Source organism: Triticum aestivum, chromosome 2D, assembly GCF_018294505.1.
Source record: "Triticum aestivum cultivar Chinese Spring chromosome 2D, IWGSC CS RefSeq v2.1, whole genome shotgun sequence".
NCBI classification, from domain to species: domain Eukaryota; kingdom Viridiplantae; phylum Streptophyta; class Magnoliopsida; order Poales; family Poaceae; genus Triticum; species Triticum aestivum.
This window is the reverse complement of record NC_057799.1, coordinates 536,867,709-537,011,887: the sequence shown is the minus strand read 5'-3', so window position 1 is coordinate 537,011,887 and position 144,179 is coordinate 536,867,709. Positions and strand designations below refer to the sequence as shown.

Below are 144,179 nucleotides of genomic sequence, written 5' to 3'. Positions count from 1 at the left end.
CTCGCCTACGGCGCTTCGGCACGTCGTCGCTCAGCTCACCGCGGAGTTCGCCATGAAGGATCTTGGTCCTCTCCACTTCTTCCTTGGCATCCGTGTCACGCGCACGCCGGCGGGCTTCTTCCTCTGCCAGCAGCAGTACGCCGCTGATATTCTGGATTGCGCCGACATGGACTCTTGTCGCCCGTCTCCCACTCCAATCGACACCAAGGGCAAGCTGCCGACCGCGGACGGGCCTCGTGTCGATGATCCGTTCGCCTACCGCAGCATCGCCGGCGCTCTTCATACCTGACGATCACGCGCCCGGAGATCGCGTACGCTGTGCAACAGATCTGCCTTCACATGCACAATCCCCGTGAGTGTCATCTCGGGTTGATCAAGCGTGTGCTCCGGTACGTACGCGGCACGCCCGTGCTCGGTCTTCATCTCCGCGCCTCGCGTGTGCTCGACCTACGGGCGTTCACGGACGCCGATTGGGCGGGCTGCCCCGACACCGGCGATCCACCTCCGGCTTCTGCATCTACCTCGGTGACGCCCTCGTCTCTTGGTCGTCGAAACGGCAAGCCACCGTCTCGCGCTCCAGCGCCGAGGCGGAGTACCGCGGCGTCGCGAAACGTCGTCGCAGAGTGCATCTGGCTTCGACAACTACTTGGCGAGCTGTTCGCCCCCATCGACAAGGCCACGCTGGTGTACTGCAACAATGTCTCCGCTGTCTACCTGTCGGCCAACCCAGTTCATCATCGCCGGTCGAAGCACGTGGAGCTGGATATCCTCTTCGTTCGCGAGCGGGTGGCGCTTGGCGAGTTCCACGTTCTTCACATTCCCACCCGATAGCAACTTGCGGATATCATGACGAAGGGACTGCCGAGAGAGGTCTTCTGTGACGCCATACGTAGAGCTTTGACCGTGCAGCAGTTTTGTCTGAGTAGTGCTGCACGTCGTCCTGTTAGTGGCTCACCCACGATCTCGCTCGGCTGCGACCAGCACCTTGTATAACCTCGCAGCCTCGAGCATAATCGATGTGTGTTGTGTCCATTCTCTTCCTCCTCTGTAACAGTCTGGGCCAACTTGATGAAGAAGGGTGCAAGTGAGCAAGTCAGTGCTACACAGTGGGTTCCTGAGCGTGTTTGATAGCTCCGGAGAGCTGTTAGCCAGAGCAGTGAGATCCAGGAATCGGCTCTACCCTCTTTTTTTTTGCGGGTGATCGGCTCTACCCTTTGGACCTGAAGAAATCTATGAGCCAGCCGCTGAGCATGGAGAAGCTGCACGAGGAAGCTCGCATGGTGGCAGAAGAAACAAAGAGCAGCCACGGAGGCTCGTCCTGCACGAGAGCCATGAAGATCAGTGAGTAAGAAAGTAACCGAGCCATGAAGATCAGCGAGTAAGAAATAAGAAAGTAAGTTAAGGAATAAGGTTGGGGATGTTAGTTCTAATCTTGTTGCAGGTTTAGTCCATGGTTTGGCTAGTCGTGTTATGAACATGGTTTTGTGTTTATCATGGTAGTTAAGTTAGGAAAAAGTACTACTCCCCCCGTTTCTAAATACTTGTCTTTTTAGGCATTTCAACAAGTGACTACATACGGAGTAAAATAAATGAATCTACACTTTAAAATATGTCTACATACATCCGTATGTGATAGTCATCTGAAATGCATAGAAAGACAAGTATTTAGGAACGGAGGGAGTAGTGGGCTAGCTGCGCATGGAGATGGACATGTGCATGTTGGACCATAGTGCTCCAGTAGAGTCATGCATGCATGTTTATCTTCGACGTCTGTTTGCATGTAGCCTGACTAACTGAAACGTCTGAAGTTCACGCTGAGTCATCTTTTGTTTCTCGTTATTTTTCTGCGAATATTGTTTCTCGTTGATTTGGTCACCCGCCAGACTCAGATCGAGCTCACGCTAGGTGAGTTTTTTTGGGGGTTAGTTATGCGTGTAACGATGAGCTTGGCTCCCAGGGATAAATAAGAGGAGAGAAAGAAAAACAGATAGCAGTTGCGCAGCACAAAGATCTCGTGTGTTAGTTTCCGTGTGCTGTTATAGGTGCTCGTCGCTGTGAGAGAGAGATCCGGCCGGGCGGCCGGCGATCCAACAACCGGCCCTGACAGATCAGCACTCAGAGCATCGATCATCGAGCAACGGCACAAAAAAGACAACGAAATTGTACGAGTTGGAAGAACTTGTTATCTCGAGCAAGAAAGAAATCTTCCCGTGTGTTGTGCCTCACTAGAGGTGTGGGAAGATGATCACGCGGCACATGCATCCAACTAAATCCAAACGAAAAATCAGAACGAAATGCGTTTATCGCCTCAGATGAAGAAATTAATGAATTGCTATCACTTGTGCGCAGCACATCTGCAAATATATGCGTCGTCATCGGCGGATGTATGGTCGGAAGAAACACACCGATCGAGACCATTCCGAACGAAACGAAACGTAACAGAAGAGCCTCGGGTACGGAAAAACCCCAAGAGCAACAGCGACTAAGCGGGGGAACGTACACAGATCTGGAACGTGAGCCGCGCGGACGTGCAGATGAACCTGTTCTTGGACCTCATCTCCACGCCCGCCGTCTTGCTATCACTTGATCCAAAAGAAAGAAACGAACATGTTGATAAACGACGGCGCCTCAGATTGTGAAATGTGTATTGCTGTCACTTGTGCGTAGCACACCTGCAAATAAATGCATCCTCATCAGCGGACGGTCGCGAGAAACAGGCTACATCAGAGAAAGCATTGCCGCGGACGAGCGCAGCATTCCGGACGGAAAAACTCAAGAAAAATACAGAGCAAACGATAGAGTGTGCAGATCTGGAACATGAGCCGCACAGAAGTGTTAGACTTGGACCTCATCTCGACGCCCGTACGTCGTCTTGCCGGCCGGTAAAAGAAAGTTGAAATCGCAAGAGCACCACAAGAACAGGGAAAGACGAAGGATAGGGGTGACTCGAACCTGCAGATCTTGCACCAAGTGCTCATCGATCAGCCGCACAAGGCCCCTGTCTGATCTGAAGAGAGGTTCCAAGAGAACAAAACGTAGTCCAAGAGCAAAGAAAACCTGCCTCGATCGGCACTCGAGCTACGATCTGCGGCCAAATAAATCCTGCACGCACGGACGCACGCATGCAACGCTCCTCTTGCCTTCACCGGCGCATCATCAAAGAAACACAAAGGAGAACATTCGGTTCAAGAAAAACAAACCAGCGATCGCAAGAGAAACATCAAAATAGCAGAACCAAAGAACCAAAACGAAACGAAATAGCAGATGGAGAAGCCGGTTGGTTTGGGGTGGGAAGAAGCTACTTGTGGTGGTATGGTAGGGCGAAGGGGGTGCGGGTGTATAAATAGCATGGCGGCCACGGAACGGACGGCGCCGATCAGTCCAGTGCCGCAGCTTTTCTCCTTTGTTTTGAAATAACTGTTTTGATCGTCCCTAGAGCTGCGGGGTTTATGGTCTTCTTTTTCTTTTGCGGAGGAAATGCTAAATGTACGGGCGCTGACAGGTGGGTCATCGACACGTGTACGCTCAACAGTGCCTGGTTACTACCGCCGTGGCATGAAGATTCTAAGGGGTTGTTTGGATATCAAAACTAGCTCTCCTTAATCCGATTTCTGGTCGTAATAACAACCTAAATTCTTGTTTGGATAACGTGGACATAGAAAATTGAGTTCTGCATGCAGGGTTGTTTGGATAGCAAGATTATAGAGAACTACTTCTAGTTAAACGCAATCTTGGTTGTAACATCGCCTAACCAAATCATGGATAAAGAAAACTGAGTTCTACAAAATCTCAAAAACCCGGCTTATAGAAAAGGGTCTGTCTACGCCACATCTAGATGTGACATAACTATGTCACATCTAAGTATGACATCAACGCCACCTCATCCTAGCACAAGCCCACCCCTCTTGTTTTTGTTTGTTTGTTCGTTTTTTTTAAACAATTCTATTTTCGCCTGGCACATATATACGTGTGGCTGCCACGCTGGTGCCCCGCTGCTCACCATAACAGCACCATTTGTGCTGCCGCCTGTTTTTTTTTTTCCTTTTTTGCATGGTACGCATTAACAGCCGCTGCTACCCTTCATGCACGCATTGTGCTGCCGCTGCTTGATATGTATACCTTGAAGAATCACATATGTGTGTATCAGTGTATGTATGTATGTATACATACACGGGCGACGATGCATGTCTCTCCCTGGCTGGCCATGCGGGCGACATGTGAATTGAAACTCATAAAAACGACCATGAAACTTATAAATAACTGGGACCCTCGATAAACATACACCCCTAGTTGCGAGTCGATGGTGGGCATACAAGTGGGGAACCCTCCACACACACACACACACACACACACCTAGTTACAAGTCGATGGTTGACATGCAACTAGGGACCCTCGACAAACACACGCACCCCCTAGTTGCGACTCGATGGTTGACATGCAAATGGGGACCCTTGACAAACACACACATCCCTGGTTGCGAGTCGATGGCCGGATTGCAACTGCGGACCCTTGACAAACAAACACACACACCCCTAGATGTAAGTCGATGGTCGGCATGCAACTGGGGGCCCTCGACAAACAAACACACCCTTAGTTGCGAGTCGATGATCGGGTTGCAACTGGGGGCCATGACAAACAAACACCCCTAGTTGCGAGTCTATGGTCGGCATGCAAATGGGGACCCTCGACAAACACACACACACACACACCTAGTTGCGAGTCGATGGTCGGATTGCAACTAGGGACCCTTGACAAACAAACACACACACACCCCTAGTTATGAGTCGATGGTTGACATGCAACTGGGGACTCTTGACAAACACACACACACCCACACCCACACACACACCTAGTTGCGAGTCAATGGTCGGATTACAACTGGGGACCCTCGACAAACACACACACAACCTAGTTGTGAGTCAATGCTCGACATGCAAATCGGGACCACGACAAAACACAAACACTTCCCGAGTTGCGAGTCGACGGTTGACATGCAACTGGAGAACCTCGACAAACACACACATCCCTAGTTGCGAGTCGAGGGTTGGTATTCAATTAGGGACCCTCAACAAACACACACACACCCCTAGTTGCGAGCCGATGATCGGGTTGCAGCTGGGGGCCACGACAAACACACACCCCTAGTTGTGAGTCGATGGTCGGCATGCAACTGGGGACCCTCGACAAACACACACACACCCAGTTGTGAGTCGATAGACAGCATGCAACTAGGGACCCTCAACAAACACACACACACACACACACCCCTAGTTGTGAGTCGATGATCGGGTTGCAACTGGGGGCCACGACAAACACACACCCCTAGTTGCGAGTTGATGGTCGGCATGCAAATGGGGACCCTTGACAAACGCACACACCCCTAGTTGCCAGTTGATGGTCGGATTGCAAATGGGGACCCTTGACAAACAAACACACACACACCCCTAGTTGTGAGCCGACGGTTGACATGCAACTGGGGACCCTCGACACACACACACACACAGACACACACACACACACACACACACACACACACACACACCTAGTTATGAGTCAATGGTCGGGTTGCAACTGGGGACCCTCGACAAACACACACCCCCTAGTTGTGAGTCAATGGTCGACATGCAACTGGGGCCACGACAAAACACACAAACTTCCCTAGTTGCGAGTCGATGGTTGACATGCAACTGAGGAACCTCGACAAACACACACACACCCTAGTTGTGAGTCGATGGTTGGCATTCAATTAGGGACCCTCAACAAACACACACACCCCTAGTTGCGAGTCGATGATCGGGTTGCAGCTGGGGGCCACGACAAACACACACCCCTAGTTGCGAGTCAATGGTCGGCATGCAACTGGGGACCCTCGACAAACACACACACACAAACACACACACACACCCAGTTGCGAGTCGATAGTCAGCATCCAACTAGGGACCCTCAACAAACACACACACACACCCCTAGTTGTGAGTCGATGATCGGGTTGCAACTAGGGGCCACGACAAACACACACCCCTAGTTGCGAGTTGATGGTCGGCATGCAAATGGGGACCCTTGACAAATGCACACACCCCTAGTTGCGAGTTGATGGTCGGATTGCAAATGGGGACCCTTGACAAACAAACACACACACACCCCTAGTTGTGAGCCGACGGTTGACATGCAACTGGGGACCCTCGACACACACACACACACACACACCCCTAGTTACGAGTCAATGGTCGGGTTGCAACTTGGGACCCTCGACAAACACACACCCCCTAGTTGTGAGTCAATTGTCGACATGCAACTGGGGCCACGACAAAACACACAAACTTCCCTAGTTGCGAGTCGATGGTTGACATGCAACTGAGGAACCTCGACAAACACACACACCCTAGTTGTGAGTCGAGGGTTGGCATGCAACTAGGGACGCTCAACAAACACACACACCACTAGTTGCGAGTCGATGATTTGTTGCAACTAGGGGCCATGACAAACACACACTCCTAGTTGCGAGTCGATGCTCGGCATGCAACTGGGGACCATCGAAAACACACACACACACACACCCCACTAGTTGTGTGTCGATGGTTGGCATGGAACTGGGGACCCTCGGCAATCACACACACACACACACACCTACTCCCTCCGTTCCAAAATAGATGACTCAACTTTGTACTAAGTTAGTACAAAGTTGAGTCATCTATTTTGGAACGGGGGGAGTAGTTGCGAGTCAATGGTTGACATGCAACTGGGGACCCTTGACAAACACACACACCCCCTAGTTGCGAGTCGATGGTTGACATGCAACTGGTGAAAGATCGTGGATGTCGCCTAGAGGGGGGGGGGGTGAATAGGCGCTTTAAAATAATTACGGTTTAGGCTTGAACAAATGCGGAATAAACCTAGCGGTTAATTTGTCAAGCACAAAACCTACAACAACTAGGCTCACCTATGTGCACCAACAACTTATGCTAAGCAAGATAAACAACTAGGTGATAGCAAGATATATAACAAGAAACCATATGGCTATCACAAAGTAAAGTGCATAAGTAAAGGGCTCGGGTAAGAGATAACCGAGGCACGCGGAGACGATGATGTATCCCTAAGTTCACACCCTTGCGGATGCTAATCTCCGTTTGGAGCGGTGTGGAGGCACAATGCTCCCCAAGAAGCCACTAGGGCCACCGTAATCTCCTCGCGCCCTCGCACAATGCAAGATGTCGTGATTCCACTAGACCCTTGAGGGCGGTCACCGAACCCGTACAAATGGCAACCCTTGGGGGCGGTCACCGAACCCGTACACTTTGGCAACCCTTGGGGGCGGTCACCGGAACCCGTCAAATTGCCCGGGGCGATCTCCACAACCTAAGTGGAGACCCCGACGCTTTCCCGGAGCTTTACACCACAATGATTGAGTTCCGAACACCACCAACCGTCTAGGGCGCCCAAGCACCCAAGAGGAACAAGCTCAAGGGTACCAAGCACCCAAGAGTAATAAGCTTCTCAACTTGTAACTTCCACGTATCACCGTGGAGAACTCAAACCGATGCACCAAATGCAATGGCAAGGGCACACGGAGTGCCCAAGTCCTTCTCTCTCAAATCCCACCGAAGCAACTAATGCTAGGGAGGAAAATGAGAGGAAGAACAAGAAGGAGAACACCAAGAACTCCAAGATCTAGATCCAAGGGGTTCCCCTCACAAAGAGGAGAAAGTGATTGGTGGAAATGTGGATCTAGATCTCCTCTCTCTTTTCCCTCAAAAACTAGCAAGAATCCATGGAGGGATTGAGAGTTAGCAAGCTCGAAGAAGGTCAACAATGGGGGAAGAACACGAGCTCAAAGGATGAGGTTCATTGGGGAAGAAGACCTCCTTATATAGTGGGGGGAACAATCCAACCGTTACCCTCACTTCAGCCCCGCAGAGAGCGGTACTACCGCTTGGCCAGCGGTACTACCGCTTGCCCCTATAAGCGGTACTACCGCTCCCCCTCGCGGTACTGCCGCTGGGCCCAGAGCGGTACTACCGCGGTGGCAGGGCGGTACTACCGCAAACGAGCGGTACTACGGCCCCCACTGCCGCGGCTAGTACCGTAAAACCCGACACGAAAAAGACCCCTCGAATTGAGGCGGTACTAGTACGAGACTGCATCGGTACTACGGCTGGGGGCTACCAGTGGTACTACCGCTCTGGAGCGGTACTACCGCTCTAGAGCGGTACTACCGCTTGTAGCACCCAAGCGGTACTACCGCTCCGGCCCGCGGTACTACCGCTAGGAAACCAAAACTGCCATAACTTCTGCATATGAGCTCCGAATTGAGCAAACTCAAGCTTGTTGGTTATAGTAAGAAGAGGCAGGGGAGGTATGCCAACAAATAGAGGAGTGAAACCTCCAACCGAGAAGAACCGGCATAACCTCCAACATCGAAAACATCATAGAAGATGCGAGTGAACTCCGTTTTCGATGTACTCGAGCTTGTCATCAAGATGACCATAAGCTCCAAAACTCACAAAGAGAAGAACCAAACAAGAACCAATAAAGATGATGCAAGGATGCAATGGTTTGAGCTCTCTATGAACGATACGATCAAGCTACTCATCGAGAGCCCCCCTTGATAGTACGGCAATCGATCCTATAACCCGGTCTCCCAACTACCATCATGAGACCGGTAAAATAGAAAACCTATCAAGAGCAAACATTTGCCTTGCACACGGTCCACTTGAGCTAGATGATGACAATCTTGACTCCCTCAAGTTGGACCACCTTTCTTGGTTGCGTTGGCTCGATGAAGACTAGTTGATTGCTCCCCCATGCTCCACTATGGGTGAGCCACTCTTCCGCACATCTTCACAAGTCCATTGTCACCACAATGGACGGCAAGCTTCAAGCATTTGATCTCTTCATGATGCTTCACTTGAACTTGCACACCGCAACATCTTCACAAGTCCATTGTCACCACAATGGACGGCAAGCTTCAAGCATTTGATCTCTTCATGATGCTTCACTTGAACTTGCACACCGCAACCTAACCCCACAAAGAACTCTCACGAAGATCATGGATTAGTACACAAAGCGTAATTGACAATGCTTACCACACCATGGGATCGCTTGATCCCTCTCGGTACATCTTCTACGCTTTGTGAGTTGATCAAGTTGATTCACTCTTGACTTAGTCTTGATCAACCAACTCTCTTCATTTGGATGATGTCTTGAAGATATACATGAATGATCACACAATCTTCTTCTCCAAGACATGCTTGCAATAAGCTCAACTCTCACATGACCAATCTTTGGATAATTCCTTAATAACACCTTGGTCACCACATAAACTCCTTGAAACCAACACATGAACTTCAAGAAATGCCTATGAACAAATCCTTCAAATATAACTCAAGGCAACCATTAGTCCATAGATATTGTCATCAATTACCAAAATCAAACATGGGGGCACCGCATGTTCTTTCAACTGGGGACACTCGACAAACACACACACCCCCTAGTTCTGAGTCGATGGTTGTGCAAATGGGGACCCTCGACAAACACCCCCTAGTTGCGAGTTGAGGGTTGACATGCAACTGGGGACACTTGACACACACACACACACACACACACACACACACACACACAAACAAACACCCCCTAGTTGCGAGTCGATGGTTGACATGCAACTGAGGACCCTCGACAAACACACACACACCACCCTAGTTGCGAGTCGATGGTCGGGTTGCAACCGGCGACCCTCGACAAACACCCCCCTAGTTGTGAGTCGATTGGCGGCATGCAACTGAAGGGCACAACAAAACACACACACACCCCTAGTTGCTAGTCGATGGTCGACATGCAACTGGGGACCCTCCACACACACACACACACACATGGCACCTAGTTGCGAATCAATGGTTGACATGAAACTGGGGACCCTCGACAAACACACACAGACCCCTAGTTGCGAGTCGATGATCGGGTTGCAACTGAGGACCCTCAACAAATACACACACACACCCTAGTTGCGAGTTGATGGTCGACATGCAACCGGGGGCCACGATAAAACATACACACACCTAGTTGCAAGTCGATGGTCGACGTGCAACTGGGGCCTTCATGAGATTGAACAAAATCCGATTCAAAAAATATTCAAATATTTTTAAATGTTCATGAGTTAAAAAAATCATTTGATATAAGTGTTCACAAAAACTGAATTTAATAAGTGTTTGCATAGTTCAAAAGGTGTTTCCAGTACTAAAACAAATTATGAACGGGAGGAAACATCATGAACGGAACCTTAGTATCGTACATTATATGGGCCTACTAAAAACAAGTTAGCCTCTTCAAATTCTTACAACACAGCCTACAAAAGACAAAAAAAAAAAACAGCCGGGCCATGCAACGAAAGGCTGGACCAACAAAAGGAAAAAGAAAGCAACGCCCGAGCAAGCGACAGCGACATGGGCGACGTAGGAAAGGGACGCGCGCGGTCCGATTCAACTCTGCATGATTTACATGGGATAGATCCAATGGTTCAGAATTTAGACGTGACATACTTAAAAAACATCTAGATGTGAGTTAGTCATTCTGTATAGAAAAACGACTATTTGACGTTTTTATTGAACAGTTTGTCTAATTCACATCTAGATGTTTTTTAAGGATGTCACATCTAACCTCCCACAAATATATAATATAGCAACAAGAAATAAATAAAAACTAAGACAAAAAAATAGACCACAAACACAGTGGACATCAGCTTAGATGTGACATGACTATGTCACATCGAGATATGTCCTAAACGAGTTTTATGAATACGGCGGCCACGTACGGAGCGCATGGTGCCATGGCCGACGTGCTCTTCCTTCTGCCGACGACGACGGCCGCAATCTGACCTGGCCAGATGCTACGCTACAGAGACGCGTTGGGCGCATCACGAGCGCCCCACGACATCCTCTTCGGACATGAGCCAGTTGACGCCGAGTGGGTGAGCTCGCCGCTCGGGCCCGGACGTGGTCGTCGTCATGTCGCACGGCGACGCATCAGAGCGCCGCCACTTCCTCTGCAGGCACATGCGAGGCGACGCTGGCAGTCAGTGCCGCTCGGCGAGCCGCTCTGGCCCGGACGTGGCCGTCATCGTGTGACACGGCGACGACTCGCATGCTTCGCGACGTCCTCTACAAGCATCGGCGAGCATGCTGTTCGGGGCTCGGATGTGCCTGTTGCCGTGTGGCATGGTGACTTGGCGAGGTGGGAGCTGCCGCGGAGCAGAGAGTGCCATAGCTGATGTGTTCGTCCTACCGACGGTTGCTACAACCTGATCTCCCAATGAACATGAGCGGCGAATGGCATCACATCGTAAGCACTGCTCCCTCCCTGGTCATCCCAGCGGCGCACAGAGGACACTGCTGCATGGCCGGCCGCCGGCAGCCTGGTTCCTTTTGTCCTCAACGACGCCACCGACGGCGCCCTTGTCTCTGTCGCCGTATTTGGGGAAGCGGCCGCAGCGAGGCTGATAGGAGCGCTCGACGAAGACGCTCCCACTAAGCGCCAGCAGCTCAATAGATCGACTGAAGGAACGTATTGGAATTTTGACTAAGTCGCTGTGTGATGGAGCTGCGTATCCATGCTTTACTATTTTCCTCATCCAAACAAAGTCTTGTATGTACTTACTATTGATGGCAAAATCGTTTGCACGGCAACACAACATATCAACAATCTAGCTGGTCTTTTCTTTTGCTGTCTTTTGCTGTACGAGGAACAGAACGGCCTTGTTCTTACCGATCTCAAAGAAAACTTGATTCTTCTGGACGAATCTTCAACGGATCAACGGCAAACGGAACCTAAGCGACGTCTAGGTCCCGTTTTCTGGGTGCAGCAGCGTAGGATCGACCTACTGCCACGGCGATCTCTGAACTTGCAGGCAAGAACAGAGAAGTCGAAGGGGAAAAACGAACGAACGAAAGAAAAACTATGTGTAGAAATAATAGACTTGTTTTTGTCGATGTTGGGTGTGTCCCTCTACCGGCCTCTGACCCTACGTATATATAGGGCGATCTGGACTTTGATCCTTTGATCGATCAGGAGACCGATCTGGTTACAACTCTGTTTTACAAGATTTGGTCCTTATCTGTACATTTTGAACAGGAACCTGGTTTCCTTGATAATAAAAACAGTATAACCAGCGATGTCCGCTCCTCTCCGTGCTCCAAATAGTCAAGCATATCTCAACCGTAGCCCCGTCTTCATGTTATACCTGATGGTGATTGTACGTGAACAAAACTGGAGTCTGAATCTTCAACTTTCTATACTCTTACCTCCCCAACTCCATCAGCGTGTGTATATCTTCAGTTAAAAAACAATCTTCAGCTTAGCACATTAGCATCACGATCCATATTTTTCATCTGCCAAATTTGACTATCGACACATGCCCCCCGTTTTTTGGTAAAGCTTGCTTACCAAAAATCATCTGTACCTCGCATCATAATCATTAATCAACACGTTAATCATTTAGCTCTGACTTTGGGCGATGACTAGCATCGGCCATTTGAATTCATTTTCCTCAGGACGATGGTAATTATGCACCGGCCGCATAATACTATCATTCAGGCATCTTGCCAAACGCTTGGATAATATTTTTTCAAGTACTTCCCATTAAGAGCTCTGGGCAATTTTTCTCCTTGCAAACCTTGCACTAAATAGGAATTTCCAGGGACGACTTCTAAAATTTTATATGGTCCTTCCCAATTTGGTGACCACTTTCCAAACCTATTATCTTTGGACCCAACAGGCAAAATCGTTTTCCAAACCAAGTCCCCAATCTGAAACGATTTTTCTTTTACTTTCTTATTATAAGCCTTGGCTACTCTCAATTTATCTCTCTCAATCTCTCTTAAAGCTTTCATCCTCTCATCTGACACTTCATCTATTCTATCCATCATGAGGTTATGATAATCTACGGCCGACAAATCATTTTGTTTGGCCAACCTAAGTGCGTCCAGATTTACCTCAATAGGTAAAACGGCCTCTTGCCCATATACTAATTCAAACGGTGTCACTTTCGTAGCACCATGTTGAGATATTCGGTGAGCCCATAATGCTTCATGCAACACCTCATGCCACTTTTTTGGATGTTCCTCTATTTTCTTTTTGATAAGCTTAATCAAAATCTTGTTACTGGACTCGGCCTGACCATTGGCCTGAGCATAATATGATGATGAATTCAAGAGCTTGATCTTAAGTGATTCGGCAAATTCGCGTACTTGATGCGATATAAAAGATGAACCTTGATCTGTGGTTAAAGTTTGTGGTATGCCGAATCGCTAAACAATATGCTCTAAAATAAATTTAATAACCTCCTTATGAGTCATATTTTTAAGAGGAACTGCCTCTGTCCACTTTGTAAAATAATCAGTAGCAACCAAAACAAAACGGTGACCTTTGGATGACTTAGGGTGTATTTGGCCAATAAAATCCAAACCCCATCCACGAAATGGCCATGGCTTAATTATAGGATGCAACATAGAAGCAAGTGCTAACTGTATATCCCCAAATTTTTGGCATGAATCACACCCTTTATAGTATCTAAAACTATCTTCTAACATAGTCGGCCAATAAAACCCAGCTCTTCTTAACAACCACTTCATCTTATGAGCCGACTGATGTGTACCACACATCCCCTCATGTACTTCACCCATAGCAACTTTGGACTGGTCTGGACCTAGGCATTTTAAAAGCAATCCTTCTGGTGTCCGGCGATATAATTCACCATCTAATAATGTATATTTCAATGCTTGGCGTCGAACCTTTCTGTCTACTGATTGGCTAGGATCTTCTAAATATCTAATTATGAGTCTTCTCCAATCATTAGGTTCAGCCATAGAAATTTCAGCACACTGTAACACCGGCTGTCCCAGGACATATAATTTTCCTCTACTAACTTGATAACCTGATGCTTACTGTGCTAGATCATTAGCTTTAACATTCTCTTCTCTAGATATATGGCTAATGGCAAAATCATCCAGGGCTGCTATGATTTCCAAACACTTCTCCAAATAGTTATTTAGTAACCCATCAAAGCATTGATAATTCCCACGAATTTGATGTACGACTAATAGTGAATCACCAAAAGCTCGTACACTCCTCACACCCATGGATTCTAAAATTTGCAAACCTAACAAAAGAGCTTCATACTCGGCCTGGTTATTGGTACACAAATATTCTAAGCGTACTGATGTTTCAAAAACAGCACCCCTTGGTGAGACCAAAACAATACCAACACCTTGTCCTTCTCTACAAGCCGAGACATCAAAATATAATTCCCATGGATATATCTCAATATAGCCGACCTCTATATCATTTTCAACACTAACCCGATGATCAACAATAAAGTTAGCTACAATTTGGCCTTTCATGGATTTTAAAGACTTATAAGCCAAATCATATTCTATCAATGCGTATGCCCACTTACCGATTCTGCCACTCAAAATCGGTCTTTGTAGCATATATTTGATAACATCGGTCTGGCATGCTATTTCACAAGTACTAGATAGCAAATAGTGTCTCAATCTTGTGCAAGCATGATATAAGGATAAACATAACTTCTCAATAAACACATACCTTTGTTCTGTTTCCAATAGACGTCGGCTCAAATATGTTATCACATACTCCTTTTCATCAATTTTTTGTGTTAGGACTGTACCAATAACATTATCTTCCGCAGCAACATACATCCGAAACGGTGTTCCGGCTTTAGGTGCCCTCAACACAGGAGGTGTAGACAAATATTTTTTGATCTCATCAAATGCATGTTGTTGCTCTGCCCCCCCAAGTAAATTCATTTTCCCTCTTCAACCGAAGTATAGGTGTAAATGCACTAACCTTTCCAGACAAGTTAGATACGAACCTTCTCAAATAGTTAACTCTGCCTAAAAATTTCTGCATGTCCCTCTTACATTGCGGCGCCTCTATTTTCTTAATAGCTTCTATTTTACTAGGATCTATCTCAATGCCTCTCTCATGTACTATAAATCCTAAAAATTTACCAGCCGACACACCAAAAGCACATTTAAGTGGGTTCATCTTTAAACCATACCGACGCATTCTCTCAAAGGCTAAGCGTAAATTGGCTAAATGATGATCCACACTATCCGATTTGACAACTATATCATCAATATATATTTCTACTACTATACCAAGTAAATCATGAAAGATTAGGTTCATAGCTCTTTGATAAGTCGCGCCGGCATTCTTCAGACCAAATGTCATAACAACCCATTCGAATAAACCAACAAAACCGGGACACCTAAAGGCCGTTTTAGAAGTATCCTCTTCGGCCATAAAAATTTGATTGTAACCAGCATTACCATCTAAGAAACTAATAACTCTATGTTCTGAAGCATCATTAATTAACATGTCGGCTATAGGCATAGGATATTCATCTTTAGGTGTAGCCCTATTTAAATCTCTGAAGTCGATACATATTCTCAACTTACCAGTATTTTTCTTCTCAACCGGGACAATGTTAGAAATCCATTCAGCATACCTACAAGGCCTTATAAAACCAGCTTTCAATAATCTCCCTATTTCTTCTTTAATCCCATCATACATACTAGGATTAAACTTTCTAGGTGGCTGTTTGTGAGGCCTAAATCCAGATTTAATAGGCAACCGATGCTCTACTAGCTCTCGGCTAAGACCCGGCATTTCATGATACTCCCAAGCGAAGCAATCAACATATTGTTTAAGTAACTCGATCACTTTCACCTTGTAATCGGCTGTCATATTCCTATTAATAAAAGTCGGCCTAGGAATAGTACCATCACCTATATCAATCTCTTCTAATGGATCAGCCGACGAAAAACCTTGTCCTAACTTTTGCACTTCATCAAAATCATCAATAGCCTCACAAATATCGTTCTTATCAGACCGATATTGTTCCACACGTTTTTGTAACCAATCTAAGTTATCTTCTTTACCCATCTATAACATCATATTCTCGAGCCGAGCTGCAACAACCGGCTTTACAACTACGGGTACAAACCCATCTTTGGTTACACTAAGAAAATCAAAATCTGAAAGATCTAGCCCTGACAAACATTGGGCATCACCATGTTGCCAATTAGCTGAAGCATCAGCCATAGCAATATAGGTCGACGTATCCGCATGAACAATTTCCACATCATCATCAACCCACTGTATCAAAAACTGGTGCAAAGTAGAAGGAACACACCGGTTTGCGTGTATCCAATCACGACCCAATAAGACACTATAATTACCTTGCTTATCAGTGATGAAGAAAGCCGTAGGTATGGTCTTGCTTCCAATAGTAAGTTCCATAGTGATAACCCCTTTTGCTTCTGTAGGCTCTCCCCCAAATCCATTAAGTGTCAAATTGGTCTTCATAAGCTCGCTGTCCTCTCGTCCCAATTTCTTAAACAGTGAGTATGGCATAAAGTTTACAGCTGCTCCGCCATCAACTAACATTCTAGATATTGGTTTCCCATTAATATGCCCCTTAACATACAGTGGCCTCAAATGACGGCTTGATTCATCTGGCTTTTCAAAAATAGCTTCCTTGGGACCAAGACACAATTGTGCCGCTTCACTTTCTTCCACAGCCCGGAATTCTGAAGGCAATACAAATACCATATTAATATCCATACCATCGCAAGTTGGAGAGCCATTTTTAATCATCGGAGACCCTTCATCATCCAGCAGATCATCTTCATCATCACTAGGCGTTGGATCGGGTACATTGACTTGTTTTACTCTCCACTCCTTTCGGACGGGAACCATAGGCTTCCACTCATTGAACAACTTGTCCCTCAATTTTTCGGCTTCCTCCTCCCTCAATTTCTCCATGCGTAGCCTCTGTAATCGTAGTTTTTGTGAATTGGAAAGACCCTTGGGGCACCAACGTGGTTGCGGCGTTGTCCCAGGCAGCAAAGGCACATTCCTATCAACCTTCTGTATTTCTGAACCGTTGCTCAGGTTGGCACAATTTGATATTTTTGGTGCTCCAGAATCAACACAGGAGGTAATCAAACCAGTTTTTACTGTAGCAGAATCACTATTCATGGATGGTATTGTGGCTTCCGCACTGTTTGTTGTTCCTGTAGCCTCATCCTTTTCATGTATTGTTGTGGTACGCTGTACTCCATTGTTGGCACCTGCAAATTTGCAACCTGGTTGTCTCTCACCTGTAACTGAGCTTGGTTCCTCATTCACATGCTTAGTCTCCTTCACACGGTATACTTTTCTATTAAGCTCACCTCTACCATAAGACCAATCCCTTTGACCATAACGGTTATGATTTGGATGTGACAATCTATCAATAACCGGCCTTCTGTGAGGAGCCCAACCTGGATGAAACTGTTCAAAAGGCATTACCGGAGGAGGCGGCATCCATGGTCCGCACCAACCCCACGGCGGACAAGGAGCAAAATCGAATCCCCATGGCATAGGCATTGGCGGCCCGTTAAATGGATATGGGGCTGCTGCATGAAAATCTCCACGTCGATATTCTGGCCCAGTAAATCCCTGTTCTGGTGATCTCGGCCGCTTAAAGTTTCTCGGCCGATCAAAATATTTTTGACCTGCCTTGCCATGTTCATACTTAGCCAGAAGCTTATCAAAAGTGACCTTTGGCTTCTCTTTCTTTTTTATTGCCTTACTCTTTCCCTCATTAATTTTCCAACGGTCAACTTCGGGGCTCTTTGGTTTGATCATTCTTGGCCTGGCACTTTGCATAGCATCAGAGCCTAATACTGGCACCGTAATTTTAATTGATTGACCACCCCTAGAATTTTTCTCAATCTGCACTTTTCTGGCCACCTCCCTGGTCTCTTCCAGAGATTTTGAGCTACTCTCAGCCACCACCATATTTTTTCCTCTTGCTGATTCGGCCTGAGATGGCCGAACAAGAACTTTCTTATTCTCAAAATCAATCGTGTTGACAGGGAAAGGATTAGCATCTAATTGCATCCGCTCATCAAACTTCAAACATCCTTCATTAATGGCCTTTGAACCTGTCGACGGAAAACATTACAGTCATTAGTAGCATGAGAATAAGAATTATGCCATTTGCAATAAGCACGCCTTTTTAGTTCTTCTGGTGACGGTATAACATGGCCATTATTCAGTTTAATTTGTTTCCATTGTAACAAATAATCAAAGATCTTATCACACTTGGAAACATCAAATGTATATTTTATTTCTTCCCTCTTATGTGAAATTGGCTTCAGTGCAGAGCAAACAAATGGTTTAGACTTAGAAGCCCAATCCCATTCAGCCACACACATATCTGTACCCTCATCATCTGATGACTGAGAATCATACTCAACCATGTTCATACCAGGCCGATCATTTTTACTAGTTTTATCACTAGACCTATGAAAATTTCTAGATTCTTTTGCCCGGCTTTCTTGAGCCAGAGCCTTTTGCAAAACTTGGCTAACATCCACAAAATCATGTCCTTCTAGCTTTTCTTTAAGATGTACAAGCAAACCTGAATAAGCTAGATCAGCAAGATCCCTATCAGAAATTACCAAATTAAAACATCGGTTTCGTGTATCTCTAAACCTTCTAATATATTCAGCAACAGATTCCGTATGCTTCTGTTTAACCGATGTTAAATGTGAAAATCTGAGTTCATTATCTCCAGTATAAAAATATTCATGAAACTTCTGTTCCAACTGAGACCATGTATGAATAGAATTGGGTGCAAGCGAAGAAAACCAAGAAAAAGTTGTGCCAGATAAGGACAACGGAAATAATCTCAGCTTTAGCACTTCACTAGCACTAGCCTCGCCGCACTGTACACTAAATTGAGCAATATGCTCCAATGTTGTTCTACCATCTTCTCCCGTAAATTTAACAAACTCCGGTAACCTGAACCCCCTAGGATACTGAAAAGTATCATAATAATCAGGATACGGCTTTCTATAAGCTCGTGCATTCCCCTTTGGTTCCAGCCCAAATGAATCCTTCAAGACAGTAGCCAACTGTTCCTTCAGATTATCAGCCCCTGTGTGAGGCTCGGCCATAGGCCGATCTCGTGCCATCTGCTGTTGTTGCCCTACAGTACTAGGTTGTGGAATACTATGGTCATGCTGCAGTGCTTGGTTTGGTTGTGCGGGTGGCAAATTTCAGAAAGAATTATTAAAATTACTAGATGGTAATTGACCATGTGTACTGGTTAAATTCGGACGTGGCATTGCGGGCATATAATGTATCATAGGCTGGTATGAAGACACAGGAATGCTTGCTGGAATAACATCTACTCGGCTTTGATTATTTATCATAGATGGAACCGAGTTGTAAGGGCTAGCTGTAGGACCTGACGAAGAAAATGCAGGAGGTGCATATGCATGCCCTGATCTAGCAACACTTGGTGAAACACTAACAGCCGGACCACTACTATTGTGGTTAGCATACAAATTCATCGGCAAACCATATTGTGGTACTCCAGGGGGTGTGAAGAGCGCCGATGAATCGAAAGGTATAGCACCGTGCTGCATATTAACGACGTCTAGGTCCCGTTTTCTGGGTGCAGCAGCGTAGGATCGACCTACTGCCACGGCGATCTCTGAACTTGCAGGCAAGAACAGAGAAGTCGAAGGGGAAAAACGAACGAAAGAAAGAAAAACTATGTGTAGAAATAATAGACTTGTTTTTGTCGATGTTGGGTGTGTCCCTCTACCGGCCTCTGACCCTACGTATATATAGGGCGATCTGGACTTTGATCCTTTGATCGATCAGGAGACCGATCTGGTTACAACTCTGTTTTACAAGATTTGGTCCTTATCTGTACATTTTGAACAGGAACCTGGTTTCCTTGATAATAAAAACAGTATAACCAGCGACGTCCGCTCCTCTCCGTGCTCCAAATAGTCAAGCATATCTCAACCGTAGCCCCGTCTTCATGTTATACCTGATGGTGATTGTACGTGAACAAAACTGGAGTCTAAATCTTCAACTTCCTGTACTCTTACCTCCCCAACTCCATCAGCGTGTGTATATCTTCAGTTAAAAAACAATCTTCAGCTTAGCACATTAGCATCACGATCCATATTTTTCATCTGCCAAATTTGACTATCAACACTTACTTTAACAAAATAACTAACCAAAACCGGTTTTCCTAAAAATCCTTTAAAAACTCGTTTTCTAAAATCCCACATCTAATTCCCTGTATCCAAACAACCACTTTATAGTGGTCGTTTTTGTAAAAACGAGTTCTACGTAGCCACGAGGGCGAGGTCACTAGTCGGACAGCAGGCCGTCGCCGGTTGATGGCCATCGCCTTGTCAGACGACAGCATGCAACTGTGGTTGTCAAAATCGACCGGCGTGGCAAGGTCTAGGTACGTCAGCGCTTGTGTATGTCCTGTCGGCAATGGCGTGGCGGCCTTGACCTTGTACGGCGTGGCATCCTGACATTGAGGTAGTGAACGCTGCGTTCCGGTTCGCCCAGCGGACGAGCGCCCATGTCGCCGGCCAGAGCGTCACACGTCGATTTAGGCCAGAGGATGCTCCTGCTCAGATCGAGCGCCCGTCTCAACTCAACGGCCCAGCCACCATCTCCTTGTTCTTCATCGCGGCAGAAGAAGCTGACCCTAATGGCGCGCACTTGCTGGCATTGTTCTTCCATGTGAACCGTATACGGATATTATATAAGGGTGTGACTAAATCTCAGTCGACTGATAATTAAACAAGTCTAAATCAAGTGACTTAACATGTACTTCACATAAACTAATATAAAAGCGTTGAGATCACTATTTTAGTAATTTAAACACTCTTATATTGGAGTAGTTTACAGAGAGAGTAGTAAGAAAGAAAAAGAAAAACTAAAAAGAATTTTTTGCATGGATCTCCACGTAAGATCCCGTAGATATAGCATCGACCGAGACTTGGTTAAGTCTGAGATTTAGCAAACCCGTATATATAAACATATTTAGAGTGTAGATTCACTCATTTTGCCCTGTATATAGTCCATACTAAAATCTCTAAAAAAAATATATTAAAAACGGAGGAAGTATAATATAATTTCCTTTCCTCAAACAGTCAGAATTGTTCAATGCATTCAAAAATCCGGAGCAGCAAACTTCACGCTTTTGATTCCGTGGAGTAGTAGCCGGAGCTACGACCGTGTCTGCCTCCGGTGGTCCAGTCTGTTAGAAGGTAGAGAGAGATTGGTGAAATAGTTGTTGTATTGCTTGAGTCTCGTGGGCATATATATAGGAGTACATGATCTACTTGGGATACAAGGCAAGCCAGAATATTTCCTAGTCTAACCTATGTTTCCTAATACAATCACGTTACTCAACATCCCCCGCAGTCACAACGGTAGCGACGCAGACGGTGAGACTGGAGAAGAATCCGAAGGCAAGTCGACGGACACCCCCCACAGTCGTAACGGCCGACACAACGCAGAGTCGTGGCTGGAGTGGAAACCAACGAGGTTGCTCAAGCAGGCGGTAGCCCTTTGTGCCGTTTGTCGATGTAACCAAGAGCGTGGGTCGGTGCAACCGCGGGGACTGACTCGGGACGGCTGCATGGACCACGGTCCACGCTCGCTACGGCCCGACGGGGCGACGCAGCGGCGGCACTACGGCCCAAAGGGACGACACAGCGGTGACGCGGGTCGGTGCAGCCGGGAGAAGAACCACGGGGCGGCGGCGCTGCGGCCTGATGGGGCGACACAGCGGCGGCCCATTGCTCGATCGGTAGAGGGGCACGCTGAACTCGGGACAGTCTTCACGGGGCATGTGGAGGAGCGCGCAACCGACGGGCCAGCTCGGTCGCACGGCGTAGATGAGGCGGATCGCGGCAGCGGGCGGGTGATCAATCCGATCGCACGCGAGGTCGGGGACGCCGCTCGGTGGAGACGGGGTGGCGGGGGAGTCCGAGATGATCCGGCGACGATGGACGGGGACGACGTGCGAACGAGCGCGCCAGCACCGGCACCCGGGCCACCAAAGCAGCGCCGGCGCCCGGGCAGCGAGGCCCGAGCGACCAACGAAGCAGCGGCGCCCGAGCTCAAGGCAGCCGACGGGCCTGACGCAGCCAGGGACGAGGCCGGCGAGGCAACCCGCAGGGCCGCCGTGCAAACGCGGCGGAGGCGGGTGGCGTGGATCGATTGGCGGGCCGACGCGCGAGCAGCGGCTATGATTGGCCGCTGCATGGCGCGAGGCCGCCGGTGTAGGCGATGCAGGTGTCCCGGTCGGAGCAGGGCGGTGACGGTCGGCGCAGGGCGACAGGCGGGCCGGCGCGCGGACGACGGCCTTGAGGGGCCGCCTATCGCGCGAGGCCACCGGGTCGGTGCAGTAGACCAAAGAGAAAACGCCGATCAAAACGACCGGTGAGAGAGCGAAAAAACCCGGAGCGAGGACTCGGGAAAAAGACTCTCTAAGGCAGCCGGCCAACACGGCCGGCGGACGAACCCTAGGTACGGGCGGCGCGGCCCCCGGCGGTGGTCATGGAGGCCGACCACCCCAGGGGCGGCGCGCGTGTGCGGAAGCGGCGGCGGCTAGAGTTTAGAACCCGGAAACTGATACCATGTTAGAAGGAAGAGAGGGATTGGTGGAATAGTTGTTGTATTGCTTGAGCCTCGTGGGCAAATATACAGGAGTACATGATCTACTTGGAGTACAAGGCAAGCCAGAATATTTCCTAGTCTAACCTATGTTTCCTAATACAATCACGTTACTCAACATAGTCTTCCACGACATCGCATTTGGCTGCTCCTGCCGGTGCTTAGTGCCCTCCATGGCATCTGCTGAGTCACAGGGCCGGATATTGCCGCCACCGCCAACGTGGCAACATTTCCGTGTTGATCGACGCAGTTGATATGCTATCTGGTGACACCAAATTTTGGCATGGTACAGAACGCAAATAAGATGGTATTTGGGTCATCAAACAGTCGCATATGTGTTCAAAGTTCTAAAATTTTGTGTTCAGATCACTGTTCGACTGATTACGCCCACAAGACGGCCTCATATGAAAAACTGTTCTACATGAATTGTCTTCGTCTCATCGAATCGGTCGATTTTAATATAAAAATCATCTCAATCCGAGGTTATATTGAAAAGTTAGAGCTCGCACAGCGAGACCCTACCATGAGCAAAATATGACGCCCGGGACGAGACACACATGTGACTATGTGTGATGGGTTGCGTGAGTAATTGTCTGTTTTGCGCAAGATATTCGACTTTCAAAATGGATTCGAATCAAAAAACCGTTGAACATGGAAGTTGTTCGTGTCGTCGAAATGGTTAAATTTGCTTTTAGGCTCATCTTCGTCCGAGGTCGTTTGTGGCCTGTGAGACCCAAAAACCGAACTGATGTCTCAGACTTACCTAAATCCGAATTCGGTTAATTTTGGACAGATTTAGACAGGATTTGGAGCCCTTTTTTTACGAGAAGTCTAGCCGCCTCATAAATACATTTCTTGTTACACTGTTATTTGAAGCTTTGATGTATGTTGCCATCAATTACCAAAAAAAAGAGATTGAAAGCACATTGCTCCCTTAGTGGTTTTGGTAATTAATGCCAAAATACATGTTGTTGTACTAACAGTTTCACCTAGTATATTTCAGGAAAGCTCAACATTGGCATGGAAATGATGTGAGGATGTAGGCCCTTCAAAATTCAATGAAAACATATTGACTCAAAGCTCCAAGACTCTACATTTTGATTAAGTGATCCAAGATCACATTGGCCCGCCCGCGTCCCCCACGACGTCCCCAGGGCGGCTCTAGGGAACCCTAGGTTCGCTACCGCCTACAACACGTCCCCCCTCCCGCCGCCGTCGGATGAGTCCGCCGGGCGAAGCCCGCGCCGGAGGACGGTGGCAGCGGGGATCTCCGCGCGCTCGGCGTCCTAGGTTGTCGGCATGAGCCCGTGCTGGTGGGAGTCTCGTCCTCGGCGTCTCCGGCCGGCATGGCGGCTGCCCGGCGTGGTGTCCTCGTCCTCTCACAGGTGATGGGCTGCCGGCTGCTCGTGGCTGCCTCGACGCGACGGCATCCGAGGTTTTAGATCTGGCCGTGGCGGGCTCGGCCGATCTGGCCCGTTAGCTTCGGCCGGTGGTGAGGTTGGTGGTCGTGCGTGGTGATGGCACCGCCGCCGTGCAAGAGGTGCTTGGGCCAGTGGGTTCGCATGCTGGCGGCGTTGGGGTTCCCCCATCCTCGTCCGGCAGCGTAGGGTGCGGAGCTAGGGTTGCTCCGGGCGGAAGCCAACGGTGCGGTGTCTGCGGATGTCGCTCTCCTCCTAGGGGCCGTTGTGGAGTTCTCCGACCTCCTCCGCTCTCGGGTCACTTTCTTCGGGTGAAAGCCCAGGACCTGCGGTGCAGGACCAGACGATGGTGTGATACGTCGCTTCCCCTCCTGAGGGCGTCGTCTTGAAGATCGTGATTCCCTGCGTGCTTTCCCAGAGCTGGACTTGCACGACATCGCGGCAGGTGGCCAGCGATGCGCCCAGAGGTGGAGCGGTGTTTCCTCCTCCGCATCGAAGACGGCAGATCTCGGCGGCGTGGCGCAGCGGAGACTCGGCGCCCGATGCGTGGAGATGGACTCGCGTAGGAGGAGGTGGCTGTCTGGCGTCATGGTGGCGTCGATGGCGGAGTGGCCTGACAAGGTAGAAGCCTCAATATCTACTCCGAAGACGGACCTGTGGAAGATGGCGGCGACGACACATGTGAGTGCGTCAGACCGGTTTGTGCCCCAGACCCGGTATGTGGCTCGGCTGGGGCTTTCGGCTTTTGATGATAGGTTTAGGTGAGTGGTCTGGGTATTTGGCCCAGCTAGCATCCCTTCATCATATGGATAGGAGTAGTGGCATATGTTGCCAAGATGGCGGATTCAGGCATATTGTTGTAATACTTTGCAAGGCCCTCGAGAATAATCAATAAAGTGGCCGCATGCATCTCCCAGATGCAGAGGCCGGGGGTCATCATCCTTTTCTAAAAAAAAGATCACATTGAGTCCATAAAAAAGCCAATACTATTAAAAGGGATAAGGTTTTGATCATGACTTAGTTGCTCAAGTGCTTAAAGATATTGCTCCAAAACCCTTAACCATTTTCTCCAAATCCTATCTGTCCAAACCCTAACTTCCAAACTCGGTCTCATCAAAATTTCTAAATTCGGAGCCACCGAGTTGATCCTAGACAGTGCCATAGCCAAACCCTAGCAAATTGGTCCTACCGAGATGATATTCGGTCCCACCCAAATGAGGTGACCAAGTTTTCGTAAACCTTTCACATCTTTTCAGAATTACCAAGTTGGTTTGATCAGAACTACCGAAACGAGGTCTCACTTAGGTCATCACACACAGGTCCCACCGAAAAGCCCAACATTCGAATCTTTTACATAGGTCGGTCTCATCGAGATTTTCATTTTGTTCTCGCCGAGTTGATTCAAAAGGTTGTAACAGTTGGATTCCTGGTGAAGGCTATTTATACCCTCCAGCCCCACTTACTCTATGTGAGAGCCATCAGAATGAAGCCACACTCCCGAGGGCCCCGCAAGCTCGGAGCTAGCGCCCTGGGGGGTAGGGCGCGCCTAGCGATCTTGTGGCCTCCTCGTCCACTTCCTGGCCCAGCTCCGGTGCTTCGGGGGTCTCTTTTGGTCTATAAAAAATCACCGTAAATTTTCATCCCATTCCGAGAACTTCTATTTCTGCACAAAAAATGACACCACGCTAGTTCTGCTAAAACCAGTGTCAGTCTGGGTTAGTTCTAATCAAATCATACCAAAACCATATAAAATTGTTGTAAACATGGCATGAATACTTCATAAATTATAGATACGTTGGAGACGTATCAATGGCCTGACCAAGTTTTTGTAATGAAGTTGCTTCATTTTGGAATTACCGAGATGATACAATCGAAACTACCGAAACGAGGTCTTTCCCTAGCAATTGCACTTCGGTCGTACCGAGATGTTCTTCTCGGTCTCATCGAAACCTCCAACATTCAAATCTTTTGCACTAGTTGGTCTCACTGAGAATTTAGTCCGGTGTCAGCGAGTTGGGTCAAAGACTTGTAAAGGTTGGATCTTTGGGTGTAGGCTATATATACCCCTCCACCCCCACTTACTCTCTAAGAGAGCCATCAGAATGAACCACTACTCCTACTACTCATTTTCTGAGAGAGAACCACCTACTCATGTGTTGAGATCAAGAGATTCCAATCCTACCATTTGAACATTGATTTATAGCCTTCCCCAAATTGCTTTCCATTCAATCCCCTCTTCCACCAAGCCAAATCTATGAGAGAGTGATTGGATGTTGGGGAGACAATCATTTCTAGCACAAGTGTAAGGAGTTCATCATCAACAACACCATCTATTATCTTTTGGAGAGTGGTGTCTCCGAGATCAGTTAGGTGTCACTTGAGAGCCTCCAAGATTGTGGAGTTGAACCAAGGAGATCGCCTACTTCATGAAGATTTACCCGTGTGAGGCTAGTCCTTCGTGGACGTAAGCCATGATGAAATAGGCAATTGATACGTCTCCAACGTATCTATAATTTTTGATTGTTCCATGCTATTATATATTCTGTTTTGGATGTTTAATGAGCTTTATTATACACTTCCATATTATTTTTGGGACTAACATATTAACCCAAGGCCCAGTGCAAATTGTTGTTTTTTTGCCTATTTCAGTGTTTCGCAGAAAAGGAATATCAAACGGAGTCCAAATATTCCTATTCTTCGAAACACTGAAATAGGAAAGAAAACAACAATTTGGGTTGGGCCTCCGGTTAATAGGTTAGTCCCAAAAAAATATAGAACTGTTTAGTAAAGCCCATAAACATCCGAAACAGATAATATAATAGCATGGAACAATCAAAAATTATAGATACGCTGGAGACGTATCAAGGAGCACCACGAAAACCTAATTCCACCGCCGCAACCTTCTGTACCTGTGAGATCCCATTTTGGGGCCTTTTCCAGCGCTCTGCCGGAGGGGCATCGATCACAGAGGGCTTCTACATCAACACCATAGCCTCTCCGATGATGTGTGAGTAGTTTACCATAGACCTTCGGGTCCATAGTTATTAGCTAGATGGCTTCTTCTCTCTCTTTGGATCTCAATACGAAGTTCTCCTTGATCTTCTTGGAGATCTATTCGATGTAACTATTTTTGCGGTGTGTTTGTCGAGATCCGATGAATTGTGGGTTTATGATCAAGATTATCTGTGAAAAATATTTGAATCTTCTCTGAATTCTTTTATGTATGATTGGTTATCTTTGCAAGTCTCTTCGAATTATCAGTTTGGTTTGGCCTACTAGATTGATCTTTCTTGCAATGGGAGAAGTGCTTAGCTTTGGGTTCAATCATGCAGTGCTCGATCCCAGTGACAGTAGGGGAAACGACACGTATTGTATTGTTGCCATCGAGGATAAAAATATGGGGTTTATATCATATTGCATGAGTTTATCCCTCTACATCATCTCATCTTACCTAATGTGTTACTCTGTTCTTATCAACTTAATACTCTAGATGCATGATGGATAGCGGTCGATGTGTGGAGTAATAGTAGTAGATGCAGGCAAGAGTCGGTCTACTTGTCGCAGACGTGATGCCTATATACATGATCATGCCTAGATATTCTCATAATTATACACTTTTCTATCAATTGCTCGACAGTAATTTGTTCACCCACCAAAAGAAACTAAGTGGGTGTGCATCCAACTCGCTTGCTCACGAAGACCTAGGGCATTTTGAGGAAGCCCATCATTGGAATATACAAGCCAAGTTCTATAATGTAAAATTACCACTAGTATATGAAAGTGACAACATAGGAGACTCTCTATCATGAAGATTATGGTGCTACTTTGAAGCACAAGTGTGGTAAAAGGATAGTAGCATTGTCCCTTCTCTTTTTTTCTCTCATTTTTTTTATTTTTTATTTGGGCCTTTTTTATGGCATTTTTTTTAGTCCGGAGTCTCATCCCGACTTGTGGGGGAATCATAGTCTCCATCATCCTTTCCTCACTGGGACAATGCTCTAATAATGATGATCATCACACGTTTATTTACTTACAACTCAAGAATTACAACTCGATACTTAGAACAAAATATGACTCTATATGAATGCCTCCGGCGGTGTACCGGGATGTGCAATGACTCGTGAGTGACATGTATGAAAGAATTATGTGTTGGGGAACGTAGTAATTTCAAAAAAATTCCTACGCACACGCAAGATCATGGTGATGCATAGCAACGAGAGGGGAGAGTGTTGTCTACGTACCCTCGTAGACCGTAAGCGGAAGCGTTATATCAACGCGGTTGATGTAGTCGTACGTCTTCACGATCCGACCGATCCAAGTACCGAAAGCACGGCACCTCCGAGTTCTGCACACGTTCAGCTCGATGACGTCCCCGCCTTCTCGATACAGCAAGAGGGGCGAAGTAGTAGATGAGTTCCGGCAGCACGACGGCGTGGTGACGGTGTTGGTGAAGAACAATCTTCGAATGGCTTCGCCTAAGCACTACGAAAACTATGACGGAGGATAAACTAGAGGAGACGGGGTTGCCGGCACACGGCTTGGTGTTTCTTGATGTGACTTGGGTGCTAGCCCTACCCCTCTATTTATATGTTGAGCCTTGGGGTCGAAACTTGCAGTAAAAGCCTCCAGAAAGTCGGTTTCACCCGAAAGGCAAGAGTCCTTCTCGGACTCCAGGGCCAGACGCCAGGGTTCCCGGCGTCTGGACCCAGACGCCAGGGACCCTGGCGTCTGGCCCCTGGACTCCGCAAAACTTCCTTTTGCGCTTTCCAAAAACCTTGTGGGCTTTCCCCTTTGGCCCAAGTAAAGTGTTCTCGTACCCAAACATTTCGGGAAACATCCGGAACCCTTCCGGAGTCCAAACACTATTATCCCATATATCAATCTTTATCTCCGGACCATTCCGGAGTTCCTCGTCATGTCCGCGATCTTATCCGGAACTCCGAACAACATTCGGTTACCAACATACATAACTCATAAATACTATATCGTCAACGAACGTTAAGCGTGCGGACCCTACGGGTTTGAGAACTATGTAGACATGACCGAGACACTTCTCTGGTCAATAACCAATAGCGGAACCTGGATGCCCATATTGGCTCCTACATATTCTATGAAGATCTTTATCGGTCGAACCGCATAACAACATACGTTGTTCCCTTTGTCATCGATATGTTACTTGCCCGAGATTCGATCGTCGGTATCTTAATACCTAGTTCAATCTCGTTACCGGCAAGTCTCTTTACTCGTTCCGTAATACATCATCCCGCAACTAACTCATTAGTTGCAATGCTTGCAAGGCTTATAGTGATGTGCATTACCGAGTGGGCCCAGAGATCTTCTCCGACAATCGGAGTGACAAATCCTAATCTCGAAATACGCCAACCCAACAAGTACCTTCGGAGACACCTGTAGAGCACCTTTATAATCACCCATTTATGTTGTGACGTTTGGTAGCACACAAAGTGTTCCTCCGGTAAATGGGAGTTGCATAATCTCATAGTCATAGGAACATGTATAAGTCATGAAGAAAGCAATAGCAACATACTAAACGATCAAGTGCTAAGCTAACGGAATGGGTCAAGTCAATCACATCATTCTCCTAATGATGTGATGTCGTTAATCAAATGACAACTCTTTGTCTATGGCTAGGAAACATAACAATCTTTGATCAACGAGCTAGTCAAGTAGAGGCATACTAGTGACACTCTGTTTGTCTATGTATTCACACATGTATCATGTTTCCGGTTAATACAATTCTAGCATGAATAATAAACATTTATCATGATATAAGGAAATAAATAATAACTTTATTATTGCCTCTAGGGCATATTTCCTTCATTATGAACGGTGGCTTTGCCACAAATACAATGTCAACTACATGATCATGCAAAGCAATATGACAATGTTGGAGCGTGTCATAATAAACGGAACGGTGGAAAGTTGCATGGCAATATATCTCGGAGTGGCTATGGAAATGCCATGATAGGTAGGTATGGTGGCTGTTTTGAGGAAGGTATATGGTGGGTGTATGATACCGGCAAAAGGTGCGCGGTATTAGAGAGGCTATCAATGGTGGAAAGGTGAGAGTGCGTATAATCCATGGACTCAACCTTAGTCATAAAGAACTCACATACTTATTGCAAAAATCTATTCGTTATCGAAACGAAGTACTACGTGCATGCTCCTAGGGGGATAGATTGGTAGGAAAAGACCATCGCTCGTCCCTGACCGCCACTCGTAAGGAAGACAATCAATAAATAAATCATGCTCCGACTTCATCACATAACGGTTCACCATATGTGCATGCTACGGGAATCAAAAACTTTAGAACAAGTATTTATCAAATTCACAACTACTCAACTAGCATGACTCTAATATCACCATCTTCATATCTCAAAACAATTATCAAGTATCAAACTTCTCTTAGTATTCAATGCACTTTATATGAACTTTTTTATTATACCTATCTTGGATGCTCATCACATTAGGACTAATTTTATAGCCAAAGAAAATTACCATGCTGTTTAGGACTCTCAAAATAATATAAGTGAAGCATGAGAGTTCATCTATTTCTTCAAAATAAAACCACCATCGTGCTCTAAAAGATATAAGTGAAGCACTAGAGCAACCGACAAACTACTCCGAAAGATATAAGTGAAGATCAATGAGTAGCCGAATAATTATGCAACTATGTGAAGACTCTCTAACATTTAAGAATTTCAGATCTTGGTATTTTATTCAAACAACAAGCAAAACAAAATAAAATAAAATGACTCTCCAAGAAAAACACATATCATGTGGTGAATAAAAATACAGCTCCAAGTAAAGTTACCGATGAACGAAGACGAAAGAGGGGATGCCATCCGGGGCATTGATACGTCTCCAATGTATCTATAATTTTTTATTGCTCCATGCTATATGATCTTCTGTTTTGGACATTATTGGGCTTTATTATACACTTTTATATTATTTTTGGGACTAACTTATTAACCGGAGGCCCAGCCCAGAATTGTTGTTTTTGCCTATTTCAGAGTTTCGCAGAAAAAGAATATCAAACGGAGTCCAAACGGAATGAAACCTTCGGGAACGTGATTTTCGGAACGAACATGATCCAGAGGACTTGGACCCTACGTCAAGAAACAAAGCAGGAAGCCACGAGGTAGGGGGCACGCCTACCCCCCTGGGCGTGCCCTCCACCCTCGTGGGCCCCACGTTGCTCCACCGACGTACTCCTTCCTCCTATATATACCTACTTACCCCCAAACGATCAGATACGGAGCCAAAAACCTAATTCCACCACCGCAACCTTCTGTACCCACGAGATCCCATCTTGGGGCCTGTTCCGGAGCTCCGCCAGAGGGGGCATCCATCACGGAGGGCTTCTACATCAACACCATAGCCCCTCCGATGAAGTGTGAGTAGTTTACCTCAGACCTTTGGGGCCATATTTATTAGCTAGATGGCTTCTTCTCTCTTTTTGGATCTCAATACAATGTTCTCCCCCTCTCTTGTGGAGATCTATTCGATGTAATCTTCTTTTGCGGTGTGTTTGTTGAGACCGATGAATTGTGGGTTTATGATCAAGTTTATCTATGAAAAATATTTGAATCTTCTGAATTCTTTTATGTATGATTGGTTATCTTTGCAAGTCTCTTCGAATTATCAGTTTGGTTTGGCCTACTAGATTGATCTTTCTTGCAATGGGAGAAGTGCTTAGCTTTGGGTTCAATCTTGCGGTGTCCTTTCCCAGTGACAGTAGGGGCAGCAAGGCACGTATAGTATTGTTGCCATCGAGGATAACAAGATGGGATTTTTATCATATTGCATGAATTTATCCCTCTACATCATGTCATCTTGCTTAAGGCGTTACTCTGTTCTTATGAACTTAATACTCTAGATGCATGCTGGATAGCGGTCGATGTGTGGAGTAATAGTAGTAGATGCAGGCAGGAGTCGGTCTACTTGTCTCGGACATGATGCCTATATACATGATCATACCTACATATTCTCATAACTATGCTCAATTCTGTCAATTGCTCAGCAATGATTTGTTCACCCACGGTAAAATACTTATGCTCATGAGAGAAGAAACTAGTGAAACCTATGGCCCCCGGGTCTATCTTCATCATATTAATCTTCCAACACTTAGTTATTTCCGTTGCTATTTACTTTGCTTTTATTTTACTTTGCATCTTTATCATAAAAATACCAAAAATATTATCTTATCATATCTATCAGATCTCACTCTCGTAAGTGACCGTGTAGGGATTGACAACCCCTTATCGCGTTGGTTGCAAGGTTCTTATTTGTTTGTGTAGGTACGAGGGACTCGCGCGTAGCCTCCTACTGGATTGATACCTTGGTTCTCAAGAACTGAGGGAAATACTTACGCTACTTTGCTGCATCACCCTTTCCTCTTCAAGAGAAAACCAACGCAGTGCTCAAGAGGTAGCAGGCATCCCCAAGCTTAGGCTCTTGGTTATCCTTCAATATTACCTTGGGGTGCCTTGGGCATCCCCAAGCTTAGGCTCTTGCCACTCCTTATTCCATAGTCCATCGAATCTTTACCCAAAACTTGAAAACTTCACAACACAAAACTTAACAGAAAACTCGTAAGCTCCGTTAGTATAAGAAAATAAATTACCACTTAGGTACTTTTGTGTACTCAATCTAAATTCATATTGGTGTAATATCTACTGTATTCCAACTTCTCTATGGTTCATACCCTCCGATACTACTCATAGATTCATAAAAATAAGCAAACAACACATAGAAAACAGAATCTGTCAAAAACAGAACAGTCCGTAGTAATCTGTATCAAACTTATACTTCTGGAACTCCAAAAAATCTGAAATAAATTGGTGGACCTGAGGAATTTGTCTATTAATCATATGCAAAAATAATCAACCTAAAATCTCTATCCAGTAAAAAATGGCAGCACATCTCGTGAGTGCTAAAGTTTCTGTTTTTTTACAGCATGATCATAAAGACTTCACCCAAGTTTTCCCAAAGGTTCTACTTGGCACAAACACTTATTAAAACATGAAAACACGTCTAACCAGAGGCTAGATGAATTATTTATTGCTAAAAAGTAAAAAAGCAAGAAACTAAAATAAAATTGGGTTGCCTCCCAACAAGCGCTATCGTTTAACACCCCTAGCTAGGCATGATGCTTTCAATGATGCTCACATAAAAGATAAGAATTGAAACATAAAGGGAGCATCATGAAGAATATGACTAGAACATTTAAGTCTAACCCACTTCCTATGCATAGGGATTTTGTGAGCAAACAACTTATGGGAACAATAATCAACTAGCATAGGAAGGCAAAACAAGCATAACTTCAAAACTTTAAGCATGTAGAGAGGAAACTTGGTATTATTGCAATTCCTACAAGCATATATTCCTCCCTCATAATAATTTTCAGTAGCATCATTAATGAATTCAACAATATAACCAGCACCTAAAGCATTCTTTTCATGATCTACAAGCATAGAAATTTTACTACTCTCCACATAAGCAAAATTCTTCTCTTTCGGAATAGTGGGAGTATCATAAGAGACTCGAATACTATAAATTGTTTCCACATTAAAAGAGTAATGTTCAGAAAAATGGTAATCATAATCATGAAAAGTTTTATAAATATAATCATCACTACTTTTTATAGCATAAGTGTCATCACAATAATCATCATAAGTAGGAACTTTGTTCTCATCATAATCGATTGAAACCTCTTCCAAGATAGTGGAATCATTACTAAATAAAGTCATGACCTCTCCAAATCCACTTTCATAATTATCACAATAAGATTCAACATCCTCCAAAATAGTGGGATCATTACTTCCTAAAGTTGACACTCTTCCAAACCCACTTTCATCAATATAATCATCATAAGTAGGAGGCATGCTATCATCATAACAAATTTGCATATCAAAACTTGGGAGGTTAAAAATACCATCTTCATTAAACATAGCATCCCCAAGCTTGGGACAAACATTAACTTCAGCAAATATATTCTCAAACATGTCATTCTCATCAAACATAGCATCCCCAAGCTTGGGCCTTTTTATATCATAAGCATAATCACTCTCATTATTAATAGTATGGATAACACCAATAGTATAGCAATTATCATCATCACAATGAGTAATAGGAGCAACATCATTTGGGAGGGATACCTTTTCACCTTTGCTTCTCCGTCTTTTCTTTTTCTTCTTCACATCATGTGTGGGTTTAACCCTCTTTTTTGAGCTCCTTATTAATAAGATTGGTTGAATAGAAAGCTCGTCCTCGTTACCTGATTCATCAGAAGAAATAATAGGAGGATATTGGGAAGTCTCTTCCCTTTCATTATTATTCTCTTCATCTTCTATTTGTTTTCTTTTCTTTATGTAATTGGCAATATAAGGATTTTCAATGCAATTCACTGCACAATACATAAAAATTTCTTCTAGATCAAAATCAAGAAATCTATCAAGATTAAATTTTGGAATACCCTCAGTTATACGTTTCATTTCTTCATACCCCAAAAGAAGACTAAGATCTTTATGATGCTCAAGGGTAATCAAGTTATCACAATTTTTGGACACGGTTTGATCATGAAACAAATAGCATTGGAGCTTTAAATGACCATGTTCATTGCAAAGTTCACAAGGATAGCGATAAATATTGAATCTTTCAGCACAATCATCTAGCCTTTCTTGCAACCATTTAGTTTCCATATACGTATGCCTCTTGCAAAATCTATCTTCCCTATTTGGTGTGTCCTTGCAAGCTCTATGTATTCCACAAAAGTTGACATGCTTATAAGAGACATTTTCATCATGACTAGTGCAATCATCATTAGTACTATGGATATTCAAAGAATTCATACTAACAACATTGCCATCATGCTCATCATTCAAATATTTAGTGCCAAACATTCTAATGCATTCTTCCTCTAGCAATTGAGCACAATTATTGGAATCCTTATTCTCATGAAATATATTAAAAAGATGAAGCATATGAGGTACCCTCAATTCCATTTTTTTTGTAGTTTTCTTTAATAAACTAAACTAGTGCTAAAACAAGAAACTCAAAGATTCGACTGCAAGATCTAAAGATATACCTTCAAGCACTCACCTCCCTGACAACGGCGCCAGAAACTGCTTGATGTCTACTACGCAACCTTCTTCTTGTAGACGTTGTTGGGCCTCCAAGTGCAGAGGTTTGTAGGACAGTAGCAAATTTCTCTCAAGTGGATGACCTAAGGTTTATCAATCCGTGGGAGGCGTAGGATGAAGATGTCTCTCTCAAACAACCCTGCAACCAAATAACAAAGAGTCTCTTGTGTCCCCAACACACCCAATACAATGATAAATTGTATAGGTGCACTAGTTCAACGAAGAGATGGTGATACAAGTGCAATATGGATGGTAGATATAAGTTTTTGTAATCTGAAAATATAAAAACAGCAAGGTAACTAATAATAAAAGTGAGCGTAAACGGTATTGCAATGCTAGGAAAAAAGGCCTAGGGTTCATACTTTCACTAGTGCAAGTTCTCTCAACAATAATAACATAACTGGATCATATAACTATCCCTCAACATGCAACAAAGAGTCACTCCAAAGTCACTAATAGCGGAGAACAAACAAAGAGATTATTGTAGGGTACGAAACCACCTCAAAGTTATCCTTTCTGATCGATCTATTCAAGAGTTCGTAGTAAAATAACACAAAGCTATTCTTTTCGTTCGATCTATCATAGAGTTCGTACTAGAATAACACCTTAAGACACAAATCAACCAAAACCCTAATGTCACCTAGATACTCCAATGTCACCTCAAGTATCCGTGGATATGATTATACGATATGCACCACATTCTCAGATTCATCTATGCAACCAACACAAAGAACTTCAAAGAGTGCCCCAAAGTTTCTACTGGAGAGTCAAGACGAAAACGTGTGCCAACCCCTATGCATAAGTTCACGAGGTCACGGAACCCGCAAGTTGATCACCAAAACATACATCAAGTAGATCACGTGATATCCCATTGTCACCACGGATAAGCACATGCAAGACATACATCAAGTGTTCTCAAATCCTTAAAGACTTAGATAAGATAACTTCAAAGGGAAAACTCAATCCATTACAAGAGAGTAGAGGGGGAGAAACATCATAAGATCCAACTATAATAGCAAAGCTCACGATACATCAAGATCGTGCCGAGTCAAGAACACGAGAGAGAGAGAGAGAGAGAGAGAGAGAGAGAGAGATCAAATACATAGCTACTGGTACATACCCTCAGCCCCGAGGGTGAACTACTCCCTTCTCGTCATGGAGAGCGCCGGGATGATGAAGATGGCCACCGGTGAGGGATCCCCCCTCCGGTAGGGTGCCGGAACAGGGTCTCGATTGGTTTTACGTGGCTACAGAGGCTTGCGGCGGCGGAACTCCCGATCTATTCTGTTCTCCTATGTTTTTAGGGTATATGGACATATATAGGCGAAAGAAGTCGGTCAGGGGAGCCACGAGGGGCCCACGAGGGTGGGGGCGCGCCCAGGGGGGCAGGCGCGCCTCCCTGCCTCGTGGCCACCTCGAAGCTTCCCTAACGTCTACTCCAAGTCTCCTGGGTTGCTTCCGTTCCAAGAATAACTCTCCCGAAGGTTTCATTCCGTGTGATATTCCTTTTCTTCGAAACACTAAAATAGGCAAGAAAACAACAATTTGGGCTGGGCCTCCGGTTAATAGGTTAGTCCCAAAAATAATATAGAAGTGTTTAGTAAAGCCCATAAACATCCAAAACAGATAATATAATAGCGTGGAACAATAACAAATTATAGATACGTTGGAGACGTATCAAGGAGCACCACGAAAACCTAATTCCACCGCCGCAACCTTCTATACCCGTGAGATCCCATCTTGGGGCCTTTTCCGGCGCTCTGCCGGAGGGGGCATCAATCACGGAGGGCTTCTACATCAACACCATAGCCTCTCCAATGATGTGTGAGTAGTTTACCACAGACTGATGTCTACTACGCAACCTTCTTCTTGTAGACGTTGCTGGGCCTCCAAGTGCAGAGGTTTGTAGGACAGTAGCAAATTTCCCTCAAGTGGATGACCTAAGGTTTATCAATCTGTGGGAGGCGTAGGATGAAGATGGTCTCTCTCAAACAACCCTGCAACCAAATAACAAAGAGTCTCTTGTGTCCCCAACACACCCAATACAATGGTAAATTGTATAGGTGCACTAGTTCGGCGAAGAGATGGTGATACAAGTGCAATATGGATAGTAGATATAGGTTTTTGTAATCTGAAAATAAAAAAACAGCAAGGTAACTAATGATAAAAGTGAGCGTAAACGGTATTGTAATGCTAGGAGACAAAGCCTAGGGTTCATACTTTCACTAGTGCAAGTTCTCTCAACAATAATAACATAATTGGATCATATAACTATCCCTCAACATGCAACAAAGAGTCACTCCAAAGTCACTAATAGCGGAGAACAAACGAAGAGATTATGGTAGGGTACGAAACCACCTCAAAGTTATTCTTTCCAATCAATCCGTTGGGCTATTCCTATAAGTGTCACAAACAGCCCTAGAGTTCGTACTAGAATAACACCTTAAGACACAAATCAACCAAAACCCTAATGTCACCTAGATACTCCAATGCCACCTCAAGTATCCCTGGGTATGATTATACGATATGCATCACACAATCTCAGATTCATCTATTCAACCAACACATAGAACCTCAAAGAGTGCCCCAAAGTTTCTACCGGAGAGTCAAGACGAAAAATGTGTGCCAACCCCTATGCACAGGTTCATGGGCGGAACCCGCAAGTTGATCACCAAAACATACATCAAGTGAATCACGTGATATCCCATTGTCAGCACAGATACGCACGGCAAGACGTACATCAAGTGTTCTCAAGTCATTAAAGACTCAATCCGATAAGATTACTTCAAAGGGAAAACTCAATCCATTACAAGAGAGTAGAGGGGGAGAAGCAACATAAGATCCAACTATAATAGCAAAGCTCACGATACATCAAGATCGTGCCAAATCAAGAACACGAGAGAGAGAGAGAGAGAGAGAGAGAGAGATCAAACACATAGCTACTGGTACATACCCTCAGCCCCGAGGGTGAACTACTCCCTCCTCGTCATGGAGAGCGCTGGGATGATGAAGATGGCCATCGGTGAGGGTCCCCCCCCTCCGGCAAGGTGCCGGAACAGGGTCCCGATTGACTTTAGGTGGCTACAGAGGCTTGCGGCGGCGGAACTCCAGATCTATTCTGTTCCCCGAAGTTTTTAGGGTATATGGAGATATATAGGCGGAAGAAGTACGTCAGGGGAGCCACGAGGGGCCCACGAGGGTGGAGGGCGCGCCCTAGGGGGGTGGGCGCCCCCCTACCTCGTGGCTCCCTCGTTTCTTTCCTGACGTGCACTCCAAGTCTATCGGGTAGCTTTCCTTCCAAAAATAACTTCTCCAGAAGGTTTCATTCCGTTTCGACTTCGTTTAATATTCCTTTTCTTCGAAACACTGAAACAAGGGAAAAAACAGGAACTGACACTGGGCTCTGGGTCAATAGGTTAGTCCCAAAAATAATATAAAAGTGTAAAATAAAGCCCATAAACATCCAAGATGGATAATATAATAGCATGGAACAATCAAAAATTATAGATACATTGGAGACGTATCACAGACCTTCGGGTCCATAGTTATTAGCTAGATGGCTTCTTCTCTCTCTTTGGATCTCAATACAAAGTTCTCCTCAATCTTCTTGGAGATCTATTCGACGTAACTCTTCTTGCGGTGTGTTTGTCGAGATCCAATGAATTGTGCGTTTATGATCAAGATTATCTATGAACAATATTTGAATCTTCTCTGAATTCTTTTATGTATGATTGGTTATCTTTGCAAGTCTCTTCGAATTATCAGTTTGGTTTGGCCTACTAGATTGATCTTTCTTGCAGTGGGAGAAGTGCTTAGCTTTGGGTTCAATCATGCGGTGCTCGATCCCAGTGACAGTAGGGGAAACGACACGTATTGTATTGTTGCCGTCGAGGATAAAAAAGATGGGGTGTATATCATATTGCATGAGTTTATCCCTCTACATCATGTCATTTTACCTAATGTGTTACTCTGTTCTTATGAACTTAATACTCTAGATGCATGCTGGATAGCGGTCAATGTGTGGAGTAATAGTAGTAGATGTAGGCAGGAGTCGGTCTACTTGTCGTGGACGTGATGCCTATATACATCATCATGCCTAGATATTCTCATAATTATGCACTTTTCTATCAATTGCTCGACAGTAATTTGTTCACCCACCGTAATACTTATGCTATCTTGAGAGAAGCCACTAGTGAAACCTATGGCCCCCGGGTCTATTCTCCATCATATTAATCTCCCGTCAACAAGCTATTTCTATCGCCGTTTAGTTTGCTTTCTTTACTTTTAGTCTTTATCATAAAAATACGAAAAATATTATCTTATCATCTCTATCAGATCTCACTTTTGCAAGTGGCCGTGAAGGGATTGACAACCCCTTTATCGTGTTGGTTGCAAGGTTCTTATTTGTTTGTGTAGGTACGAGGGACTTGCGTCTGGCCTCCTACTGGATTGATACCTTGGTTCTCAAAAACTGAGGGAAATACTTACGCTGCTTTGCTGCATCACCCTTTCCTCTTCAAGGGAAAACCAACGCCGTGCTCAAGAGGTAGCAAGAAGGATTTCTGGCACAGTTTCCGGGGAGGTGTGCACCAAGTCAAGTCAAGATTTGATCTCCCGACAACGAGCCATTTCTGGCGCCGTTGCCGGGGAGTCTACGCACAAGTCAAGACATACCAAGTACACATCACAAACTCTTATCCCTCGCATTACATTATTTTCCATTTGCCTCTCATTTTCCTCTCCCCCACTTCACCCTTGCCGTTTTATTCGCCCTCTCTTTTCGTTCGCCTCTTTCTTGCTTGCTTCTTGTTGTCTGTTTGCCCTAATGGCTCTGCCTAAAAACGTTGATCCTTACCTTAAAAGGTTGGAAGAAATTGAAAACAACGTCAGAAGATTTATGACTTTGCAATTTGAGCATAATAATTTTTTTTAGAAACGAGCTTAAAGAACAAAAAAGCTTTATGGGGTACATGAATAAAGAGCTTGATGATATGTCTATGGAATTTTATGGCTTGAGATCTTAGTTTGCTTATCTTGAAAAATTAATAGCCCAAATTTCCGATAAGCAGGCCACCTTTGTCAATAAGATGGCCGCTAAACCAGAAGATTTGGAGGGTAATAATGATGAAGATCTAAAAGTAATTGATGTGTCCCCTATTAAATCTTTGTTTTGCAATATGAATCTTGATAATGATGGGACTGGAGATGAGTCAACTTTAGTTAAAATGCGTTCCAATGATTCAGAGTTTTTAGATCTTGATGCAAAATTTGGTAAAAGTGGGATTGAAGAGGTCAAAACTTTATATAGCGTTGAACCCACTATTTTGGATTTCAAGGAATTTAATTATGATAATTGTTCTTTGATAGATTGTATTTCCTTGTTGCAATCCGTGCTAAATTCTCCGCATGCTTATAGTCAAAATAAGGCTTTTACTAAACATATTGTTGATGCTTTAATGCAATCTTATGAAGAAAAGGTTGAGTTGGAAGTTTTTATCCCTAGAAAACTTTATGATGAGTGGGAACCTACTATTAAAATTAAAATTAAAGATCATGAATGCTATGCTTTGTGTGATTTGGGTGCTAGTGTTTCCACGATTCCAAAAACTTTGTGTGATTTGCTAGGTTTCCATGAATTTGATGATTGTTCTTTAAACTTGCACCTTGCGGATTCCACCGTTAAGAAACCTATGGGAAGAATTAATGATGTTCTTATTGTTGCAAATAGTAATTATGTGCCCGTAGATTTCATTGTTCTTGATATAGATTGCAATCCTTCATGTCCTATTATTGTTGGTAGTCCTTTCCTTAGAACGATTGGTGCAATTATTGATATGAAGGAAGGGAATATTAGATTCCAATTTCCGTTAAGGAAAGGCATGGAACACTTTCCTAGAAAGAAAATAAAATTACCTTATGAATCTATCATGAGAGCCACTTATGAATTGCCTACCAAAGATGGTAACACCTAGATCTATCCTTGCCTTTATGCCTAGCTAGGGGCGTTAAACGATAGCGCTTGTTGGAAGGCAACCCAAATTTTATTTTACTTTTTTGCTTTGTGGTTCTGTTTTAGGAATAAATAATACATCTAGCTTCTTTTTATATGTGGTTTTGTGTTTTAATTAGTGTTTGTGCCAAGTAGAACCTTTGGGAAGACTTGGGGAAAGTCTTTGTGATCTTGCTGTAAAAAACAGAAACTTTAGCGCTCACGAGATTAGCTACAACTTTTTACTGGTGAGTGATATTTAGTTGATTCTTTTTGAAGATGATTAGTAGATAAATTACTCACGTCAAGCAATTTATTTTAGAATTTTTGGAGTTCCAGAAGTTTGTGTTAGTTACAGATTACTACAGACTGTTCTGTTTTAGATAGATTCTGTTTTTCGCATGTTGTTTGCTTATTTTGATGAATCTATGGCTAGTAATGGAGTTTATAAACCATATAAAAGTTGGAATACAGTAGGTTTAACACCAATATAAAGAAAGAATGAGTTAATTACAGTACCTTGAAGTGGTGTTTTCTTTTCTTTCGCTAACGGAGCTCACGAGATTTTCTGTTAAGTTTTGTGTTGTGAAGTTTCCAAGTTTTGGGTAAAGATTTGATGGATTATGGAACAAGGAGTGGCAACAGCCTTAGCTTGGGGATGCCCAAGGCACCCCAAGGTAAAATCTAAGGACAACCCAAAAAGCCTAAGCTTGGGGATGCCCCGGAAGGCATCCCCTCTTTTGTCTTCGTCCATCGGTAACTTTACTTGGAGCTATATTTTTATTCACCACGTGATATGTGTTTTGCTTGGAGCGTCTGGTATGATTTGAGTCTTTGCTTTTTAGTTCACCACAATCATCCTTTCTGTACACACCTTTTGAGAGAGACACACATTAATCGGAATTTATTAGAATACTCTATGTGCTTCACTTATATCTTTTGAGCTAAACAGTTTTGCTCTAGTGCTTCACTTATATCTTTTAGAGCACGGTGGTGGTTATATTTTATAGAAATTATTGATATCTCATGCTTCACTTATATCATTTTGAGAGTCCTTTAGAACAGCATGGTAGTTTATAAAGTGCATTGAATAGTAAGAGAAGTTTGATACTTGATAGTTGTTTTGAGATATAAAGATGATAATATTAGAGGTGTGCTAGTTGAGCAATTGTGAAATTGAGAAATACTTGTGTTGAAGTTTGCAAGTCCCGTAGCATGCACGTATGGTAAACGTTGTGTGACAAATTTGAAACATGAGGTGTTCTTTGATTGCTTTCCTTATGAGTGGCGGTCGGGGATGAGCGATGGTCTTTTCCTACCAATCTATCCCCCTAGGAGCATGCGCGTAGTGCTTGGTTTTGATGACTTGTAGATTAGTATGTGAGTTCTTTATGACTAATGTTGAGTCCATGGATTATACGCACTCTCACCCCTCCATCATTGCTAGCCTCTTCGGTACCGTGCATTGCCCTTTCTCACCTTGAGAGTTGGTGCAAACTTCGCCGGTGCATCCAAACCCCGTGATATGATACGCTCTATCACACATAAACCTCCTTATATCTTCCTCAAAACAGCCACCATACCTACCTATTATGGCATTTCCATAGCCATTGAGAGATATGTTGCCATGCAACTTTCCACCGTTCCGTTTATTATGACACGCATCATCATTGTCATATTGCTTTGCATGATCATGTAGTTGACATCGTATTTGTGGCAAAGCCACCTTTATAATTCTTTCGTACATGTCACTCTTGATTCATTGCATATCCTGGTACACCGCTGGAGGCATTCACATAGAGTCATATTTTGTTCCAAGTATTGAGTTGTAATCTTTGAGTTGTAAGTAAATAAAAGTGTGATGATCATCATTATTAGAGCATTGTCCCAAGTGAGGAAAGGATGATGGAGACTATGATTCCCCCACAAGTCGGGATGAGACTCCGGATGAAGAAAAACAAAGAGGAAAGAAAAGAGGCCAAAAAGAAAAAAAAGAGAAGAAGGCCCAAGTAAAAAAAGAGAAAAAGAGAGAAGGGACAATGTTACTATCCTTTTACCACACTTGTGCTTCAAAATAGCACCATGATCTTCATGATAGAGAGTCTCCTATTTTGTCACTTCCATATACTAGTGGGAATTTTACATTATAGAACTTGGCTTGTATATTCCAACAATGAGCTTCCTCAAATGCCCTAGGTCTTTGTGAGCAAGCAAGTTGGATGCACACCCACTTAGTTTATTTTGTTGAGGTTTCATAAATTTATAGCTCTAGTGCATCCGTTGCATGGCAATCCCTACTCCTTGCATTGACATCAATTGATGGGCATCTCCATAGCCCGTTGATTAGCTGCGTCAATGTGAGACTTTCTCCTTTTTTGTCTTCTCACACAACCTCAATCATTATATTCTATTCCACCCATAGTGCTATGTTCATGGCTCGCGCTCATATATTGCGTAAAAGTTGAAAGAGTTTGAAAAGGCTAAGTATGAAACAATTGCTTGGCTTGTCATCGGGGTTGTGCATAATGAGAGCATTTTGTGTGACGAAAATGAAGCATAGCCAAACTATATGATTTTGTAGGGATAAGCTTTCTTTGGCTATGTTATTTTGATAAGACATAATTGCTTGGTTAGCATGCTTGAAGTATTATTATTTTTATGTCAATATTAAACTTTTATCTCGAATCTTTCAGAACTGAATATTCATGCCACAATAAAGAGAATTACATTGAGAAATATGCTAGGAAGCATTCCACATCAAAAATTCTGTTTTTATCATTTACCTACTCGAGGACGAGTAGGAATTAAGCTTGGGGATGCTTGATATGTCTCCAATGTATCTATAATTTTTTATTGTTACATGCTATTATATATTCTGTTTTGGATGTTTAATGGGCTTTATTATACACTTTCATATTATTTTTGGGACTAACCTATTAACCCAAGGCCCAGTGCAAATTGTTGTTTTTTGCCTATTTCAGTGTTTCGCAGAAAAGGAATATCAAACGGAGTCCAAACGGAATGAAACCTTCGGGAGAGTTATTTTTGGAACAAACGTGATCCAGAGGACTTGGAGTGGACGTCAAGAAACGTACGAGGAGGCCACGAGGCAGGGGGCGCGCCTACCCCCTGGGCGCGCCCTCCACCCTCGTGGGCCCCTCGTGGCTCCACCGACCTACTTCTTCCTCCTATATATACCTACGTACCCCGAAACCATCGAGGAGCACCACGAAAACCTAATTCCACCGCCGCAACCTTCTGTACCCGTGAGATCCCATCTTGGGGCCTTTTCCGGCGCTCTGCTGGAGGGGGCATCGATCACGGAGGGCTTCTACATCAACACCATAGCCTCTCCGATGATGTGTGAGTAGTTTACCACAGACCTTCGGGTCCATAGTTATTAGCTAGATGGCTTCTTCTCTCTCTTTGGATCTCAATACAAAGTTCTCCTCGATCTTCTTGGAGATCTATTCGATGTAACTCTTTTTAGGGTGTGTTTGTCGAGATCCGATGAATTGTGGGTTTATGATCAAGATTATCTATGAACAATATTTGAATCTTCTCTGAATTCTTTTATGTATGATTGGTTATCTTTGCAAGTCTCTTCGAATTATCAGTTTGGTTTGGCCTACTAGATTGATCTTTCTTGCAATGGGAGAAGTGCTTAGCTTTGGGTTCAATCATGCGGTGCTCGATCCCAGTGACAGTAGGGGAAACAACATGTATTGTATTGTTGCCATCGAGGATAAAAAAGATGGGGTTTATATCATATTGCATGAGTTTATCCCTCTACATCATGTCATCTTACCTAATGTGTTACTCTGTTCTTATGAACTTAATACTCTAGATGCATGCTGGATAGCGGTCGATGTGTGGAGTAATAGTAGTAGATGTAGGCAAGAGTCGGTCTACTTGTCGCGGACGTGATGCCTATATACATGATCACGCCTAGATATTCTCATAATTATGCACTTTTCTATCAATTTCTCGACAGTAATTTGTTCACCCACCGTAATACTTATGCTATCTTGAGAGAAGCCACTAGTGAAACCTATGGCCCCCGGGTCTATTCTCCATCATATTAATCTCCCGTCAACAAGCTATTTCTATCGCCGTTTAGTTTTCTTTCTTTACTTTTAGTCTTTATCATAAAAATACCAAAAATATTATCTTATCTTCTCTATCAGATCTCACTTTTGCAAGTGGCCGTGAAGGGATTGACAACCCCTTTATCGCGTTGGTTGCAAGGTTCTTATTTGTTTGTGTAGGTACGAGGGACTTGCGTGTGGCCTCCTACTGGATTGATACCTTGGTTCTAAAAAACTGAGGGAAATACTTACGCTACTTTGCTGCATCACCCTTTCCTCTTCAAGGGAAAACCAACGCAGTGCTCAAGAGGTAGCAGCAATGTTCCTTCTCCGTGGACCCTTCACGGGTGGAGCCCTCCGTGGACTCGTGCAACCATTACCCTCCGTGGGTTGAAGTCTCCATCAAGGTGGACGTACAATAGCACCAACTATCGGAACCACGCCAAAATTCACCGTGTCTTTATTGCGTTTGATTTCTCTAATCCCTCCTTTACGTTCATATGCAAAGTCTTTACTTTCCGCTGCTCAACTCTTAGACTTGCATGTGTAGGGTGTATTTGACTTGTTAGAATCTCTAAAACTTTCTTACAACTAAAATTGGGAAAAGGATAAAGTTTTATTTGGTCAAGTAGTCTAATCACCCCCCTCTAGACCTATCTTCTCGATCCTACAAAAAGATGGGCCCTTCACAGAGGGAAGCAGAGGTTTTCATGCAATTTTTCATTTGGATGTGCAAACTCTTAATGTAAAGAAATGTCACTTTGTATTACCCCTTGTGATAGCAACCTTTATGATGCAGTCTGTCACTTTTATTTCTTTGCCATCACAAGTTCGTACAAAATTCATTTTCCCTTACAATAAAAGATCATACATATTTAGGAGCAATGCTTATTGCCTTTCGCACCGATGAAAACTTACTTAAAGGATCTTATTCAATCCATAGGTAGATATGGCTTATGGCAAGAAACTGTGTTCAAGGGTTTTCGGATGTGCAAGTAGTATCTCTACTTAGTACGAAATTTTGGCTAGCAAAATATTATGGCCAAGCACCACATGTTAGAGGATCCATGACAATATAACTTCTATGTGAATACAAGCAAACATAACCCATTATGTTGTCTTCCTTATCCAACATCAACTATTTGATCAAGTTTTTTGAAATAATTAATGGGGGCTCACAATCATAAAAGATGTCCAAGATGGTATATTCATATGTGAGACCTCTCTTCCCTTAATATCTGTCATGAATTGCATCAATGACCAATGCTATGTTTGATAGATCCCAATAAATTTTATTCATTACACCCCTTATATGTGAAGTCATTACTCATATGATCTTTTTATTCTTTATTCTTTTCATTGCTAAAATTGGAACAAGAAAGTAAAACAACAAAACTCAAACTCCTCTTTATTATATAGCTTTCGCACACGATTACACAGATAGACAGATCACGAAACAAACACTCAAAACTGACTCGTACTAAAACTTTATTCTTCTAAATCAAGAAATAATAAGGATCAAACTAAGATAGATAATGATGATAAAAGGGATGGTGATACGATACCGGGGCACCTCCCCCAAGCTTGGAACAAGCCATGGGTGGTACCCATATCCGTGTGATGGTGGTGAGGAATTTGTGGGCTTGTTCTCCCTCTTCCAAGTGTCCAACTCATGCCTCTTCTTGATGATTTCATAGAGCACACGATTCTTTCCTCAAGGGCAATAACTTCTTTTGGGAGTGCTATGTTTTGGGCACAAATCGCATCAACGGCCTTTAGTGCACCAAAGAAAGATTAGGAAAAGGAGAGGAAAAAGAATCCTACTCCTTCGTAGTCTCCAGAAGAGAGACTGATTCGTCCTCTTGCTCTCCATCAATCTTGCCACTGCCCCCTCTTTGGTCTTCTCTGGCTCAGTAGGATCTTCTTCACCGGAAGACCACTCATAGTGGATCTCGTTGAAAGGACGTTTGCCCAGAGAGGGTTGGACAATCTGGTGCTTGGTGTGGAGCCTTCGGGGAGCCATGAGGGACTTGTTGATCTAGATCTGTCAGAAAAACAACCCGAAATAAGAATAGAGGAGAAACTTGCAATACGGAGGTCAAAATAGCGAGAAGTATATATCATGAATCTTTCACGTGCAGGACAAGTAATCGGGGAGAAAACGGAGTCGGGACAGGGGAGTCAGGAGCTCACACGGTGCACCCCGGGAGAGGGGGGCACCATGTGGGCTCGTCGCTCCCTCGTGCACAATCCTAGTTGTTTATTATTTTCCTAATGATGCCCAAGAGAACCTTGCATACGGCTTGATCACACGTCCACTGAGTTGTTGTAGTGGTCGGTAACCAAAACATGGTCTTGGTTTGATACGTTCCAATCATTGCATCCATGGGGCGCCGGAGCAGTGGCTGTAGGGGCCACCGGAGTTGCAGCACGAGGCGCCGCATTGGCTTCTTTGTCTTCTTCTTTGTGGCCGCCTCGTCGAGCGCCGACACCGCCGCCGTCGGCTTTCGAGCTCGTTTGGCTCCGGCTGATACGGCGGGAGGGCAGTTGTCGTTGCCGGAGAGCCGGTGGCTACCCCGGAGGCCATTGGAGAGGTTGGAGAAGGAGCTTAGATGCGGTGGGTTTTTTCATCACCAAACTCTTCTTTGGCGTGGGCAGTGGTGCATGGGTGATTTTCGACGGTGCAAAGTCGGCGCCGGTAGGGTGGGGGAAGGGGTCGTGCTATCCATTCCAGCCGGCCGGACGGTCATCGGTGGCGGCGGCAGGGTGTGGCAGCTGCGGCGGGCGAAGACAGGATGGTGTGGGGGTGGGAGGAAGAGAGGTGCCAGTTTTACTCGCCGCCGCAGGATCGAGTAAATTTAGGGATATTTGAGGGGATATTGGGAGTTCGAGTAAAAAAATTACTCCACTAAGCCGGATAGGAGATCGGCTATGTCGGGGATATACCCCGCGGCATAAACCGGCCGGAAGTATAACCCGGCCGGACTTGGCGGTTTATTTGAAGACCCCGCTGACACTTGGCGATTTACTGGCGACCCGCCCTGACCTGGCGGTTTACAAGCAACCCGCCTGGTCATTATGACTCACTGGTGACCCGGCGGGCGGGTCAGACGGATGACAAGGCCCAAGGCCCAGAAGGCCGGTTCATACTATGGTGGGCCGGTTTACAAGAAAAGGCATAAGGAATATTTACCTTACAAGGATTTAAGACCTGGACTTGTATCCGGTTTGTATTAGAAGGTAGATTAGTCCTCATCCTAATAGGACTCCACATGTAACCCGCACCTTCAACTTATATAAGGAGGGGCAGGGCTCCCCAAAGAGGGACAAGCAAGAAGCAATAATCTCTAGGGCTAGACACAATTAGAGGAGAGCCGGTTTACCGGCGACTCCCTCATGAGCATAAGGAGACCTAGCCACAAACAGCATGTAGGGCTATTACCGGATGATGTTTCCCGGGGCCCGAAGCCGTCTAAATCCTCGTCTTGTGTGCTGCGTCTCTCGATTCCGCTCAACCCCTTTCAAGCTACTACAAAGATGCGTTGGCCTCACGAATAAGTCCTCACACTAGGACATCCGCCGTGACACTTCCACGACAGGCTAGGTGCGCCGTATGGGACTATAACCGAATTTTTACTCCCTTATTGCTTTTTAGGGAATCGATTAGAAATGCCCTTAGGAGTACATGCACTTTTAGGGGATCAATTAGAAATGCCCTTAGCCGCACGCGCACGTCGACTTTCCAACTGTCATTGACAAGGTCATGCCGGCTCTGGTATGAGAGCGGCGACAAGGCGCGGTAGCGGCTTGTTTTTCTGGCGGCCGCAATGGTCGTTCGTTGGTCCATGAATCTCGATGTAATTTTTATTATGTTTGAGGTGTTTTGTACTTTCGATGAATCTTTATAATAGATTTGATCATTTTCACAAAAAAAGAATCTTCCACCGTAATATGATTCGAACTAGTCATCACTATATCTATGTACCGCAAGAACTGCACACACGAATTTGTTACATCACTATGTTTCTCTGAAGGAGTAATATATATGGAGTTCAGAACAACCGTCAAATTTTAAGCCGGAAACGTGGGATCAAACACCGGCGATATAATTTCATGATTTGGCTCTTCTTGCATCCTGTGCTTATAATTTCGATCCCATCGTGTACTCCGACACAAGTTTTGAGAATAAGGATGAACTGTCTTTTAGCAACTTCGCCGGTGAGTCGTACTCTACAATTTCACCTGTTTTACACAACATGACAGTAGTTAAAACAAGCAAACAAACAGAGAAGAACAGGATTTGTCAGTTAAATCTGTAACGAAGTGGACGAGACTCACCGTTGTCCAGAAGAATGACCCTCTCGCTATCAAGAACCGATGTAATACGGTGTGCTATCGTGATGACGGTGCATTCCGCAAACTGCTGTTTCAAGGTTTGCTGGATCAAACTGTCGGTTTTGGGATCCACGGAAGAAGTTGCCTCGTCCAGAACTAAGATCCGTCTCCTCTTTAAAATCACCCTTCCCAAGCAAACAAGCTGCCGTTGACCCGCGCTCCAGTTTTCTCCATTCTCCGTGACTGCATTTCAGTTCAGAATATTCAAGTTGTTGGTTCGGCATATCATAAAGAAAAGCAATATCTATTGGGAATTTCTTATATATACATATCAAACCTGTACAGTCGAGCTTGAGCTCGTTCTTCCTAACTTCGTCTCCAAGATGACAGCAGTCCAATGCCTAGACAACGTAGATCACGCATAAATTACTTTGGCCATCAAATAGAAAATACAGATGCTATTTTCTTTTAAGTTATGGGGTCAAATTGGTTTTTTAAATGAATGGAGTAAATTTGAAAATATAACTACCTCCCAGATTTGGTCATCACTATACTCATTCAGAGGGTCGATGTTGCTTCGCAGAGTCCCCTCAAACATAACAGGATCTTGTGGAATGATACTCAGTCTTGTCCGTAGGTCATGCAGTCCAATGGTGGAGATGTCGATCCCATCTATCAATACTTGCCCAATGCAGGGGTCGACAATGCGGAATAGTGTTTGAATCAAGGTTGACTTTCCACCACCTGTTCTTCCAACAATACCAGTCTTCATACCTCCTGAGAAGGTGCATGTCACGCCTTTCAAAACTAAAGGCAGATGTGGCGCATATTTTACCTGCATGACATACAGGCACTTAGGGTACTAATAACTGCAACATTGTATCAGCAGCAACATGAGAACTGCTATTACTAACTGATGAAAACAATTTCTATGTAAAACTAAAACTGTCTCATAGAACTTCAGAAGTTTCATCAATATGGATTTGCAACAACAAAATAACTAAATATTTAAAGCTGAAGAAACGAACATGAAGGTTACGAAGCTCAATTTCACCCTTTGCTGGCCAATGGCAATCCGGTCTACTTTCCGATATCGTAAGGGGCGGTTCAGAAGGAATGGCCATGTACTGTAATATTCTTTCCACGGATATCATTCTGTTTTCCAAACTACAGAGGACGACAATAGCCCACCCTTGTAGCATATTCAGACTTAGTCCATAAGTGACTGCAAGACCAGCTGTTTCTGTAAAGTGTAAAGAGATAATAGGTTAATACTAATTAGGGATGCTAATACACATTATTCTCTAAGTTTAGTTGAATGGCAAAAGTATGTTTACTTACTTGAGTCAATTAGATCAGTTGGCAAGGTGACTAAAAGTATCAAGGCAAATCCAAAAATAAATGAAGAAAGGAAGTCCAAGCGAAAGCACAACCATTCCATCGCAGCAACATTGTATAAACTTGGCCGAGACAAATTATCCATCAAGTGGCCAGTAGAACTGATGAACTGTCTTTCCTTATCAAAACATCTAATTATATTTGTGCCAGCTATTGATTCGGCGAAATGCTGCATCACAGGAGCTCTGCAAACTCCAGTTAACCTCTGCAATTCCCTAGCAGCACTTATGTAGTATTGCTGGAATAGAAGGAATGATATTGTGATTAAAAGAACAAAACAACGCAAATACCAATTAATTTCATAGAATACACATAACTATAAATTTCTGATATAATATGCTACATATTATATACTATTAAAAGAATGTTGTGGATTAAAATTTGTCTTAATCTGCTTAACCAAAAGTTCACCATTGGTCCTAAAATTTGCAGTCGTGACACTTAGGTCCTGAACATGCGAAGTGCTAAGATTTAGGTTCTTTAACTTGTATAAATTAGTTAATATAGGTTTAAACCTTACTTAATTGGCATTCAAAGTCCATTTAACAAAAAAAAATCTTCAAAAAAATTATTAGATTTTTGGGTAGTCATGTGTCAGAACTTGTACTTCCATAAGTTAAAAGTCCCACGCCCCTCTATTACCGCTCATGTAAGTTGGAGTGCACCTGCTCTGACTCACTTATGCAAGTTTGGGGATCAATATAGTTATACTCAAAGACCTATTTGACAAACCATGGAAGTCTCAGGGCATCTCGTAACGAAACAGAAACAGGGCTTCTAGATTTAGTAGCACTGCTCACATATATAGTGGCATCTGGGAAAAAATCACACTACCACTCCAACCAATTATTCTATCTATATGAACATAAATGATTAATTTATGTACTCTACAAACTAAATTTGTTGCTATACTAGATTTTGCCTTCAAGGTGTCGAACTCCTGTGCATGCATAATTCACTAGCTACGGATCAATGTATCTATACTTCTTCAATGATTTCAAGTAATGGATGCCAACAAGAACTCAAATCGAACAAAAATATATGAAAAACATTACCTGATACCATAGAGATGCAACACTGACAGGGACAAAAATTATAAATACTGGCCATGCAACCCATGACATTAGAATGATTGTTCCAAGAAGTTCGATGGCAGGGAACAGAAGGTAGCCCATCAGGTCAAAAATTCGAGTATCCACTGCGCTCTGATCGGTGGAAGCCTGCAATTTGTTTCAACTTTCAACGTTAAGAACAGAATAAAAAGATCGATAGCACTCCCGAGGACATGTGACTTCAACTTATGTTTGCGAATAGTTTTCTGAAGGTACTTGCTTACTCTAATCAAGATACGGCCATTGGGCGTGGAGTCAAAGAAAGACATCGGTGCTCGGAATATGCATTGGTGCATCTTGTCAAATAGCATAGTTGCAGTCTTACATTCAGCCATGGCAAGAAGATAGGATCGCATGAAGACGCACAACGAGGTAACAAGAGCTAATGCAACATATACATTTATCATCTTTAAGCTACTGACTGGAGGATTCACATCTTTAGATCTTGGAGCTGCCCAAGCCATCCATAAATTGCTTCCAATTTGAAGAGATTGAAAAAGGATCTGGGCTAGCAAAATAATTGGCACAAATGCTCCTTTGTCTGCCATTGTAATATATCTCCAGTAGACAGTAAACCCAACCCGGCCTTTCTCCCTTTCTTCTTCTTGTACAAGTTGACCATTTTGAACAATTACTTCATTCTCATCATCTGTTTGCACATCAGCTATGGGTAGGGTGCTTCCACTGCCATTAAGATGGCAATTAATTTCAAAATTGCTACTTGGTGGCTCCAACATCTCCATAGTAGACAATGCCTCCTTGTGTGACACAGTTAATTCAGTGAATTCTTTTCCAGAATTGAGAATTTCAGTGTAATCCCCTGCTTGTATTATTTTCCCATCTTTCAAGACCTGAAATATGACAAAATGAATTGAAAAGGAATTTTTGCACGTAGCATAGAAAAGACATTGTACATTTGTTTCTAGCATACCATGATAACATCGGCTGAAGGTAAAAATTCAACATGATGTGTAACATACACAACTGTTTTTGAAGCTAAAAATCCAAGCAAGCACTCCTGCAAAAGATAAATTATAGTCAATAAGTTCGCTGAATAGCAGTAAGTATTCGCTCGCACCCTAGAATATCTCTCGAGAAAGGACATATTAACTCAAATTGATTGGCTAAACTGGACCAATCACAACACCAGGAGAGTTGTTTAATAACATGACTAAAAGAAATATGAAACCAATTTTTTTGGAAATGTAACTATAATATTTAGAAATTCTTAACGGGATGGACATTGAAGCAAGAGATTAATTAGCACTCTGAAGTCTCAACCAAGAAGAATTTGAAATAAGCTACTACCTTCATCAGTAAGAAAATATATACATTTTATCCGAGTTCGTTTTGGTAATATTTGTAGTTTAGGCAACGTTTTCTACAACATGCCCCATTAATGTGTGTCGGTACTAGTATGTAGCTATATAGTATTCTTGTTTTCATTTACATTTTTAAATTGCACAATAACAATGTATATCACACGAGATGATTAAACCAGCAGCTTATAAAATTTCAACACCACCACAATTGACAACATCAAAAGTGTAATCGTTTTTCTTGAACAATTTTTCCAACAGAAACATATTGTGGAAAAAATTTGAAAGGTGAACATTGCAACACTTGCGAATGTAGTATAAATTTATATAATCAAATAGAAAGGTGAACATTGCAACACTTGCGAATGTAATATAAACATAAGATATGTCCCCGGATAAGGTATTAGTTTTAGCATTCAGTAATTTTTCATATACATAAATAACAAAGAAATAAAAAATATCAAGACATACCTTGAACAAGTGCAATCCAGTATGAGCATCAACTGCACTAAACGGATCATCAAATAGATAGATATCAGCATCATGGTACAAAGCACGGGCTATTTGCATCCTTTGTTTTTGTCCACCACTGAGGTTAATGCCTCTCTCTCCTATTATCGTCTGGTCACCGAATGGTAACATATCCAGGTCCTTGATGAGAGAGCATGCTTCAAGCACCTTTTCATACCTCTCCCTATTCATTTCTGTGCCGAAAAGTATATTATCCTCAATTTTCCCACTCTGTATCCAAGGTGTTTGGCTAACATAGGAGATCCTACCACAAGTGGTAACCTCTCCTGATAATTTTGGTATCTCACCGAGTATGCAAGACAACAAACTTGATTTGCCAGATCCAACTGTTCCACAGATACCAACCCTCATTCCTTGTCGTATACGGAAGTTCACGTCTTGGAGAGTAGGCACTTGAGAAGATGTATTCCAAGAGAACTGACCGTTCGTCACCTCAATCGATACATCGGTGGTACCTCTAGGAAGCTTAGTTACAACATCACTAGGCAGTTCCTCAAGGCACATAAATGAGCTTATCCTGTCAAGCGATACTTTTGTCTGATTGATAATAGAGATTAAATCTGGGATACCGTGGATTGGTGCTTGCATCTGTCTAAATGTTGCCAGAGCGCATAGCACTTTACCTGTTTCTAATGGAACGCCCATAAGCACACAAGCTCCAAAAGTGACAATGGCAACAAAAGCAGGAACACAAAAATATATAGATAGAACCATCGCCGAGGTGTATACATTCTTCTTTACCCAATTCATCTCTACCTTCCTCAACTCTGCGATCTTCGATAAGAAGATCATTTCCCATCCTTGAAGCTTGAGAATGCGCATGTTCTGTAAGATCTCAGACATAGCCCTCATTCTCACATCCTTGGCGCTCATAGTTTTCTCTTGGTAACTTTGCACGATTAGCCCTAAAGGTATATTGGCCGCCGATGTCAAAGCAGTGGCAAGAAAGGCAGCAATTGCAGCCCCAAAACCAAGTGTCGAGTATAAAATGAGCATTGCTAGAAAAATTTGCACAGGAAGCAGCCAAAGATCATGCATGGATCGACTGAAATCTCCTACACACTCGGCATCGAGGCTCACGACATTGATCATCTCTCCGCTTGAGATGCTTTGCCTGCACTGACCGGAGAGGGCAAGGCCTTTTTGATAAATAGCAGCAACAAGCGATGAACGTGCACGCACGCCTACTTGTTTTGATTTAAACTGCAAATGCCTTGTTGAGAGGCCTCCGATCAACTGCGCAACAACGAATCCCAACACTAAAACGTAGCCCTCTTTACTGGATCTTGAACTCTTATTTAGGTAGTCGACAAAGTACTTGATCAGGTAGGGTCCAACATATGAAGCAACAGCGCTGAGTAGGGCAGAGACTGCAGTGATGAGGATCAGTTGCCATGTTGTAAGCACAATAGCCTTGGCCAGCTTGACTGTCGTAACGTCTGTGAACTGCCCCGTCGCAGAGTTTGACACAACCTTTGCCTTAAACTTAGGGAGGATCCCATGGACACTGTCACTGTCATCCAAGAACGGCACATCATCAAGATCTAGCGTTTTCTTTCTGCCAAGATCAAGTAAAGGGCCCATCCAAGAAAATGTGATAATGCTAAACCATCCAGCATCTGTGAAAAGTGATTTAGTGCTTGCTGCCTCAGATGAGGAACAAGTTGCCTGGTCCAAAAGCGGCTGCCTCATGATGAACAGGTAACTTCTGAACAGCGAAACTGGAAAAAAGAGTACACCTTAACTTTTAGACTAGAACAACAGAGTATAAGAACAGAGTATAAGTATGAACATTAGAGAACACGTCGTTTAAGTTTGACCATATATAGAGAGAAAAATGCAGAAAGTTGAGCTAACGCAATTATATAACAGAAACAACAGACAGGCAATGAAGCACATCACTCCTAAACAGCACAGAGTTGCAGAGCCTAGAGCAAACCTGGATTGTTCGAATTCTATCTAGAAGAGTCGGCATCGTATATGAAAAAAACAAAAGCAAGAAGATCAAAGGGCAGCAACATCGAAATCATTATTTCCTCACAAAAATAGACACACGCGTTTAATATATGTAGATAGATGTGCTGTACCTGTACTTAGGGTAGGCAAGGGAAGCAGGAGTTACACGGACGAGGCAGCTAGCTGAACGATCGATGCCGATTTCTGCCACTCGACCTCGCAGAACAGGAGGATTCCACGTATCCGCTCGCGAGATCAGATCATAATCTGACGTTTTGCCGTCTCTAGATTGGGCGCCGCTGCCTACGGAGGGAGGATCTTTCCGTGGGAGTTCGTTGGCGGGGTTTGGACGAGAGCTCATATTTATAGTGGACGCCCTTATTTTAATTTTTTTTATTTACGGGTCGCTGGGGAGGAAGGCTCCAGCAATCGTTTAGTCGCTGGCTGGTCGCGCCCGTCCTATTTGGCGCGTTTTTTTTTTTTTTGAGATTTTCTGTTAGGCTTTATTCATCACGTGGTATGGATACAGGAAGTACAACGGGATCAAATGGTTGCCCCAACCAACGGTGGCGCCCCCCTCAAAAAAAAAAACCCAAAGGTGGCGCCCTTGATCCAACCTGGTGGCATGCCTAGCCAGATTATGCGGCTCAAAATTTGAGCTTCTAGACTCGAAAATAAAAGAGCAAGAATTAAAAAGAGTTTGCCATTCTCTAATTTCTCTGACTACTCCTCCATAGCTGCCCCATGCTCCCTCCTTGATGTGCTTTACTACTGTCTCACAATCGGAGGCAATCACCAGATTATGGAGGCCCAGATCTTCTGCTAGCGAGAGTCCCTCCCGGCACGCAATAGCCTCAAGTGTTGAAGGGTCAATCATTCCTTGAATTACAAATGCCGATGAGCGTTAGGAGGAGGGGTGATCAGCCCATGTCTGATTGACTGTTTTCTTTCCTTTCCTCTGTTCTCTGACTCGGAACATCGGTTCGTTTTTCTTCTGTAACCATTCTTTCCCCTATAATGCAATGGCAGAGCTCCTGCCTTTTCCCGTAAAAAAAAGCTTGTACTGGAGCTACTCTCCTCTCACTTTGGTTACCTTGGGTGCCCTGTACCTCGCCCAGTTCTGCAATAAAATGAGTGATGAACAAGTATGTTGACAGCGTGCTTTGGTTTATTCTCCTTCATGAATTAATTTCCTCCAAGCCCACCATATTGCCCAAAGTGTGACCGTTAACCTTATGAAGTTATCATGCAATAACCGCTCAAGCATTGTAAACAACCAGTTCCTAGCATTGGTTTCAGTATTAGAGATTAACTTCTCTATAAGCTCCTGATCCACTAGGGACCAAACACAACTCCAGATGGCAACGGGGACGAAACCCACCGGGTTTTGCTTGCCCAAACCCATCCCCACGAGAAAATCGCAAGCCCGTCCCCATCCCCATCACTGTGAGCGGGGCTAGTTTTTTGCCCGTCCCCTAAACCCATCGGATTTTCTAAAACCACGGGGAACCCGTCCCCATGAGCAGTCAATGAAAACATCAACATAATGTGCAAGTACAATAAGTAGTAAGTCAAGTGCAAGTAAATCACCAAACATAATGTGCAAGTACAATATTGTGCAAGTACATAAGCAGCCAAATCAAAGCTTTGTCCATGTTCATTTTCTCTTGCATTCCGTCTTGAATGTCTTGAAGACAACTCCAAAAGCTTTGTTCATGTTCATTGTCAGCATCTATAAGAATCAAAATAAGTAGTAATGAACGTATTTTGACGGGTATTGTTGGGTTTCGGGTTCGGGTAGTACTGAAACGGGTTTAAACCCGTGAAACATGGCAGGTTTTCTAATGTACCCACCAGCAGCCCCGCGGTGATAGAACATCGCCCATCCCCGTCACCTAATAGGGTAAAAACCCGCGGGGACGCAGGTTTCGGGGCCCCATTGCCATCCTGAAACACAACAAGCAATTGTACACTCGATCAAACTGTGTCGCCATGAGTTTGTCGTCCCGCAAGCTGCGCAACAATTCGTATTTGACACATTTATGTGCATTCTCGGGTCCTCCATCAGCATGGAATGATGGGACAACCGCCATAAGAAAACTCGCAACTTTGCCGACACATAAACTTTCCACAGTTTTACCCATACCTTCTCCTATTCCTTTCTGTTTGATCGTCCAGGATGCTCCTCTAGCTAGTCCTCCTGACGTCTTTTTATTTCAGTGATCATCCTACACTAGTAGAAAAAGGGCCATTTGTCCCGGTTCATAAGGCCCATCTGTCCCGGTTGGGGAACCGGGACTAAAGGGTCGTTACTACTGCCCTAGGCCTTTAGTCCCGGTTTTTATACCAACCGGGACAGATGGGCCTCCACGTGGACGCTCCGGCGAGTCCAGGCAGGAGGGCCTTTGGTCCCGGTTGGTAGCACCAACCGGGACCAATAAGCTTCCACGCGTCAGCAATTCAGGGGCTGGTTTTTTTTTAAAAGGAGGTGGTTTAGGGGTTTTGGGGGTTAATTTAGGTTGTTATAGGTAGCTAATAGAGAGATGTGTCCTCTCTTATCTCCGTGCTACTGCTACTGCTATGCCTAAACATGACTTAGATTGAAGTGAGGCAACATGTGGTGCATGTCGAAAGTAATACTAATCCTAACTTGATCAAGTTTGGAATGTACTACTTTTGACATGCACCACATGCATGTTGCCTTCACTTCAATCCAATCCATGTTCATTTCACCCACATATATATAATAACTCTTCATGCTCGCATCATGCATCATCATAATAACAAGTCCTACTAATCATCATCATACAACTTCTACTCGTTATTAATAACAAGTCATACGATCATCATCCTGATAGTCATCGAACCAACCCTACTTAATTGTTCTTAGCACATGATCATCAGTATTATGCAGGACTTAAATACCCTATTTAAGGTAAAATAGCATAAGACAATATAGATCCTGACTCTCCATTATGGAGAATGGAGATCATCCTGTCTCCAATTCTTGCGCGGCGCTTCCTTTTGCTTCCAAGAAACTCCTTACGACTGTCCATACATTTTTTCCATTCTCTGATTAGCATGTCTCCACTTCTTTTAGAAATCCGGTATGGACAGTTGAGATTCGTAGGGTGACCTGGATATATGTTCAAAACACGAAGGCTGCCATTCTGATACATCAAATGAGGCACACAATCCTCTGGGATTCTCTGTTGAAAAACATAGTAATAACTTCATAGTTAGCAATGATGTACTAGTTTTAGAAGTATGCAAAAGATGCACGCATGTCGTAATAGTAAAAAATCTTACCAGGGTATCTCCATGGTAGTTACCGTAGTTCAACACGTGCACTAGTGGCACGTATTGACCATAATGTTGAGGAGTTTGATTGTAGATATTGTAATTCTCAAGATCAGTACAAAATCCGACCAGATGATTTTTCTCCTGATAAGTTAACTCGGAGCCATCGGTGTAGTGAGTTTTGTCTACCATGTTCCGCACATTGTTTGAACAATCAAAATAAGCTGTCAATGGAAATAAGTTGTCCACTATTTTGAAATAAACAATATAAATTAGTTAATAATTAACTATGTTTGAGAAACTCACATAACGGTAGAACTGGAGGCGTATCAACAAGGACCCAAATGTCCATATTGTCTTGGTCGATGTCAGGATCACCAAGATCCATGGTGACAAGCATACCCTCATCAAAACCATACATCTTGTAAAATGCTTCCCAATTTTTGCAACCAAAATGGGTTACGCTCTCAGCATTATATAGATTTACTTCAAAATCCATATCATGATGGGTCGTTAGGTGAATTTTCTTCGTTTCAAAATTTTCATGATCTTCAAAATCCATCCTCTCCAATACATAGCGTCTTGCATGGCATGGGATAAGCTATACTCGAATTGTAAAAGATGAAAATTACACGTTGAAATAGTTGAAGTCATGCTTAATTACGAAAAAAACACTTGTCGCCGTTCCGTACCATTTCAACATCGAAGGTCTCCTCGAGCTTAATGCTGAAGCGCCGATCATCGTCCAGGTGAGGTCTGTCGCACAAACCTCGATCGTCGTGGCACCAGCCGCACTCCCCCGGGAGACTTTCGTCGTCCGATGACGACATTTCCTACGTTTATAATTCAAAGATTAAACTTGTACAATTAAATATATGTACTACAAAAACTAAATTAGATCATTATTATTCATCACGGGTTGACTATCGGTTTGTCGAGTCTTTTCTTGAAAACTCTCAGCACACGTGGTGTATACATTCGACCGTTGGTGATGGTCGCTCCTCCATTTGTCCCCGAGTGCATTACACCAAAATGTCTAGCACACGGGACCGAAGGAGAAGCTACCCCCACGACAACGGTCGGGATTCTTCGTCCTCTCATATATATATGGTGGAACTCTCCCTCACTGATTCCTCTCTGACATTTGTGACCGTCGGTGATGGTAGCTCCTCCTTTCGTTCCCGAGTGCATTACACCAAATTGTCTAGCACACGGGAACGAAGGAGAAGCTACCCCACGACAACAGTCGGGATTCTTCGTCCTCTCATATATGGTGGAGACTCGACAGACTTAAAGTCAACCCGAAATATCGTTTAATTATCTTTCTAAAAAAGGATTTGGCTGGTCTCACCTCGAGGTCGGAGGGGGTCGGTGACGGGGACGACGGCGGGGATGATGGAGGGGGGCTTCTAGATTTCTGTGACAACAAAAACCCTATAAGCTATCAACTAATCATATGCATACGCCTTGCATAGTGCTCTCCAATTTTAGCATTCAAAGTAGGAGTAGTTTTCCAATTTGAGCATTCAATAAGCAAAACCAAATCGTAAAATAAAGTAGTATTCAAATTAGCATGCATTCAATTATAAGCAAAACTACATCATCTCTTCCGTCCGTACATCATCGAATATTATCACTAATACACCTCGAATACTATCATACATATATATAGCATCGCTAGTACAGCTAGAACCGTAGCGCCCGACGGGTATCGGCGCGGGCGGTGGACACCCAAAGGGAAGGAACCATCACAGGATCATAGCTCCAGTGAGATCCCTGAAGAACCTGCCAGGTATTGTCGAACCTGCCCTCCAACGCAACCATGTAGCGACGGACATGCTCGTCCTCCTCGCCGACACGGTGACGTACCACCTCCGCGGTGTCCGGAAGCCTAGGCACCATCACTGGCCCACGCAACCGACACCAAACAAGGATCGGGTCAACGACGGGCTGGCTCCTCACCAACCTACGCCCCCCGGAAGGTAGCACCTCCCAATACCAGCCCGGCGGAGCCCAGTCCCGGACATGGCCCCTCTGATCAAGCCGGCCTCCTCCGCCGAGTCGACGACGAGGATGCGGGATAGGCATCGTCGACGTCGATGCGGGAATAATTGCTTGAACTAAACAAAAAACTAGTTCTATTAATTTTCTTGCTAAAAATAAACTACTTCTATAGTAAAATAAAGTAGTTTTATTAAATCAACTAGTTCAACTACTAATTAAGCACTTACTATAAATAAAATAAAGTACTACTTACTAAAAATAAACTACTTCTATATATAGTAAAATAAAGTAGTTTTATTAAATCAACTAGTTCAACTACTAAGCACTTACTATAAATAAAATAAAGTAGTACTTACTAAAAATAAACTACTTCTATATATAGTAAAATAAAGTAGTTTTATTAAATCAACTAGTTCAACTACTAAGCACTTACTATAAATAAAATAAAGTAGTACTTACTAAAATTAAACTACTTCTATAGTAAAATAAAGTAGTTTTATTAAATCAACTAGTTCAACTACTAAGCACTTACTATAAGTAAAATAAAGTACTACTTACTAAAAATAAACTACTTCTATAGTAAAATAAAGTAGTTTTATTAAATCAACTTGTTCAACTACTAAGCACTTACTAAAAATAAACTTGTTTAACTAGTTTTATTATTTATCGACCCCCCCCCCAGCCCCCTCATGTTGAAGTTATCGGGGAGGGGGTATATCGACAACGACATACCCGATAAAAAATAAGAAGAGGAAGAAGAAGAAAAAAAGAGGAGAAGAAGAAAGGAATAGAGGAGAAGATCGAAGAAAAAAGAAGAAGAAAAAGAGGAGAAGAAGAAAGTAATAGAGGCGAAAAAAGAGGAGAAGAAGAAAGGAATAGAGGCTCTCCTCTATTACTTTCTTCTTCTCCTCTTTTTCTTCTTCTTTTTTCCTCTTCTTATTTATTTCTCCACTTCTTCCTCTCCTCTTCTTCTCCTTCTTCTTCTCCTTTTCCTCTTCTTATTTTCCCTTTTCCTCTCCCCCCTCATCACATGTCCGAGGGAGAAGAAAAAAAAAGGAGAAGAAGAAGGAATAGAGGAGAAGAAGAAAAAAGATATTTTAATCTTTTTTTCTTCTCCTCTATTCCTTCTCCTTCTCCTCTTTTTTTCTTCTTCTTCGTCCTCTTCTTATTTTCCTTCTTCTTCCTTCTTCCTCTTTTCTTCCTCTTTTCTTCTTTCCTTAATTTCTTTCCTCGACGACCCTAACCCTAAACAGTACAACTAATTACAATGACTTCGCTTGCATACATATGAACAAATATGATTGATCATCTATGAACAATATAAAAACATCATATGATATATGAACAAAAAAATCACATCTATGAACAAAATCATCTAATCATATATTTTTTACGTCGGCCACCACGGCGGCGGCGAGGGGGGGGCAGGGCTGGGGCGCGGGGGCTGGGGCTCACTGGGGGCGACGTCAGCGACGGCGTCGGGGCAGGGGCGGCGCGGACCCGGGCGGTGACGACGCGGGGTGGCGCGGACCGGGGCGGTGACGATGCGGGGCGGCGCGGAGACGGCGTCGGGGCAGGGATGGGGGCGTGGCACCAACCGGGACTAAAGGCCTTGTGATGCCCGGATCGCGGCACGAAAGTTTAGTCCCACCTCACTAGCTGAGGGAGCTCGAGACTGGTTTATAAGCCCCACTCCCGCTGCCCTCTCGAGCTCCTCTCAAACGCAGGCTTTCAGGCCTAAACACACTGTATCTATATTGGGCCTTCTATGGGCCTGAATTCTGGCCCATTGGTGGGTTTCTAGTCGTATTCAGGCCGTGGTGGCCCAGTAGGTTGCTTTTTTATTATTTTTTCCAGTTTATTTCTTTTCTTTTTTTCTTTATTTATTTTATTTTGTTTCTACTTACAACAAAATACTTATTTATTTTATTTTATTTTGTTTCTAATTACTTATTTATTCTATTTTATGATAATTCTTTTTGCTATTAAAGTTTCTAACAAAAAAAGTTCTTTATGAAAATTCTTTTTGCTTTACATGATTTTGAACAGAAAAACTTTGATAATTTTAGTTGCATCAATTTTATATAATTTTAGTTTCAATAATACTAGAGGTTGCTTATAATGTTTTGAACAGAAAATACGTTGATAATTTTAGTTTCATAATTTCATTTATGTTATTAAAGTTTATTTTATTTTGTTTCTATTTATATATATTATTAAAGTTTATTTTATTCTGTTTCTAATTACTTATTTATTTTATTTTGTGATATTTGTTATTTTCCATGCATTTACTGATTATTTTGAGTTATAAGACCATGAAATTGAAAAACACTACAAATGAACTCTGAAAAGGTTGAAAGTTGGCATGGTATCATCATTTCACCCACATAGCATGTGCAAGAAAGTAGAGAGGGTTACGGCAAAAACTGGATGCACTTCGTGTACAAAACGGACAATTTGTTTCGAAGTATCAGGATTTCATACGAAAACTCGTCTGTTACAACAGGCATTTCAAATGAACTACGAAAAGGTTGAAAGTTGGCATGATATCATCATAATAGTTGTGGAGAGAAAGTATTCACTTTTTTCGATTGTGTGAATTGCTTATTGCGCCGTAACCATGGATAGTCTTCATCGTTTATCAGGATGCTTGGATCAGTCTTGACTTTGAAGGGAGGAATTTCATGAAACTTTTCATAATCTTCAGACATGTCTGTCTTGCCCTCCACTCCCACGATGTCCCTTTTTCTTGAAAGAACTATGTGGCGCTTTGGCTCATCGTATGATGTATTCGCTTCCTTATCTTTTATTTTTCTCGGTTTGGTAGACATGTCCTTCACATAGATAACCTGTGCCACATCATTGGCTAGGACAAACGGTTCGTCAGTGTACCCAAGATTGTTCAGATCCACGGTTGTCATTCCGTACTGTGGGTCTACCTGTACCCCGCCTCCTGACAGATTGACCCATTTGCACTTAAACAAAGGGACCTTAAAATCATGTCCGTAGTCAAGTTTCCATATGTCCACTATGTAACCATAATATGTGTCATTTCCCCTCTCGGTTGATGCATCAAAGCGGACACCGCTGTTTTGGTTGGTGCTCTTTTGATCTTGGGCGATCATGTAAAATGTATTTCCATTTATCTCGTATCCTTTGTAAGTCAATACAGTTGAAGATGGTCCCCTGGACAACGAGTACAGCTCATCACAAACAGTGTTGTCACCTCTGAGACGTGTTTCCAACCAACTGCTGAAAGTCCTGATGTGTTCACATGTAATCCAGTCGTCACACTGCTCCGGGTGTTTGGAGCGCAGACTGTTCTTGTGTTCATCGACATACGGGGTCACCAAGGTAGAGTTCTGTAGAACTGTGTAGTGTGCTTGAGACCAAGAATGCCCGTCCCTGCATATTATTGAGTCCGCTCCTAGCGTACCTTTTCCAGTCAGTCCCCCATCATACCGCGATTTAGGGAGACCTATCTTCTTAAGGCCAGGAATGAAGTCAACACAAAACCCAATGACATCCTTTGTTTGATGGCCCATGGAGATGCTTCCTTCTGGCCTAGCACGGTTACGGACATATTTCTTTAGGACTCCCATGAACCTCTCAAAGGGGAACATATTGTGTAGAAACACGGGGCCCAGAATGACAATCTCGTCGACTAGATGAACTAGGACGTGCGTCATGATATTGAAGAAGGATGGTGGGAACACCAGCTCGAAACTGACAAGACATTGCGCCACATCACACCTTAGCCTTGGTATGATTTCTGGATCGATCACCTTCTGAGAGATTGCATTGAGGAATGCACATAGCTTCACAATGGCTAATCGGACGTTTTCCGGTAGAAGCCCCCTCAATGCAACCGGAAGCAGTTGCGTCATAATCACGTGGCAGTCATGAGACTTTAGATTCTGAAACTTTTTCTCTGGAATATTTATTATTCCCTTTATATTCGACGAGAAGCCAGTCGGGACCTTCATACTGAGCAGGCATTCAAAAAAGATTTCCTTCTCTTCTTTGGTAAGAGCGTAGCTGGCAGGACCTTCATACTGCTTTGGATGCATGCCGTCTTTTTCGTGCAAACGTTGCAGGTCCTCCCGTGCCTCAGGTGTATCTTTTGTCTTCCCATACATGCCCAAGAAGCCTAACAGGTTCACGCAAAGGTTCTTCGTCACGTGCATCACGTCGATTGAAGAGCGTACCTCTAGCTCTTTCCAGTAGGGTAGGTCCCAAAATATAGATTTCTTCTTCCACACGGGTGCACGTCCCTCATTGTCATTCGGAACAGCTAGTCCGCCGGGACCGTTTCCAAATATTACGTGTAAATTAGAGACCATAGCAAGTACGTGATCACCGGTACGCATGGCGGGCTTCTTCCAGTGATCTGCCTCGCCTTTGAAATGCTTGCCTTTCTTTCGACATTGATGGTTGGTCGGGAGAAGTCAACGATGGCCCAGGTACACATTCTTCCTACATCTGTCCAGGTATATACTTTCGGTGTCAGCTAAACAGTGCGTGCATGCGTGGTATCCCTTGTTTGTCTGTCCTGGAAGGTTACTGAGAGCGGGCCAATCATTGATGGTCACGAACAACAATGCCTTTAGGTCAAATTCTTCCCCCATGTGCTCATCCCACGCACGTACACCTGTTCCATTCCACAGCTGTAAGAGTTCTTCAACTAATGGCCTTAGGTACACATCAATGTCGTTGTCGGGTTGCTTAGGGCCTTGGATGAGAATTGGCATCATAATGAACTTCCGCTTCATGCACATCCAAGGAGGAAGGTTATACATACATAGAGTCACGGGCCAGGTGGTGTGATTGCTGCTCTGCTCCCCGAAAGGATTAATGCCATCCGCGCTTAAAGCAAACCATACGTTCCTTGGGTCACTTGCAAACTCAGCCCAGAACTTTCTCTCGATTTTTCTCCACTGCGACCCGTCAGCGGGTGCTCTCAACTTCCCGTCTTTCTTACGGTCCTCACTGTGCCATCGCAACAACTTGGCATGCTCTTTGTTTCTGAACAGTCATTTCAACCATGGTATTATAGGAGCATACCACATCACCTTCGCAGGAACCCTCTTCCTGCAGGGCTCGCCCTCAACATCACCAGGGTCGTCTCGTCTGATCTTATACCGCAATGCACCGCATACCGGGCATGCGTTCAAATCCTTGTACGCACCGCGGTAGAGGATGCAGTCATTAGGGCATGCATGTATCTTCTCCACCTCCAATCCTAGAGGGCATACGACCTTCTTTGTTGCGTACGTACTGTCGGGCAATTCGTTATCCTTTGGAAGCTTCTTCTTCAATATTTTCAGCAGCTTCTCAAATCCTTTGTCAGGCACAGCATTCTCTGCCTTCCACTGCAGCAATTCCAGTACGGTACCGAGCTTTGTGTTGCCATCTTCGCAATTGGGGTACAACCCTTTTTTGTGATCCTCTAACATGCGATCGAATTTCAGCTTCTCCTTTTCACTTTCGCACTTTTCCCTTGCATCAACAATGACCCGGCGGAGATCATCATCGGGCACATCATTTGGTTCCTCTGGATCTTCAGCTTCCTCTTGATCTTCAGCTTCCCCCGTTGCAGCATCACCGTATTCAGGGGGCACATAGTTGTCATCGTCCTCTTCTTCTTCGCTGTCTTCCATCATAACCCCTATTTCTCCGTGCTTCGTCCAAACATTATAGTGTGGCATGAAACCCTTATAAAGCAGGTGGGTGTGATAGGTTTTTCTTGTCAGAGTAAGACCTCGTATTCCCACAATTAGGGCATGGACAACACATAAAACCATTCTGCTTGTTTTCCTCAGCCACTTCGAGAAAATAATGCACGCCCTTAATGTACTCAAAGGTGTGTCTGTCACCGTACATCCATTGCCGGTTCATCTGCGTGCATTATATATAATTATGTGTGTCAAAAGTAAGAAAATTAGACAAGTATCTATCTAAAGTAAGATTTTTTTTTTTCAAAAAGAAGATAAGAATAAGAGGCTCACCATGGTGGTGCCGGCGACGAGATCGGCGCGGGGGATCGATGGCGGTGAAGACGAGGACGGGGTGTGACGGACCGCTAAACCTAGACAAATCTCGGAAAAAATGGAGCTCGGAGGTCGAGCTTCGAGAGGAGAAAGCTTAACTAGTGTGGCTCGAGCATTTCATCGAACACCTCTGTAACACCCACGATGCGACTATATCTCCCACGTGTCGAGGCACGACTTAGAGGCATAATCGCATTGTAGGTATTGTCGCAAGAAGGGTCATCTTCACACAATCCCATGTAATGAACAAGAATGGGATAAAGAATTGGCTTACAGTCGCCACTTCACACAATGCATAAATTAAACATACATCATTCAGAGTACAATCAAGGCCCGACTACGGAACCAAAATGAAAGAAGACAACCCCAAATGCTAGATCCCCGATCGTCCCAACTGGGCTCCACTACTGATCATCAGGAAACGAAACATAGTAACGACCACGGTCCTCGTCGAACTCCCACTTGAGCTCGGTTGCATCATCTGCATAGGTATCCTCGGCACCTGCAACTGTTTTGGTAGAATCTGTGAGTCACGAGGACTCAGCAATCTCACACCCGTGAGATCAAGACTATTTAAACTTGTAGGAAGGCAAGGGGTAATATGGTGGAGCTGCGGCAAGCACTAAGCATATATGGTGGCTAACATACGCAAATAAGAGCGAGAAGAGAAGCAATGCATCGGTCGAGAAGCTAGAAGTGATCAAGAAGTGATCCTGAAACTACTTACGTTCATGCGTAACCCAAGCCGTGTTCACTTCCCGGACTCCGCCGAAAAAAGACCATCACGGCTACACACGCGGTTGATGTATTTTAATTAAGTCGAGTGACAAGTTCTCTACAACCAGACATTAACAAATTCTCATCTGCCTCATAACCGCGGGCACGGCTTTTTAAAGATAATACCCTGCAAGGGTGTCCCAACTTAGCCTATTATAAGCTCTCACGGTCAACGACGGGTATTCCTTCTCCCGGGAAGACCCGATCAGTCTCGGAATCCCGGTTTACAAGACATTTCGACAATGGTAAAACAAGACCAGCAAGACCGCCCGATGTGCCGACAAATCCCGATAGGAGCTGCACATATCTCGTTCTCAGGGCACACCGGATGAGACAGGCTACGAGTAAAACCAGACTTCGAGTTTCCCTGAGATGGCCCCGCAGGCGGCTCGGTTCGGACCAACACTTAGAGAAGTACTGACCCGGGGGGGTTTAAAATAAAGATGACCCTTGGGTTGGCCTGCCCAAGGGAAAGTTAGTAGGTTGTTAGGCAAATGTAAAACCAAGGTTGGGCCTTGATGGAGGAGTTTTACCCAAAGCGAACTGTCAAGTTGGTCCCATAAATCACCCAACCGCGTAAGGAACGCAAAATCAAGAAACATAACACCGGTATGACGGAAACTAGGGCGGCAAGAGTGGAACAAAACACCAGGCATAAGGCCGAGCCTTCCACCCTTACCAAGTATATAGATGCATTAATTAAATACGAGATATTGTGATAACCCAAATTATCCATGTTCCAACATGGAACCAACTTCAACTTCACCTGCAACTAGCAACGTTATAAGAAGGGCTGAGCAAAAGCGGTAACTTAGCCAAACAACGGTTTGCTAGGAAAGGATGGTTAGAGGCTTGACATGGCAACATGGGAGGCATGATATAGCAAGTGGTAGGTAGCGCAACATAGCAATAGAGCGAACAACTAGCAAAGCAAAGATAGAAGTGATATCGAGGGTATGGTCATCTTGCCTGCAAGGTTCTCAAAGTTGTCGAAAGCTTGATCCTCGTAAGCGTTCTCAACAGGTTCCTCGTTCACGAACTCGTCTCCCGACTCTACCCAAATCAAGAACACAAGCAATGAAACCACAATCAATCACAGGAAATGCACAAACAACATGATGCAACACATGGCATGCTATGCGAGACGCGATATGCAATGCATATGCGTGCTCCGAAAGGGAAAATGATGAACAAGGCATTAACTTGGCAAACCAAGTATGCCGCTGAAAAGATGAGATGATTTCGGTTAAATTCGATATAAAGATCACCGGAATCGAATGCACGATTTGCAAATGACAAGCAAAACAAGGATGGCACAAATCTACGATTAACAGCACGATGCCACTAAGAATGCATCGAGAAACTATGCTAGTGCACTCCAACATAACAACAAAGCATATGACAGTGATGTACTCAAGATTCTTGATAAAACATGAACACTGAGCTACGGCTAAATCACATAATAACAGGTTTAAACAAGCATGGCAAAAGTGCAAAAGATATCAGCTTCACAGGCTTGGTGAAAATACTGAACATGGCATAAACAACATCAGGTAGCAATGTTCAGAGCAAGCAATCAACATGCTACAGGAACAAGGCATAGCAAAACAAGGCATGTCATGAATCTACTAAATGCATAGAACAAAAGTCCCTTACTGAACATGAGCCAAAAAGGCACAGAAGATATGATTGCACCCACGTAAACATAGCAAGTTTCGTTAACAGGTTTCAGACAGCAGAAAACAGAGCATGGCATTGACAGAAATATGAAGACATCTTTGCGAGCTCGATTCACACATCACAAGGCAATGCATGACGAAACAAGCATACCAACAGCAAGAAGACATGTTCATGAAGCTAACCATGGCAAGAGCAAGTTCATAGCATGCATGGATAAACTACAACAACCTTGGCAAAATTGAATAGCATGTGAACATTCTGTCAGGAACATTTTATAACAAAAGTAGAGCAAGATTTAGACATGCTAGGGCACTCCATAATTGCAAACAATAGCATGGATGGTATAGCAAAACCATATGTTCAAAACATCCTTACTGAAGTATCTCAAAATAAGTATGGATCACTCTGTAAGATCAAATTTACATGGCATAAAAAATAACAGCAGGTAAAGACTTAGTAAAATCCTAAGTCCTTGAAAACAGAAACATCACGAAGCCTAGTTTGCATGTTTGCGCTAGTCAACACATAGATCACAAAAATACATGAAATACACCCCTGTAAAGATGGCATGACATAGATCAAAACACATGTAGAGCTTATGCTCATAAGATGCACACATCAAATGCACCAAAAATAACAAAACACAATTTCTGACAAGTAACAGCAGTAAACATCATATAGCACTCTTGCATCAGAGATTTGAGCACCCAGATGAACTCAAACGAGCATGTCACAATGGAACAAAATGACGAGCTTCTCGTGATGAACATTTCGATATATTATATGCATAAATCGGAGTAACGAGCACAAAGGTATGGCATGATGAAGTGAGCAACATAATGCAAGAATTTCCGGGACAGCAGAAAATCGAGGGGGGGGGAGTCAACCTCGATCTAGGGTTCGTCGGCGCGGTTTACGAGGATGGCCAGGGCTCGCCGGAGAAGGAGAGGAGACGGCGGCCGGAGGAGCTCGAGGGAGGGGTCGCCGGAGTCGGGACCGACCGGATCCGGGGCGGCGAGAGGCGGCGGACGGCGGGGCCGAGGCGACGGGGCGGCGAGGTCTTCGGGCGCGGGCCGGGCGGCGCGCCGGCGTCGGAGGCGGGCGGCGACCGGAGCGGAGGGGCGCAGGGCGGCGGGGCGCGGGTCGCGGGAGGCCGGGTGGCGGCGGCGCGGGCCGGGAGGCGCGGGATCCAGGCGGCGGGGTCGGGCGCGCGGGCCGGGAGGGCCCTATCCGGGCCGCGGCGCGGGGACGGCGGCGGCGCCCACGTGGCACGCTCCGGTTGGCTCGGGGCGGCGGCGCCGATTTGTCCGACGCGGACCGGACGTGTCCGGCGCGCAGAGGAAGACGGAAGCTAGGGTTAGGGTGGAATCATCCGCGAATTTCGGGGGAGGGGGTGTTTATATAGGCAGAGGGAGCTAGGAGAGTCCAAATGAGGTGAGGTTTTCGCCCACACGATCGTGATCCGACGACGAAGAGCATGAAAGTGACTTAGATGGGTTATTGGGCTGTTTTGGAGGGGTGTTGGGCTGCAACACACAAGAGGGCTTCGCGGTTACCCGGTGAACCGTTGGGGCATCAAACGACCTTCAAATGGAACGAAACTTGACAGGTGGTCTACCGGTGGTGTACCAAGGCCACTTGTCAAGACTCGGTCCATTCCGAGAACGTTTAACACCCGCTCACGAAAAGAGACAAGAGGGGTACGCCGGTGCATGTGGGAGTGTCATTGTATCCCATGATACCCAATAGGGTTTCCTCTTCCCCTGCTTACTTTCCCACCAGAAAGCTCTAATGGTTGAGGTTAACTTCTCACACAATCCACGAGGCAATTTGAAATATGACATAGAATAAACCGGAATAGCCCGTGCCACAGATTTTATGAGGACGTCCTTCCCAACAACTGACAAGAATTTCTCCATCCATCCACGGACTTTGTTCCATAACGGATCAACAAGATATTTAAAGGCACCATTCCCGGAGGAGCCTACATCAGTAGGCATTCCCAAGTATTTCTCACTAAGTTGCTCATTAGGTACCTGGAGGATGTGCTTTACCTGATTCCTGACCATCTCTGGGCACCCCTTACTAAAGAATATTGATGATTTCTCTCTATTTACTCGCTGACCAGATGCTCTAGCATAGGATTCCAACAAAAGGGATAATTCCTCCGCCCCTCTGAATTTGATTTCAAAAAACAATAGGCTGTCATCTGCAAACAACAAGTGGTTAACCGGCGGAGCCATTGGAGCCACTTTGATTCCTCCGAGGTTAGATGACTATACACGAGATTTTAAAAGGCACGAAAGGTCCTCTGCTGCCAACGAAAACAAATAGGGTGAGATAGGATCTCCTTACGAATTCCCTGAGTAGGTCTGAACTCTTCTAGCTTCTGACCATTACACATAACAGAAAAGAACACGAAGCTAACCATGCCCATTACAATGTTGACCCAATTCCGAGAAAACCCAATTCTATCATGATACCTCTCAAGTAGTCTCATTCAACACGGTCATAAGCCTTCATCATATCTAGTTTCGATGCACAAGACTTGTGTATCTGGGCTTTATTCTTCTTCGTGAAATGCAAACATTCGTAAGCAGCAATAATATTATCCATAATTAACCATCCAGGGAAAAAGCAGACTGCTCGTCAGAAATAATATCATGAAGAACAAGCTTCAAGTGGTTTACTATTACCTTTGACGCTACCTTGTACAGGACTATACATAAACTGATGGGGCGAAATTGTGTGAGCAATGTGGGATCTTTTACCTTTGGAATTAGGACCAGGATGGTGCTATTTATTTCTTCAGCATTCTTAGTTCCAGAAACAATTCGAAGGACCACCTTTGATATTTCCTCACCACAAATCTCCTAATGCCTCTAGAAGAACTGAGCCGGAAAGCCATCATGCCCCGGTGCCTTTGTTGGGGCCATCTGAAAAAGCGCAACTTTCACCTCCTCGGCCGTGTAGGGAGCGCATAGTGTTCCCCTTTTAATGGCACTGGTTCGAACCTATGACTACATAAGCTAAACATCAGCCACAATGAACCTACATAGTGTTCCCCTTTTAATGGCACTGGTTCATTCATTAGTTGTTCATTCATTAGGTCCATGACTTTGCGGGGCCATGCCATTAAAAGGGGAAGGCACTAGTTCGAACCTATGACTACATAAGCTCGCCGCGTGTCTGAGCACCAACCATCCGGCCACAATGAGTAAAAAAACATCAGCCACAATGACATTTAAATAGATAAACACAATTTATCTTATGTACTCTTCTTTCTTTTTTTCTATTTAAGAAAATTACTTATATTCTACATAAACATTGTGAACAAATCAACTAGATTTTTGTTTGAATTCCTGTAATTTTAAATTTAAAAATCTAGACAAAAGCAAATATAGTGCAGAATAAGTGTACATACTTTTTTTAGACAAATCAACTAAATTTTTTGTATCAATTCAAATAATTTTAAATTAAAAATGTAGATAATAAAATATAGTGCAGAATGAATGTACATAAATTCCTTTGGACAAATCAACGAATTGTTTTTTTGAATTCAAATAATCTTAAATTCAAAAACTGGGTAAAAGAAATTATAGGTCAGAATGAATATATGCAATTATTTTGGGACACTGAACTAATTTTCTGATTGAGATTGAATAATCTAGATAAAGGAAAATATAGTTCATAATGAATATACGCAATTTCTTTCGGACATATCAACAGAATTTATTATAAATTCGAAAATCTAGATAAACATTTATATGTAAAAAATAATGTACATAATTTTTTAGGTGAAATCTACAAAAAAATTGTTTGAATTAAATTAATTCAAAATTTAAAAATATGGATAAAAGTTAATATAGTGCACAATGAATATACACATTTTCTGGGGACAAATCAACAAAATTTTGTTGAATTCAAATAATTTGAAATTTAAAAATCTAGAGAAAAGGAAATATGGGTCAGAATGAATGTAGGTATTTTTTCGGACAAATCATACAATTTTTTTTGAATTTGAATAACCTATATAAAAGAAATCTAGTTCATAATGAATGTACGTAAATTTCTTTGAACAAATTACTGGAAATTATGTTTGAATTCGAATAGTTTTAAATCAGAAAATCTAGATAAAAGAAAATATATGTCCGAATGAATTTACGTAAAAAAAATCTAGAAAAATCAATTAATTTTTTTGAATTCAAATAATTTTAAATTAAAAAATATAGGTAAAAGAAAATGTAGTGTGGAAGGAAGTACGTAATTTCCTTCCAAATAAATCATTCAAAATTTAGTTTGAATCTGAGGAATGTACCGTATCATATTATATGTTACTAGACTACGTTACTACCTCCACAATGAGGTGTGTGATATCATGCAACACTTTATTTATTATGCTGTAGACTCATCTTATCTTGGTATGTGTAATGTTATTTATACTAGTACTCGTATATTCATTATGTTATGTTACCACATGCCTCTTTTTCTTTATTTATTATTTGCCACATCATCTACTTTGTCTAGATACTAAGGGTTGGGGCGCGCCCGTGGCGCGCCTCCTGAGGGGGAGCTGTGCGGTGCCAGCTAGTGGGCGCCACTTGAACACAATTTTTTTGTTTTGATTAGAGTATCTGACATTGTTGTTAATTAAGGAATTGAGATTTGGAGCATATGATAGCAGTAGAAAAAATAGATATCCACAAAGAAGCCCGATTATGGATCTTAACAGGTGGATGTCAACCATCCCGACTGAGAAATGTACAGTTTACATACGCAACGGCATAGATTTAGTACCCTGATATGTTTCCAACGTATCTATAATTTATGAAGTATTCATGTTATTATATTATCCATCTTGGATGTTTTATGGGCTTTACTAAGCACTTTTATATTATTTTTTAGACTAACCTATTGGCCCAGAGCCCAGTGCCAATTCCTGTTTTTCCCTTGTTTCAGTGTTTCAAAGAAAAGGAATATCAAACAAAGTCGAAACGGAATGAAACCTTCTGGAGAAGTTATTTTTGGAAGGAAAGCTACCCGATAGACTTGGAGTGCACGTCAGGAAAGAAACAAGGGAGCCACGAGGTAGGGGGGCGCGCCCACCCCCCTAAGGCGCGCCCTCCACCCTCGTGGGCCCCTCGTGGCTCCCCTGACGTACTTCTTCCGCCTATATATCTCCATATACCCTAAAAACTTCAGGGAACAGAATAGATCGGGAGTTCCGCCGCCGCAAGCCTCTGTAGCCACCAAAAGTTAATCGGGATCCTGTTTCGGCACCCTGCCGGAGGGGGAATCCCTCACCGGTGGCCATCTTCATCATCCCGGTGTTCTCCATGACGAGGAGGGAGTAGTTCACCCTCGGGGCTGAGGGTATGTACCAGTAACTATATGTTTGATCTCTCTCTCGTGTTCTTGATTTGGCACGATCTTGATATATCGCGAGCTTTGCTATTATAGTTGGATCTTATGGTGCTTCTCCCCCTCTACTCTCTTGTAATGGATTGAGTTTTCCTACGCCTCCCACGGATTGATAAACCTTAGGTCATCCACTTGAGGGAAATTTGCTACTGTCCTACAAACCTCTGCACTTGGAGGCCCAACAACGTCTACAAGAAGAAGGTTGCGTAGTAGACATCAAGCAGTTTCTGGCGCCGTTGCCGGGGAGGTGAGTGCTTGAAGGTATATCTTTAGATCTTGCAATAAAATCTTTTACTTTCTTGTTTTATCACTAGTTTAGTCTATAAAAGAAAACTACAAAAAAATGAAATTAAGGGTGCCTCATATGCTTCATCTTTTTAATGTCTTTCGTGAAAATGATGGGAAGGAAAATTATGCTCAAGTACTAGAAGAAGAATTACATAGAATGCTTGGCATTAAATATGTGAATGATGAGCATGATTGCAATGTTGTTAGTATGAATTCTTTGAATACCCATGATGCTAATGATATGCAAAGTCACAAGCTTGGGGATGCTATATTTGATGAAGATGATATTTTTAGTCCCCCAAGTTTTGATGAGCAAATTTATTATGATGAAAGCATGCCTCCTATTTATGATGATTATTGTGACGACACATATGTTATAAAGAATAAAGATAACCATGAAACTTGTCATCATGATTTTAATTTTCAATTGGATTATGCTTCACGTGATAGTTATTTTGTTGAGTTTGCTCCCACTACTATTCATGAGAAGAAATTTGCTTATGTGGAGAGTAATAAAAATTCTATGCTTGTAGATTATGAAAAGAATGCTTTATGTGATGGTTATATTATTAAATTCATTCATAATGCTACTGAAAATTATTATGAGGGAGGAACATATGCTTGTAGGAATTGCAATAATATCAAGTTTCCTCTCTATGAGCTTAAAGTTTTGAAGTTATGCTTGTTTTACCTTCCTATGCAAGTTGATTCTTGTTTCCATAAGTTGTTTGCTCACAAAATCCCTATGCATAGGAAGTGGGTTAGACTTAAATGTGCTAGTCATATTCTTCATGATGCTCTCTTTATGTTTCAATTCTTATCTTTTATGTGAGCATTATTGAAATCATCATGCCTAGCTAGGGGCGTTAAACGATAGCGCTTGTTGGGAGGCAACCCAATTTTATTTTAGTTTCTTGCTTTTTGGTTCTGTTTAGGAATAAATAATCCATCTATCTTCTGTTTAGATGTGGTTTTGTGTTTTAGTTAGTGTTTGTGCCAAGTAGAACCTTTGGGAAGACTTAGGTGAAGTCTTTATGATCATGCTGTAAAAAACAGAAACTTTAGCGCTCACGAGATTAGCTTCAACTTTTTACTGGAGAGTGATATTTAGTTGATTCTTTTTGCAGATGATTTCTAGACAAATTCCTCAGGTCCACCAATTTATTTTAGAATTTTTGGAGTTCCAGAAGTTTTCGTTAGTTACAGATTACTATAGACTGTTCTCTTTTTGACAGATTCTGTTTTTCGTGTGCTGTTTACTTATTTTAATGAATCTATGGCTAGTAAAAATGTTTATAAACCATAGAGAAGTTGGAATACAGTAGGTTTAACACCAATATAAATAAAGAATGAGTTCATTACAATATCTTGAAGTGGTGTTTTCTTTTCTTTCGCTAACGGAGCTCACGAGATTTCCTGTTAAATTTTGTGTTGTGAAGTTTTCAAGTTTTTGGGTAAAGATTCGATGGACTATGGAATAAGGAGTGGCAAGAGCCTAAGCTTGGGTATGTTCAAGGCACCCCAAGGTAATATTCAAGGATAACCAAGAGCCTAAGCTTGGAGCTTTACTTGGAGCTATATTTTTATTCACCACATGATATGTGTTTTGCTTCGAGCATCATTTCCTTTCGTTAGTATTTGCTTGCTGTTATTTAGAATAATGTTTTGCTTCTTTATTTTCAATAAAAATGTCAAGGGTAGCTTTTACCATGCTTATTTTGCAAGTATACATGTTGCTGTTTTAAAACAGAAAGTTTACCGCTGTTGCAAAAAATTCCCTAGAAAAGTCAGAATGTGATAAAATGTTGAAACCTTTTGCATAATAAGCTCTGATAAATTTACTAGAGTGGAAATTTTATTTCATAATTTTTGAAGCTCGGGAGGTATGATGAATCTTGCATTTTTTACAGACTGTACTGTTTTGGCAGATTGCTGTTATGTTTGCATTGTTTGCATATGTTTGCTTGTTTAATGATTCTATTTGAGAATAGGAGTATTAAATATGCAGAGGCATTTAGTATGCAATGTTGAATAATAATTTTAGTGATTTGCTACAGTATGATAAGGTTTTTGAGGATAGGAGTATGATAAGGTTTTTGCATTGGTTTATACTAACTTATCTCACGAGTCCTTTGTTGAGTTTTGTGTGGATGAAGCTTTCGAGATTTAGGAAACCGTGATATGAGAGGAATTAAGGAGACACAAAAGCTCAAGCTTGGGGATGCCCAAGGCACCCCAAGATAATATTTCAAGAAGTCTCAAGCATCTAAGCTTGGGATGCCCCGATAGGCATCCCACCTTTCTTCTTCAACAATTATCGTTTAGTATTGGCTGAGCCTAAGTTTTTGCTTCTTCACATGACGAGTGCTATCCTCCAAATGTCATTTTATTTTGTTTTGCTTGCTGTTTGAATAATATCGCAAGATCTGAAATTATTAAATGAGAGAGTCTTCATATAGCTACATAATTATTTAACTACTCATTGATCTTCACTTATATCTTTTTGGAGTAGTTTGTCATTTACTCGTGTGCTTCACTTATACCCTATGAGTAAATGGTTAATGATTTGAATGTCATAAATCTGAAATTATATATGTTTCATATGCCTTTCCCATGGGGAGTAATGCCTTCACATATAAGAAGTAGAGGTGATAAATTTATTGAAGGTTAGCAAACACTGTATTGGTCACTTGAACAATTCATGAAAGAATATTAACGAAAGAGAGATTTCACATATAAATATACTATCTTGGACATCTTTTATGATTGTGAGCCCCATTAATTATTTTCAAACCTGAGCAAATTAGTTGAAGTTGGACAAGGAAGACAACATAATGAGTTATGCTTGGGTATATTTATATAGAAGTTATATTGTTATGGATCCTCTAACATGTGGTGCTTGCTATTTAGAATCCTTTGCTAGCCAAAATATCTGTACTAAGCGGGAATACTGCTTGTGCATCCAAAATCCTTGAACCAAGTTTCTTCCATGAGTGTCCACCATATCTACCTATATCCGGTATTTACCTCCCGGTCCAAGTAAATTTGCATGTGCCAAACTCTAAACCTTCAAATAATAATCTGTTTTGTATGCCCGAATCGCTCATGTAGCGACTAGGAGCTGTCAGTATCTTCCATGCTAGGTGGGTTATTCTCACGATGAGTGGACTCCGCTCATCAATCACGAGAAAATGGCTGGTAACTGGGATGCCCAGTCCTATGATCAAAAGATCAAAAATAAATTCGCAAATAATTTAAACAAAACTCCCCCAGAAATGTTGATAGTTGAACGGCACCCGTTGTTTCGGACAAGCCGTGGAGTGTGAATGTTGATGGAGGGGGAGTAAAAACTTTACCTTTCTGCATGGGAACCGCCTATAATGTATGTAGTATGAAAGATATTGGGAACTCTTGGTCGTTATGTTGACAATGAAAGCATACCTCTCAAAATTATTTTCATCACTGTTTTTGCTACGAGCTCTAGCACCTCCGCAAATCCCTGCTTCCCTCTGCGAAGGGCCTATCTTTCACTTTTATGCAAGAGTCAGTAGTATTTCTTCTCATTCCAACCTACTCTTTAGTTGACAAGCATCATATGATGGAAAGATCTAAGCATATATGGTCATTTAAATATATTTGAGCATGAATTATTACTATTGACATTACCCTTGAGGTAAAAGGTTGGGAGGCGAAACATTAAGCCCCTATCTTTCTCTGTGTTCGATGAATACTATTTGTGGTAATTTCAGTGTTTCGAAGAAAAGGAGTACCAAACGAAGTCGAAACGGAATGAAACCTTCTAGAGAAGTTATTTTTTGAAGGAAAGCTACCCGATAGACTTGGAGTGCACGTCAGGAAAGCAACAAGGGAGCCACGAGGTAGGGGTGCGCCCACCCCCCTAGGGCGCGCCCTCCACCTTCGTGGGCCCCTCGTGGCTCCCCTGACGTACTTCTTCCGCCTATATATCTCCATATACCCTAAAAACTTCAGGGAACAGAATAGATCGGGAGTTCCGCTGCCGCAAGCCTCTGTAGCCACCAAAAGTTAATCGGGACCCTGTTCCGGCACCCTGCCGGAGGGGGAATCCCTCACCGGTGGCCATCTTCATCATCCCGGCATTCTCCATGACAAGGAGGAAGCAGGTCACCCTCGGGGCTGAGGGTATGTACCAGTAGCTATGTGTTTGAACTCTCTCTCTCGTGTTCTTGATTTGGCACGATCTTGATGTATCGCGAGCTTTGCTATTATAGTTGAATTTTATGGTGCTTCTCCCCTCTACTCTCTTGTAATGGATTGAGTTTTCCCTTTGAAGTAATCTTATCAGATTGAGTCTTTAAAGATTTGAGAACACTTGATGTATGTCTTGCCGTGCGTATCTGTGGTGACAATGGGATATCACGTGACTCACTTGATGTATGTTTTGATGATCAACTTGCGGGTTCCGCCCATGAACCTATGCATAGGGGTTGGCACACGTTTTCGTCGTGATTCTCCGGTAGAAACTTTGGGGCCCTCTTTGAGGTTCTATGTGTTGGTTGAATAGATGAATCTGAGATTGTGTGATGCATATCATATAATCATACTCACGAATACTTCAGGTGACATTAGGGTTTTCATTGATTTGTGTCTTAAGGTGTTATTCTAGTACGAACTCTAGGGTTGTTTGTGACACTTATAGGAACAGCCCAACGGATTGATTGAAAAGAATAACTTTGAGGTGGTTTCGTACCCTATCATAATCTCTTCGTTTATTCTCCGCTATTAGTGACTTTGGAGTGACTCTATGTTGCATGTTGAGGGATAGTTATATGATCCAATTATGTTATTATTGTTGAGAGAACTTGCACTAGTGAAATTATAAACCCTAGGCCTTGTTTCCTAGCATTGCATTACCGTTTACGCTCACTTTTATCATTAGTTACCTTGCTGTTTTTATATTTTCAGATTACAGAAACCTATATCTACTATCCATATTGCACTTGTATCACCATCTCTTCATCGAACTAGTGCACCTATACAATTACCATTGTATCGGGTGTGTTGGGGACACAAGAGACTCTTTGTTATTTGGTTGCAGGGTTGCTTCAGAGACCATCTTCATCCTACGCCTCCGACGGATTTATAAACCTTAGGTCATCCACTTGAGGAAAATTTGCTACTGTCCTACAAACCTCTGCACTTGGAAGCCCAACAACATCTACAAAAAGAAGGTTGCGTAGTAGACATCATACCCTCAAAAGGATCAAATAGCAACGCAAACATCTCCTTCGCGAATGTTGGCGCGGCGACGAAACTCGGACCAGACGGTGGTTATGGTTGTCCTCTTGTCAGTTTCTAGCATGATGCGACATCTGGCAAGCAGACACCCATTTGCAAGCTTGACCATGAGTGTATCATTATGTGGATCAATGTAGTCCAGCAGGTTCTGTTCAGTATAGTGTACATGAAAATACTATTAGGAGAAAGCCAGTGAATTTCATATAGAGTCTTGTGTGATATGGAAGATAGAGTGTGTTTTTGAGGTTACCATGCGCTGGCCTAGCTTGGCAAATGTTTTATTGATTGTGCACACATAGTAGTTGATGCCTGGCTTTTTGCGCAAGAACATAGCAAAGAGAGCGCCTACGTGCCATTGATATAACTTAACCTCATTACCCCAGTAACAGTGATCATCAAGCTCTCCACAGTGCTGGATCCTGCCAGGTGTTCCTGGATTGAGTTGAATGAAGGTGAGAAGGAAGTTAGGTAGCATTTGCAACAGCTGTAAATATCATTGTTTGTTTGGGAAAAGAAATTTCAGTTATATAACACCGTAGGCTGGGGCTTAGGCATGAAGTCATATAAGTGAGCTAAAGATTATTTTTGAAAACCAGACAAGTTGAAGTTCTAAAACATAGCAGATGGTCAAATTGGTTCGTAAAATTGAGAAAGCAGAAACAATTTTTAAAAGATTGAGATCAGCACTGTCATTGGAAGCCATCAGACAGGCATGCTGAAAGTAATCAGTACAAAAGGATACAAAGATTGACTAAGGAAGAGTAGAACAGAGCAGTGTGATTGCAAAGTTTGTGAGACAGGGATGCTTAGAACAATCTGTATGAAAGGAAATAAAAAACGATGTAGCACACGTAGTGAATAGCTGAAGGTAGTAGACAAAGAAATACGCAGATGCATGCTGGATTATGATGCTACTAGTCTGCTGTTTCATATATAAAATATTAAAAGTAAGGTATGTGCTTACCGCGGATGATATACTCTGGATGCTCATCCTCTTCACTCTGTTCGTCGTATGATTATAATTTAGTGTTAGCATCGTGGCAGATTGTTAATCCACAGGACAACAACAAAGTTCTCAAGGTGTGGCTCACATTTAGCTTTGCTTGAAGATAACAAATCTGCATATGACCAGACTAAAATAGCAGCAAGCCCATCTAAGGCGGTGCCAGCGAGGTCGAACAGTGAGTTCTCTAAACAAAGAAGGGGACAATCCTTAGCGATCTGGAAACTTTTGAGTTCAAAAAGACATAGTAGTACAATAACATTTTGAGTTGAAGAAATCTTTAAATAAGGAAGACTTGCGATCTGAAACTTTTCAATTAAAAAAGACAGACATAGTAGTAGTACAGTAACATTTTGAGCTGAAGAAATCTTTAAATAAGGAAAACTTCCTTTAGTAATGTCCTTGTGTAAGAACCGCAAATAATAATTCCAAATGTTTATTATACTTTGAAGAAGGCAGCATCCATTATTAAAGCACGAAGATTTCAGAAAACTAAGCTTATAAGAATCTAATCTATCATTTGCAACATAGTAGTGGTACCTGAAATTTAGATGGACCGAGACATGAGCATTTCTCTTTTGCCGTTTACTACTATGATGAACATAACTGTGCCAAGATGACTCCATACAGAATCTGATATGATGTGGGAAGAAAGCTGACCAAGCTATTTCAGATCCTGTAAATTGAAGTCATGGTGTTCCATATCCTGCCTGCAGCCTGAACGATGCAAGGCAAATGAGTTAAATTATAATTAGACCGTCTAAGAAGTTAAATAGGAAAATGTGCAATGAGAATGTTGAGAAAACAAAGCCATCGCTTCATGTCCACAAATTCACAGGCCAACTGCACATCATAGGAAGTACTTTGTATTAAGGAAAAATGATAATTACTTCGATAGTTCAGTACACGCAGAATTTTACGGATAATTGCTCACATATCTAAATGTCATGTTTCTTGTGCTTTATACCTAGCTAAAATTCCTAGTGATGTTCTCTAGAACCAGGAACAAATCACTGATATCATGAATGGAGAGGAGAACTGAACCTAGGTACAAATCTATTTAGGGCCCTAACATCATACATACTCAAGGGGTCTTACTCCACCTTCATTGTGCAAGGTAGGCTATCATCACAGAGAAAACAAGCACCTAACTTTAGAAAGAGCTTAAAATTTTGCTCGATGCCACGTCTTGAAAACAAAGACTGGAGAATCCTATACAATGTAGCAGGAGCAGCTTCTCCACAAATGGACGACCAAATGTTTTAGATAGGGATGGTTGCGAGTGTCATTTGGAAGAAGTAATTGTGATTTAGTGCCAGTAACGTGATTATCTATTTATGCCATCTACCAGGAAAATCTAATTGAGTAATCAGGATAGAGCGCACAAAAATTATGAGGTTAGTACAGTCTGTTAACAGGAAAAAAAGATGACCTTAATCAGTTTCATTGCATTCAATTCTGAAGCCTAATACAAGTCTGTCAATTGTATATATACCACCATGGATAGTTATGCTCGACACTTATAAACCAAAAATCTGAAGTTAGTTCATGACACGTACTTGTCCCGTAAATAACACTCAGCAACAAAAGCTCCTGGAAAAAAATTGTATCACATTGATACGAAATTGCATTAATTAGTCGAGAAAGCCAGAAGTAGCGGATTGATTTATCCAAACAAAATCACTATTAGCAATAATGCAGGGTCCCTAAGAGAACCATGCAAGGCAACTTTAATGGCCCCTTGCTCATCTATCTATCTATGATAAAATAAGAACAACTTAGCATAGGCACAACTGCTTGTAAATAGATTGTTATGGCTAACAAAATGCTGAGGAAAAAGTGGTACATATTCCTCTCTCAAGGTCGTGTAGTCAATACATTACACATGCCAATGAGAACTATTTTATGCTCTGAACTCCAGTTACCAATCCCCTTATGCCTTTTTGTGAGAGACGAGTTTCAAAGTTGGTATCCTGGATGCTATGGCCACCTAAATTTCCATGGAAAGACAACGAAAATATGATATACAATTACAAAGTGGGGCTAAAAGTGAAATAGTTCGCCATATGAATCATCTAGTAGTCTTGATCAGATTTACCTAAGGGTGAGTCATCAGTAAGATAGGAGTTGCCAACAAGCACTAACACATAAACACTAATCAATGGAAGGTCAATAAGAACTGAAGACTCAAGAATATTCAATCACAATTCCATAGTTGCAAAAAACTGCAGACATCTGTGAACTCTATAAATGACTGATATTCACATCTATTGAAAAGAGATATCAACAGGGAAAGAGAAGCAAGCATCGGCCCTGCTAACTTCACCTCTCCACAATATCAGGCTGCAAAACTAAACTAAATGTAACAAGAAGGGTGACACCCGCAAGAACACAAGTACAGACAACTCATATGTTGACATTTATATTATCGTTGCTCCTGCTAGTCACTTCATCATCCACCTCATATCGTTGCTACAACTTATTTGGAGGCGCAATCGATCACCACAATTGGAAGTTTATATCTGTTTAGAAACAACAAGAACACCACCTCATATAATGGAAACCTACAGACCAGACAACCAAAATTACCATTAAGTAGTTAACATTAGAAGAAGCTAATCTCAATTGATTAAACCAAGAAGGCAGTTCCCTTTCTGCACAAAGTATCCGCCTGTTCCTCTGCATTCGAAATAGAAAATTGAGAACTCATCAATTTGGCAGGCAATAACTAATGACAACAAAATTGTAATAATTGTAGCAAAAGAGATAAACATGACCATGCAGAGGACGTTAGGCTAAAAGATAGAATGATATAAACCATGATAATAACAAAGATCATATAGAACAAGAAACTTCCATACAAGTCCAGTAGTGTAAATATTGTATCTATTGGAACTTCAATATCATTTTGTTCAAGGGAATACTCTCTTCTGTATCTGTAATCAAACACTAAAGTATTAAACTAAGGAATTGTAGCAAACCTTCTAGTCTTCTAATTAGCGGGGCTTACTGACAAAAGAGAATATTATGATTCCCCGTTTTATTAGACAAGAAGTAGAAGATCAATATGTGTATCACAACAGGAGAAAACATGCATTTCGTGACATCACTTGCATTCGACACCCTTTTCATTTCTAATTCCATTTAATAAATTTCCTTATGATTTTTTAACCATGAAATTGACATTGTTTGATAGTTGATCAGAGGAAGACCTATAGTATCATACTATCATAGAAACATCACATATAAGAAAATATAAACTGCTTTACAACTGCCTAATTTTTGCATTGAGAAAAGTATCAGAAGAAGCTAATCTCAATTGATTAAATCAAGGCAGGGTAATTTCTCACCATCCAAAGAAGCAATCGCAGAGATAGAATAATGACTGCGAGAAATTTGTGGCATGTGCTTCCTTCAGCTTTGTCAAATCAGAACATAGCCTCACTAAACATCCATTAGCTGCAGCATTTTCCCTTCTCCCTCACGAGAACATGAACAAGAAAGCACAAGCATCAATACTCACAAATCTGAACATTACCTACATCCCAACTATTTATCCTCGCCATCGATCCTTACCAGTGAGGATAAGGGAGTGGCGAGCTATACCTGGGTGGAGATGTGGGGCTGGCTGCCAGGCAGCACCGGATGTATCGCATCGGCATGGTCGGCTGCTTGTTGGTAGCATCCAGGCTCGTCGGCTTGCGCTTGGGTCCCGAACGCCCTCCTCGTCGATGTTGACAGGCGGCTGCTACACCAAATCTGAGAGAGACGGAAGTAGATGTGAGCGTAGTAGAGAGGAGGAGGAGGGGGAGATGAACTCAACGCTGCAGAGGAGGCACGGCCCGGCGTACCGCGTGCACCTCATGGCCATCGGGCACGGGAGGACCGTCCATTACGCGGTGGGCTGGGAACACGACGGAGACGAGCCGCCGGAGGCCTCGAGGCGCCAGAGCCTCGCCGGCGACGAAGGGGACGCCGCACCCGAAACCCTAGCCACGGCTGAGGATCGGGAGAGAGCGCGGGAGGCCTCCAGCGACTGATCTGAAAGGATGGGAGGAAGGAGCGGGGCCAGGGGAGGTCGTTGATGTGCCACCCGCCGCCGGGACTCGCCGGAATCGGCGGGCATGGGTGGTGGCGGCGGCGGCGAGGAGCCACGGGGGAAAGAGCTCGCCAGAGAGGAGGCTTGCGTGTGGGATATGAAAAGAGCAGGGATCGATGGATGTACGCGTTTTTAACTTTTCCCTTCGGCACAGTAAAATCGCCGTGTCCATCGCGAGAGAATGCCCCTTGTGCGTACCTTATTGTTTTGGATGTGTGATGTTATCACCTATGTTACTTTAATTGTGGGTAGTCTAAGACTGACCATAGTGGGGTAACATAACCGGTAACATGCACTTGGGACTAGCAAACATGTTTATGTGGCACACAATTAAATAAGAGAGAGGGTTAGAGTAACATAGGTAGATACCGTATCATGTTAAATGCTATGCTATTTTGTGTCATGCATGGCAATAAATATGGTCATTTATGATACTACTCCCTCCGTGTTCCATAATAGAAGAGCGTTTTTTACACTACACTAATGTAAAAACGCTCTTATATTATGGGACGGAGCGGGTACTTTATAATACTACGCACTATAGAGGTAGTATCATATGCATGATACGAGTATATGTTACTCCCCATTATGAGTAGCCTAATATATTTATCTCTTTTCTTTAACTGCGGACACGGACTCATGCGGGCCTGCTCGCCCAATCATCGCTGTCTGTTGCATGCAATGTGAGTCTCCCACATTGATTCATATCGGAATACACGATGCCGTTGTTTCCCACAAGCCCCACCATGCAAAAGCGCCATAATTGGCTGATGGTCAGAGGGTGCCGCCGCCAAGTGTTCCACTTGTGCTAACGGAAAGCATGCAGCCCATGCACAGCATGCAAGAGCACGATCGAGCTGTACACACGTGTACGAGCCTTCGGCCACTTTTCGCTCAAACGATCCAAGGTGAACCTGAGTAGCCCAGGTCCACTAACCCACAATCATCAACCATTGATCTGAATGCTGCGATTTGGCTCTGGCTCCGCTTCCAACGCCACTGTGTTCATTAACATGCAGTGCTTAGTTGAAACTAGTAAACGTGCACGTATTACCATGTAGTTTGTTTTATCATTCGTCCTAGAAAGAAAATATATCAATAAAATGAACAAAAGTATAAGCAAGGCAATAAAGTTGTTTAACAATTGTGAAAATAATCACAGCTTCATGTAAAATAAGATCACAAATTGCAAAAAGTAAAATAAGATCACAACTTGCAAAAAATAACCTAAACTTGCCAAAATAATAAAGAATGTACACTTATCTTCTAGAACTTCTAGAAACTAAAGCTGCTTCAAGAATGTACAATACTGAACAAAAATTGTTTCTTTTAGAAACTAAAAGGATCTTCTAGAAACTAAAGGATCTTCAAGAATGTACGCTTGAGGTGTGCAACACTGAACAAAAGAGCCTACAAGAACTTGTAGTGTCTTTAGCACAAAAGAAGTTGTACATAAGCTGATACGAGGAGAAGAACTTGCTACGCCATTGTTTCGATGTCTTAAAGGCATCTGCGTATGGTCACTCCAGCTGCAATTACACTCCAATGCATAGACCAACACTGAAATCCCAAACCATTTTATAAATCTTGCATGTGACACCTCTGAGAGTTTCGGGAAAAGCAAAAGTTCAAATATTAGTTGCATTATTCATATTAAGACATTTGATGTACAATCATCTATTTGTTTGCATAGAAACCGATAAACAAACATCACTCCAGTTCAAAGTAGCAAGGCAGACAAAATAAATACTATGAAGACAAGAATGAATTTATGTAGTGCCACTTGAATGGGAGAATACATATTGCTAATAATAATATGCTTTGCCACTCCTCTCATGGAGAATGAATGAATTGCAACTGGTGAAACTTCCTTCCAGATGAATGAATAATTTATGACTTTCACCTCAAGACGATTCGCCTCTATCACAAGCAAATGAAAGACCAATGAACTGAAGATTGAAGGTGCCACAGACATAGAAGTTTGATATTTCTACTTCCAGTAAACTAAAGAAATTAAGTAATAAAGGAGATGCTAATGCCATGTGTGCACAACCAGCATATGAAAGACCAATGTAGCACAAGAGGGTATCTGCAGTTTTCATAGATAATCAGTGAACAAGAGGGCATAATTTCAGTTCGTAGCCAGCCTGCTATATAATTTATGCTAATTAGAAAGACACAACTCTTAATCCGTCTTCAATATTTCTGAAGCTAGAGAAAATTAGAACATATCTTCTCATTATAAATTCATTTTATAAGAAGACATTTTCATCACTATGCCGTGTTTGACAAAGTTCCCCTGCCCAAAGGTTAAAATTAGGGGGGAAATGCATTTCACGTGTCATGCTCTCTTGAAACACTATTTTTAGTACAATGTGTAAGGTGGATTATTGGCAAGCCCCTTTATAGAAATTTAATGGTGAATAAATCTGAATGTGAAAATGGGTCTTACCACCACTTCAAGAACTTTCAAGCCTCATCATGAGCATTTGAAGCCAAATTCATGGTCAGGCAATATCAAATCTCCATAAAATAATACAGTTTTCTAAAAACAAAATAAAGAATTGGGCATTAACCTCTATACGACTTGGGAGCAATTTCTGTGTATATCTCACAGAATTCAAGATGCAGATATAAAGAAAAGAGCCTGTGTGTACATGGTATACATTGAGCCTGCCCGGGTGTCGGCGACCACATTTGCATATAGCCACGAGCAGTCCTCGTCTATGATGAGTTGATGACGTGTGTGACTATTTGCCCGCTGTCGCTGACAGTGCCAGTCGAGAGGGCATGTTGTAGAACATGAACTAACATATTGATGACCGGATCACCAAGTACCATGGCAAATACTGTGTGATTGTAAAACACATTGTGATTTTCACAATATACTGCAGAAAACTGTAAACACAAGCTCACGCCCTTACGGGTGGGACCCCACCACGTCACACTATCAATTCCTGCCGTACGTTGTCATCCTGACCGGTAGGCCCAGCTTCTTTCAAGGGTCCATTTGTCGGTGACGTGTGGACCTGCGACTCGATGTCCGGCGTCACCGTAGTGAGAGCCGAGGGGGTGACACAAACAGAGTCTAAATCGTGTCCTCAAATAAGTCTATGAAATAATGGGGCCTACCTAAGTCACCCTACCTCGGTAAGTCCTACAGAAAGTATACTTTGCTGAATTTTGTGTCTACCGATTAATGAGCCTCACTAAATTAAGCAAACACACATCAGTACAGAGAACGGCCGCTCATGCAAAGCTGCTAAATGACCAATTCAGTTTGAATATAGAAAAATTCAGTACAACTCATAGTTCGAAGCGATCGTACAACTGATATGGCCGGTCCCCTGTGCGCCCGCGGTGCGGAGGCGCGACGGCACGTACGGCATCGTTCGCCAGCGGGCGCGCTATGTGCATCCATGTCCCCAGCGGGGGCGGCAGCTCCCGCGTGCCGCATTGAATCAAGGAGTGTGAGTTTCAGTGAGAACAGTAATATGTACGTAGATGTCTAAACAAACAGTAACACCACGAATGAGTTGATTCTGAGACATGTTTTCTTGACGAAAGGCTTGCAAGTGCATGCTCTCTAATCTCTACCTTTGCGCATCCATGTGAGGGAAGAAAAAAAGGATTAGGAGGGAGATGGGGTATTGGGGTTGTTCGCCGTACCTGCACATCAGATGGTGGTGCCGGTGGACGGCGGCTACACGCGTGACGGGATGCTGCGGGATCAGCCGTGGCTGCTCCTCGCTCGCCTGGATCCTGTAGGTGGTGGAGCTTGAGGACAAGAAGATCTAGCTGCCATGGGAGAGGATAAACAAGAGGAAAACGAAGGCCATGGCGAGCCCCCTTCGTCGCTCGCGCCCCATGGGCCGCCGCGTCAGGACGGCCGGGAGACGGCAGATCTGTGGTGCCGCGTCGGTAGACAAGTTGAGGACGGGGAGAGACCACGACGGGGGCGCCGACAATCGGTAGCCAGCAATCCCCGGGCGGCGTCCCCGAGGACCGAGGCCACATGAGGCGAGGCGATGGGTGGGGGCGGCACCGAGGTGTGAGGGGCGCCATCGCTGAAGGTGCGGCGTGTAGAGGCGATGGTGGCGGCGTCACTGAAGCTGTAGCGGGTCGAGGCGAGGGGGCGGCTTCCTGAAGGTGTGGCGCTCAATGCGACGGTGCGGCTGTTCCATTGTGTGAGTTTCCTTTTGCGTGAATGGGTACGGAAGGAAGTGGATCAGGGAAGAGAAAGGATTGATTAGCGCTAAATGTGTTTAGTCGCTCAACATTAGGATAATAATAAGGACTGTTGGATTAATGTCAACGGATGGCCGAGATCTGTTGGATCTGCCCCTTTGGGTCTTTTTATATTGTTATAGATGAGTAAAATGCACAAAACCACCACTTTAGCGTCATAACTTTTGAAAAATCATTACTTTACAAAACATGACACTTTGCACTATAACAAGAATTGATAGTGGCAAAAAACATTGATTCGATTTCTAAGAGCGTTTTGACGTGGCCGATCACTCGCGGGCCGACAGCGGTGATGGTGAGGGACTAACGGCCATTAACGGCCTTATTTTTTTTCTACTGTATTGATAACCTTGTTTCTTAACTGAGAGAAATACTTATCTCTACTATACCTGCATCATCCTCTCCACTTCGAGGAAATCTCAACGCAGCTCACAAATAGCAGTTCTTAATTGAGGGAAATATTTATCTCTACTTTACCGCGTCATCCTCTCCTCTTCGAGGAAATCCCAACGCAACTCACAAGTAGCAACACACAGAAACCCACGTAAAAGAGACATGCACACCTCCGGACGGCAACCTGGACACGGGAGAGCCAGGACCGCAATGGCATCAAGATGGTGCTACCCTTTGTTGGTGCGGGAGAAGTAGGCGGTGAGCGCAACGACAACGCGCGGAAGCAGCGGATGCCGCTGCAGCATTGAGGCTCAGGCGGGGGCAGAGTTGGAAAAGGGTGGGGTCACCGAACCAGAGGAAGCAGTGAGCTCGCCATGAGCCACGAGCATGATGTTGGTAGCAGGCGGCAAGCTCATCGCGAGTCGCTCACCTCGCATCGCTCGGTACTCTATCTGCCGCTCGCTGTGTCCGACCCCGGCGAGCAATTGCCGGCGGAAGAGACAACAATCGGTGCCTCCGACCACCATGTCGTGGTCGCCTCGCTGCTGCAAACCTCCTTGGTCACCCCACAGAAGAATATTGGCGCAATAAGCCATGTCCCCGCGATGGTGACTAGCGTTGGGCGCGCCAGGTCCGGTCTGTGGCCGCGTCGAGCCTTTGTCTGGGTATGATCTGACCATTGTACATGCATAGTCCGACTTGTGTATGGCATGTGTGTGTGTGTGGCGCGGGTTGTGCGTGTGTGCGCACACTTGATGCGTGGGTTAGTTAGCGATAGTAGCGGGGGTAACCGCGGCGTTCTGTTGGAGCCCGGCCGCATTGATCGCGTCTGTGCGCGACAGGGTCGCGAGCAAGGGCGTGCGGAGCACGCGGGCGTGGAGGAGTGGGGAGCGCGTCGTCATGTGGGCGCGCCTGCGTATAAAGCTCCACCCGTGTACTGTTGTAAGTGTGGATTCGAGTTCGTTCTCGAGGAATAAGCCGTTCGTGCGGCGGGTTCGTGCGCCGGAACCACCTTGTCCTGTGTCTCCGTCCTTCTTTCTTGTTCCTCAGTTTGAGCATGTGGAGAGAGAGCAACCAGAGGGAGAGCTAGGGCTTGACACCAACATTTGGCATTAGTACCAGGTTCGGGGCTGTGGTGCGCGATGGCGTTTGCGGCGCGCACGGCGAGCGCTGAGGTAGTCCTGGATTAGGGGGTCCTCGGACTGCCGGAATATATACTTTGGCCGGACTGCTGGGCTATGAAGATACAAGATTGAAGACTTCGTCCCGTGTCCGGGTGGGACTCTCCTTTGCGTGGAAGGCAAGCTTGGCAATTCGGATATGTAGATCTCCTCCCTTGTAACCGACTCTGTGTAACCCTAGCCCCTTCCGGTGTCTATATAAACCGGAGGGTTTAGTCCGTAGGACAACAACAATCATAATCATAGGCTAGCTTCTAGGGTTTAGCCTCTACGATCTCGTGGTAGATCAACTCTTGTAATACTCATATCATCAAGATCAATCAAGCAGGAAGTAGGGTATTACCTCCATCGAGAGGGCCCGAACCTGGGTAAACATTGTGTCCCCCGCCTCCTGTTACCATCCGCCTTAGACGCACAGTTCGGGACCCCCTACCCGAGATCCGCCGGTTTTGACACCGATATTGATGCTTTCATTGAGAGTTCCACTGTGCCGTCACCATAAGGCTTGATGGCTCCTTCGATCATCGGCAATGATGCGATCCAGGGTGAGGTTTTTCTCCCGGGATAGATCTTCGTATTCGGCGGCTTCGCACTGCGGGCCAACTCGCTTGGCCATCTGGAGCAGATCGAGAGCTACGCCCTTGGCTGCCAGGTCAGGTTTGGAAGCTTAAACTATACTGCCAACATCCGCGGAGACTTGATCTTTGACGGATTCGAGCCCATGTCGGGTGCGCCACACAGTCACGACGAGCATGACTTAGCTCTGTCGTCAGACGGTGTTCGGGAGATCACACCTGTGGCTACTCCGGCCCTCAATCTGGAGCAGATTGCACCGCCCAAGGACGGGTGGATGGACCCCGCCATGGAGGTCGCACACTCAGCGGCGTTAGAGCCGAATACTGACTTCACCTCTTATGAGACCTGTGTTGCCGAACCCTTGGATTCGTCCCCAGTCACGGGCTCCGAACCGCTTGCGTCCGTGCCTATCGAATCTGATTGGGCACCGATCATGGAGTTTACCTCCGCGGATATTTTCCAGCACTCGCCCTTGGGCGACGTGCTAAATTCATTAAGGTCTCTCTCCTTGTCAGGAGACCCTCGACCGAACTATGTTCGGCTCGAGTGGGAGGCGGACGACGAAGAAATTCGGTCCCCACCCACCACCCACTTAATAGCCACTGTCGGCGAATTAACCGACATGCTTGATTTCGACTCCGAAGACATCGACGGTATGGACGACGATGCAGGAGAGGAACAGGAACCACCCGCCCACAGGGCGCTGGACAGCCACTTCATCACACGATATATACATGGTGGATACACCCAAAGAAAACAATGATGAGGAACGGAAGGATGCAGAAAAGCAACCAAAGCGACGACGTAGGCGCCGCTCCAAATCCCGCCTCGGCAAAAACAGCAATAACAGCGCAAGAAAGAATAACACCTCGGTCGACTCCAGAGGAAACGACGACCACATTGACCCAGCGACAGAGCAGGATGAACCAGCGGATGCCGAACATAGTACGGAGCCGCTGTCCGATCACGGCGACGTCGAGGGTAAAGCTAATCAACCTGTCTCTGGAGAGGAGAACAGTCCGGACGACGATGCACACATCATCCCAGAAAGGCATTTGGAGCAAGAGAATCTCCATAGAAGGCTTATTGCCACCGCGGGGAGTCTAAAGAAGCAGAAGCAAAGGCTTAAGGCCGCGCAAAATACACTCAACAGCAGATGGAACAAAGTGCTCGACACTGAAGAAAAGTACGGTGGCAGTCGCCACACAAAGAGCTATCCAAAGCGCAAGCTGCTGTCTGAATTCGATGACGAGGCTTTAGAGCCTATACAGCCGAAAAATAAAATGGCCGATCAGTCGGATCGACCACCCCGTGGCCGCGATAGGGCGGCTAACGATGACGCACATAAGTCAGCAAACGATTTACGTGAGGACTTGCACCAAAAGCCGGTATGACCAGGTCCATTTACGGATCTAGGAAGCGCGCTCCGGCACAGAAGCAAAACCGAGCACTACAACTGTCAGAATGCCATGACACATCCAAATACAGGGGTGCCGCGCACCCCCTATGCTTCACCGATGAGGTGCTGGATCACGAATTTCCAGAGGGATTCAAACCCGTGAACATAGAGGCGTACGACGGAACGACAGACCCTGGGGTCTGGATTAAGGACTTTATCCTTCATATCCATATGGCTCGCGGAGATGATCTCCACGCCATCAAATACTTGCCCCTCAAGTTGAAAGGACCAACTCGGCACTGGCTGAAGAGCCTCCCCGAAAACTCAATTGGAAGTTGGGAAGAGCTTGAGGATGCTTTTAGGGCTAATTTTCAAGGGACCTATGTCCGACCTCCGGATGCAGACGATTTAAGTCATATAATTCAACAGCCCGGAGAGTCAGACCGAAAGTTTTGGAACAGGTTCCTCACTAAGAAGAATCAAATTGTCGACTGCCCGGACGCTAAAGCCTTAGCGGCTTTCAAACACAGTGTCCGGGACGAATGGCTCACCAGACACCTCGGCCAGGAAAAACCGAGGACAATGGCAGCCTTAACAAGCCTTATGACCCGCTTTTGCGCGGGCGAAGATAGTTGGCTGGCCCGTAGCGGCACCAGCGACCCAGGCACATCCGAAGTCAGGGATGGCAATGGAAAACCACGATGCAATAAAAGCAAGCATCGAACAATGAAGACAACCCAGACAACACGGCGGTAAACGCCGGATTCAGGGGCTCTCGACCCGCTCAACGGAAAAAGCCATTCAAAGGCAGCAGAGATGGACCGTCCAGCCTAAACAAGATTCTAGACAGATTATGTCAAATTCATGGCACCTCCGACAAACCTGCAAATCACACCAACAGAGAATGTTGGGTCTTCAAGCAGGCCGGCAAGCTAAACGCTGAACACAAGGGGAGGAAGAAACCAAGTGAAGACGAGGATGAGCCTCGCCAGCAAAACACTGGGGGACAGAAAAAATTCCCACAAAGGTCAAAACAGTGAACATGATTCATGTAATGAACAGGAGGAGCAAACGCGCACTCCGAGGCGTATGCGCCGTGGAGGCCGTCACCCCCAAGTTCAACCCTTGGTTGGCCTGCCCGATCACTTTCGATCGCAGGGATCACCCGACTAGTATCCGACACGGAGGATCGGCTACCTTGGTAGTAGACCCAATAATTGACGGATACCATCTCACCCGAGTCCTTATGGACGGCGGCAGTAGTCTTAATCTGATATATCAGGACACAGTCTGCAAAATGGGGATAGACCCGACAAGAATCAGCCAAAGCAATACTACCTTTAAAGGAGTAATACCAGGCCCAGAGGCCCGCTACACGGGCTCTCTAGTACTAGAGGTTGTATTCGGTTCTCCCGACAACTTCCGAAGTGAAAGGTTAACCTTCGACATCACTCCATTCCGAAGAACGGCGTTCGCTTGTTTTAATGCAGTACCGCATTACGCTTATCTTAAGCTTAAGATGCCCGGTCCACGTGGCATCATTATAGTTAGCGGAAACACAAAGTGTTCCTTACATGCAGAAGAATGTGTGGCGGCTCTAGCAGCCGAACACTGAATGGCCTCTCCAACCAGAATAAATGATCGGTCGTCAAGACCGCAGACACGGCTAGACGAGTCCGGCACACCACTAGCTAAAACAGCCCGGATAAACCTGAGATTGGGTCGATGGATATACCCCCATAGGTGGCGCTAGGGGCTTCCCGCATGTAAAAAGGACTACAGTTCGGCTCGACCTTATTTAGATTGAATTTTAATGATTTATTAAGAATAACCAATTTTTTCGCACGAAAACTTTCACCTAGGCTTTTCTCTCTTGCAGATGATCATCGTGCTACACCCTTCCAGGATACGGCACAACGGAGACACAGGCGCAGACGTGCAGCAGGGCCCTGTTCAAAGGTTTCTTTTTAGATTAAGACCCTGTATAAACCTTTTTTACTGTCTCTTGTTGCTTCACACCCTCTGGATACTCAACATAACCAAGAGGGATGCTGGCGTTATTGGCATTTCGTCACGTCAGACTAATGCACGTACCTGGAAATTCAGGGCTTATTATCGAGAGCGTTACTCAGCCCAGTATGCGTTGTAAAGACCGAATACCTTAGGGAGTGTTCGGCGTCGCGAGTTTGGCCCTATATGCATCAGCTCCGAATTATGTCTTTGATCAATAGTTGGGTTTGCCCGGCTCCCGTGTTTTTCTACCTTACGTTCTGCTCTATCGGCTAAGGTGGCACCGGGAGAACTACTGCGATTGTGCCCTGGTTCATCTGGACGAGCACCTCAGTAGAGAAAGCCGAAAACTGACTGTCATGATAAAGCGCGAGACTGGTTAACCACTCGATGACTCAAAGGAATCTTCACGATTCCTCCGCATTAACGAAGGGCCGGCTTCCCGTTCATGTATGTACGCGCCCCATATTCGGATGAGCGCGGACGTACCAGGGGCTATATAGTAGCCCCACCATCAAACTCCTATGGCTAAGTGAAAGTGTTAAAGCTATATAGCCCGATTCCCTTGTTCGCCGCGCCATCACCTCCTTAATGGACCAAGACGTTGGATCAAGTGTGAATACGCGCTTTTCCGAACACCCCCGCATTATATGCGTGGGGGCTGAAGCCGACGACTGCAAACTTTCAGGTTATATACATACATAAACGGCCGCACAGGAGGCATCATAATACTTTCAGGCAAAAGTATAAACACAGCCTTTATAATCCAAATAATCATTGTTTTTACAATTAGGATACATGTCACTCGAACATGATACTCTTCGAGCACCGAGCCTCTATTAAACGAGCGCCTTCTAGGACTTCTTCAAAATAGTGCTCGACCGGGACCTGGCCTACGGCCGAACCCCGGGTTGCAATAGCGGTGGCCTCCATCTCTGCCCAGTATGTCTTAACACGAGCAAGAGCCATCCGCGCACCCTCTATGCACGCCGACCTCTTTACAGCGTCGATATGCGGCACAGCACCAAGGAATCGTTGCACTAAACCAAAATAACTATTCGGCCTTGGTCCTTCCGGCCAAAGATGATCCACGACAGACCTCATGGCAAGCCCGGACAACCTATGGAGCTCAGCCCACTCCGCCATTTGCTCATTTAACAGCAGCGGACGCGTTGGAGCACTGAACTGCGACCAGAACAACTTTTCCACTTCGTGATGTTTTTGACCTTTGAAAAACTCAGTCGCATCAGCAGCACTCGTTGCCAAGTCCAAGTACGCGTCTGCAGCACTCCATAATTGATCTAGAGGGGCATACTTCGGATCTCCGAACTTCGTCCGCAACAAAAAGGGCTTCCCAGCCGTGATATCTCCGGCTTGACGAAGCTCCTCCTTCGCCGCTCTCATTTTAGAGCAGGTTTCCTTGGCTGCTACCATGGCTTTCTTCAGGTCCGCCGCTTTCGCTTGGCTTTCCTTTTCAAGAATCTCATACCGGTCGGCGGCATCCTTCAGCTCAACAGCCATCTTGACTATTTTATCTTCGCTCTGGCGATGATCAGCCTGTTCGGCTCTTAACTCTTCGGCCGCCTTTAGGGCGGCCGCATCGCTTCTCCTGGCTTGTTCCTTGGCTCGGGCAAGCTCCGCCCGAAGGGTCTCCACGGTGGCAGCTCCATCTGCAGTCACAGCATATTACAAATACTAGCATCATGCTCCTCTTAATATCTGTTGACCACCGGAGAATACATACCATGTGCCTCGTCAAGCCGCTTGTTTACAAGCACGATGTCGGCATCTGCCGCATCAAGTTGCCGCCTCAGTTCGGCAAACTCGCCAGTCCGGCTAGCCACCGGACCCTCAGCCGCCTGCACGTGAAAGCAACATGATCATTACCTGGGACTATGATCCTCTGTTTGCCGCCTTTGGACAGCAACCAGAGTCTCAGGGGCTACTATCTGCATAGGGCACACCTAGCGTGTGCGGTACCGTCAAAAAAAATATATATTACTTTGCGTACCTCAAAGCCTCTTAGCAGGCTTATAAAAGCTTCATGCAACCCACTTTTGGCGGACGAAATCCTCTCAACCACCGCACCCATTAAAGTACGATGCGCCTCTGAGATAGCCGCTTGCTCCAGAAGACCCATCAGTGCGTCGGGTCGTGCACCGGACAATCCCGGACTCTTTCTGTTCCTCTCCTTAGGAGCCGAATACTCCGGACTTCGGGTGGCCGAAGGGTTACCTACTGGCCTTGGCGGATCAGGAGAAATCCTCTATGACGACACCTCAGGGTCGTCCGCCTCATGAGGCGGGGAGACAGGGGGAGGCGTTTCGCTCTCCATCATCTCCGGAAGAAGATCCCCCGAAGACGAACTCTGTCGAGAAGGGCTACGATCCGAACTGCAAGACATACGTTTCGTTTATTGTCCTCGGAGATGAAGCAGGGTATATTTACCAAAAGTACTTTGTTCACTTACAGCTCGGTGGAGGGCTGATCCCCTTGCGGGAACTGTGCGGTGAGGATGCCCTCCGGGGCACGGCCCCCTGGCAAAGGTTTTTTCCCTCATTTGGAAACCCTTGTTTCCAAGTCTTCAGAGGCGGTCCTCTTCCTTCCATGGGGAAGGAAGAGGAATTTTAGATTCTTCTCCCCGGTTATCCTCCTTCGCGGAGACACTAATTCCCCCGGTTTGGATGTGTAATGCGTGAGGCCCGCTTTCGGCTTCTTTATTCCTCCCTTTATCTTCCCCTGATGGCACTTGATAAGGTGCATGCTCAAGCATCCTGGCTAGCACAGGATCCAGTGAGCCTTCGGGAAGTGGGGCCGAACACCTGATCATCTTCGCCTTTTTTATCCAGTCCTGTTCAAAGAGCGATTTTTTCAGAATGATGTTGTGACAAATGAAAAGACAGCATGGTTCGGCCGCAGAATTACTTACGTGGGTATCTGGACGATTGCAGTTCAGACCCGCATCCTCGGTGGTGTCCGGACACTTTATTTGTGATCCGCGGAACAATCCATACATCTCTTCGAGCGTCACGCCGAAGAATTGCTGAATAGTTCGCGGTCCTTCCGGGTTGAACTCCCACATACGGAGAGGTCGACGTTGGCATGGCAGGACCCGACGAACTAGCATGACTTGCATTACCTTGACAAGGCTGACATCTCTCTTGAGGAGATCTCGGATGCGACTCTGCAATGTCGGCACGTCATTAACCGGCCCCCAGTCCAGCCCCTTGTTGACCCATGACGCCAGTTGTGGCGGGGGGCCCGAACGGAAGGCGGGGGCAGCTGCCCACTTAGTACTTCGGGGAGCCGTGATGTAAAACCACTCCCGCTGCCATAAGTTGGACATCTCCGGGAAGGAACCCTTTGGCCATGGAGCATCGGCGCCTTTGCTTATTATGGCACCTCCGCATTCTGCGTGTCGCCCATCGATCATCTTCGGCTTCACATTGAAGGTCTTGAGCCATAAGCCGAAGTGTGGGGTGATGCGGAGGAAGGCCTCACACACGACGATGAACGACGAGATGTGAAGGATGGAATCCGGAGCCAAGTCATGGAAATCGAGCCTGTAATAGAACATAAGCCCTCTAACAAAGGGATCAAGACTAAAGCCTAGCCCTCGGAGGAAGTGGGAAACAAATACGACACTCTCGTTGGGTTCGGGAGTGGGGATGACCTGCCCTTGAGCAGGCAGCCTGTGCGAGATTTCGGCGGTCAGATACCTGGCTTCTCTTAGCTTCTTGATGTCCTCCTCTGTGACAGAGGAGGCCATCCACCGGCCTTGAAGGTTGGATCCGGACATGATTGAAGGTCCGAAGCGCTTAGCCTGAGCCTTGGGTGTTGGAATTCGAGGTGGGGGGAGGGAAGGATCGAGCGCGAGAAGAAAAGGACAGGCCTTGGCCCCTTTATAAAGAGGATGAATATCAAGCGTCCTCCGCGTGGCCGTTTGGAACTTGCCTAAAATCGAGGAGTCATACCAGCGGACACGATTGGGTTACCCACACCCGTATTGATGAGAATCCCGTGATAAGGGGAACACGATCTCTGCTTCGACAAGACGTGCCAATAAAACTGCCTCGCAACACGTGCAGTGGCAGGCTGGGAAAAACGGTTCATAATGACCGGACCACGGCAGGACGTCATGCTATGAAAAGTTGTCAGTAGATTAGATTTGTGGAAATATTATACTCTCTATGGTGGTATGTGGAATTTGTTTTGCCGAGCCAGACACGATCCTTGTATTCAAAATCTTTTATGGAGTATTCGGAGGAAGAACCCGCCCTGCAATGCCGAAGACAATCTGCGCGCCGGACTCATCGTCATTGAAGCCTAGTTCAGGGGCTACTGAGGGAGTCTTGGATTAGGGGGTCCTCGGACTGCCGGACTATATACTTTGGCCGGACTGTTGGACTATGAAGATACAAGATTGAAGACTTCGTCCCGTGTCCGGGTGGGACTCTCCTTTGCGTGAAAGGCAAGCTTGGCAATTCGGATATGTAGATCTCCTCCCTTGTAACCGACTCTGTGTAACCCTAGCCCCCTCCGGTGTCTATATAAACCGGAGGGTTTAGTCCGTAGGACAACAAGAATCATAATCATAGGCTAGCTTTTAGGGTTTAGCCTCTACGATCTCGTGGTAGATCAACTCTTGTAATACTCATATCATCAAGATCAATCAAGCAGGAAGTAGGGTATTACCTCCATAGAGAGGGCCCGAACCTGGGTAAACATTGTGTCCCCCGCCTCATGTTACCATCCGCCTTAGACGCACACTTCGGGACCCCTACCTGAGATCCGCCGGTTTTGACACCGACAAGCGCGCCGGACATGGATGCGGTGGTGCACGGCAAGCGCATGGCGACGGCGATGCGCGGTGAGTCCATCGCGTGCGGTCTGATGTCATGCGCGCGACGAGCACGGCGGTCACAGAGGACTTGCATGGTGGCGCAGAGGTCGCGGCGGCTCGCCGGGACGATCATGGAGGAACAGTGGTGCGGCACGGCAGGGCACGAGACTGCGGGCTGCCGCAGCAGCAGCGAGATGTGGCTCGTGCCGGAGGCGTGTGGCGACGTCATGGCTCACGGGGTGATTATTGGCGCAGTAAGCCATTGTCCCCGTGGTGGTGACCGTCGTCGGGCGCGCCAGGTCCGGTCCGTGGCCGCGTCGAGCCTATGTCTAACCATTGTACATGCATAGTCCGACTTGTGTATGGCATGTGTGCGTGCGTGTGTGTGACGCGGGGTGTGCGTGTGTTAGTTAGCGATAGTAGCGGGGGGTGACCGCTGCGTTCTGTTGGAGCCCGGGCGCGTTGATCTTGTTTGTGCGCGAGGGGGGCGCGAGCCAGGGCATGCCGAGCGTGCGGGTGTGGAGGATTGGGGAGCGTGACGTCATGTGGGCGCGCTTGTGTATAAAGCTCCACCCGTGTACTGTTGTAAGTGTGGATTCGAATTCGTGTTCGAGAAGGAAGCCGTTCGTGCGGCGGGCGTTCGTGCGCCGGAACCACCGTGTCATGTGTCTCCCTCCTTTCTTCTTCCTCGGTTCGAGCCACTGAGAGAGAGAGCAACCAGAGGAAGAGCTAGGGCTAGACCCTGACAAAGAAGGCAAGCACGGGAACGCCGATCCCAACGACAACCGCACTGCCCCACGTCTTCGTCGACTCCGGCGAACCCTCGTGGACGGGATCTCCGCCGGTGGTACCGACCTCGACGAGCTTACATACAAGCCCGTCGTCCGGTTCTTGCTGAAGGGCGCCGAGGCGCTCGTACTTCACCCCATGCTCGCCGTTGACTTCGCCACCTAGCTGCTTCACGCTGGCGGTGCTGGGGTGGTGTTGCTGCGTGGCCGAGGGAGGAGTGCTGGATGATGGTCGGCAGGGAGTGGTCGTGCGAAGGGCGCCTGGCAAGCTTGGGACGGCAGCGGTAGCAAGACTGGCTCTAGTCAGGCATCGGCGTCCAGAACATCTCTCAATAGAGAGAGAGGAGAACTGGGCGTAGCTCAGTTGGCAAGGCGCGGGAGTTTGCAGCCAGCCCACCAAGGTTTAAGTCTCGGCTTGAGCGTTTGGTGCTCACGGAGTTTTCTTTTATAAAAAATGCCAACAGGCTAGTCTAGCCCGGGTTGGTCTCGTTTTTTTCAATAGAGAGAGAGAGGAGGGGAGGAAAGAAAGTGAGGGCCTTTTTCTTTTCTTTTTTATTTCCTGGGTGCCCAGTCAATGTTTAATGTGGTCAAAACCGAGACGAGGGTTGATTTTTGAACCACATGGTTAGTTCAAGGTGTATGTCGACCGGTTTTGCAGTTCAGGGTTGAATTTTAAACCGTTAAGTTAGTATGGGATTGAAATGCGGACTTTTCATAGTTGCACTTTCACTTTGGATGGCTCGCTCCCGCATCAATATCCGCGGACTGGTCCACAGGCGGATGCGGTGTTCAATTTACGTGTTGTTGTCGGAGATGTCCTTAGGTTTGTGAACTGGGTGGTGGGATCGAAAAGCGCTTGCAGCTCCCAAGCTCCACTGCTCTTGGTATTTGAAATTTTTGAAAAGCACATTTTTGGTACTAAAAAAATCTTAAAACAAATACGTCGATACATACACATATTCCTAAGGCATGGTAAAATCTGGAAAAGAAATACTTTGTATTTTAGGAAATACAAAAAAGAGAAATTTTTGACAGAAATGGTACCCTTTTTATCCTATATACTGTCAGAAATTTATTTATTTTCTTATAGCCCAAAACAAAACAAATTTTCTACCTTGACACGTGTAACCGGAATGTGTATATGCATCCCGGGAAAAATTTCACATTTTTTCAAAACTTCAAAAGTCTGAATTTTAAAATGTCAAATATAGAGAGCCGTGGAGCTCGGTTGCTGCAACGCCTCTCCCCTGGTGGGACGTTTTATATGCCGGCTGGGTGGTGAGCTAGTGGGATTTGCGGAGGGGATGCATCAGATGTTTTTTTTTAAGACAACCTCCCATCAGATGTGAGAAGAGGTGGTATGTTCGGGCCGAGCCAAGCTTACTTCGGGTTGAAAATCAAAGCCCTAGCCCAGCCTGAAATGTATGCCAGCCTGCTAAGTTGAGCCCGGCCCGAATGACAAGCCTGACCCGGCCTGGCCCGAGATTTCCGGGCTCGGGCTGCCGATGCCCAGGTTTAGGTTAAAACTGATTCGATAGTGGTTGTCCATGTGAGAACGAGGAGTGATCGGAGCCGTTGGATCAAGTTGAACTGTTTTGCCATAACTGCTGCACCCAACTGAAACCACTTGACAGATAGCAGCCAGGCGGCGGCTGGGGGTCATGGCGTTCTGGAGTTGAAGGGCGGCCGATGTTGACGTGGGCAGGAAGGCTGTTGGGAGAGAAACACTGTTGACTGGGATTGAGATGGAGAGAGACACCGAGAGCTCAGGCTCGAGAGGCTTCAGGTGAGAGATAGATTGAGATTTCAGAGAGTGATATTTATTTTTGATAGAGATTGAGTCAGCCGAGAGAGTGGGGTGCTCTAATCTTTCCTTCAAATGTACTCCCTCCGTTCACAAATGTAAAATGGTTTGGATCTTTTAATATGGACTACATACAAACTAAAATGAACGAACAAACACACACAAAAAAAAGCGTATCTATATACATCCAACTCATAAAAATGTTAGAACATCTTATATATGTGAAGATGGGGTGTAAGCTGCAATATATATACCATTGATTTGTTATGATTGGTTTGTCAGACATGATTTCGGTGCTGGCTAGCAAGGAATCTGATTTCATGGGAAAAAATCTTTTTTTTTTTTTGCATATTCAAAGTTTGAGATTGCTAACCGGGTTTGCCACCCGGTAAAACTAGCACCGACACGCATCATTTCTAAAAAAAGAAAAACATGACACGCATCATCACAATATATATCTGTATCATACGTATCATTTTTCGGGGTACATATATCTTTGCGCTACATGCGCTTACAATAACTGGTAAGGGCATACAGATACAGTGACGTTTATTTAAGCTAGATCGGCTACTAAGTCCGAAATTACACGTCACCGGCCGGCTGTCTCTCAACTCTCGTACTTGCTGCTCGTGTCCTCACCTCCTAGAGCCACAGAAGGTAATTGGCCGGCATGAAGTGACATATCGGCTCGCCACGGGATCCGTTGAGCATCATGAAGTATGCCTCATCCCAGTAGCTGGTATCCTTGTGGCATACTGCGATGGCCGTGGCGCCGACGGAAGGGTCCTCCTGTCCAACAAGTTGGACACGGAGCGCTTGCACGTTGCTGGGGTTGTGGCAGTAAAAGACCTCCACAGGGTACGCCAGGGGGTGGCATGGCACCACCGCGTCGCCGCCGACGCTGGCGATTCCGTTGGGCGCCACCACGTAGCGGAGGGGTTGTGTGCGTCCGTGAAGGATTGAAGTGACCGCGCGCGGCTCCTTGGTCCCCAAAACGGTGGCCGCGAAGTCTCTCGCGGCGGCCACAGACGTTGCGCACGCGTGTGGTTCCTTGTCTCCCGCCTCCTCGCAGAACTGGAGAGTCTCCGAGATCCTCCCTGCTTGCTTGGAGCCGTGCGTTACATTGTAAAACTTCAAGATTTTCTCGAAACTGCTGTACCTGAAGGGTGGTACTGGGCTTGTAGTACTTGAAATGACTGGGCCTGGTGAACTCGTGCGTCTGACGTAGCCCAGCCGGGTGTTTGCCGGCAGGAGCGCCCCGGCAAAGAGGTCGCGCTCCAGAAACAGCATGCCCTTCTTCACCATCATGTGATGCTTCGGAGGCGGCGCCGGCGCCTCAGTACCGGGAGCTGCAAACAGTAACAGCATTTAGTCAGTTTATTAAAGCAAGATCCGGTTCAAAGAAAAATCCGCTTAGATATCAACTACAGTAGCCACCAAAGATGAACCCTTACACGGTGGAGCGGCCACGTCCCCTGATCCCACTGCAAAAAGAATGATACACGATGTGAAGGGATGCTCACTTAGTTAGTGGTCGAACCAATGAAGCAACAGAGGTTAAGCAAGTTACCAGATGGGTCCTCATCCCACTTGACCGGGTAAGCGCTGACGTCAAACGACGATCCATCTGCAAAACAAGCAATCAGTATTGATTAGCAGCTGACATTTCATCATTACCCATGAGTACACATTTCCCTAGATTACCTTCTACTACTCCTGCGACGAACCCAAGGGCGCAGAGAGCTAGGAACATCCGCATGATCGTCATACTGTACTGCTTTCAGCGATTTGGGTTAAGAGTGATTGATGCGTGATGCATTATTGCTCATATCCTTTTATAGCACTGCTACGCAAACGCTTGGAGATAAGAGTTACTCCATTAAGCCACAAAGTTTGTGTTCACACTTTTCTCGGACCATGCAAAGTCTGTGCTTAGTTCCGTGCGTTTCTCCACGAAAAAAGGAAACACATGACCGGTATGTGCAAGCAGTAGTCCTTGACTTCCCTTAAAATAATATTTTCTCCCTGGAGATCGGAACACACAAAGTCTGTGTTAGTATAGTATACGTTTCTACAAAAGGAACGGAGTTTGATTCACCTTTTCTAGATGAAGCTAACACAGCGGTTAATTAGCTTGCTTAACCCCCTATCCCGGTATCTTTTTCTTCTCTAAACCGAAGGTTTAACAGCGCTACTGTCTCATGCTGAAACATCAGTTGACTTGGAAGGAGTAAGGGTTTGTACAGAAGCTCCTGCCGTGACTAATTTATTATTTGCGGATGACTCACTCATTCTGATGAAGGCCAATGATCAGAATGCTTCATGTTTGAAATCTGTCCTTGATATGTATTATCTGGCCTAGGGGCAGAAAGTGAGCGTTGAGAAATACAGTGTCTTTTTCAGCCCAAACACATCAGTGGAGCAAAAAGCACAAGTCTGCACCACTCTTGACATTATGACTGAATCATTAAATGATAAGTATTTGGGGCTGCCTGCTAGAGTTGGGTTGGATAGAACAGATTGTTTCCATTACTTAATAGCCAGAATTATTCAGAAAATCAGTGGGTGGAAGGAAAAGGTATTATCATCAGGTGGGAAGGAGGTGTTACTTAAATCGGTGGCTCAGGCAATACCATCATATGCTATGTCGGTCTTCAAAATTCCTAAAAAAGTTTGCAAAGGAATTACAGATGCGATAGCACAATACTGGTGGGGTGACGACGCTACTCATAAGAGGATGCACGGGTTCATCCGGTGGAAGATGTGTGTCCCAAAAAAGAGGGAGGAATGGGGTTTCGAGATATACACTGCTTTACCCTTGCTTTGTTGGCCAAACAAGCTTGGCGACTGATTGATAACCCTGACTCTCTTTGCGCAAGGATTCTCAGGGTAAAATACTATCCGGAAGGGGACTTACTTAATGCAACACTAAAGAAGAAAGCCTCATATACCTGCCAAAGTATCATGGAGGGTGTGGAGACCTTCAAGTTGGGATATATTTGGAGGATAGGAGATGGACACAAAATAAAGATTTGGTCAGATGCATGGATACCACAATCCAACAACAGAAGACCGACTACACCTCGCGGAGCTAACGTTTTATCCATGGTGGCTGATCTTATAGACCCAACAACAGGACAATGAGACGTGCAATTGATTGAGCAGACGTTCTGGCCCATTGATGTACCACGCATTCTGTCGATACCTCTACCAGCTTTCGAGATGGAGGACACTTCATCTCATGGCATCTAACAAAAACAAGGACGTTCTCGGTGAAATCAACTTATTATGTCACGTGGAAGTTCAAGTATGAGGCGAGAGGAACCACACATGGACCTAGTTCCGCATCACTGAACCGTACCTGGGATGTAATGTGGAAACTACCTTGCCCTGCCAAAGTAAAAATATTTTCTGGCGAATATTACATGGAACTCTACCATGTAGAACTACACTGGCTGATAGACACATGAAGATTGATACAAAATGCCCAGCATGCGATTGGCGTGAAAGTATTAAACACATGTTATTCCAGTACCCAAAGGCGAAACAATCCTGGACAGAATTGAGACTTGATAAGGTTATTTCACGAGCATGTGAGATAGACCATTCAGGAGAAGTTGTGCTTGAACATCTATCGAACCTACCTCAAATGAAACAGTTGTATTGGGACAAGAAAGATCAGATCTTATTGTGTCAATTGCATCGTGGTATCTGTGGTGGGAACGTAGAAAGCTTGTCCACAAAGAGCGGACAACCCAACCTTTTGAAATTGTTGCATCGGTTCGGGGCCTTGCAGCAAACTTCTTGGCTGCCTCTTTGCCGAAGGCAAAAATCCAGAACAATCCATGGGTGCAACCGCCTGCTGGGACAGTGAAACTCAATACTGATGCGGCATTTGACTCCGACACTTTACAAGGTACAGTTGGTGCAATACTGGGATAGCCCGTGGAATTTTTTGGCAGCAGGAAATAATGTCGCTGGTGAATGTATGGATGTTTTCATGGCTGAAGCCCTTGCGCTTCAGTTTGGCCTTAACTTGGTGCAAAGCTATGGGTGTTCAAGACTGGTGATAAATTCTGATAATAGTGATGTGATCCAAGCAATGCAAGATGGTGGCCTTTTTGCTGGACCGGCTACAACAGTTATAGATGATTGTTATCATATGTCGCGTGATCTAGTTCAAGCCCAGTTCGATCATTGTCACCGCGAAGAAAACTCGGTTGCTCATGAGCTAGGTTCTCTCCCCCTAGTACTTGGTTTGATGAGGCCCCTAGTGCCTTAGCCCTTTTATTGTAAAAGATACATTGTTATTTACCACGGACTAAATAAGGAGGCTTGCAGAGTTAAAAAAAACTTGCTTAATCCCCTAGCAAAATGCATGTGCATGGCTGTAATGGCCCCATCAGGATTGACAGCAGGGGATGAGGGACCGAGCAAGAAGAAGGTGAGATCGAGAAGAAAGAGAGGTAGGTGAGAAGCAGAGTTGGAGAAGGGGAAAGAGTTTGAGTAGGGCATTTTGGAGACCGAGCTCCATGGAGCTCTTTATTTTGAAAGATTCAAAATTCATAAATTTTAGTTTAAAAAAGTTCTAAAAAAATTACATATGTATGCAAGGATGTAAAGTGTATGTGTGAATTTTTTTAGGATGAAATACCTTGAATTACGAGCTGCACAAAAAAACAAAATCATGGACTTTAAAGATGAACAGTACATATGCTAAAAAGCTTCAGATTTGTCTTTTTTTGTGTAGCTAACATTTTATTGTATTTCGACCTAAAAATTTGCATAGATGTACATTATGTATCTAGGTATATGTGTATTTATTTTCAGAATTTTTTGAAACTGAAAAGTTTGAAGTTTGAAGTTTTCAAATAAAGACCTCCATGGAGCTCGGTCTTTGTTTGGCATTTTCGAAAGAGAGTCTCTGATATTTCTCAATAGTCATCTGTTACAACGCACGCTTGGCTACAAATAACCTCTCCTTGGGCCTTGGGTCCTATATGTCATGACACACACATCCTATGACTAGTCCACTCTTTCTCTGCATGTGGCCCCATGCTTGCCTCTACTCTTCTTCTTCTTCCTGGCTCTCTTGTTCCTCCCGTTGTTGCACTGGTGCCTCGCTGTCCGCCTCCTCGTCAGGCTAGCTAGATGGCGAGGAGTGCGTGACAATGGCCACGAACATTCTGTTTCCAACAGATTTTTTTAAAACCATAACCAAGATACCACGCTACTTTGAATAAGGAAACCTAGTTACCACTCAGCTGGCTCCCAACGGCTCCCCTCCCATCTTCCGCCGAGCATGCACGCGTTCATCGCCACCCTCATTCGGTGGCTGGCAACAGGTAACCCTGACGCGGTCCTTTCCCATGGCCTCACCCTCCCTCTCCGGTGTTCCTCCAATCCTCCCTTAGAGCATCTCCAGCCGTTGGCCCCCCAGAAGGCGCTAAAACCCGCGTGCCGGGGGCGTGATGCCCCCCAGTCGCGGCGCCCACGTTTTTTTTGAAAATTTAAATTCCGGCACAAACACGGCGCAAATTCAATCAAACTTCGGCGAGTTCATTCATATTTAAAATATTTTACAAAAAAGGAAGAAAAAAAACGCTACTAGGCTGCTCCTCGCCGTCTCCCTTGCCGCTCCTCGCCGCCCGCCGCCCTTGCAGTTCTACATGCCGAGGAGGCTGTAGAACCGCGTGTAGTCGCCGCCGCCGCCATCGTCGTCGTAGCCTTCGCCGCGGCCGCCGTCCCTGCTGCAACCCTTCCCCGGTTGGCGCGGCGGGTTGGACGGTCCGGGGGCGTCCTCGTCGTCGTCGCTGTCGAGGATCACGACGCCGTGCTCGTCCTCGCGCCCACGTTTGCGGGCGGCTATCTCCTCCAGGGCCCGGCGCTGCCGGACCATCTCGTCGCGGAGGTAGTCGTCCCGCGCCCACTGTATGGCGTCCTCGTCGGAGAAGCCGCGCCGGGCTATCTCCTTGTACTCCGCAGGGAGGCCGGGCTTCGGCTTGGGCGCGACGAGGACGAGGTGGCCAGAGGCGGGGGTGGAGTCGCTGATGCGGACGCCGGAGCTGCGGGTGCGCCGGCTGACAGGCGTGTCCTGGGGCTCCGGCTTGACGGGGCGGAGACAGGGAGAGCCGGACGAGCGGTCGGACAAGGAGGAGGACGCCCCGGGCTCCATGCGCCTCGGCGTCCACGAGCTCCCACGTCGGCGAGAGAAGGACGGGGGAGCGGGGTACTCCAGCCTCGGCGTGTTGCCGCCCTCGATGTACTCGAGGACGGCCTCCAGCGTGCGGCCGGGCACGTCCCACCATCGGCGCCGCCCCTCGGAGTTGAGCCTTCCGGAGGGCACGACGCCATTGGTGGCCTCGAGCTGCTCGGCGTGGCGGCGGCGGAAGTATGGCTCACAGAGCGGGTTGTCAGGGACGTACCGTGGCCCTTCCCTCGCCGCCCGCGGCAGGGAGGCGCGGATACGCGCGATCTCCACATGCCGCGCCACCCCGGTGGGCGGTGGTGGCACCGGGACCCCGCCGGCGCTGATTCTCCACGCCCCGGGCACCCGCATGTCCGGCGGGACCGGGTACTCGGCCTCGAAGAGGAGCCGAGCTTCGTCCTTGTGAAGGTGGCGGCGGCCGAAGCTGTTCGCTGCCGCGCCGTCGCCTGGGAAGCGCTCGGCCATGCTTTGAACTGGAGACGGCGAGAGGAGAGGGAGGAAGGGGGAGAAATGGCGCGTCGGCGGTGGAGACTCTGTGCGTGTCACCGGCGCGCTGGGGGTCGGCTTATATAGGCGGAGGCGCCGCGCGTACGCGTGGCGGGCGAGGGGACGCGCGTCGTCCGGTCTTCACTGCGCCGCCCATGAGTCATCAATGGAGGAGGCTGACCGGCGCGGCAGCGCGCGGCAGCTTTGGCATTGATTCGCCATGGGAAACGAGGCGATGAAGACAACGAAGCGGCGAGAAGAGAGACGAGTCGCTGGCAAGGAGGGCCCGCGGCTCTTTCGCGCCAAAAACGATTCACCCGGCGCCCCCGAGCGCCCCCCAGCGCGCCGGGTTCGGGTTGGGTCCGCCGGCGCCAATTTCGGCCCGAGCCGGCAAAAAATGGGCCCTTGCACTAGTAGAAAAAGGGTCAAATGTCAAGCACATTAGTGCCGGTTTTCTTTTGAGCCGGCACTAATGTGTGCATTAGTGCCGGTTCCAACGGCTAGTCGGCCGCTTTCATTAGTACCGGTTCATGGCCGACCTTTAGCACCGGTTCGTGCCACGGACCGGTACTAAAGTGAGTGGTGGCAGGATGTTGTCAGTCCGGGGCCCCTCCAGCACCTTTAGTACCGGTTCGTGGCACGAACCGGTGCTAAAGATCGTCCTACATAAACCCTTCGTCCACTCGAGCTCGCTTTGTTCTTCCCCTTTCCCCTCTCCTTTTTGTTCTTCCCTTCTTCCTCTCGATCTCATCACACATTTTCCCCAAAATTTGTCAAGATTTGAAGGCCCCCCTCCATTCAAATGATCACAAAGGTTAGCAACTTTGTCCTTTCATCTCTCATTGCTAGATTAGCTCTTGCAATGCTTTGTATAGTGATTAATTTATGAATTTAGTAATTTGGGAGGAAATATATGTGCTAGTATTTGATTTATATGCAATTTGAGGTCAAAAATAACACTTAGTTTGCATATGTAGGTGTGGTTTACTTAGTGCTTTCTAAATCTCCATCGTAACCACAGTCGATCGCCCGCACCGTTCCGTCGCCGGCACCACGTTGTGGTGAGCCTCTTGTTCATGAATGTTTTACATTACCAAATTGATGTTTGTGTGATTTGGATATATAGTACTCGTATAATTATCTTACCCGTACGTTGTTTGTTATACATAGTGCCATGGTTTTGATATCCGTCCCCGTCGGCCCTCGTCCTTGTTATGATTCGGATGTGGTATATTCTCTTTTAAAACTGGTTGTTGCATTTCGTGTTTATGACAAATTATGCCCATCAAGTTGACATAGATATTTTTGTCTAGGAGGTTTGTGAACCGGAAATTCCAACCGACCCTATTGTCGATAGGTTAAATTTAGTTGAAAGAGAAAATGAGTATTTGAAAGAAAAATTGAAAAGAATTGAGGGGGAGAAGATGGAATTGGAGTTGCATGTTGCCGATGTCGTCAATGATCACAAGATCAAGATGGAGAAAATGCGCTTGAAGATTAGAAAGATTAGAAAATATGCCATTGATAGTGAGGCTTGGTATCATTATGCTGTTGGATCAATTGTTACCTTAGTTGCGATCTTGATCGCATTTGTTGTTGCATTTAAATTCTTTAGTTAGAGAGTTATTTGTTTGTTGCATTTAAGTCTTGTATGAACTTTACGTATGAACTTGTATTAATTTGGTCTTTTCGGTGTTGTGTAATGAAGATGAGCCGACAATAGATGTACGATGACCGATGCTCTCCCGAGTTCATTAATGGAGTGCAAACTTTTCTGCTTGCGGCTGAGGCAAACAAGCGGGCGGATGGTTTTATGCCTTGTCCATGTTTAGTCTGTAAGAATGATCACAATTACTCTACGTCAAGAACCATTCACGTCCACCTGTTTAAGTCCGGTTTCATGCCCCACTATAATGTTTGGACCAAGCACGGAGAAAGAGGGGTTATGATGGAAGACAATGAAGAAGAAGAGGACGACGACAGCCGAAGAAAGAAAGGCAAGCATTTCAAAGGACGTCGATTTCTTCCGAGCAGGCATCCCGTAAGAAAGAAAGGCAAGCATTTCAAAGGTGAGGCGGATCACCGGACGAAGCCTCGCCACCGTACTGGTGCTGATGTACATGATATAGTCAAGGATTTGAAGGTAGTCTTTGGAAAGGGTCCTGGCGGACAACCTGTTTCGAATGACGCTGACGGACGCGCACCCATGTGGAAGAAGAAATATATATTTTGGGACCTGTCCTATTGGAAAGACCTAGAGGTCTGCTCTGCAATCGACGTGATGCACGTGACGAAGAATCTTTGCGTGACCCTGCTTGACTTCTTGGGCGTGTATGGGAAGACAAAAGATACACCTGAGGCACGGGAGGACCAGCAACGTATGCATGGAAAAGATGGCATACATCAGGGTCATGCTAGCTACGCTCTTACCAAAGAAGAGAAGGAAATCTTCTTTGAATGCCTGCTCAGTATTAAGGTACCGTCTGGCTTCTCGTAGAATATAAAGGGAATAATAAACAAGGCAGAGAAAAAGTTCCAGAACCTAAAGTCTCATGACTGCCACGTGATTATGACGCAATTGCTTCCGGTTGCATTTAGGGGGCTTCTACCGGATAACGTTCGATTAGCCATTGTGAAGCTATGTGCATTCCTCAATGCAATCTCTCAGAAGGTAATCGATCCAGAAATCATACCAAGGTTAGAGAATGATTTGGTGCAATGTCTTGTCAGTTTCGAGTTGGTGTTCCCACCATCCTTCTTCAACATCATGACGCACGTCCTAGTTCACCTATGCGAAGAGATTAACGTTTTGGGTCCTGTATTTCTACACAATATGTTCCCCTTTGAGAGGTTCATGGGAGTCTTAAAGAAATATGTTCATAACCGTGCTAGGCCAGAAGGAAGCATCTCCAAGGGCCATGAAAATGAGGAGGTCATTGAGTTTGTATTGACTTTATTCCTGACCTTAAGCCGATTGGTGTTCCTGAATCGCGGCATAAGGGCAGACTGGATGGAAAAGGCATGCTAGGAGGGAATCAAATAATATGTATGGACGAACATTCTCTCACTGAAGCACACTACACAGTTCTACAGAATTCCGCCTTGGTGGCTCCGTATATGGACGAACACAAGAACTTTCTACGCTCCAAACACCCGGAGCGGTCTGATGACTAGATTACACGTGAACAAATCAGGAGTTTTGCCGGCTGGTTGCAGACACGTACCATGCATGACGCCTCTATTGAAGATGACATGTACTCGCTGTCCCAGTTACCATCTTCGAATATAATGATTTTCAAAGGGTACGAGATAAATGGTAATGCATTTTACACGATCGCCCAAGATAAGAAGAGCACCAACCAAAACAGTGGTGTCTACTTTGATGCAACAACCAAGACGGGAAAGGAAACATATTATGGTTACATAGAGGAGATATGGGAACTTGACTATGGACGTGGTTTGAAGGTCCCTTTGTTTCGGTGCAAATGGTTCAATATGACACGAGGCGGGGTAACGGAAGACCCGCAGTATGGAATGACAACAGTGGATCTCAACAATCTTGCGTATGCACACGAACCATTCGTCCTAGCTAATGATGTGGCACAGGTTTTCTATGTGAAGGATATGTCTACCAAGCCGAGAAAAAGAAAAGATAAGGAAGCGAATGCATCATACGATGAGCCAAAGCACCACATAGTTCTTTCTGGGAAGAGAAACATCGTGGGAGTGGATGACAAGACAGACATGTCAGAAGATTATGAAAAGTTTGATGAAATTGCTCCATTCACAGTGAATATTGACCTGAGCATCCAGTTAAATGATGAAGATTTTCCATGGCTACGGTGCAAAGGGACACACGCGAAGAAAAAGTTTCACACCCAAAGATCTAGGATGTGACCGGCTTCACTATCATCACTTTCTTCTGTGTTTCACACCCAGGAGGGAATCTCTGTAATAGTTAGGGTAGTTATGTGTTTTGGCATTTGAAACGCGAAGAAATTTTATGTGCAAACAAATTCTTTCATGCATTTACTGATTTTTTCAGCTAAATGACCCTGAAATTGAAAAGCATTTCAAATGAACTCAGAAAAGGTTGAAAGGTGGCATGGTATCATAATTTCACCCACATAGCATGTGCAAAAAAGTAGAGAGGGTTACCGCGAAAACAGGATGCACTTCGTGTACAAAATGGACAATCTCTTTCGAAGTATCAGGGTTTCGGACGAAAACTCATCCGTTACAAAGACATTTCATTTTTTAAATAACCTAAGCATTACCAAATTGAATATAATGATAAAACACACTAATATTAAACATAAGAAAAAAGAATCACTGAAAAATCTATTTTCAAAGTTAAGTTATTCACAAACTAGTGATTCACACAAATTTCAAATAATTCAAAATGTAAACTATTCAAATTTGTAAACTACCGGCACTAATAGAAAGTTTGTAATTTTTTGTACCTAAAGCAAAAATATTCACAAAGAAACTCTAAATACAGCAAAAAACAACTCAAAAATAAATAAAACAAAAATAAATAAAGCAAAAAAAATAAGAAAATAAAAAAGCCCGCCTACTAGAACAAAGCGGCCTGCATACGACTAGAAACCCAACCTGTTGTTGGGCCAGGATGCAGGCCCGCAAAGGCCCAATAGGCCCACAGGGCAGCACAGAACAGGTAGGCCCAGAAGGCCTGCAATAGAGAGGAGCTCGAGATAGCTGCCGCGGCGGGGCTTATAAGCAGGTGCGGGCGCCCTTCGGCTAGCGAGGTGGGACTAAACTTGCCCGCACCGCACCTGCGCCACCGCACCCCTTTAGTACCGGGTCGTGGCTCCAACCGGTACTAAAGGGGGGGGGGTCTTTAGTACCGGTTGGTGCCACCACCCGGTACTAAAGGTGTGCGCTTCCCGCCGCTTGGGCTGGCCAAATTTGACCTTTAGTACCGGTTGGTGGGTCCAACCGGTACTAAAGGCCCATCCTATATTAGCAGCACTTACAAATTTCGTCAGTTTTCATCTGCTTCTTCTCCTCTGCCCCGTCGCCCGTCGCCCCCCGTCCCTGCCCCCGTCGACGCCCCCGTCGCCACCCTCGTCGACGCCCCCGTCGCCGCCCCGTCCCCGTCGTCGCCGCTCCGGCCGTCCCCGTCCCCGTCGTTGCCGCCCCGTCCCCGTCCCCATCGTCGCCATCCGCGTCATCGCCGCCGTTCGCCGTCCCCGTCGCCGCCCCCCATCGCCTCGCCTCGCCGGTGAGCGCCTGCCCCGGCCGCCATGTCCACACACACACATTGTTAATTAGTTGTAAAATTGTTAGTAATTTTTATGTTTTTAGTTATATAAATGTTAGAAATTTTTCTGTTTTTTAGTTATAGAAATATAATAGAAATGTTAGAAATTTTTATGTTTCTTAGTTATAGAAATATTTATAGAAATGTTAGAAATTTTTCTGTTTTTTAGTTATAGAAATATTAGAAATGTTATAGAAATGTTAGTTATATAGTAATGTTATAAATTTTTCTATTTTTAAGTTATAGAAATATTTATAGAAATGTTAGCAATTTTTCTATTTTTTAGTTATAGAAATATTAGAAATGTTATAGAAATGTTAGTTATATATATAGAAATGTTAGAAATTTTAGAATTAGTTTTAGTTAGATGAATTTGATTAATGTCAAATTGTTAGAATTTGCATATAGAATTTTAGTTATCACAATCCAATCATTTAAAAAATGTTACTTTTTGCGCGCATATAGTATTTGTTCTCGACGATGCCCGGCCCGCATCCTCGCCGTCGACCCGTTCGCGACGACGTCCGGCTGACCCATGTCCGGGATTGGGCTCCGCCGGGCTGGCACCGGGAGGTGCTACCTGGAGGGGGGCGCCGCTTGGTGAGGAACCCGGCCTCGGGTCCCGTCGTCGACCCTGATCTCCTTTGGTGGCGTTCGCGTGGGCCACATTCGGTGCAGAGGGAGCCGGCCCCGCCAGAGGTGGTGCGTCGTCGTGTGTCAGGGAGGAGGACGAGCACGTGCATCGCTACATGGCTGCTATGGACGTCAGGTTCTCCAATACCTGGCAGGTTCTTTTTCCTGTGATGGTTCCTTGTCTTTGGGTGTCCACCGCCTGCGCCCCAGGAACCGTGAGTGGCCTAGATTCTTCTATAGTATTCAATCTTTATTAGCTACCTAGCCAGTGATGTATTCGAGATTATATATTATTCGAGACGATGTATTCGAGATTATATATTTTCGAGACGATGCATATTATGTACTATATGATTCAGTTTTTCTTATTGATTGCATCCATGCATTGTAATTTGAATACTAAATTGTTTTATATTTCTTCTGTATTAGTTAAATAAAAAATATGGCGGACAATACCGGCAGAGAGGGAGAAGAGGCCCTGTTCGAGATCATACGCAGCCCTAACAGGCCAGATGATCTGAATGAAGCAAATGACGGCTCCCAATATCTGAACAACACCGGGGAGGGTGATGATAAGATATTCGATCTCGACGACCGAGCTGATGAAGTCATGAACTATGATTATGATTATGATAACACAGACAATGATTATGATGACGAATACAATGTTGATCTTGAAATAACAAAGACTACCGGTGAGGTATATTTATATAAGCAGGCATCTAGTGATCATCACATGTTTTTTTATTTGAAGATGTATTAACGAATCGATCTTTCTTCTTTCAGCCCTCCGGATCGAGCAAATCTGCTTCTACAGACAGCAGGACAAAGCGCGGCCCGGGCAAAAAGTTGAAGGAGAGTGTAAAGTACAACATCGATTCCATCAAAGCTAGTGGCGAACCCCTCACGCCTAAGAACATTGCGAACAAGTTCGTTCGTCAGTGCGGAGTTCTTGTGAAGGACCAACTCCCGATCTCCATTCAAGAATGGAAAGAGCCAAAAACTAAACGCCCAAATGTTACTTGGGTCGACGACAGAGCAAAACAAAAGCTTTGGGAATCTCTGATGGAACATTTCACCCTACCAGATTATTTCACTGATGCAGATGTGCAGAAAGTCAAGGACGCTGCTCTTAAGAAGATGGCAATTGCATTCAACACCCACAAGAAAACTGTATGGGCCAACTACCTCGCTGCAGAAAGGAAGACTCCAGAATTCAAGGGAACACTGGAGAAGCAAAGAGAACACTGGCCCGCTTTCGTGAAATTCAAGGAATCAGAATTATCTAAGGAACGGTCGAGAAAAAACAAGGCCAATGCCGCAAAAAAGACGCAGTTCCATAGGCTGGGTCCAGGTGGCTACGCGGTGGCAATGCCTAAGTGGGATAAGTCTGAGCAAGAGATGGAGGATGCAGGGGTCACTCCGGTTACTAGGAGCTGGCCCCCCAGGTGCAGAACTTGGTTCTATGCGCATGGGGGGCGTTGGACCCGAAGACAGGCCTGGTTTCGAAGAAGGCAAGTCTAAAAGGAGCAGAACAAAAGTTACTTGACGCAATAGAAGATGCTCGAAAGGGGGTGTTCACGCCCAACAGAGAGAACGACGAGCTTACGCGCGCCCTGGGAAATCCTGAACACCCGGGAAGAACACGAGGCAAGGGCGTTATTCCCTGGTATGAGGGCTTTTCGGAATGGAACGACGACTACAGGACCCGTGCAAGAAAGAAGATGGAGGAGGAGAAGAAGAGGAAGCTGGAGGAGGAGCAGAGGAAGCAGGACGCGGAACGCCTTCAAGGCCTAGAAGCAAGGCACGCGGACTTGGCACTCAAATTCCAGCAGCAGCAGCAGCAGATCGACTCACTTAGCCAGGAAAGGGGGTCTCAGCAGCGGCAGCAGCAAGCGGATGATCATCCAGCATTGGATAGCACCGTCCCATCCATGCCGAGAAGCAGCGTTGGTTCCGCCCCGGGCGACGCACTGCTGGATACATACCCTGTGGATGACATCATAGAGAACACTAACTGTGAGCTACACTTCAAAATGAAGAACATATCCATGAAGGTGGCGGACGCCGTTGCTTTTACAATTACCCCCGAAGCAACCTTCCATTGCGCCCCGATTCCAGCGGGCTATGCTCGTGTCTTGGTTGATGAGGTGGTGGACCCATATTCGGGGCTAGAGCTTGACATTCCTGGAGGTGACGACGAGCACACACTGGGAGAGGCCATACATCGTATCATCCTATGGAGAAAGGATTGCATCATCTTTCGAAGTCCACCGACACCGCGTCTGCCGACTCCTCCTCGAAGTCCGCCACCGTGTCAGCAGACTCCCGCTCCTCCAAGTCCACGAACGCGTGAGCAGACTCCTGCTTCAAGTCCGGCACAGCGTCAGGCCACTCCTCCTGTTTCAAGTCTGACACCGTGTCAGGCCACACCTCCTGCTTCAAGTCCGGCACAGCGTCAGGCCACACCTCCTGCTTCAAGTCCGACACCGTGTCAGGCCACACCTCCTGCTTCAAGTCCGGCACAGCGTCAGGCCACTCCTCCTGCTCCAACTAAGCCACGTCAGCCGTCTCCGCCGCCTAAGCAATCGCAGAAGAGACACGCCGCAGCTATGGTGCGTAGCGGTACGAGTCGAGGTAGTACAGGAAGTACAGGCGGAGACAAGCGATATAAATATGGTCCAAGCAGCCTCGCTCCTCTTCCTCAGAGGCCTTACGACATGACCGAGGAGCAAAACGATGCAATAGTGCGGGCCGAAGTGGACGCTCATTTTGGACCGAAACCGGCAACGCCGCCGAGGGAGAAAGTGCCTGAGGAAAAGATTGACCACTTCATTCGTATGGCTAGACCACCAGCTCCCAAGCCTGTTGACTCAGACTATGAGCGCCAAATCAGGAAGGCACATCGAGCACGACTACAGAAAGAAGCGAGCTCGAGCTCGAGCCAACAAGCAGCTGTCAAAAAATGCGGGAAAACCGTTCCCCAGCTGGGAGAACAGGCGGCGCAATCGACCCCCCCCGCTTGTTGTGCCAACAACACATGAGAGTACGCGCGCCCAATATTATTGTGGGCAAACCGTTTACGTTCCCGAGCTGGGCGATGTGGTAATAACCGAGGAGCATATAATGCAGGCTGAAATGCTCAAGATCACTGTTGGACAACTCCTCGATATCGAGCCCATGTCTCCGCTTAGAGAGGAGGAAATAAAACGGAAATATGTCCGGGGCCAACCTTTGGTCGAGCCCGAGGAGGTCAAGAACCTCCCAACGAGAATGTATGAATTGCATGATTGGTACATGAAAATTACCAAGATTTCCAATCGAGAGTCCCTCATGGTGCAAGTCGAGGAAGATCATTACTTCAATAAGAAAGCTCTGTCCGTTGAGTATTCAGAACTATTTCAGTTATTCAATCAAGATGCACTCGACAAATCTATCGTCAGTTGCTATTGTCTGTAAGTGATTTCTTTCTGTAATTTAAGTCTCAAGCTAGCTCTAGTGCTCATTGATTGATCATTAATTACCTGTAATTATATATCCTCACTATATATTCTTTTCTGTGGTATTATGCAGGATGAAGATGTATGAAATGAAAAAAGCTGGACGCTATGGCATTGGGTTCATTGACCCAAATACCGTTAATGAATACACATGGAAATTGGAATGGTGTAGACAAGATGTAGAGAAATGCATGGTAGAGTTCTTGAAGCGCCTCAATAGCAATGAAGATATACTACTTCCTTACAACTTCGAGTGAGTCACACTGTCTTGTACTACAAATTCTGTTTTTGCTTACTAGCTAGATGTTAATAAGTGTATAGGGTTTAGGGTTATAGTTGATTAGTGTTATGCACATGCCCGCTTAATTTATACATGCAAACGTATGCGCATGCAGCTTCCACTGGATCTTGTTAGACATTAAAGTTGACGAAGGAAAAGTTGAAGTACTGGACTCACTACTTAAAAAAGATAGTGACTACAGCATCGTGAAGGGGATAGTCGACAGGTTATTTCAATCATTATTAACTATATCTCGGCCTATTTAGTTCGTCATTTCCTGATATGAACTATTTTTAATAACCCCTTTATTAATTTTCTTTGCCGGCGGGCAGGGCTTGGGCAAAGTACATCAAGGTGACTCCAGGAAAATGGCGACAAAAGCTATGTTGGTATCGACCCAAGGTAAGTAATTAAGTAGTACTAGCTAGCTAGCTACCATCTCTTTAATTCTTGTTTCAATACCATTAATTAATTAACATGCTTGATTAATTATTATCTGATTAAATTCTATTCTCGTAAAGGCCCTGAAGCAGGCGCCGGGGACTGAAGTGTGTGCATACTACGTTTGCGAGAACATTCGCATGATGGCGTCCGAAAGGAGCAGATCTGATAGACAGGACTGGGTACGTTTGCCAGAACACTATTCACAAATCTTACATGATTGTCGATATCTAGTCACACAACTAATACACATGCATATTGATCTCCTTCTTAATAGTTCAAAGAGGTGCGGGACCAGCTCCTACCAGAGGAGCGCATACGAGCACTTCAAGAGGAAATAGCGGGATTTTTGCTCGACCAGGTCATAGATCCCAAAGGAGAATACTATTACCCGCTACCGCCCCCATGAACCACTTGTCATCGTGCTCCGAAGGCACCAAGGCAACATGTAGGAGAAATTGTATATATATACATGTGTATGTGTGAATAATTAATGGTGGTTGTGAGACATTCGATTATATATATATATATATGATCGGTTCTACGAGAAAATCTATTTATATATATATGCATAACGTGTACAATATGTAGTATCGTAAAATACCAGCAAACAAAAAAGAATTAAATGGAAAACACAAAATTAATGGAAAAATAAAAATTAAAACAAAAACCCCCCCAAACATTTAGTACCGGTTGGTGCTACCAACCGGTACTAATGGTCTACCAGCACCCGGGCCTGGCTCGTGCCACGTGGTGGCACTTTAGCGCCGGTTCGTGCCGAACCGGTAGTAAAGGGGGGGGCCTTTAGTCTCCACTCTTTAGTGCCGGTTGCAGAACCGGCACTAAAGGCCCTTACAAACCAGCGCTAAAGCCCGGTTCTGCACTAGTGTTGGGGGCGCGACTGGGCCGATTTTTCGGCGCCGGCGGCCAAAAAGTCGCCTGGGGGGCCTTGTTGGCGGCGCGGCTGGAGATGCTCTTATCTCCAGAGTGAGAAGACGCTTCTGGGTGCTCCCTGACAAGGAGGGTGGGGATGACGCGCCCGGTCCATGATGAGGGGTCGCAAAGGACTGGAGGGGTGGAGGAACTCGACTAGGCTATGTTCGACGGGGACCTGTAGGCGGTGCCACTTATTGAGAAACGGAGTAGAAAACAAAAAACAAATCGCCCTACGAATCAAGTTCCCAAGATCACTACGAAGATGAATATGGGTTAGATTAGATCGTTACTAACTTGGAATAGCAGTGGAAGAAGAGTTGGTGAAGAATGTTTAAATAGCGGACGGATGTGAGGCGCCAACCGTGTTGGCGCAAACCCGGAAACCATATGCACAAAAAGACTCAACTCTAGCACGAACTCAGAGCAATGGCGACGAACGCCGCGGCCGGCGAACCGGCCTGTATCTTTGGAACCTTTATTCACTGAGTTTGGCACCTACACACATGGCTCGGCAACTCACCGCAGCCTATCCAGAGGAGCTCTCTCTCCTGCCAACCGGGCGCACACCACGGTCCCGGCGAAGACCATACTCATCTTCTGGCTCTCCTAGGCTCGGCTCATTACTTCGCACTTCGATCATTACATATGGGACGGGTCTTTATACCCATGCACACAGACCAGGCTACGCACACACGCACTGACTTGGCTTGCAGCTGCACTCGGCCACCAACCCATACACACACGCAAATCACGCACGCACTAACTACCACTAAGCTAGCTACATGCACGGCGTTCATATCCATGCACGCATCAATTCCTCAACAACCGGCCACATGACCTGGTAGCTAACTAACTCCATTTACGACCCGGCCGGCCGCTTCACTCTCTGTCAAAGATTATGCCTAATAAACCGGAGAGGTATTTAATGCCAGCCGGCACGGGGACAGACGTGTGGCACTCGGGGAGTTGGAGTAGGTTCCTCGGCACACACGCTGGTTTAACTGAGGTAGGCGTGCAGACGGATGCCGTTTCAATGTGGAGAGAAGGCGTGTATAGTGGGCGTGCAGCGGGCGGTGCACCGCAGCTTCAATGCCGGCTCCAATAAGTGGTCACGTCCGCTCTGGGTTGGCATGAATGCGGCACTTACGCTCTGGGGGAAAGGGCGCGGGTGAGTAAGAGGGTTTTGGGTGGACAGCAATCCCGCAAAGCCCCCGGTTTGCTTCCGGTTTGTAGGAAAATGATGTCTGGACCAGCCCGCCGATGAATATAGGCCCGCGCTAGATGGCAAAACACGTTCGAACCACGCGGTCCACACTGATGCGGACAGTTTAAGGATCCATGTTGGAGATTCCTTAACACCCTGTGTGGGACATCAATGTTGTGACCGTAGGTCGTTGGCGTGGCTACGTTGCTCAAAGCAAGCCATCTGGACTCGAGCCCTGTGCGGACCGAGTTGCCGCTAATGAGAGTTGCCGAGCTCCACGATAACACTTATCGCTTGCTGAAGGATGCCGTGACTGGGCGTACGCGTCCGTACAACATCTCGACTACCAATCGTGCGGAGTATGGGTTGTTTGAGGTTTCTGGTGAGCTGCCCAAGGTGAGTAAAGTGAAGGGCCCTGAACAAAAGATGAAAGACTAGCTGAACGCGTACAAAAGTCGCTTTCGCCGCAAGTGATCGTGACGCAACACTTTGGCGGGCATTGTCGGGAAGTCGAAGCTGGACCTTCCATGATGTTTCCCGCAGGGTTATGTTAGCCCATGATGCTTTCATGCAGAGGCAAAAACGGTGGCTCTGGACCTTGGTGCTCTTGTGTATGTAGGATGTCCCTTATTTTTCGTGTCTCTTGGCCCCAAGCTCTAGTGTCTTTTTTATGTTTTCCTTTTCTGGTTTTTTGTTTTCACTTGGTTTTTTCTAGTTGACTGAGAAATGTTAGCCTTTTAGGTAAGATTTTTCTTATAAACTGCTCCATCTCTCTTCTTCTTCTTAATGAACAATAGGAACCCCTACCCTTACGATGAGGGTCTTAAAAAACATAAAGTTGGGCACCAACTTTCCATGATGATGCGCATCCTCGACCATCGTGTGGCGTGATGCCTACAGGTGAGCGTGGACTTGCTCTGATCCGGTTCCACCACACTATAAGTCAAGGAGGCCATGCTTTCATAGCTGGAGACTGGCCCTGTTTCAACTCGGGTCGCAATTTCGAGTTCATCCGTGTTGCAACATAGGGCATGCAAACGTAGACTTGGATAGTCTGTGTTAATAATAATTTAAAGTTGCATAGAAGCAGTGGTGCAGAATGACACATGTAGCAGATTTTGCCTAACAGATGTCACTAAATTTGAATACTTATATATTTTCTCTCCCGATGCAACACAGGCATCCTAGAACGGAACACCACCTACTAATAACCAATCCAATTTGTACAGGAGTTCAGCAGCTACAAAACGAAAACAAATGAACATCTACAAGATTATAAATTGCCTTGCCCCCTCTCAGGCCATCTTGTTTCGCCCATGGCGGCCTCCTAATAGGAAATTGGTCTTCCTGCTTCCTGCATTAGAATTTCAACCATTACGCTGGTGCAACAGTTGCCTTGCCCTCAGGCCATCTAGTTTCGCCGGCACATCGTCTCCAATAAGCTTCGGAAATTGATCACGGACCAAACTAACACCAATCATCTCTCTTTCAAGTACTTGGTGGTGACCTTACGTTATCCTTCTTTGATATACAAGCTCATCGATCAAGTAAAGAAGATTAAAGCTGGCAACAATCAGTGACTACTTAACTTTTTTTTTTTGACACAAGAGTTGAAAACCAAGTTATTTTTTTGCAACATCATAAACCTTAGGAAAATATCGATGGAAAGTCAACAACTATAAGTTTAAAAATCCAATGAAACAAAGAAAACTTGTTCTTATGGCACCAAAAAGACAACTAGAGAAACTTTGTTCCGAAGTTTCATTCCTGTTCACAAAATATGTGTCCTTGTTAAAGAAGAGATGACTAAATTTTTGTACAAAACATTATAAAAATCAGAGCAAGTGTTTGGCCACTTTTGTATAGAATTTCAGCAGCAAAATGCAGTCGAACAATACTCAAGGTTATGCAACATATGTATCTAAGGCCTCATTTAGTCATGGATAAGAGTTCTCATACCAATGAACAACACATTGATTCAAGGTTGGATTGTATCCCTAATCATTGGCATGGACTAAAAATTCTCAAAGAGTAAATTTTAAATGAGCACTGACCAAACAGAAGTACCAAAGTAATCTGCATGCCTTAGCCAAATCCAAGATGTGAAGTTTGTCCCCGTCCATCACACCAATGGAAGTTATTACTTCTAAACAAAACCCAATTGACATACTTTTTTGCTAAGCATTGCAATAGAAAACAGGTTCAGGAGACGTGTCTACTACCACGGAAAGAAGTACGTACTTAATAGTTAATACTAACCAGTAGCTGAAAGAAACTATTGTCACAAGTGTGCGACTTGCGGTAAACGTCTTAGCCTTCCTGGCCGACATGGTGCGTGTTAAATAGAAGGGTTGCGAGCCCAAATACGCGTACAGGTTGTTGAGATAGATACATCTTGCAAAGGAAGAAAACTAGAGATAAGAGGAGTTAAAGATACAAAAGATTTTTAGCTAACTAACTACTCCTCCGGCTGTGTTGATCTTCCTTCATGTATACGCCTTGTACACGCCTACACACACGCAACCGAATCATCATGTTTGACACCCTCCCTTAATCACAACTTCATCAAGTTGAGATTATGTTTGAAGTCTTCAAAGCTTCTTGTGGGTAGAGCCTTGGTGAAACCATCCGCAACCTGGTCTTGAGAGTGAATAAACCGAATGTCCAAGAGTTTATTTGCAACTCTTTCTCGAACAAAATGAAAGTCTATCTCAATGTGTTTCGTTCTAGCATGAAAGACTGGATTTGCTGACAAATAGGTAGCACCTAGATTGTCACACCACAAACATGGAGCTCTAGTGCTTTTCATACCTAGTTCCTTTAAAATTGACTGCACCCATATGATCTCTGCTGTTGCATTGGCCAACGCTTTGTATTCTGCTTCTGTACTGGATCTTGAAACTGTAGCTTGCTTCCTTGCACTCCAAGATATCAAGTTAGGTCCAAAGAATACTGCAAAGCCATCAGTTGAGCGTCTGTCATCTAGACACCCAGCCCAATCTGAGTCAGAGAAGGCACTGATAAGTGTAGAGGATGACTTGCTAAAATTTAGACCAATGCTCAATGTATTTTATCTTACTATACGTTTTGCACCAGTCATGTGAACAGTGGTAGGTGCATGGAGAAACTGACATACTTTGTTAACAGCAAAAGAAATGTCTGGTCTGGTCAGTGTTAAGTACTGAAGTGCACCTACCAGACTTCTGTATTTTGTACCATTTTCTGAACTCATGAGCTCTTCTTCAGTAAGAGACAATTTTTCTGTACTAGATAAAGGAGTGGGTGCAGGCTTACAACTTTGCAAACCAGCCTTTTTTACTAAGTCTGTTGCATACTTTTCTTGAGAGAGGTGAAGACCATCCTTGTGTTGCTTGACCTCAATACCAAGAAAATAATGTAGATCTCCTAGATCTTTGAGGGCAAATTCTGCACTCAAATCCTTCAATAGTGTTGTTATTGCTTCATTAGATGAACTTGTCACAATTATATCATCAACATATATGAGAACAAATATGGATGTACATGACTTGTTATAGATAAATAACGAGGTGTCAGACTTTGAAGGAACAAAGCCAAGTGCTTGCATCTTTTTACTGAGACGAGAATACCATGCTCTTGGGGCCTGTTTCAGTCCATGCAATGCCTTGTCAAGCTTGCACACATGAAGTGGTGCATGTGCATTTGCAAACCCAGGTGGTTGTTTAATGTAAACCTCTTCTTCTAGAACACCATGGAGGAACGCGTTCTGAACATCTAGCTGACGTAAACTCCATCCCCTGGACACAGCAATAGACAAAACAAGACGAATAGTAGCAGCTTTCACAACTGGACTAAACGTGTCCTCATAGTCAATACCATACCGTTGTTTAAAGCCCTTTACAACGAGTCTGGCTTTATAACGGTCAATGGTTCCATCAGCTTTCCTTTTTATCCTAAAGACCCACTTACAGTCAATAAGATTTTTACCTCGTTGTGGAGGAACCAAATGCCATGTTCTGTTTTTCCTAAGTGCCATGATTTCATCATTCATTGCTTTTCTCCAACGTGCATCACCCAAAGCATCTTCAGGAGTATTGGGTTCTCCTGGTTCACCTGTTGAACATACTAGCCCATATTTTGTAACATGCCTATAACCAATAGGTTTAATTACCCCTTGTTGAAGTCGTGTTCGGCGCGGAGTAGCAACAGGAGCCTCTGCAGAACACTCCGGCACAGAGGGTCCAGGGTCTGGATCGGGCCGATCCTGACCTGATCCCGAGGAAGATCCGTGCAGGGCTCCAGAATCCGCAGCGTGAGCAGGCGATGCCGGGGTCGGATTTTCTACGGCCGTGGTCCGCGGTGCAAGCGATGATTTGGCCACAGAGGATCTAGGCCGAGGCGCATCATCATGGCCCAATGATTGCCGCCTGGACCCCGGGCTGACAGGGCCTGCCCTCGCATCCGCCGAACTAGTCGTGGCGTGCCGCTTGTAAATGCGCAGTTGGCCGTCTTGCTGGACCCGGCCCAGACCAGAGCCGACATGCCACCTGTCGGGCGATGGTTCGCGCGCGCGAGAGGAGGCGTTGCGGCCCGCCAGGCTCTGCCACGTGGCTGACGCGGACTCGTCTGCACGCCCGCCTGAGGCGTCCGTGCGCCCGCCTGCGTCTGTCGGGACTGGCGCAGCAGATTCACTGCCAGGCGCGGTCCCGGGGAAGATCGGCTGCGCGTCTGCAGCGCTTGCTCCGATCCCGAGGAGGATCTGTCCCCTGGACTAGGACACATGAAATAAGGACCTGTTGGTCCATTTTCTTCACCATTTTCTGCGATTTTTGCACCGCTGTTTTCTGCATCAACACAAAGCTCATGGAGACTATTAGTAGGGTTAGTCATATGATCATCACAATTTGTAATACCCCCTTGATCATAGCCAGAAAGATGAGAAGGTAGGAGCAAAATTTCTTTGCGGAGGAGTGCGCCGGCGTTAGGGTGGAGATCCGCAAAGGGGAACTTGGTCTCATCAAAAACAACATCGCGAGAGATGTAAACCCTACCAGTGGAGATGTCAAGACACTTGACACCTTTGTGTTGGGCACTATAACCAAGGAAGGCACACTGTTTTGATCTAAACATGAGCTTGCGTTTGTTGTAAGGCCGAAGATTTTGCCAACAAGCACAGCCAAAAACACGGAGAGAGGTGTAATCTGGTTTTGTGTGGAGGAGACGTTCCATGGGTGTTTCATTGTTGATAACACGACTAGGTAACATGTTGATAATATGAACGGCTGTCAGAAAAGCCTCATCCCAGAACTTGAGGGGCATGGATGCTCCGGCTAGGAGGGCCAAGCCAACCTCGACAATGTGCCTATGCTTGCGTTTGGCCGACCCATTTTGTTGCTGAGCATGCGGGCATGATACATGGTGAGATATGCCTATGCTTTGGAAGAAGGAATTTAGTTTCTCGTATTCCCCTCCCCAATCAGACTGGACAGCAAGAATCTTACTGTCAAACTTTCTTTCAACAAGTGCTTGAAAGTTGTGAAAAACTTGGAACACATCCGACCTTCTCTTGAGGAGATAGATCCATGAAAATTTGCTATAGTCATCGATGAAACTCACATAATACGTGTGTCTACCAACAGAGGAGGGGGCAGGTCCCCACACATCAGAAAAGATCAATTGCAAAGGTTTGGTGGAGACACTAGTAGATATAGGGTACGGTAATTGATGACTTTTAGCACACTGACATGAATTACAAATAGTTTCAATGTTTCGCTCACCAACAAAGGGGAGCTTCTTTTTCCTAAGTAATTTTTCAACCAAAGAGAAAGAGGCATGTCCTAAACGATCGTGCCATCGTGTGGACGAAAGCTTGATAGCACCACAAGCTTGTTTATTGAATCTTCTAAACTCCGAAATCAACGGGTAGAGCCCTCGAACACATCTACCTCGATAGAGAACTTTCCTCGTTGCCTGATCCTTGATCAAAAAGAAAAAAGGATGAAACTCGAGAAAAACATGATTGTCAATGGCAATTCTATGAACGGAGAGAAGATTTTTGTGGGCACTAGGAACATGCAAGATTCTTTTGAGATGAATTTTACGACTAGGGGTATTAAAAATTGAATGGCCAATGTGACGTATACCCATACCTTCACCACTGGCCGTATGAATTTGATCCTTGCCACGATATTTCTCCTTCATGGTGACTTTCTCGAGCTCGTTGGTGATGTGGTTGGTGGCGCCGCTGTCAACGTACCAGTTTGTGTCAACTCCATAGGAGCCATCGGCCGCCGCGGAAATTTTCTCTTCATCTTGCGAGGAGTCACCATCATCTTCTTCGTAGCGGTACCAACAATTCTTTGCCGTATGTCCTAGCTTGCCACAGATTTGGCAGCGGGGCAAGTCCGGGCGGGATCTGTTGGAGCCACCACTGCCACCACCGGGACGCCCTTTGGAGTTTCCCGAGCGGCCACCGCCACGCCAGTTGTTGGAGTAGCCGCCACCGCCGAAGCCGAACCTCCCCTTGCCACAGGGAGATGGGCGTGAGCGAGAGCCACCACCGCGGCCTCTGAACGCAGAGTTGGCCGATGACTTGAAGCCACCACCGAAGCCTTGGTACTGCGCCATGCGTTGATCAAAGTTACTGAGCATGGCAAAAAGTTCATCAAGAGTTACCGGGGTGACGCGTGCATCCAATGCAGAGACAAGGGGCTGATAGTCTTGGTCCAGCCCGTGGATGATGTAGGACATGAGCTCGTCATCTTGGATTGGTTTGCCCGCCGCGACGAGTTCATCGGCGAGACCTCTCATGGCGGCGAAGAAGGAGGCCACCGATTGATTTCCCTTCTGCGCTTTGATCAGCGCTGTACGGATGTTGTTGACGCGGCTGAGTGACTGTGACGAGAACATGCTCGCCAATGCCACCCAGAGTTCGCGCGCCGTGGTGATCGTGGTCACCGTGACGAGCACCTCCTTGGAGAGGTTTTGGAGCAGGTATCCGAGGACCTGCTGGTCCTCCCTCACCCAAAGTGGATGAAGGGGATTCGGCCCGGTGGTCTCCTTGCCGGCGGCGTCCTTGCTGGTGAGGACCTTGGCCGGCTCAGTCGCCGTGCCGTCGACGTAGTGGAAGACGCCGGCGCCCCGCAGCTGCGGCGTGATCTGGGTTCGCCACAGAACGTAGTTGGTGCGGGAGAGCTTCTCCGGAACTCCACCGCTGAGCGGCGACTGGAAGGAGGCGGAGGAGGAAGACATGGCTGCGCACTTGATGGAGATGGATTAGCTAGGGTTTGTGGAAGAAGAAGGCTCTGTATACCATGTGCGACTTGCGGTAAACGTCTTAGCCTTCCTGGCCGACGTGTTGCGTGTTAAATAGAAGGGTTGCGAGCCCAAATACACGTACAGGTTGTTGAGATAGATACATCTTGCAAAGGAAGAAAACTAGAGATAAGAGGAGATAAAGATACAAAAGATTTTTAGCTAACTAACTACTCCGGCTGTGTTGATCTTCCTTCATGTATACGCCTTGTACACGCCTACACACACGCAACCGAATCATCATGTTTGACAACAAGAACGTGGATGATGGTTCTGGACTTTGGCGCTCTTGTGTCTGGACGATGTCCCTTATTTCGGGCGTGTCTTGTCCCTATCCCGAAGCTCTAGTGTCTTTTTAGGTTTTCCTTTTCTGGTTTTTTGTTTTCACTCGGTTTTCCTAATTGACCGAGAAATGTTAAGCTTTTGGGTCCAATTTTTCTTATAAACCGGTATATTTCTCCTCTTCTTAATGAATTGCAGGAACTGCCTGCCCTTGCAATGAGGTTCTTATAAGCTTTTGTTTTCCATGATGATGCGCTTCCTCGACCAACATGTGGGGCGATGCTTGCAGGTGGGGCGTGGAGTTGCTCTGATCCGGTCCCACGACACAAGATAGAAGTCAAGGAGGCCATGCTGCCATAGCTGGAGTCCAACCCTGTTTCATCTCAGGTCGCAATTTTGAGTTCATCGTGTTGCAACAACGAGATGGAGGGCAGAATCATGGACAACTGCAGTAGCTAATGCATCGTCAACGTGGACTTGGATCATCTGTGTTAATAATAATTTAAAGCTGCATAGAAGAAGTGGTGCAGAGTGACACACGTAGGAGATTTTGTCTAACATATCTCATTAAATTTGAATACACACAAATTTTCTCTCCCGATGCAACACACAGGCATCCTCGTTAATAATATAAACCTAGATACAAAATACTTCCTCTATATACAGAGGTAGTATTTCACAAAGGACGGACCATCACCTACTAATAACCCATCCGATTTGTACAGGAGTTCAGCAGCTACAAGAATATAAATTGCCTTGCCCAATCTCAGGCCATCTTGTTTCGCCGGCTCATCATCTCCAATAAGCTTCAGAATTGATCATGGATTAAACTAACACCAATCGTCTCTCTTTCAAGTACTTGGTGGTGACTTACATTATCCGTCTTTGATATACATGTTCAAGTATACAAGTTTTAAAGCTGGCAACAATCACTGATTACTTAATAAAAAATTTTGCATAAAAAAAACCTTAGGAAAATATCGAGGGGAAGTCAACAATTATAAGTTTAAAAATCCAATGAAACAAACAAAACTTCTTCTTATGGCACCAAAAAGACAACTATAGAAACTTTTTTCCTATATATGCATTTTCATTTCTGTTCACAAAATATGTGATCTTGTTAAAGAAGAGATGACTACCTAGAGTCGAAACCCAATTTTTGTACAAAATTGGATACAAAGTAGAGTAAGTGTTTGGCCAATTTTGTAAGACAGAGTTTGGCCAATTTTGTACAGAATTTCAGCAGCAAAATGCATTCGAACAATACTTCCCATCACAGCTATGCATACTCAAGATTATGCAACATATGTATTTGAGGCCTCATTTAGTCATGGATAAGAGTTCTCATACCAATGAACAACACATTGATTCAAGGTTGGATTGTATCTCTAATCATTGGCCTGGCCTAAAAATACTACAAGAGTAAATTTTAAATGAACACTGAACAAACAGAAGTAGCAACAAAAGTAATCTGCATGGCTAAACCAAATCCAAGATGTGAAATTTGTCCTGATCCATCACACTAATGGAAGTTATTACTTCTAAGCAAAACCCAATTGACATACTTTTTAGCTAGGCATTACAATAGAAAATAGGTACAGGAGACGTGTCTACTACCAGGGAAAGAAGTATGTACTTAAGTTAATACTAATAGATCACAGTAGCTGAAAGAAACTATTGTCATAAGAAAACAAAAATTAATCATCTTAGTCAGCATTCAAACAACACATGAACTAACCGGCAAAGAGGCTATTCTTATCAATGCACTCAGTGCAACTGAAGCTTCGGCTGAAAATGGGCCAAGAAGATGAAAGTTACCCACACTGCAAGTGGCTAAAATGCTCAATCGTATCACCAGAGCACTAAAAATACTGGAAATACAGCAAAAATGCTCAATTGAGTAACAAAACCGAAGGAAATCATAGCAGAAATAAAACAGCAAATTGCGTTCATTCAGATTAAAGAAACTGGACTGATAAGTTTTGGCCACAGACCTGACCAAACTCAGCTGAACTAGATCCAAACAGAAGGCCTCAGAGACGCAATGTGTGTAACTTGTCAAGGTTACCCACGGCCTCTGCAATGTACAGCTTACAGCACAAGAGGCTTCAGAAAAATCAACTAAGAGAGAAACGTAGTTTGGAACTTTGGACACAAAGAGGAGTAGCTCAAGTTTATATGTAACTCAAACCACAACCAGTCAGTAGCAGGAAGGAAAATAATTAACCAACCAAAAGAAACAAGTGACAGCTGGCAGCAGAGAGACACTAATGGGGTAGAGAAGAGAGAAATGGGGTAAAGAAGAGAGAAATGGGAGATGCATCAGCATTATAAATTTTCACTTCATGTACCAACTCACAGGTGAGTGCAGTAAGTGAATCCCGGTATGCTTTCCATCACAAGCCTATTAATTATTCCCTAATTAAGAAGAAGCGAAAGAGGAAAATGCTACTGCAACAAGTTGAATGTCAGGTGCTTGAATGGCCTCAGTGTATTTCTATCTTCCACGTGGCACACACATCAGAACGATAGTGAGATTCTACGACATCAACGGCCAACAAAACCAAAACTAATTCATGGAACCAACAAAAGAATTCTGGATGTCTCAGAACTTCAGAAGTGTCATTGCATTTATCACATACTAGCACCAAGACAGACATCAGTACAAGAGCAAGAAATTGTTGTATCCACAGCAGAAATGTCACTTCATTACAGTGTCAGTAAAACTCACAGTCGGCTCGGGCGTACAAAGCAGCAAAAGAAGAAGAGGTTGTCAAGAAGAGCTTACAGCACAGGCGAGTCAAGAACAGAGATCATTGAGAGAAGTAGAAGACCTCAGGCACGCACTAGCGTTCAATTTTGCACGTCATGTAACAGATATTTTCACCTGTTCAGCACGATATTTCAGCACATCATCGGCCAAAGAGAGAATTTGAAGTCAGGATATTTCACCTGTTCAGTACTACCATGCAGAAGAGAAACCCAGAATTAGTTGTGCAGGTCCAACATAACAAAAAATAATTCATGGAAGCAATCGAAGAAGTAATGGCGTTTTCACATAGTACTAGCAAGCATGACAGACATTAATTAACTTCGTAAAGCTTTCTGCATGAAAGCTCAAGGGAGCAAATTAATTTACCGAACGTCTAAGCGATGTTAAAAGCTTTCTGCATGAGCGGTTTATAGTATTTTACTTATTCATGTATGTAAAGCATCATTGGCCAAAGTTAAAAAAAGTCGCACCGGAGAGACGATAATTCTAGAAACGGCTCGGGTGATACACGTCACACACAAGTAAAAGAAAGTGCCCAATGCTTGGCGAGATTATTTCTTCGGCGTGTAAGGCAGCAGGCAGACGTCACTCAAGGCTGCCACCCTGAAATGTTTAGCAGAGGAACAGCCAAACAGCCAAACAGAGCATCAGGTCTATCACTGTTAATTTGCATCATTGAAGTAAGAAGAAACAGTCCAAGAAAAAGATCACCACTCTAGAGACCAAATGCTACTAACAAAAAAGAATGGTACACTACTCCAAATCCAAATGCCGTCCTCGCTCCTTCTGACAAGGTCGATGTCAGGGTGCAGAGCAATACAAGAAGAAAAAAAGAAGGAAGAACGAGAGACCACCATGCTTGCATTGATCATGGCACCCATGCATGTAAAGAAACACAAGCACGGAGGGCAATGGAAAAGGCAGGGAGCCGTCCCTACAGGAGGGACAGAAAGAGAGAATAAAGCATGGCCATGGACAGAGCGGCAGCACAGCACATGTTGATCTTCCCTGATCCCAATGAGAACGTCTTCACAGACAAAATTCACGGACCAGCGGTCAGAGCATCATCAGGTAGAAAAAGTAATAATCCCAACGAAAAATCGGAACGAAACCATTCGCCTCAGATTGGGAAATTGATTGCTGTCACTTGTGCGTGGCACATCTGCAAATATATGCATCCTCAACGGAGAATATGGTGGCAAGAAACAAGCATCATCAGGGAGGCCTCAGGGGAAATATGAAGTTTACATGTCGAAAATAGGCCAAGAAATCAGGCCCTCGGATCAAATTGAACTGTGTTTCGCATCATCAGCCCCTGGAATTTCTTTTCAAATTGATGCTACTACTAGTAGTTGAATGTCAGATGCTTAAATGGCCTCAGTGTACTGCTATCTTGCACGTGGCACATCAGTGCGTTCATAAACAAAATATACATCAACGGCCAAAAAAAACATGTCTCAGAAATGTCATTGCGTTTTCACGTGGCATCAACCCGCTAAGGACACCTCATCATAGACATCAGTAAAAAATTTGCTTATCCAGTCAGGAAGCAGCTGTTTTCCGTAAAGCAATTGAAGAAAACTGGATAGAAAAGTACATACACAGCGAATTGAAGAAATAAAATTAAATTAGTGAATGCCTCAGCGATGTTAAAAGTTGTCCGCATGGGGTGAGTCGGATATTTTACTTATTCATGTATTTATGCATCATTGGCAACAGATGAAAAAACAAATAATCGTTCATGAGAGAAGAGAATTCTGAAAACCACAGAGAAGTATAAGACTGAAGTCAAGCCATTTCTTGCCGCGGAAGGCGGAATGCAGGCATCATAGCTGCCATCCTCACATCTTTAGCAAAGGTAGACTAAGAATCTTGAGCAGTAAAAGCCTCTCAGCTGTTGTGAAATTAATCTCGCCGCGAATCAATCAGCGGTCAGAGCATCACTGAGGTAAGAAGAGATCGTCCAAGAAAAAAGCCAACGAAAAGGAGAAGGAGGACCAAAGCAAAAGCATGCCAGGGCAGGGAAGACTGCATGCATGGTGTCACGTACAACTGAATCCTTGCATTGATCTTGGCACCCGTGCGTGTAAAAGAAAAGAAACCCCAAGACAAACAACTTCCAATGGCAAGGGAAAAAGGCAGAAAAAAGAGAATAAAGCCTGCCTCTCTCTCAGCACAGGTTGATCTTCTCTGATCCCGATGAGAAGGTCCAGACAAATTTTTTAAAAGAAGTCTGCCTCGCTCTCAGCTGTTGTGCGACCGGACCGGGCGATCAGAGCATCATGGAGCACGGAGCAGAAAACAAATACCAACTGTCAAGAGGTGGAAGAACTTGGCATCTCGTTGGAGCAAGAAAGAAACCAACAGGTTGCGAAACGACTGCGCCTCAGATGAAGAAATTAATTAATTGCTATCACTTGTGCGTAGCACATCTGCAAATATATGGATCGTCATGGGCGGATGCTAAAGACCATTCTTAAAGAAACGGAACAAAAGAGCCTCGGGTCAGCGCAGCACTGACGAAAAACCTCAAGCAAAGCAAACGATGGAACGTGAAGGTTCTTGAGCAGCACCCAGATCTCAGGCGTGAGCCGCGCGGCCATGAACAGGTTGAGCAACGTACGACGGCGCCTCAGATTGGGAAATTGATTGCGATCACTTGTGCGTAGTACATCTGCAAATCTATGCATCATCATCGGCGTATGTACGGTCGCTTCATCGGGGAGACCAGTCCGAACGACAAGAAACGGAACAAAAAAGAGCCGCGGATGTGCGCGCAGCACTCCGGACGGAGAAAAACACAGAGCAAACCATGGAGCGCACAGGGCTTTGAACAGCACACAGATCTGGAACATGAGCGGCGCGGACGTGTGGTTCTTGGACCTCGTCTCCGCGCCCGTACGCCCTCTTGCCGGTAAAAAGAAAGGTGAAACGCAAGAGCACCACAAGAACAGGGAAAGAAGAAGAAGAATAGGTGCGACTGAAAAACCACAAGATGTTGCACCAAAGAAGAACGAAAAACCTGCCATGCCCTCGGGCACTCGAGCTACGATCCGGTACGCATGCGTGCAACGCTCCGAGGTCTTGCCTTCACCGGCGCATCAACCAAGAAACACGAAGGAGAGGATTCGGTTCAAGAAAAGCAAGAGAAACATCAAAACAGCAGAACAAATAGCAGATGGAGTCAAAACTACTACTAGCTAGGAATCCAAACGAAACGAAACAGCAGATGGAATTGCTGCTACTCGCGTCGCCTGTACCAAAAGCGAAAAAGAAAGTGGGAGAAGCCGACGGTTGGGTTGGTTTGGGGTGGGAAGAAGGAAGTTACTTGTGGTGGTGTGCTCTGGAAGGGAGGGGTTGGGGGTGTATAAATAGCGTAGCGGCCACGGAGCGGACGGCAGCGATCAACCCAGGACCACTGCTTTATTTCAAATCGACGGCTTTGATTGCCTCCAGTGATGCGGGTCTATGCTCTTCTTTTTCTTTTGCGGGAAGTGCTGGATGTATGGGCACCGACAGGTGGGTCATGGACAGGTGTACCCTCAGCAGTGGCTGGTGCCTTTTTTTTTTGCGGGGAAGAAATGGCTGGTACTGCTACCGTGAGCCGTGGCGTGAAGATACGTGCTCATGCCTAATCTCCAAGACAATGGGCAGGAAATAAAAAAATATTTTGAAGTTATTTTAACTTGTTTGCCTGAGACAATCTGGTATTTATTTGAAGTACTTTTATTTTGTTTGCCTTTTTTCGAACGGCTATTTTCCATAACTGAAACCTAAGTATAGCGACTGGGCTGGCGTATGGTTGGAGCTATTTTTGTATCCACGGAAAAACAACCGCATAAAATAGGAGTTCACGTAAAAGTCAATTAGTGGTTATTTCTTATGAAGAAATTGGACCAAGGTTTATGGGGTCACTAGCAGCATCGATCTCTCTGAATAACAGTGGTGCAGAAACATAAGCATACATATGTGTAATGAACACTCAAAATATTCATGAAAAATAATAATATATGTTCCAATGATATTATATAGGCAATACATCTATGTATCTATAAACCAATGTCTGTCTGCAAAACATCTATAAATAACATTCTAGGCAAAGACCGAAATCCATCATGCATCTCAATAAAAAAAGCATTGCATTGAGTAAGATGACATACAATTGACAATAGTATTCCTCTCGTCTCGCTTCATCACCGAGACAATGGGACAACTATATTTTTAAATCTGTAATTGTGTAAATACAAGATTAGTCTTTTCACTTAATTACTATCACCAAAATAATCACTTGCATAGATTTTCTTCATCTAAAGCACACCATTCCATGTACAGTTTTTTTCATTTAAACTAACCAATGATTAGGTTAGTGAATTACGGGCAATATATATCTCTAAAAATCATGTAAATGCAACGTGTATAATCTGATAGTAAAGTAATAGTTCATCACATAACAGTAGATCACCATAAAATTTACATCATATGAATCACAATCATGTTAGCCAGATCACGTGATCATTGTACTGAGGCATGGGGAGAATATATGCTTCATTTCTTATGTTTCCTCACCCTTGTTTTATGTCTAGGACTCCAGGTAGATTATATGCGATTATACTTTCTTAGCCTAATCATGTCTCATGTGGGAAATAAAAATATCTTCTCTTTTGAATTAGCATGGTTTGAAAGAGAAGGTTTCTTGGATCTGATGGCACGAGAGTGGGCAAAAGATTCAGGAGGGAGAACGAGCGTAGAAAGATGGCAGAATAAGATTAGGCACTTAAGACAGTTCTTACGCGGTTGGGCCAAACATTTGAGTGGTGTTTATAAGGTTGAAATGAAAGGCTCCTTAACCTTATTAATTCCTTCGATTTAAAATCGAGTCCTCCATTCTAGATACCAGAGAGATGGAAACTAAAGTGGAGGCGGAACTGAGACTGAAAGAATTGCTTCGAGAGGAAGAATTGAAGTGGGCGCTAAGAGCTAAAGTACAAAAAGTCGTCCAAGGGGACGTTAACACACAATTCTTTCATATGATTGCGAATGGCAAGCATTGAAAGAAGAAAATCTTTCAGCTCGAGCAAGATGATGGGACGATTTTAGGACAGGAGAACCTAAAACTATACATCACCAATTATTACAAGCAGCTGTTTGGGGCACCTGAGGATAGTTTTGTGTCCTTAGACGAGTCTAGGGTTGAGGATATCCCTCAACTTGCGACGGACGAGAACGAAATATTGACCGCCCCATTATCCGAGAAAGAGGTGTTTGAGGCAATTTCACAGATGAAGAATAATAAAGCTCCTGGGCCGGATGCTTTTCCTGCTGAGTTTTATAAAAGGTGCTGGCATATTATTAAGGGTGATTTGCTTCCAATGTTCCATTATTTGTTTTCTGGGCATTTGCAGTTATTTCGCTTAAATTTTTGGAACGATAACTTTACTCCCTAAGAAAACAGAGACGGTGCGGATTGAGCAGTTTAGAGCGATATGTCTTCTTAATGTCAGCTTTAAGATCTTCACCAAGGTGGGGACTAACATGCTAACGCAAATTGCACATAGTGTGGTGCAGCCATCTCAAAAGCCTTCATGCAGGACAGAAACATCCTAGAAGGGATTGTGGTCCTACATGAAACGCTCCACGAAATCCACACGAAAAAACTAGATGGGGTGGTTTTTAAGGTGGATTTTGAGAAAGCGTACGATAAGGTCAAATGGCCATTTCTACAGCAGGCCTTGCGGATAAAAGGATTCGATCAGTCCTGGAGAAAGCAGGTAGATTCTTTCACGCAAAAAGGCAGTGTCGGAATCAAAGTGAATGATGACATAGGTCATTATTTCCAGACACACAAGGGTCTGAGGCAGGGAGACCCGATGTCACCTATCTTATTCAACATAGTAGTGGACATGTTAACAATTCTAATAGGAAGAGCTAAAGACAATGGCCAGGTAGCTGGGCTCGTCCCGCATTTAGTGGACAGAGGAGTGTCCATTCTACATGATGCCAACGACTTCTTCTTCATTCGAGTCGTGGCCCTTGATAGGACTCAATGTCTTCATCAGAATGCGATAGACAGTCCGAGGCATATATAACAATTCCTTCACAAGGAATTTAGTTCTTGGGGCCTGACCTGGCTTCAAGGGCTTCATCAGCACTTGCATATAGTGATCTGTAAGCTCAGGTTCACTGTAGACGCAACGAGCAGCTTCAAGGGGAGGACTAAGAGGCAAAGCACGAAGAAATTCAGTAGCTGGTGCCTTGTAGTGAGTATTTTCAGACATCCAGTCCAGCACCCATGAATTCACATCTTCAGAGTCTTCGGTGATGTGTAGAGTTGCATAAAATTGAAGAATGAGCTCTTCATTCCAATCACATATATCAGTGCAGAAATTTAACAGCCCAACGTCGTAAAGAACACTGAGGACTGGCACGAAGCACGGCAGAGATTCCATATCCACGTGAGAATGTGCTCATGATCGAAGACTTTGTCTTTGTTGAACAGCACTGAGGAATAAAAATTTGCCTGGCTGGCAGTCCAGAAACGCCTCTTCCTAATGCGAGCAGAGTCATAGGGGTTGTAATCAGGGAAGAATACGTGCTCGCCGAAGAAATCATTAGCCTTGAATTTTTGCTTCCTTGAGAATGGATCCTTTGGCTTGGGCAGAGGAGTGTGAGTCAGTTGCATTACAACCTCAGGAATCGCAATCTCAGGTTCTTCAGGCTGAGGAATTTCTGGTTCCTCTTCAGTGGCAGCCTGGGTCTTCAATTCTTCATTTTCATTTTCTTCAGCACTAGTGGCTGGAATTTCTTCATGAGCTTGATCAGATCCCATTTGAACTGTAGTTGCTGGGGACTGAGGAATTTGTTGCAATTGTGTGAAGAGTGGAGAGTTGGGGTGCCGACTTTCCCAAAAGTCATCATTCATCACTGGTGTGGTACAGCCAATGTCCATGTCTTCATCTTCTATTTGTTCAACGCCGGCCTCTTCAGCAGTAAACTGAGGCATAGGCGAGGAAACTGTGGGGGTTGAAGGGATTTTATCCACTTCAATTTCTTCATCCATCTGCTCTGACGAAGCAGCAGAAGGATTTTCTTCATCAGATCCGCTAGGGATCACATATTCTTCATCAAAAGGGACGATTTCCTTTGATGGCATGGAGGAAACAGGAACATCATCAATTGGATTAGCAAATGAGCTTGTCAATTTCTTCATCTTCTTAGGTGCTGAAGAATCTGAAGGAGCTGATGCTTTCCTTTTCTTCACTGCTGCATGCTCTGCAGCCTTGGTCTTCTTCACATCTGATGCAGATGGAAGAATTGGAGTTGGGGTAGGCGCAGAAGGAGCAGAGGAATGTGGTTGATTTTCTTCAGGCACAACTGATGCAGTTGCCCTGACCTCTTCATTTTCTTCAGGCGCACCACTAGTGGATGCCCTGGCAATTTCATGAGCGGCTGGAATGCAGTCATCAGCCCTGGAACTCACATTTTCTTCAGCAGCCTGAATGTCATCAGCGATGCTGGCATGTTCTTCAGTTGGCTGAGCAGGTGCTTCAGCCTGAGGAATTTCTTGTTGCAATGGGGCTGCAACATTGGAGGTGAACTTCTCAGTCAGTTTAACAAACATGACCTTGGCTCCTTTCCAATCAGCATAGTAAGCATTGAAATCATCGCTGAGGACTTTGATTTCAGACTGGATCTTCACAAGTTTATCAGTTGTCATAGAGACAACGTTGTTCTTCAGGAATTTCTCCTTCCTGTACTGCGCTTTCTTGAGCTGCCCGGGCTTCTCAAATTTCCATTTCTCTTCTTGGATGAAGGCAGTCAGCATATGCCTTTGGCCAGGAGTCAGCTTGAAGTCAGGCATAGGAGTGTTTGGGTCCTTGTGCCAGAGATCAATGTAATCGAGGATCAACTTTGGATCCAAAAGCAGAGGCACATTTGTGCCCTTGGCTCTAGCGGCCCTGACTTGCCTATCTCTGATGATTTCAGCAAGTTCTTCATCATCAGCTTCGTCTTCTTCAGACGGCACTTGGAAGACGACCTACTTCTCGTGAGGACTTGGGCGAGAGCCTCGTCCAGCAGTGGTCTTTGTCTTCAGCAGAGAGGGTCCTGTTGAAGAATTTGGTGCAACTGAGGAACTAGCTGAAGCTCCTGAGGCAATAGAGATGCCTGTAGTCCTTTGGCACGTGGCAAGATGCACAGGTGCTGAGGATTTGGTCGGAGCAGCTGAGGACTTTGGAGGAGCAGGAGCAGCGTGAGGAATTGGCCGTGAGGACATTGATGGTGAAGCACTTGGCTTACGCGCAGGCTTCTTTGCCATGGATTTCTTTGGCTTGACAGAGACCTCAGCGGCAGCAGCGGCAGCAGAGTCTTCATTGAATTTCCTCACTGCTTCTCTAGCTTGTTTAGCCAGCTTGGCCTGGCGCTTGGCCCATTCATCAGGATAATCTTCACCATGCTTGAGGCTAGTGAGATCAGCTTCTTGGCCAGGTGCCAACGGAGGTGTTGCACATGGAGGATTGAGTGCGAATTTCTTCATGTACTTGGGAGTCACATATATGTACTCCCCCACTCTCTTGCCCATCTCCTCTCTATCTTCTGAATGCGCACCTTGCGCTGATTTTTATCTTCCTCAGGGGGTGTGCAGTACCCAGCATAGATGTCCTCAGGGATTTCAAATGCAGTGTTGATCTCAGGCCTCTTTCCTCCTTTCTGTGGCTTCTTTCCATCAACCATTTTCTTCAGATGAGGAATTTGAACAATTGAATTCTCTGAAGAAGTATGCAACCTTTCTTCGAGGAACGCTGCAAATGAGTTAAGTTGATGAGAACCTAGTGCAGCAGCGGACATGAGTACCTATGAACAGAGTATAGTTGCGAGGAATTTGAAGAGGTCATATGCGTTCTCAGAAGATTTTTCAAAAAGAACAAGTTTGAGGAATTTGACCAGATGAGTCTTGAAGAATTTCACTAAGCGTTCTTTGTCTTAGGTTCCAGAGTTGTATAGATCAAAGATCCACACAATTGAGGAATCTTGAAGAAAAATTATTGCTTAGAGAAACGAATCAAGAACAGATGACATGTGAGGTGTTTAGTGTGTGAAGAATTTGAAGAATAAACACCTTTGAAGATTTTGTAGAAATCATTTGAATCAAGGAGGGCAGTAAAAGTAACTTTTAATTACCCTGAACGAAGAACATGACGAACTGTGAGGTAGAGATGAGAAGATCATCTGTGCAGATCTTCCATGCCCTAACTCGGCGGAGGAAGATGGCTACGGCGGCGGCGGAGTGAAGATTTCCGCGGCCGGCGCGAGTACGGCGGCGACGAGGTCGAGGCAGTGAAGCTCTTCCTCACCGGCGATGATGAAGTAGCGGCGGCGCTAGGGTTTGAGAAGCTCGAGCTGGAGAGAGGTCGAGCGGAGTAAAGGAAGTGAGGAAGGGGAGAGGGGGTATTTATAGCCACGGTGAAAAACTGTTCGCCCGAAGAAATTGGACGAACGTGCCCCTGACCCTTCTCATTCGCTTGACATGTGTCACCCACGTACTGAGAAGTGGAGATCGTGTTAGATCGTGGGTGAATAGATAAGTATTTCGTGGGATGCGGAACGGTTTGAGCGGCAAAGCCGAAAATTTGGATAAGATAAGTTAAAAGTTCCGTTCGCAAATTCTTCAGCTGACAAGGACACAGTGAAGATTTTGAACGAGTTTCGAATAGAATGCACATGAAGAATTTGTGAATAGATTGGGTTGAATATAGCATAGAGGGGGAAGAGTCCGATCACATTTACTTAGTAGAAAAATCAACTTGAAGAATTAGCCATAAGTGAATGCTGTAGAGGACATTTACTTAGTAGAAAAATCAACTTGAAGAATTTACCAGTTGTTCATGTTCTTCAACTTTGCATTGTCTTCACCTTCGCCGTCGTTTTTCTTCATTATACATACTTTGCCAACTTGAAAAATCAACTTTGCAAAGTTGAAGAACATGAACAACTGAGGAATTTCAAAAACTGAGGAAAAACTCAAATTGAGGATTTTCAACTTTTGTGGTGGCGTGACCCACCGTATAAGAATGGTGATTTTAGACACCGCGTACAATTGTCGTAGGGTTCTGAGAATCAAATTCTTCGTTAATTTCTTCACACTTAAGAGTGTTATTCTTCATTGATTGAAGAGAAACGTTTCTTCATGTGTTGCACATCTAAGTCATCAACTTTGCATAAGTGTTAGGATGAGTGTCCTTTTCAAAGAACATTCGAAGATTCTATGATATTTAGCTCACACCGCAACTTGCTAAATCTCTTCTCATCCAAGGGCTTTGTGAAGATATCGGCTAGCTGTTCTTCAGTCTTCACATGCTCAATAGAAATGTCGCCCTTCAACACATGATCGCGAAGAAAATGATGATGAATCTGAATGTGCTTTGTCTTCGAGTGCTGAACTGGGTTGTGAGAAATCTTGATGGCACTCTCATTGTCACAGAAGAGAGGCACATTCTTCACGTTGACGCCGTAGTCCTTGAGAGTTTGCTTCATCCACAGCAATTGAGCACAACAAGAACCAACAGCAATGTACTCAGCTTTAGTAGTAGACAGTGATACGCAGTTCTGTTTCTTCGAGGACCAACAGACCAAAGATCGTCCGAGGAAATGACATGTACCAGATGTTGACTTGCGGTCCACACGATCACCAGCATAGTCAGAGTTAGAATATCCAATGAGATCAAAAGCCGAGCCCTTGGGGTACCATAATCCAAGTGTTGGTGTGTGAGATAGCTATCGAAGAATATGTTTCACAGCCTTATGGTGTGATTCATTCGGTGTAGCTTGAAATCGGGCACACATGCAAACACTAAGCATAATATCTGGCCTAGATGCACATAAATACAATAAAGAACCAATCATGGAGCGGTATACCTTTTGATCGAAGTCAATACCATTTTCATCAGTGCACAGATGGCCATTTGTGGGCATCAGAATTTTGACGCCTTTGCAATCTTGCATGCCGAATTTCCTCAGTACATCCTTGAGGTATTTCTCCTGAGATATGAACATGCCATTGCGCTGTTGACGAATTTGAAGACCTAAGAAGAATTTCAATTCTCCCATCATAGACATTTGATATTCTTCACTCATCATATAGGCAAATTCATCACTATAACGTTGGTCAGTACAGCCAAAGATAATATCATCAACATATATTTGGCACACAAACAATTCACCATCATAAGATTTAGTTAAAAGAATAGGGTCGAGTGAACCGGGTTTGAAGCCTTTCTTCATGAGAAATTCCTTCAAAGTATCATACCATGCCCGAGGGGCCTGCTTGAGGCCATAGAGGGCCTTATTGAGTCTGAAGACTTTGTCAGGATGCTTTGGATCTTCAAAACCTGGGGGTTGAGCAACATATACTTCTTCCTCAAGCTTACCATTGAGGAATGCACTTTTCACATCCATTTGATATAAAGTGATATCATGATGGTTAGCATAAGCAAGTAATATGCGAATAGCTTCAAGTCTAGCAACAGGTGCAAAAGTTTCATCGAAATCAATTCCTTCAACCTATGTGTAGCCTTGAGCTACAAGCCATGCCTTATTCCTCACCACAAGGCCATTTTCATCTTGCTTGTTGCGGTAGATCCACTTTGTGCCAATGATATTGTGCTTGCGAGGATCTGGACTTTTAACAAGTTCCCAGACGTTCACTACAAAAAAAGACACATCCGTGACATTTTGGGCCGAACAATTTTTTTTTCTGTCATACATATGACACTTCTATGACGATAATTGTGACAAACCCGGTATCATCATAGATGTGGTGGGCTCCTACTTCTATGACAAAAAATCATG

The 144,179-nt window shown here is 44.9% G+C and overlaps 3 protein-coding genes and 1 long non-coding RNA gene across 10 annotated transcripts; all 4 read right to left on the bottom strand.

Moving 5' to 3' along the window:
* Positions 1-2,315: 2,315 nt before the first annotated feature.
* LOC123049840 (uncharacterized) lies at positions 2,316-3,296 on the bottom strand. The gene is made up of 2 exons (XR_006423659.1): positions 2,953-3,296; positions 2,316-2,672 (listed from the first exon to the last, which is right to left on the bottom strand). It is a non-coding gene; the product is annotated as an uncharacterized lncRNA (long non-coding RNA).
* Positions 3,297-49,175: 45,879 nt separating this feature from the next.
* LOC123049839 (ABC transporter C family member 3-like) lies at positions 49,176-56,193 on the bottom strand. Its single transcript, XM_044472708.1, has 11 exons — positions 56,006-56,193; positions 53,859-55,639; positions 53,000-53,086; positions 52,293-52,919; positions 52,012-52,176; positions 50,900-51,194; positions 50,587-50,801; positions 50,088-50,393; positions 49,896-49,959; positions 49,562-49,801; positions 49,176-49,465 (listed from the first exon to the last, which is right to left on the bottom strand). Exons 2-11 carry the CDS (start codon positions 55,608-55,610, stop codon positions 49,365-49,367), a joined length of 3,852 nt encoding a protein of 1,283 aa, XP_044328643.1. The 5' UTR covers positions 55,611-55,639; positions 56,006-56,193; the 3' UTR covers positions 49,176-49,364.
* Positions 56,194-80,490: 24,297 nt separating this feature from the next.
* LOC123054294 (uncharacterized) lies at positions 80,491-85,862 on the bottom strand. 7 transcript variants are annotated; one of them, XR_006426098.1, is made up of 10 exons: positions 85,526-85,862; positions 85,281-85,433; positions 85,025-85,147; positions 84,264-84,353; positions 83,107-83,267; positions 82,215-82,391; positions 81,763-81,861; positions 81,636-81,672; positions 80,922-81,103; positions 80,491-80,819 (listed from the first exon to the last, which is right to left on the bottom strand). XR_006426098.1 is itself a non-coding variant. In XM_044478028.1 (5 exons), exons 2-5 carry the CDS (start codon positions 81,793-81,795, stop codon positions 80,637-80,639), a joined length of 435 nt encoding a protein of 144 aa, XP_044333963.1. In that variant the 5' UTR covers positions 81,796-81,861; positions 82,215-83,097; the 3' UTR covers positions 80,491-80,636. The 7 variants fall into 7 exon arrangements, 1 of the variants encoding a protein (XP_044333963.1); XR_006426099.1 differs by having other exon boundaries at positions 83,234-83,267; XR_006426094.1 differs by lacking the exon at positions 83,107-83,267 and having other exon boundaries at positions 85,025-85,150.
* A 17,598-nt stretch (positions 85,863-103,460) lies between these two features.
* Positions 103,461-104,976, bottom strand: LOC123054293 (BURP domain-containing protein 4). The gene is made up of 4 exons (XM_044478027.1): positions 104,720-104,976; positions 104,586-104,642; positions 104,470-104,499; positions 103,461-104,364 (listed from the first exon to the last, which is right to left on the bottom strand). The coding sequence occupies exons 1-4, from the start codon at positions 104,781-104,783 to the stop codon at positions 103,658-103,660; spliced, it is 858 nt and encodes a 285-aa protein (XP_044333962.1). The 5' UTR covers positions 104,784-104,976; the 3' UTR covers positions 103,461-103,657.
* Positions 104,977-144,179: the final 39,203 nt, after the last annotated feature.

What these genes read in the sequence shown, in the direction of transcription:
- LOC123049839 (XM_044472708.1), bottom strand. Translation starts at nt 55,610, where the DNA reads ATGAGGCAGCCGCTTTTGGACCAGGCAACTTGTTCCTCATCTGAGGCA. An exon ending in CTGGATTGCACTTGTTCAAG is followed by an intron (nt 53,087 to 53,858) that starts GTATGTCTTGAT and finishes TATCTTTTGCAG; the next exon opens with GAGTGCTTGCTTGGATTTTT. An exon ending in CTTCAGCCGATGTTATCATG is followed by an intron (nt 52,920 to 52,999) that starts GTATGCTAGAAA and finishes GTCATATTTCAG; the next exon opens with GTCTTGAAAGATGGGAAAAT.
- LOC123054294 (XM_044478028.1), bottom strand. Translation starts at nt 81,795, where the DNA reads ATGCAGATTTGTTATCTTCAAGCAAAGCTAAAT. An exon ending in TCCAGAGTATATCATCCGCG is followed by an intron (nt 81,104 to 81,635) that starts GTAAGCACATAC and finishes AACTCAATCCAG; the next exon opens with GAACACCTGGCAGGATCCAG. An exon ending in CCAAGCTAGGCCAGCGCATG is followed by an intron (nt 80,820 to 80,921) that starts GTAACCTCAAAA and finishes TATACTGAACAG; the next exon opens with AACCTGCTGGACTACATTGA.
- LOC123054293 (XM_044478027.1), bottom strand. Translation starts at nt 104,783, where the DNA reads ATGACGATCATGCGGATGTTCCTAGCTCTCTGCGCCCTTGGGTTCGTC. An exon ending in GTGGGATGAGGACCCATCTG is followed by an intron (nt 104,500 to 104,585) that starts GTAACTTGCTTA and finishes TTCTTTTTGCAG; the next exon opens with TGGGATCAGGGGACGTGGCC. An exon ending in GGACGTGGCCGCTCCACCGT is followed by an intron (nt 104,365 to 104,469) that starts GTAAGGGTTCAT and finishes TACTGTTTGCAG; the next exon opens with CTCCCGGTACTGAGGCGCCG.